General features: G+C 44.1%; 4 protein-coding genes and 1 pseudogene across 8 annotated transcripts; 4 read left to right on the forward strand and 1 right to left on the reverse strand.

The window, feature by feature from the left end:
* Positions 1-4534: 4534 nt before the first annotated feature.
* On the reverse strand, positions 4535-17504 carry LOC115151355 (zinc finger homeobox protein 3). Its single transcript, XM_029695269.1, has 6 exons — positions 17351-17504; positions 16641-17206; positions 16232-16460; positions 13123-13373; positions 9004-12225; positions 4535-8901 (listed from the first exon to the last, which is right to left on the reverse strand). Exons 1-6 carry the CDS (start codon positions 17457-17459, stop codon positions 8659-8661), a joined length of 4620 nt encoding a protein of 1539 aa, XP_029551129.1. The 5' UTR covers positions 17460-17504; the 3' UTR covers positions 4535-8658.
* Positions 17505-29767: 12263 nt separating this feature from the next.
* On the forward strand, positions 29768-41173 carry LOC115152058 (NACHT, LRR and PYD domains-containing protein 12). 5 transcript variants are annotated; one of them, XM_029696536.1, is made up of 14 exons: positions 29768-29933; positions 30511-30673; positions 30787-30900; positions 31014-31112; positions 36376-36489; positions 36592-36693; positions 36831-38624; positions 38722-38895; positions 39013-39186; positions 39509-39682; positions 39938-40111; positions 40264-40437; positions 40575-40748; positions 40937-41173. In XM_029696536.1, exons 1-14 carry the CDS (start codon positions 29801-29803, stop codon positions 41115-41117), a joined length of 3744 nt encoding a protein of 1247 aa, XP_029552396.1. In that variant the 5' UTR covers positions 29768-29800; the 3' UTR covers positions 41118-41173. The 5 variants fall into 5 exon arrangements, with proteins under 5 accessions (XP_029552396.1, XP_029552398.1, XP_029552397.1 ...); XM_029696538.1 differs by having other exon boundaries at positions 29769-29933; positions 30511-30619; positions 30847-30900; XM_029696539.1 differs by having other exon boundaries at positions 29849-29933; positions 30402-30673.
* Positions 41174-45981: 4808 nt separating this feature from the next.
* Positions 45982-48244, forward strand: calub (calumenin b). The gene is made up of 7 exons (XM_029696559.1): positions 45982-46101; positions 46632-46858; positions 46974-47167; positions 47274-47440; positions 47525-47585; positions 47777-47976; positions 48078-48244. The coding sequence occupies exons 2-7, from the start codon at positions 46635-46637 to the stop codon at positions 48180-48182; spliced, it is 951 nt and encodes a 316-aa protein (XP_029552419.1). The 5' UTR covers positions 45982-46101; positions 46632-46634; the 3' UTR covers positions 48183-48244.
* A 4362-nt stretch (positions 48245-52606) lies between these two features.
* Positions 52607-55586, forward strand: LOC115151356 (synaptotagmin-1-like; annotated as a pseudogene).
* A 2057-nt stretch (positions 55587-57643) lies between these two features.
* LOC115151357 (otogelin-like protein) lies at positions 57644-116454 on the forward strand. Its single transcript, XM_029695271.1, has 55 exons — positions 57644-57806; positions 58320-58362; positions 58631-58676; positions 58879-58957; positions 71127-71219; positions 73072-73348; positions 74084-74289; positions 74792-74916; positions 75062-75168; positions 75387-75493; positions 76733-76858; positions 76946-77054; positions 77134-77180; positions 77314-77459; positions 77573-77705; positions 77870-78047; positions 78186-78310; positions 78443-78652; positions 82935-83103; positions 83621-83695; positions 83863-83906; positions 84184-84367; positions 85205-85312; positions 85998-86136; positions 90701-90832; positions 91082-91228; positions 91547-91666; positions 92117-92233; positions 103788-103944; positions 104352-104378; positions 104551-104730; positions 104828-105106; positions 105204-105321; positions 105454-105533; positions 105613-106463; positions 106606-106783; positions 106906-107048; positions 107187-107210; positions 107302-107394; positions 107497-107686; positions 108070-108429; positions 108621-108806; positions 109004-109216; positions 110071-110175; positions 110269-110376; positions 110529-110630; positions 110741-110845; positions 111036-111076; positions 111180-111243; positions 111332-111510; positions 112314-112418; positions 112542-112661; positions 112750-112795; positions 114889-114968; positions 115053-116454. Exons 1-55 carry the CDS (start codon positions 57734-57736, stop codon positions 115251-115253), a joined length of 7800 nt encoding a protein of 2599 aa, XP_029551131.1. The 5' UTR covers positions 57644-57733; the 3' UTR covers positions 115254-116454.
* Positions 116455-117025: the final 571 nt, after the last annotated feature.

A 117025-nucleotide genomic window follows, 5' to 3' on the forward strand; every position in this document is an offset into this window, starting at 1 on the left:
GTCCACTCCCTCCATCTGCTCCCATCTCTCTCTTCTCCCTTAGCCAGCAAGTGGACAACATGCCAGCCAGCTGCCGTGGCACGCTCACAAACAACAGAGCTAGCAGCAGAGAAACGCATCGTTAGGAGATTGTTTAGAGAGGATTCATCGCTAATCAATGTTTTTTTGATGTTGGATTGTTTGGACAAGGGTAACGGTTGCCAACGACTCCGCTTTCCAGCGATGGTATCTTTCAGAGGAGAGAGACAAACAGAAAGCTGGCAGTATACCAGGGGAGAGTTGGCACTGCACCAAACACAATATAACATAACGGGTGCGAAACAAGCTGATTAAATACTAAAGAGTTTACACATGCTTATGAGACCGATGGGGTTCAAACCTGGGGATCGAAACGTATTAGCCCGCTAAGTCAATGCAACTCTTCAGACGGGATCGAAATGACAAGAGGAGCTGGATACAGTCTGCAATGGAGGGAGAGGGGTTGTAAATCTGGTTTTACCAACAGTAATTTATTTTTATTTTACCTTTATTTAACTAGGCAAGTCAGTTAAGAACAAATTCTTATTTACAATGACGGCCTACTGGGGAACAGTGGGTTCACTGCCTTGTTCAGGGGCAGAACTACAGATTTCAGCTCAGGGATTCGATCCACCACCGCTCTAACCACTAGGCTCCCTGCCGCCCCAAAATGTTATACGATGAGGATGGGATATTGTATGATTACATCAATACTATTGAACATGTTCATGCAAATCCCATTTGCATATCATTAAACGGTGAGAGCTCCTTTGATCCGTCCAGACGGAATGGGATTGAATGAAGAAAAATTAAAAAGGCATTTCGTTATTAAACAGCAATGTTTTATAGTCCGCCGACCAATCAATTTAATTTGGCCATAATTGAAATGTCAGAGACAATCAATCAGTCTACCAGGGATAGTACCAGCATCTCAATCTGGAAGAACACTTGAAACTGAAAAGGAACCTGACTGTGTATGGAGCTTAACATTACATTCCCCCATAACACATCCAGTATGTTTTACATGATCATTTCCTTCCCAGTTTTCCTTTTCTGAACTCTGTGTTACTGTGGAAAGAAGTGAACCACACATAAACAGTCAGATGGATCATATGTCATATTTCACTGTGCCACAATGATGCCACAATGACCTTAGCATTGTGTGTGTGCGTTAGAGTGTCAGTGTGCGTGAGTCCTGTGAGTGTGCAATTTCTAGGGTTGGGGTTAGGTTTAGAGGAATTGTGTCCCCACAAGGTTAGTTAAACGTGTGTGTGTGTGTGAGCGTGTGTGTGTAAAACACTTAATCATCAGCGATGTAATTAGACTGCTGGTCTTTTCGCATGCAGATCAGTTTGACAATGTGACAATCGCTCAAACCTGACACACACACACCCCCATGACCCACCCCCTATCATGGTGAGTGTGTGGCGTATAAGGAATTGGCATAATGCAGGGTGAGTGTGTGGAACAGTCACAGTGACGCATGCCAAACTCACTGTCCTGCTATTGAGCATCTCATTATGGATGTAAAGTAGCTGCCCAGGAGAGGGGTGTGTGGAGCATAACAATGAAGAAAAGGATAGATAGATAGATAGATAGATAGATAGATAGATAGATAGATAGATAGATAGATAGATAGATTTTTTTGTGCAAATGTACATACAGTTGAAGTCGGAAGTTTACATACACCTTAGCCAGATACATTTAAACTCAGTTTTCCCAATTCCTGACATTTATTCCTAGTAAAAAATCCCTTTCTTAGGTCAGTTAGAATCACCACCTTATTTTAAGTAAGTGAAATGTCAGAATAATAGTAGAGAGAATGATTTATTTCAGCTTTTATTTCTTTCATCACGTCAGACGTTTACATACTCTCAATTAGTATTTGGTCGCATTGCCTTTCAATTGTTTAACTTGGGTCAAACGCTTTGGGTAGCCTTCCACAAGCTTCCCACAATAAGTTGGGTGAATTTTGGCCCATTCCTCCTGACACAGCTGGTGTAACTGAGTCAGGTGTGTGGGCCTTCTTGCTCACACACGCTTTTTCAGTTTTGCCCACAAATGTTCTATAGGATTGAGGTCAGGGCTTTGTAATGGCCACTCCAAGACTTTGTTGTCCTTAAGCCATTTTGCCACAACTTTGGAAGTATGCTCGGGGTCATTGTCCATTTGGAAGACCCATTTGCGACCAAGCTTTAACTTCCTGACTGCTTCAATATATCCACATAATTTCCCTTCCTCATGATGCCATCTATTTTGTGAAGTGCACCAGTCCCTCCCTCCTGCAGCAAAGCACCCCCACAACATGATGCTTCCACCCCCGTGCTTCACGGTTGGGATGGTGTTCTTTGGCTTGCAAGCTTCCTCCTTTTTCCTCCAAACATAATGATGGTCATTATGGCCAAACATTTCTATTTTTGTTTCAACAGACCACAGGACATTTCTCCAAAAAGTATGATCGTTGTCCCCATGTGCAGTTGCAAACCGTAGTCTGGCTTTTTTATGGCGGTTTTGGAGCAGTGACTTCTTCTTTGCTGAGTGGCCTTTCAGGTTATGTCGATATAGGACTTGCTTTACTGTGGATATAGATACTTTTGTACCTGTTTCCTCCAGCATCTTCACAAGGTCCTTTGCTGTTGTTCTGGGATTGATTTGCACTTCTCGCACCAAAGTATGTTCATCTCTAGGACACAGAAAGCGTCTCCTTCCTGAGCGGTATGATGGCTGCGTGGTCCTATGGTGTTTATACTTACGTACTATTGTTTGTACAGATGAACGTGGTACCTTCAGGCGTTTGGAAATTGCTCCCAAGGATGAACCAGACTTGTGGAGGTCAAAAAAAAAAATTCAGAGGTCTTGGCTGATTTCTTTTGATTTTCCCATGATGTCAAGCAAAGAGGTACTGAGTTTGAAGGTAGGCCTTGAAATACAGCCACAGGTACACCTCCAATTGACTCAAATGATGTCAGTTAGCCTAACAGAAGCTTCTAAAGCATGACATAATTTTCTGGAATTTTCCAAGCTGATTAAAGGCACAGTTAACTTAGTGCATGTAAACTTCTGACTCACTGGAGTTGTGATACAATGAATTATAAGTGAAATAATCTGTCTGTAAACAATTGTTGGAAAAATGACTTGTGTCATGCACAAAGTAGATGTCCTAACCAGACTTTCCAAAACTATAGTTTGTTAACAAGAAATTTTGGAGTGGTTGAAAAACGAGTTTTAATGACTTCGACCTAAGTGTATGTAAACTTCCGACTTCAACTGTAGGTAGGTAGATAGATAGAATTACACATATGTGTGTGAACTACGCCTTTAAGATGCTCCTGTAAAGCAGACATTTCTGGCACTCTATATACAATATATAGCCTTCAGATGTTGTGGAGAGAATGTGGTTTTGTTTCAGAACATTCACATTGTTAATAGACTGTTACCAGGCTATCTCTCTCGCCTAGTGACCATTATAGAATCCTTAAGAAGATGGATAGAAAGCACATCTTCTAATAAACACCACTCTATACCTGTTGAAGTGCTGAGCAAACTCTCCCTCAATGACATTCACTGTGTGTGTGTGTGTATACTATTAATACTGTACACCATTAGGGAAATGGCTATTGCAGTATAGTATTCCATCAATCAGCTCACCATCAGGACAGTGACTGTACTGGGATCCCTAAAGATGAACAAAAACCTGATACCTTGATAATGTGAAACACACACACACACACACACACACACACACACACACACACACACACACACACACACACACACACACACACACACACACACACACACACATATATACAGATAAATCATGAAAAATAATCTCCTAGTGTGGGGTTGAGGCTGGAGTGGGGGTGTTATCAGTGAAAACAGAGCCCTGTGTCTTTAACTGGTGGCTGAGCCAAGGGACTCATGAATAAACATGAACTGGCTTTTCTCCTCTGCTCACACAGAACCAATTTAAATCTAAATGAGCCTACATACACAACAATACCAATGACATTATAACCCTTCTGGTCTCCCCCCCCCCCCACTCTCTCTCGCTGACCCCTCCCCCAGGATCACTGATACTCCAGTGCATGACATTACACCCTACTATCCCCCCTCCTTAAACCTCCTCCCTGTACCCTTCTCCCTGTACCCCCACAGCATCAAATATGCATACACAAGTAGGTAATAAACATTATATCCCCTACACACACATACACACCCCCCCCCCCCCACCATTAGCAGCAGTATAATTCATGTGAGGTCATTAATATTCATCAAATAATTTTTTCACAAAGGAAAGTCATCTGGCTGGATCTCACTGACGTACTTACACACAGTTTGTTTTGCTATCCTTGTGGGGACCAAACAAAATTGATTCCCATTCAAAATCCTATTTTTCCTAACCCCTAATTATAACCCTAATTCTAATCCTAAAATATACTTTTTCCTTGTGGGGATCGGCAAATAAAACACAAGCACGCACGCACGCACACACACACGAGACATAAGGCAAATATGTACACCAAACCAGACTTTATTTACCTCAGTGGCTATAGAGTGGGGAGGGGGAGAAAACATCTGTAGGAGAACTGGGGAGAACGAACAAACAACCACTGGAGCAAAAGACTGGGACAGGTGCACAACACGGGTATATTTTGGTTATCACTACGGCAACAGCCTCCAGGAACAATAAAAAACACAATATTTACATCTTACAGTTAAATGAGAAAATGAGGAAAACGAACAAAACAACAATATGTACATAACTGCCATGTAGTACAGAAAAAGATCATTGGTATTGTGGTTAGTTTTAGAGCTAAAACTGAGTTAGTTAGCATCCTTTGGAAGGTTAGCCTGGTTTCTGTGTCCAGTTTCCCTGCATTGTTACAATCTGTGTGGCTACATGACTATGTGGCTACTCAGCTACATGGCTGCATGGATACGTGTCTATGTCACTACATGGCTACATTGTTGCCTGGCCTAAAGCAGAGACAAACATGGCTAGCTACATGGCTAAACAAGCCAGTGACACAAGAGCAGAAACACTGGTAAACAGATCTGTGGAAGGTTTAGGGCTAGATACAATCCAACCTGCCATAGCATAGCTATGCAGGATCTTTAGTAAAGAAGTATCTTATCTTTGTAGAATCATATTATCTTCTTGGTAGCTTTGTTTAGAAACCACTGTCACATAGTAATTCATGAATGAGTAAATACTGGATCCCCAAGTATCTCTTTGATAACATCAGAATTAAAGGTCAGGTTATAAACTGCATCATGGATGTTATAACAGTTATTACAATATTACAAAATACGTTAGCAGCAAACTGGACGTCCTCAAAGACTGAGCTGAAACAATCTATCTGGTTGGTTACATTGAGGAGGAAAGAATTTCAACCGCTCTACTGCAATGGCTCTGAAGTAGTTCCCTACTGAGTACACTAGGAGCTGGCGTTTGGTTCCCTACTCAGTAGAGTACTTTTACTAAGTACACTAGGGGCTGGGGTTTGGTTCCCTACTGAGAACTCTTCTACCAAGTACACTAGGGACTGGGGTTTGGTTCCCTACTGAGAACTCTTCTACCAAGTACACTAGGGACTGGGGTTTGGTTCCCTACTGAGAACTCTTCTACCAAGTACACTAGGGACTGGGGTTTGGTTCCCTACTGAGAACTCTTCTACCAAGTACACTAGGGACTGGGGTTTGGTTCCCTACTGAGAACTCTTCTACCGAGTACACTAGGGACTGGGGTTTGGTTCCCTACTGAGAACTCTTCTACCAAGTACACTAGGGACTGGGGTTTGGTTCCCTACTGAGAACTTTTCTACTGAGTACACTAGGGGCTGGGGTTTGGTTCCCTACTGAGAACTCTTCTACTGAGTACACTAGGGGCTGGGGTTTGGTTCCCTACTGAGAACTCTTCTACCAAGTACACTAGGGACTGGGGTTTGGTTCCCTACTGAGAACTCTTCTACCGAGTACACTAGGGACTGGGGTTTGGTTCCCTACTGAGAACTCATCTACCCAGTGCACTAGGGCCTGGGGAGTTTGGCTTTGAGAAATGCTAATCCATCCTAGTACAGTAGTAGGTTTCATGGAGATTTCAGTATACAGTCACCAGCGGCCTGGTGAAGAGGCAGATACAGCAGTTCTCATACAGCAGTTCTCATACAGCAGTTCTCATACAGCAGTTCTTATACAGCAGTTCTCATACAGCAGTTCTCATACAGCAGTTCTCATACAGCAGTTCTCATACCTCATACAGCAGTTCTCATACAGCAGTTATCATACAGCAGTTCTCATATAGCAGTTCTCATACCTCATACAGCAGTTCTCATACAGCAGTTCTCATACAGCAGTTCTCATACAGCAGTTCTCATACAGCAGTTCTCATATAGCAGTTCTCATACCTCATACAGCAGTTCTCATACAGCAGTTCTTATACAGCAGTTCTCATACAGCAGTTCTCATACAGCAATTCTCATACAGCAGTTCTTATACAGCAGTTCTCATACAGCAGTTCTCATACAGCAGTTCTTATACCTCATACAGCAGTTCTCATACAGCAGTTCTCATACAGCAGTTCTTATACAGCAGTTCTTATACCTCATACAGCAGTACTCATACAGCAGTTCTCATACATTAGTTCTTATACAGCAGTTCTCATACAGCAGTTCTTATACCTCATACAGCAGTTCTCATACAACAATTCTCATACAGCAGTTCTCATACAGCAGTTCTCATACAGCAGTTCTCATGCAGCAGATCTCATACAGCAGATCTCATACAGCAGTTCTTATACAGTCACTCTTCTTCCCATCATTCAATGATACATTATCAAGCTAACTTTTCAAGTTGTTTTTGTGGGCTTTATGCACCACTGGTTACAGTGTTATTATGTCTTTGGGTTGTGTTTTAAAGCATTATTTATTAGCATAGTTATTACTGTTATTATTATCATAACTACGACAGTAATATTAATACAGAGAGAATAAGAAGACGTCATACACAGAGAGAGAGATGGTTAGAGTGCGTGGTAACATCTTACCTAAACTCCACATCATAACGCCTACATTATGTTCTCATAAACCACAAAATAACACTTATCAAAGCATAACAACAACCGTCAATCCATAATATTCATATTCATTAACATTTACTAAACAATGTTGTGTAGTGTTTGGTTGGAGTTGTTGTGACATATATTGGTTGGACATGATCAAAATAGCTTCTTATATGACGTCTCTCTTAAAGGACAAAGTGGACTTAGCTCAGTGCTATTTGGCCTATTATCCACATAAGGAACATTTACATGTGCATTAGAGTCATCATTGGCTTGAGAAGGTTGAGGTCTGCTTCGGCACCACATAGACCAGTCAGTCTTTTGGTACACACCTAGTACTACCCGGTCTCAGATCTACTCTTCTGTACTGCAGTTCAGGAAATGAAAACCACCATGTTGACAACACAATCCAAGGACATGTAAGGTTTTGGTTACAAGCTTTGGAATCCAAGCCAGTCTTTGCAGAAGTTCTATGTGAAGAATATTCTTTATTTTTGTTTTCCGTAGAGGCTTTTGTTTCTTTCAGTTCTTTTACTTTGAATGAACGTTCTATACACCAAACATCTTAGACTATCTTGAAAGAATCTGTTCGTACTTGCAACAGAACTACAACACTAGTAAAGTCTTTAAACAGAAGTGGGAAGGTTACATACCATTTCCTGATTCTCCAGATGATATGGCCTCGACAGGGACATCTGTTGGCATGGAGGGGTTAACTCCTGAGGTATCGGACAGGAGAGGAGAGAGGGAGGAACATAGGAGTGGTGTCTTAAAGCTCTAGGAAGTCTGCCTTGTGATGTTTTGGGGCTGAGGGGGTGAGGTACACTGGTAAAATGCTCTTTGGCTTCTTGGGCATGTGGTTGGTTCATGGCTGTGTGTGTGGTTGGTTCATGGCTGTGTGTGTGGTTGGTTCATTGTTGTGACTGACATGCACTTGGTTTATGGCTGTGTTCTCTCCCCTGTCCTCTGCAGTCTTTCTCTCTATCCTGTGGTTGGGTCGACTCTAAGGCTCCTGGCCCTCTTCTCGTTGGCCCGGTTATTCTGAAACCACACCTGCACTACCCTGCATGCCAGGCCCAGCTGCCACCCCAGGCCCTCACACCGCAGGGGGCTGGGTTGCTCCCTGTAGCAGACGGAGTTGGGCAACCTGCTGGTGGGTCATCTGGGTACGCTGCCTCTGCTGCTGTCTTGGTACATGCCTATCCACACTCAGACAGACTTGGACTGGTGTTCTGGTCACAGTCTTGAACGTTGAAGCTCGCCATTCCATAATTGTATCCCAGAGACAACAGATTGCTACGGTTACCCTCATGAGCCTGGTCAGACGAAAGGAATATTTTTACTGACAGATGCTCTTCCTCTTCTTTCTCCTCCTCTTCAATTTTGGGTTTGTTCAGGTCAAAGGACAAATCGGTTTTCCCAGAAATGTATTTTCTCTCAGTGGGGGCGCCCCCTGGGCTTGGGGAGGGATGAAATGGGCTTGGGGAGGGATGGAGGGAGGGAGAGAGAGGAGGATGGTGGGAGAGAGAGGGAAAAGGCTGGATGGAGAGAGAGGGACCCTCCCTGTCTCTGTAGGATCAATGGTTGTGAGAGAAGCTGGAGTCATCTGCAGGACCCATCTGATGAAATGAGCCATAGGCAGCTCTGTCAGTCTGTGAACAGTGGTGGGCCCTGACATGGGCGTCCAGGGTGTTCTGAGCCTTGAAGAGAGCCCTGCAGAACGGACAGCGCCTGTGGTTCTCACCCAGACACAGACCTCCTCTCCCCAGGGTCTGGAGCTGGCCCTTCCTCTGACGAGCTCTGGTGTTCTGGAACCAAACCTGAGGAAGGACAGACAAACACAGCAGTATTACATGTTATTACACAAAACATGATGACCATTACATAATTATAGAAATGTTACTATGAGAATGATAGAGTACCTGCACTACACGTTTCTTCAGGCCTGTGTCCCTGGTGATGCCCTCCAGTACAGAGCGGGTTGGGTTGGAGTTCAGACTGTAGCGCTGGTACAGAACCTCTAGCTGCTCCGCACTGATGGTGGTCCTCTGGCGCCTATCCCTCCTCTGCTCATCACCCTCTCTCTCTCCCTCTTCCTCTCTCTCACCGTCCATCACATCCCTCATAGGTGTCCCTTCCTCCAGCCTACGCTTCAGAAAGGGCATGGCTGGGCTAGGAGCACAGTGTGTGTTAGTGTATGGGGGTAGAGATGGGCTAGGAGCACAGTCTGTGTTAGTGTATGAGGTTAGAGATGGGCTAGGAGCACAGTCTGTGTTAGTGTATGAGGTTAGAGATGGGCTAGGAGCACAGTGTGTGTTAGTGTATGAGGGTAGAGATGGTTTGTGGGTGGCGTGAGCGTTGGTGAATAGGGATAGGGGTGGTTGGTGGCCAGATGATAACAGGGACTGGTACTGAAGCATAGACTGGAGTGCTATGGGCTGCATTAGACCAAGGGGGAGGAGAGAGAGGTCTATGTGGAAGGGAAGAGTGGGGAGGCTTGGTAAAGGAAGAGGGGGCAAGGAGAGTTGGGATAAGGGGAAATGCATGGAGAGATTAGACTGGGGTATGATAGTTGGAGAGGGTGCAGGGGTGGTTGTCGATGTCATAGTGTCCTGCTGTTGCTCTGGAAGTGGTTGTGTTTGGAAAGAGGGTGGAGGAGGAGAGGGTGTTGGTGAGGCTTGGGCTGGGCAGGAGGAATTAACTGGGGCTTGGTCTGTGTACAGGGTTACAGGTACAGATGCTGGTGTGGTGGGTACAGCTTGGTCTGGACCTATGGCTGAGGCTTGGGAGAGGGATAGGGCTTGGTCAAGGATTGAATCTGAGACTGGTGCTGAGGGTAAGGGTGCAAGTACAGGTGCTGTGGCTGGGGTTAGACGTGCAACAACAGTATTATCATTGTCCCCCACTGGGAAGGGTGTGAGGGGGTAGAGGCAGTCATACTGCAGCCTGTACTGTCTGGAGAACGTCTCCAACACTACCGGAGTGATCATTTGCTGGTGAACAAACTCCAGATGGCTCTTCAGGATCAGAGAGTCAGAGAACCGCTTCCCACATTCTCCACACTGCTTCTCCTCCTCCAGGCATCCACCCGTCTCTCTGTTCTGTTGTCTTTGTCTGCTCTGATTGGATTGCAGGGCCAGCTCCCAGCCATATCTCTCCAGCAGAACTCTGAGGGCCTTCTCTGCTCCATCCCTCTTCTCGCTCTCCTGCATCTCTCCATCTCCCTCAGGAGAGGAGGATGGGTTTGACTCGTTCTCCGTCTGGTGAAGGGAGGAGTCACTGTCAGCTGTCTCAGCCTGGGTATCACATTTCGGGGGCTGGGCTGGAGACTGGATGCTAGTTGTCACCAGCTTTGGAGAGGGATGTTTAAGCCCATTTGTCTGAGAGGAGAAGGCAGAGATGGTCTGGAGAGAGAGGGCTGAGGTGATCTGACTAATGTTCATGTTAGGGTTGAGCTGCAGTCCTCCAGGGAGGTAGAAGGACTGGAGCATCTGCTGCTGTAGAGAGAACAGGCTGTCTGGGGAGAACTGGAGGGGAGAGAGGAGGTTCCTCTGTTGGAGACTCTCTGCTGCTGAAGGGAAGAACTGCTTTAAGAGGTTCTGCTGCAGTAAGGGGAGGTGCGGGAGCAGTGTTGGACTAAAGAGCTGGGGCTGGAGGAGGGCTGTGTGTTCCTGTATATGGGCCTGGGCTAACTTATGTTGCTGTTGTAGCATCTGGGCCTGGGCTAACTGCTGTTGGAGTAACGTTAGGTCCTGCTGTCCTCCAGATGCTGTCAGGTCCTCTACTCTCCGCCTCTTAGCCTGGTGGCCCTCAGCCTTCCCAGAGACACCCACACTCAGCTGGGCTTCACTGAGGGAGGAACAGGGACTTGGGGAGGAAGGGGCTGATCTGGTGGCTGTTGGGGGGGTTCCCCTGGTAGATACCTCTCCTCCCCCTGGTGAACGGCTGGAGGCAGTGGTCTGCACCAAGGCTGGAACTAGGGTTTGGCGGGTGTGGGGGTTCAGTGATAGCTGGGTCCGAGCTCCACGGGCTCGTGTTTGGTGCAGTACAGAGCGGAGGTGGATGTCCAGGGTGGAACTCTGGCTGTAAGCCACCCGACACGTTCTGCAGCGGTAGGAACTTGGGTCCGGGGCCGGGCTGCAGCGGGTGTCAGGGGGACTGGGGCTGGAGTCCTGCAGGACCCGTCTGGCTCTGGCTCGGTGGGACAGAGAGTTATAGTGGACCGGCAGGATGGTTCTCTGAGTGAAGGACTCACAGCAGACGGAACACTTGTAGGGCCGAGCCGGGTCCAGGAACCGCTCCAGAATGGGGTTGGGTTCTGACCCTGCCTCCTTCTCATCCTGCTGCCTTGAACCCTGGTCACTGTCACCAACCCTTGAACTGGGCCTCTCCTCCTCCTCATCTGGGTCACCATTTTCATCCTCCTCTCCTTCATCTCCCTTTCCCTGCTCTCCTTCCCCCTCCTCATCATCTTCCTCCTTCTTATCTGTCTCTTCTTCACTCATACTCTCCCCCTCCTCTTCCTCCCCCTCCAGGCTGATTGGTTGTTGGATGTGTGCTCCACTCTGGTCAGGATGTGTACCCTGTAGGTGGAGGTCCTGTAGGTGTGTGTTGAGCTGGTGTCTCTGGAGGGCCTCTTGGCTGCGGCAGCGTCTGGGGCAGAGGTGGCACTCTGTCGCTGCCCTCATGGCGTGGTACTGCCAGTGCAGCTGCAGCTTCTTCTGCCTTCGGACCGCTAGACTGCACCTGCCGCTGCGAAACCTGTAACCATGACAATCAGAGGGGGAAGGGGCATCACTGGGAGGAGACGGGGGTAAGTTGGATGAAGGGAGGTTGCTGGGGGAGAGAGAGGAAAGATTGGGTGGGGAAGGGGGAGAGCTGGGGGACTCAAGGAGGTGAGAGGTGTTGTCCTCTGCTGGGTGCTGGTCCTCACAGGGAGGAGTCAGAAGAGCAGGGACATCTTTGGCTGTGATTACTTTTTCTTTTTTTGTATGGTATTCGTTTGTTTGAGACTCGTTTGTGAGGGATTCCTTCGTGTAAGAGCTGTTTGTGTTGCAATCGTTTGTTTGAGATTCCTTTAAATTTGAGTGGGACTCCATCTGTAGTGTCTCTTTCTGCAGAATCTCTGGCAGCTCCACTGCCACCTGGAAAAGAAACCAACAACAAAGGTTTAAAACGTCAGTCTGAATCTATCCAGATGACTGATTGCCTTTATAGTCAATCAAAACAGTGTCTTTCCTGTTTGATAGTGCAGATGGAATAATAATAGTGATGCTCCTTTATTGTCTACATCACCTCATTCTCCCATTACACACTAATAATAGTGTTTTTAAATCAACCACACACACACACACACACACACACACACACACACACACACACACACACACACACACACACACACACACACACACACACACACACACACACACTTGCATGGCAGAGACAGAAGAGACGCATACACATAATATGTATATGCCCCAGTGAGAGAGTGAAGGTCAGGCTTAATCTAAACAGAGACATTGGAAAGCACGGAACATAATGACCATCAAAACCCAAGTCTGAATTAATGAACCTATGCTATTATCATAGAGAAAGAGGGGGAGGGAAATGGGGGGTGGGGTGCAGAGAGAAAATGGCGGGCTGGGGAGGGGGAGGGGAGACAGAACAGGGGGTGGAGAGATGGGAATAGAGAAAGAACAAGGGGGCGCAGAAAGAAAGATGGAGAGGTAGAGAGTGGAAAGAGAGGGATAGAGAAAGTGAGAGAAGATGGAGAGATAAGAAAAGGGAGTAAAGAAAAAGGGAGTAGAGAGAAGGTGAGAGAGATGAGAGGAGAGGGGTGAGAGAGGGATGAAGGGGAAATAGGAAGAGGGAGACAAAGAGCACTGATCATGCTGGGCAAAGTAATGGAGGTTGGTGATGTGGAGAAAAATGAGCACTCTTTGTTTGCTGGAGACACTAAAAGCGAGCTCCTTCAGCTTGACTGCCCTTCTGCTAATAAAAGGTAGCTAGAACACACACACAGAAACACACACACTTACCACACTCATGAGCTTGTCCACACAGTCCTGGACCACACTGTGTGTGAGTATGAGGTGGTGTCTCAAGTGTGTGTATAGTAGTGTGTCCTGGCACAGTGGGCACTTGGCAGTAGCCTGTTGGTGAGTAGTGCGCTGGTCTGTTCTGGGGCGTTTGGGAGAGAGGGGGCTCTGTGTCTCCTCCAGCCCAGAGAACGATCGCTTGCCTGGAGAAAGGGAATCTCTCCTCTCCCCCTCCTCCTCAATGCTTCCACCTAGAAAGGTAACACATACAGTACCAGTCAAAAGTTTGGACACACCTACTCATTCAAGGGTTTTTCTTTATTTTTACTATTCTCTACATTGTAGAATAATAGTGAAGACATCAAAACTATGAAATAACACATATGGAATCATGTAGTAACCAAAAAAAGTGTTAAACAAATCAAAATATATTTTAGATTCTTCAAAGTAGCCACCCTTTGCCTTAATGACAGATTTGCACACTCTTGGAATTCTCTCAACCAGCTTCACGAAGAGTGCTTTTCCAACTGTCTTGAACAACTTCCCACATATGCTGAGCACTTGTTGGCTGCTTTTCCTTCACTCTGCGGTCATCTGATGAGGCACTCCATCTCAATTGGGTTGAGGTCGGGTGATTGTGGAGGGCAGGTCATCTGATGAGGCACTTCATCTCACTCCTTGGTCAAATAGCCCTTACACAGCCTGGAAGTGTGGTTTGGGTCATTGTCCTGTTGAAAAACAAATGATAGTCCCACTAAGCACAAACCAGATGGATTGGCGTATTGCTGCAGAATTCTAGGGTAGCCATGCTGGTTAAGTGTTCCTTGAATTCTAAATAAATCACAGATAGTGTCACCAGCAAAGCACCCAACCCCATCACAACTCCTCCATGCTTCCCGGTGGGAACCACACATGCGGAGATCATCCATTCACCTACTCTGCGTCTCACAAAGACACGGCAGTTGGAACCCAAAATCGCAAATTTGGATTCATCAGACCCAAGGACAGATTTCCACCTGTCTAATGTCTATTGCTTGTGTTTCTTGGATCAAAGAAAGTCTCTTCTTCTTATTGGTGTCCTTTAGTAGTGGTTTCTTTGCAGCAATTCGACCATGATGGCCTGATTCAGGCATTCTCCTCTGAACAGTTGATGTTGAGATGTGTCTATTACTTGAACTGCAATCTAAGGTGCAGTTAACTCATCCTCTGCAGCAGAGGTAACTCTGGGTCTTCCTTACCTGTGGCGGTCCTCATGAGAGCCAGTTTCATCATAGGGCTTGATGGTTTTTTTTACTTTACTTGAAGAAAAGTTCAAAGTTCTTCAAATTTTCCGGATTGACTGACATTCATGTCTTAAAGTATTGATGGACTGTAGTTTCTCTTTGCTTATTTGAGCTGTTCTTGCCATAATATGGACTTGGTCTTTTACCAAATAGGGCTATCTTCTGTATACCCCCCCTACTGTGTCACAACACAACTGATTGGCTCAAACGCATTAAGAAGGAAATAAATTCCACAAATTAACAAGGCACTCCTGTTAAATGAAATGCATTCCAGGTGACATCCTCATGAAGCTGGTTGAGAGAATGCCAAGAGTGTGCAAAGCTGTCATCAAGGCAAAGGATGGCTACTTCGAAGAATCTCAAATATAAAATATATTTAGATTTATTTAATACTTATTTTGTTACTAGATGATTCCATATGTGTTATTTCATCATTTTGAGGTCTTCACTATGTAGAAAATAGTAAAAATAAAGTGTGTCCACACTGGTACTGTATGTTAATACACAGCAACACACACAGCAACACACACACATACTGTATACTAATTCATCCAGTATACATTTTCTATTAGGAAACCCTCTGGGGTTCAGACCAGTTCATTCAGACCGAATATTGGTATTGACTGTTGACTGTTTAATACAGAGTCGTAGACTGAGTTAGACCAGATTTAAATCCTGACAGTTAGACCAGATTTAATCCTGACAGTTAGACCAGATTTAATCCTGACAGTTAGACCAGACTTAATCCTGACAGTTAGACCAGACTTAATCCTGACAGTTAGACCAGATTTAATCCTGACAGTTTGACTAGAGGAAAGCAGTCATTAGAGTCATCAGAAAGGTACTCTCCCTCTATCTCTCTGTGTAGCTCTCTCCATCTATCTCTGTCTTCCGCACCTGCTCTCTCCATCTATCTCTCTGTCTATCTCTCTCTCTACTGCACCTGCTCTCTCTACCTCTGAATGCTTGGCTATGAAAAGAAACTGACATTTACTCCTGAGGTGCTGACCTGTTGCACACTCTATAACCACTGTGATTATTATTTGACCCCGCTGATCATCTATGAACGTTTGAACATCTTGAAGAACAATCTGGCCTTAATGGCCATGTACTCTTATAATCTCCACAGGGCACAGCCAGAAGAGGAGTGGCCACCCCTCAGAGCCTGGTTCCTCTCTAGGTTTCTTCCTAAGTTCCTTTCTCTCTAGGGAGTTTTTCCTAGCCACAGTGCGTCAACATCTGCATTTCTTGCTCACTGGGGTTTTAGGCTGGGTTTCTGTATAAGCACTTTGTGACATCTGCTGATGTAAAAAGGGCTTTATAAATGTATTTGATTGATACACTGAGGGAAGATTTCCCAGGTCCTGATTAAGCCTAGTGCTGCTAGACTAAAAATCATGCCGGAGGATCTCTATTGACAGTGCTTTTTAATCCAGGATTAGGCTCTGAGTCTGGGTAACTGACCCTGAAATCTCTATTCTAGAACATTAAAGTTCATTAGCAGTGTCTCAGTGGCGATGTCTCAAGTTAGTGTTGTCGGGGGCAATATGGGATGTAACGAGCTTGTCTCGACAAATCAATTAACCCAATAGATCCCTGGCCATAATCAATCATTCCTTCTCTCTCTCTTCACCCTGCATTATAGGCCTACAGATAATTTTCTCCATTCTATTTGTCAACTTGTTCTGGACTGGAGTACAAATATGGTTGAAACTCCCTATTGCCAATGCCTTCACTAATCATAAACTTTTCAATTCATCAGGGGGACTGAACAAGTGCACACTTCAGATAGGAGGGATTTGGAAAAGACCAGCTATGTCTCTTACCTGTCTCAGGACTGGGACACTTCCTATTGGTGAAAGTAGCCGCTAGCCCCTCCCCTTCCTCCAGGCTCCTCCCTCTCACTAACTGCAAGTAGTCACGCTCCCTTTTCTGATGACCAGGGGAGTGGGTATGTCTCAATATGTGGAGTTTAGAGCAGGAGGAGTAGTTACACAGGACACAGTGGAACAACCAGGACCCTCCATCTACTGCACTGTCATACTGCTGTAAGAACTAGAGAGAGAGGAACACAGGGTGATAGGTTGGGGTTAGACTGTGATAGAGAGAAAGATGCACTAAATAAATCTGGTCCCTGTGCTTTATTTGCTGTCTATATGCCAGATATTTATAAAATAATCTTATAGTCCAAGTACAGCAATGACATGCCTCCAAATCATGTGTGTGTGTACTGACCCTGTAGACTTTGAGGCTGGCCTGGTGTTGGCCGTTGATGCTGTGTATTTTCAGTTTCTCCAAGCTGGTGGTCTGGAAGTCACACAAGTTACACTTCAGCTGGACTGGGTTGCCTGTAGCAACCAACTTCCCAAATTCCTCCCTGTCCCCGGCCTGCCCGTTCTCCCAGAGGTGGGAAGCCAGCTGATACTGGGCCCTGTGTCTGTCTGTCTGGCAGTGCAGGGTGAAGTTAGCCCTGAGGGGGGTGCTGTAGCCACACAGCCTGCAGTAGCAGCCTCCAGCCACCAGAGAGCGCCACTCAGACTGGGGGAGGGAGCAGGGGGCGCTCAGGTGAGACCTAAGAGACTCCAGACTGTCAGAGGAGAAACTGGAACACACCAGGCACTGGAACACACCACAGGAAAGAGGATAAGAGGGGGAGTGAGACAGTGGAGGAGGGTGAGAGGGGGATGGAGAAGGGGATGGTGAGGAGGAGGGAGGAGGAGAGGGGGAGGGGGTCAGGGTTGAATCCGGGGCGACTGGCTCCTCTGCTGATAGTTGATGCATATCCAAAGACTGTTCCCCACCTAGAACACACAGCACACAAACAGGCCGTGAGAAAACATACTGTACATATAAGCATGGATATAATCAAGTATCAACCTAACTTGATGTGCCAGCGAACAGAGCCCAACAGAACAGTTATTGAGTATGTGTGTGTGGTCTCTCACCTATGCTGTGTAGCAGTGTGAGTTGAAGAGGCAGACTTGTGCAGTGGGCCAGGTAGTAGCTTCTCTGTAACACGTTGTGTGTTTGTTTCAAGCGCAGCACGTTATGCATGTGTTTCTCGCTGGTGGTGTGTATGCGCAGATTCCGAGCAATGCTGGTCTCATAATCACACACCGCCACCTCTTACCTTGGGAAGGGGGCCGGCTGGGGTAGGGTGTTGTGTGTGCAGGGGGCTGTGTGACTGTGGGGTGTGTGTGTCCGTAGCCCCCATTGTGTGCGGCGTGTGTGTGTGTGCCGTGCGCAGGGTGTGTGTGTCCTGCTGCCTGTACGTTGCTGAGGTGTTTGTCTGACTGCATGTGTATGCTGAGGTTTCCTTTAGAGGAGGTCGTGTAACCACACACACCACAGCGGTAGGGCTTGTACTCACAGACATAACTCTCTCCCCGGGACAGACGAGGGTGGGCCTTCCCCGTGCTACAGTACACACACACACCCCTTGACCCTCCACACACACACACTTCTCCCCCGAGCCCCCACACACACACACAAGCCCCCAGACGCAGGGTGTTTTTCTCTGAGGTGGGCATGCAGTGTCTGCTGGGACTTGTAGTGCCAGTTACACTTGGGGCATTTGAGCATCTTGCAGGAGTTCCAGGAGCGCATGAAGGCCATGTGACTGTCCAGTGAGCCAGGAGAGGACAGAGAGGGGTAGAGGTATTTAGAAACGGTCTTTAAGTTCTCATCTCCCTCTCTATCCTTATCTCCTTCTATCGCTCCATCTCCCTCTCTTTTTCCATCCGTCTCTTTCGGGTTGTTGTTTGGTTTTGGAACTTTGGCGGTGTCTCCATTGGCAATAAGGGAAGTGTGAGTTGTGTCTGCCCTCCTATCATCCGTAACAGGTGTGCTGGTGGACTCAGGCAGGGCTGACTTCTGGGGTTTTATAAAGCTCAGAGGAAAACTAGGACTACTACCCTGCACTCCTCCTGTATCTCTCATCTCTGTCTCGCTCTGAGAGGACGGAGACGAGGAAAAAAAGGTAGAGCATTTTGGAGAAGAGGAAGGAGTGATGAGGGTGTTATTGTTCAGTGTACCACTGGCCATAACAATGCAGGAGGCAGAGCTGTGCTGGCTCCGTCGAGGTAATAGACTACATTTGGATTTGGTTTGGCTGTGGTTTGAGATGGCCTCTTCCCTCTTCTCCTCTTCCCTCTGTTTCTCCTCCTTTCCTCCTCTGTCTTTGCTACTAAAGGCTGGTGCAAGGTTCTCTCTCCCCACCGTTTCCTCTCTGTCATCCACCAGTAACACTCTTTCTTTCTCCTTCTTCTCCTTTAGCTTCTCTTCCTCTTCCTCCAGTCTGCCTCCATGTGAGTGTCCAACCCTCTCCCCTCCCTCCCCTCCTGGGGTCTCCTCTCTGCCTGCGGTCCCCTCTGCACCGCCCTGCTCTGTCTCTGTCTGGATCAGGGTGGGGGGCTCTTTGGCAGGGGCCAGGGCTAAGGTTCGAGAGGACAACGCCTCACAGGAAATCACTTCCAGGGTCAGGAGAGGATGGGATACCAGCTTGGGGCTCTTTTCAGGTTCTCTCTCCCGTCCTCCCTCTCTTCCTCCATCCCTTCCTCTCCCTCCCTCACCGCTGTTCATAATGGTGCTTACAAAAGCCACGCATTACTACCCCACCTGAGAGGCCGATAGTTTTTTTTTTGAATTCAGAAAAATACTGTGAATAAATTAAGAAATGCATATACACTACCAAGAACTTTGTTACTGCAACACAATAACCAACAGACTTGTAGGCATTGGCAAAACTCTACTAATTTATAGCTGCTCCCCTGGCCCTAAAGGTTTTCATTTACACACAGATCAATAACCTGGGGCTATGTCCAAAAAGTGTCCCCCAAAAAACACTAAAAACCGTGGAACTACTGTATCTCTCTGACAGTAGCCTGCAACTGCTACTGGTAACCAACATACACCGGCTGACATATAATATTTAACTGGAATGGTGACTATGGCGATGTTTATATTCCTGTAGCCTACTCAAGAGCGAACAAGTACAAACAGCCCGCACCAGTTTACAAAGGCACAACGCTCTTCTTTCCAGTCAACAACCACAGCCAAACAAAGGTGACACTCAAAACTCGCACTGACGAAACGAACACATTTGCGATAAGATAAACAATCCGCTGGTCTGTAGAATAATTATGTCTAGGTTAGCCTATAATAAAGTAATACGAATGTCGATATAACAGTCACCAGTAGCCTTCAACAACGAACCCATGCAGCTATCATTACCTGGGTTACATGGGCTGTCAAGGATTTCGCCGACAGTTAGAAAAAAACGCAGACTCACATCTGTGCAGCGGTGTCGTCTGTGGACTCCTTGGAGCTGTAGTAATCCAGTCACATAGAGGGTCTACTGAACATCCACATATTACCTTTGGACCAGAGAGAGCAGCATAACAGTCTGTGTTCCTAAAATCTTCTTCTTAAAGCTATATCTACTGTAAACATTGGGACGGAGGGGGAGAGGTACAGTTAGGTCTGATCATATAGGAGAGAAAAACACTTAGCTATTTATTATTCCTGCTAGTTGGTTTCCATCAGATGGCTAAAACACCCCACTGCGCATGTGCGTAATTGCGCAGACAGTATCAATGGGATGCGGCGGAGGAGAGGGAGGGGAACGAGTGGGAGAGGTAGACTACGGAGGAGAGGATGAAGGATGGAGGGAGAAAATAGTGAAGTAATGGAATTATCATTCTAATGCTGATATTGTATGTTATAGAAAATAAGAAATAGATGGAATAATTGATCAATTTTGACACAAAAGTGCTTAAGTGAAATGTAGATTTATAGGCCAAATATAGTTGAGTTGCGGATATACGGTTTAACTAACCCATAAACCTTGTATCATCTGTACCATCAGATGCATGCTTGAAATAGAACACCAGGGTTAGGGAGTAATCAATGCATATATGTAATGGATTACAAAAAACGGTAACTGTAATCCGTTACGTTACCTGCAAAAAAATATTGTAATCAGATTACAGATACTTTTGAAAAAATAGAGGATTACTTAAATTCAGAAAGGACGACACTTCTCTGTTTTCTCAATGACATTCAAATCAGCACTGAAAAAAGGCGCAGATTTAAATTTGTTCCACCAGAGCGAGTCTGACCACAAATCAGAGACCACTATGATGACACACCAAATGTGTTTGATGGATAGCGGGGGAAAACAGGAATAGGTTTTTTGTAGGCTACAGTCCAAACGGTCTTCCAATGGTGCAACTGCTGTCGGCATCCAAAGATGATCCAACTTGAATAAACGCTTAGAGGTACAGTAAGGAAGACAACAGTGGGGTAGTCTACAGCGATACGGATAACACTTTATTATTGATATCTACATAGCGCATTGATGTGAATCACACTGCTGCTCTCTCATTTAGCTATTTACGCCTTACGGATTGTGGTTGTTGTGGATGGCTGTTCACAAATCTAAATGTCTATTTGAACCCAATAATGGTTGAATTCAAGAATTTAATCAGCCTATCAATCATTGTTTTTGAAACCAGTGGACAGCCAGTGAAAAATGCGCTCTTGCAACAACTGCATAACGCGGATCCCAGCATATGGAATAAAAAAAATCGAATTAATGCTGATTAAAAAAACCTGCACACTTTTGATTGCTTCTTTAAGTCTATCTGTAGTTGCTACATCCATTTTTTGACTTATACATTGATTCTTGAAGAATATAACTTATAAATGCCTCATGAGCTCAGTTCAACTATCACACTCCATGAGAACCCAAAATATAAGCTTGTTTTTCTCCATGTTTATAAACATTGTAAATGTAAACAAATATTGTATAGCCTCATAACATGGTTAAAACAATAGTTTTTATATCATGGATGTTCAGTCCATAGCTCTGTCTATTAATCTGAGAGTGGTTACATTTCTCCGGGCCCATCCCTCAGCTTTTTAACAAAACAGAGGCAGGGTGGCCGTTTTGGACCAGTTATCAGTTATCCAACTGGCCCCTCAGTCGCGATGTAACCAGTTATCCAGTTACCAGTTATCCAACTGGCCCCTCCGTCGCGACGTAACCTGATCGCCCATCTGCGGCCGGCTAATCGTTAGCTGTCTTATCGGCTGCGATCTGAATAGGTCTATCGGACACTTTTCTTGGGCCACTATAACTAACTATTTTGCCAACTTGGACAGGTCCCCCCCTTCCACACGGAACCCCACTAACCCACAGACGGAAACGCACGAGGTGGCTAAAAACAGACCTCCCTCCATCTTCCACCAGCTTGCTACCTATGGCCCGGCTAGCTGTCTGAATCTCACTGGACCCTTTGATCACTCGGCTAAGCATGCCTCTCCTCAATGTCAATATGCAATGTCCATTGCTGTTCTGGTTAGTGTTTATTGGCTTATTTCACTGTAGAGCCTCTAGCCTTGCTCATTATACCTTATCCAACCTCTCAGTTCCTCCACCCACACATGCTATGACATCTTCTGGTTTCAATGATGTTTCTAGAGACAATATCTCTCTCATCATCACTAAATGCCTAGGTTTACCTCCTCTGTATTCACATCCCACCATACCTTTGTCTGTACATTATACCTTGAAGCTATTTTATCGCCCCCAGAAACCTGCTCCATTTTCTCTCTATTCTGGACGTCACAGACGACCAATTCTTATAGCTTTTAGCCGTACCCTCATACTCATTCTTCTCTGCTCCTCTGGGTATGTAGAGGTGAATCCAGGCCCTGCAGTGCCTGGCTCCACTCCTACACCCCAGGCGCTCTCTTTTGATGACTTCTGTAACTGTAATAGCCTTGGTTTCATGCATGTTAACATTAGAAGCCTCCTCCCTAAGTTTGTTTTATTCACTGCTTAGCACACTCTGCCAACCCGGATGTCCTAGCTGTGAATCTTGGCTTACGAAGTCCACCAAAAACTCTGAAATCTTCATCCCTAACTACAACGTTTTCAGACAAGATAGAAAGACCAAAGGGGGCGGTGTTGCAATCTACTGCAGAGATAGCCTGCAGAGTTCTGTCCTGCTATCCAGGTCTGTACCCAAACAATTTGAACTTCTACTTTTAAAAATCCACCTCTCCAAAAACAAGTCTCTCACCGTCGCCGCCTGCTATAGACCCCCCTCGGCCCCTAGCTGTGCTCTGGACACCATATGTGAACTGATTGCCCCCCATCTATCTTCAGAGCTCGTGCTACTAGGTGACCTAAACTGGGACATGCTTAACACCCCAGCCATCCTACAATCCAAGCTTGATGCCCTCAATCTCACACAAATTATTAATGAACCCACCAGGTACAACCCCAAAGCCGCAAACACTGGCACCCTCATAGATATCATCCTAACCAACGTGCCCTCTAAATACACCTCTGCTGTTTTCAAACAAGATCTCAGCGATCACTGCCTCATTGCCTGCACCCGTAATGGGTCAGCGGTCAAACGACCTCCACTCATCACTGTCAAACGCTCCCTGAAACATTTCAACGAGCAAGCCTTTCTAATCGACCTGGCCCTGGTATCCTGGAAGGATATTGACCTCATCCCGTCAGTAGAGGATGCCTGGTAATTTTTTTTAAATGCCTTTCTAACCATCTTAAATAAGCATGCCCCTTTCAAGAAATTTAGAACCAGGAACAGATATAGCCCTTGGTTCTCCCCAGACCTGACTGCCCTTAACCAACACAAAAACATCCTGTGGCGTTCTGCATTAGCATCGAACTGCCCCCGCGATATGCAACTTTTCAGGGAAGTTAGAAACCAATACACACAGGCAGTTAGAAACGCCACGGCTAGCTTTTTCAAACAGAAATTTGCTTCCTGCAACTCAAACTCTAAAAAGTTCTGGGACATTGTAAAGTCCATGGAGAATAAGAACACCTCCTCCCAACTTCCCACTGCACTGAGGATAGGAAACTCTGTCACCACCGATAAGCCCACTATAATTGAGAATTTCAATAAGCATTTTTCTACGGCTGGCCATGCTTTCCACCTAACTACCCCTACTGCATTCAACAGCACTGCACCCCCCATAGCTACTCGCCCAAGCCTCCCCCATTTCTCCTTCTCCCAAATCCATTCAGCTGATGTTCTGAAAGAGCTGCAAAATCTGGACCCCTACAAATCAGCTGGGCTTGACAATCTGGACCCTTTCTTTCTAAAATTATCTGCAGAAATTATTGCAACCCCTATTACTAGCCTGTTCAACCTCTCTTTCATGTCGTCTGAGATTCCCATAGATTGGAAAGCAGCTGCTGTCATCCCCCTCTTCAAAGGAGGTGACACTCTTGACCCAAATTGCTACAGACCTATATCCATCCTACCCTGCCTTTCTAAGGTCTTCGAAAGCCAAGTCAACAAACAGATTACCGACCATTTCGAATCCCACCGCACCCTCTCCACTATGCAATCTGGTTTCAGAGCTGGTCATGGGTGCACCTCAGCCACGCTTAAGGTCTTAAACGACATCGTAACCGCCATCGATAAGAAACAATACTGTGCTGCCGTATTCATTGACCTGGCCAAAGCTTTTGACTCTGTTAATCACCACATCCTCATCGGCAGACTCAGTAGCCTTGGTTTCTCAAACGATTGCGTCGCCTGGTTCACCAACTACTTCTCTGACAGAGTTCAGTGTGTCAAATCGTTGGGCCTGCTGTCCGGACCTCTGGCAGTCTCTATGGGGGTACCACAGGGTTCAATTCTTGGGCCAACTCTTTTCTCTGTATACATCAATGATGTCGCTCTTGATGCTGGTGAATCTCTGATCCACCTCTACGCAGACGACACCATTCTGTATACTTCTGGCCCTTCTTTGGACACTGTGTTAACAACCCTCCAGACGAGCTTCAATGCCATTCAACTCTCCTTCCGTGGTCTCCAACTGCTCCTAAACACAAGTAAAACTAAATGCATGCTCTTCAACCGATCGCTGCCTACACCTGCCCGCCTGTCCAGCATCACTTCTCTGGACGGTTCTGACTTAGAATATGTGGACAACTACAAATACCTAGGTGTCTGGTTAGACTGTAAACTCTCCTTCCAGACTCACATCAATCATCTCCAATCCAAAGTTAAATCTAGAATTGGCTTCCTATTTCGCAACAAAGCATCCTTCACTCATGCTGCCAAACATACCCTCGTAAAACTGACCATCCTACCAATTCCTCGACTTCGGCGATGTCATTTACAAAATAGCCTCCAATACCCTACTCAACAAGCTGGATGCAGTCTATCACAGTGCCATCCGTTTTGACACCAAAGCCCCATATACTACCCACTACTGCGACCTGTACGCTCTCGTTGGCTTCGCTTCATAATCGTCGCCAAACACATTGGCTCCAGGTCATCTACAAGACCCTGCTAGGTAAAGTCCCCCCTTATCTCAGCTCACTGGTCACTATAGCAGCACCCACCCGTAGCACGTCGTCCAGCAGGTATATCTCACTGGTCACCCCCAAAGCCAATCCCTCCTTTGGCCGCCTTTCCTTCCAGTTCTCTGCTGCCAATGACTGGAACGAACTGCAAAAATCACTGAAGCTGGAGACTCATATCTCCTTCACTAGCTTTAAGCACCAGCTGTCAGAGCAGCTCACAGATCACTGCACCTATACATAGCCCATCTGTAAATAGCCCATCTGTAAATAGCCCATCCAACTACCTCATCCCCATACTTTATTTATTCATCATGCTCCTTTGCACCCCAGTATCTCTATTTGCACATTCATCTTCTGCACATCTATCACTCCAGTGTTTAATTGATATATTGTAATTACTTCGCCACCATGGCCTATTTATTGGCTTACCTCCCTTATCTTACCTCATTTGCACACACTGTATATATACTTTTTCTACTGTATTATTGACTGTATGTTTGTTTATTCCATGTGTAACTCTGTGTTGTTGTATGTGTCGAACTACTTTGCTTTATCTTGGCCAGGTCGCAGTTGTAAATGAGAACTTGTTCTCAACTAGCCTACCTGGTTAAATAAAGGTGAAATAAAGAAATGTAAAAAATATTTTCAGTTTTAAAGCTAATTTCCTGCAATTCCACACATTTTGCCATGACATATGCCATGTTAAATGGATATTTCACCAATGCTCTATTTCACTATATATGTCCATTAATATGTTATTAACATATAATATGTGTCATAAAAAAGTAGAATTTCGTCACTACATGCAAATACAAGCGGTTCTGCATCTCACCAGTAGAAATGGGGCAGCTACATTACCTGGTTGTAAGAAAACCACAATATCCAGAATTCATAGAGATTTCAGGACGTGGAGGAACACCCCGTGGAGGTGTGAGAAATATCAAAGTCTCAACTGATGGGGTTGCCATGTCGTCAAACTTTGAAAGGTGATGCCACTCTATCGATTTTCCCCTTCACTTCAAAGAGGGAAATATCTGATCAGCAAACATAATCAGCTCAGCAGAAAATAAGTGCATCTGCAGTGGATGGTGAAGAAAGTGTACGAAAGGCTTGTCAACATGGCTGTGGAGTGCAGAAATGACCAGATGGTTGTCTACAAGGAGCCAGAGTCATAGCCCCCTGAACCCAGCATCCCTGCCAACATCGATTACAGCCTTGAGTCTTCTTGGGTATGATGTTACAAGCTGGGCACACCTGTATTTGGGGAGTTTCTTCCATTCTTCTCTGCAGATCCTCAAGCTCTGTCAGGTTGGATGGGGAGCGTTGAACATCTCTGGAGAGATCTGAAAATAGCTGTGCAGCAACACTCCCCATCCAACCTGACAGAGCTTGAGAGGATCTGCAGAGAAGAAAGGGAGAAACTCCCTAAATACAGGTGTGCCCAGCTTATAGCGTCATACCCAAGAAGACTCGATGCTGTAATCGCTGCCAAAGGTGCTTCAACAAAGTACTGAGTAAAGGGTGTGAATACTTATGTAAATGTGATATTTCAGTTATTTATTTGTAATAAATTAGCAAAAAATTCCAAAAACCTGTTTTTGCTTTGTCATTATGGGGTATTTAGTGTACATTGATGACGAAAAAAAAATATTTAATACATTTTAGAATAAGGCTGTAACGTAACAAAATATGGAAAAAGTCAAGGGGTCTGAATACTTTCCGAAGGCCGTGTGTGTGTGTGTGCGTGTGTGTGTGGTTTGGTTTGGTTTGGGCCTGACAGGCGACCTTATGTTGCTTATACTTGGAGCTGGCCCTGGAGTCATTAAAATGTTGATCATAATGTAGGCATACAGAAATAAATGGTAATTTACATTTAAAAGTTTTTTAAAAATACATTAATTCTTAGCAACACATTTTTCAATGGAGAGAAAGAAAATAAGTAATCTATTACTTGACCTACTTAACCTATTTAAAATGGTGAACTCATAAAACGTTCCTGCATATCTGGGATGGTCTTTTGAGTTTATTTTGATGCAGTTTTTATTATGCAAAATAATCTGGTTTATTCAGCATAAACTTGTCAAGAACAACAACAGAAACTATAGAAATGTATAGGCTTACATCAGTGGAGGCTGCTGAGGGGAGGACGGCTCATAATAATGGCTGGAGCCGAGCAAATTGAATGGCATCAAATACATGGAAACCAAGTGAAAATAGGCCTATAAAAAGCATTTTATTATGCATCAATATTAGGTTAATTCTGGAAATGGTAAGGATCTTATCTATAATATTGTCTTATAATATTATCTTTCACAGGACCTAACAAGCAACAACAGCTGGTGTGCAAAGACTTGTAGATGACCTGGAGCCAGTGGGTTTGGCGACGAGTATGAAGCGAGGGCCAGCCAACGAGAGTGTACAGGTCACAGTGGTGGGTAGTATATGGGGCTTTGGTGACAAAACGGATGGCACTGTGATAGACTGCATACAATTTGTTGAGTAGAGTGTTGGAGGCTATTTTGTAAATGACATCGCCAAAGTCGAGGATCGGTAGGATGGTCAGTTTTACGAGGGTACGTTTGGCAGCATGAGTGAAGGATGCTTTGTTGCGAAATAGGAAGCCGATTCTAGATTTAATTTTGGATTGGAGATGCTTAATGTGAGTCTGGAAGGAGAGTTTACAGTCTAACCAGACACCTAGGTATTTGTAGTTGTCCACATATTCTAAGTCAGAACCGTCCAGATTAGTGATGTTGGATGGGCGGGCAGGTGCGGGCAGCGATCAGTTGAAGAACATGCATTTAGTTTTACTTGCATTTAAGAGCAGTTGGAGGCCATGGAAGGAGAGTTGTATGGCATTGAAGCTCATCTGGAGGTTAGTTAACACAGTGTCCAAAGAAGGGCCAGAAGTATACAGAATGATGTCGTCTGCATAGAGGTGGATCAGGGAATCACCAGCAGCAAGAGCGACATCATTGATGTATACAGAGAAGAGTTGGCCTGAGAATTGAACCCTGTGGCACCCCCATAGAGACTGCCAGAGGTCCGGACAACAGGCCCTCCGATTTGACACACTGAACTCTGTCAGAGAAGTAGTTGGTGAACCAGGCATTTGAGAAACCAAGGCTGTTGAGTCTGCCGATAAGAATGAGGTGATTGACAGAGTCGAAAGCCTTGGCCAGGTCGATGAATACGACTGCACAGTAATGTCTTTTATCGATGGCGGTTATGATATCATTTAGGACCTTGAGCGTGGCTGAGGTGCACCCATGACCAGCTCTGAAACCAGATTGCATAGCGGAGAAGGTACGGTGGGATTCGAAATGGTCGGTAATCTGTTTGTTAACTTGGCTTTCGAAGACCTTAGGCAGGGTAGGATAGATATAGGTCTGTAGCAGGTTGTGTCTAGAGTATATCCCCCTTTGAAGAGGGGGATGATCGTGGCAGCTTTCCAATCTTTGGGAATCTCAGACGATACGAAAGAGAAACAGGCTAGTAATAGGGGTTGCAACAATTTCGGCAGATCATTTTCGAAAGAGAGGGTCCAGATTGTCTAGCCCAGGTGATAAATCTCCACCCCATGGCAAAATGTGTAGAACTGCAGAAAACTTGCTTTAAAACAGAAAAAATTACTCTCTGCCCCATGGCAAAATGAGTAGATTTGCATGAAATGTGTTATAAAATTACTACATTTTCTCTCCGTCCAATGGCAAAATGTGTAAAATTGCACAGATCACTGGAAAGGCATTCTGGTCTTATTAACATCTACTGTAAATGTTAATATTGTTCATAGAGGATATATATTTTTTAAACAATGTACAATTGTGTTTATATATGATCTTGTGACAGGCGCAGCACGTGGAGAAATCTCTCAGGGGAATATGTGCGTGTCAGAGGCATGCATAGGCTGTATATTCAGAGACAATGTAGTAAACAGCAACTAAACACATACATGTGATTGGAGAGAGAGAGAGAGAGAGAGAGAGAGACATCGACATCTGTGTGGGAATGCAGACTAGATCAATAAAACAACCATCATGCAACCAACCCAAATGTAATTAGACACACACACACCTGATGCCAGTCGCCCCTCCCACTGCCACCAGGCGTGTGCCAGGAGGTGTTGCTATCACTGTAATACAGTTTGATCCACCACAGTTTTACCCTGTTCCTGCTAATGTGGCAATTAACCACTGATAACGAGACCCCTAACACCCCTAAACCCTTCCCAGAAACCCCAACCTCAAACCCCCACCTTCCCAGACCCTATTTGACATTTATATGTCTTTGGTTACAGTATGGTATCCGATGGTATCCCACCTAAATGAGCGATTGCTATGGTAACATCCTTTCTAGTCGACATGGCAACCCCACTGAAGTCCAGCATATTGGAGATGGTGCACAGAGACAGAGAGAGTTGGAAAAAGAGAGAGAGATAGAAAGAGAGAGAAGGAGAGAAATAGATCAATATAAAAATAGAACCATAGAGATAAGTAAAAATATATATTGAAAAAGACAAACGTAGGGGAAGTAAAAAGGTATATTGGCAGTAGGATTTGGTAGACGAGGAGGAGCAGGTGACAAACCTCACCATTCATTAAACAACAGTGCTCTCTGGTGGAGAGAGACACTGTTACAGTGGGCGTAAAGTATCTACATTTATCAGCAAAGATATTTTCTTTCTCATCAAATGTACAACTGTTGGATCACAGTGGAGGCTTTGTTTGTTTGTACTCCACACTGAGTCACTTGTTAATCCACCTTTAATCCATTTTATTCCAGGTTTTAAAACAGGCTGTTTCACAAGGTTTCATATGCAGACAGCTGGTGTAAATTTCTTCCTGTTTTTTTATTAAATCACTTCGGACAACTTTGGTGATGCACATTGCCCTTTATCCTATGTCAGTCTGAAGATTGTGGCTCAGAAGAATACTCTGTTTCCATGCGCCCACACAGAGTAAAAGCATCCGTAAAGAGAGGGAAGAGGCATAACAACCTACCAAGCAAATGTAGCTAATCTAGCTATCAAATTACCATGAGGCGGAAGTCAAATACGGTTCCTGCCCTGGCTTGCCCTCCCTTCTTTCTGCCCTTCTCTCCTTTGAGCAGTCAAACAAAGAAGCTACAGCCTACAGCAACATTCTCAAACCGAGGAACCCATCTCAGTGGTAAGCATTACAGACTGTTTTTGTTTCTTGCTACAAGAAAATAGAAAGTTATTGAAAGAGAAGAGTAGAGCAGAGATGGGGAAAAGGGGAGACTAAAGGAGTAGCGTATTTAATGTCTATTCAACTATTGGTACTGTTTGCGAACTGTGTAATCTAGCCAGCTAAGAAAATACACTGTTTGCAGAAAGGACCACCTCATTCGATTAAATTCTACAAATTTCTGTCACTGCTATGGCTTGTACATGTGTCAGCTAGGTATACATGCTAGCGAAGTTGCTAACAAGCTAAAGTAGTCCAGTTGACAATAGCTGGCAAATGCGTAAACAGTCGAAAGTGATACACTTCCTGGATAACCAACAAATGTTACAGAAATCAGCCTCTTAAATTGGGTAGTGTGTGTAGTAGCTATTTGACTGCATTGTGTATGATTGATACTTTCTCTCTCCCTTTATCTCTGTATGGGTGGAGGTGGGTGTGGGTGTGTGTGTGTTCACAGGGCTGATCTAGGTCAGAGGACAGTAGTATTTGTCTGCCCATGAGAAGGGAATTACGACCTCTAAAATGAGTCTCTCTGCAGAGAGAGAGGAGGGGGACAGTTTTTCGAAAAAGATTGTCTCAGGCGAGAAAGAGGAGCAGGAGAGACCAGTATCTCCTGTACCCAGCTGTGTGTCCATGAAGAGTGACATGTCAATCGATCATCCATATAACTTCAGTAAAGAACCATTGTCCAGTGAACAGGGGTAACAAGACTTTTTACCACACACCTACATAATTCTGATACAGATATCTGAGCACCGTCAAAAACTATTTCTTCCCCAGTCAGACTAACAATAATCTCCATGGTTTTTGTCAGGGTCCATCAGGAGAGACCAGCATCTCCTGTACCCAGCTGTGTGTCCATGAAGAGTGACATGTCAATCGATCCTCCATATAACTTCAGTAAAGAACCATTGTCCAGTGAACAGGGGTAACAAGACTTTTTACCACACACCTACATAATTCTGATACAGATATCTGAGCACCGTCAAAAACTATTTCTTCCCCAGTCAGACTAACAATAATCTCCATGGTTTTTGTCAGGGTCCATCAGGAGAGACCAGCATCTCCTGTAACCAGCTGTGTGTCTATGAAGAGTGACCAGTCTATGGGACCACCAATAAACTTTTCCAGTGAACTGGGGTAATAAGACTTCTTGTTTTAACCACAAATATACTGTGCATTTGGAAAGTATTCAGACCCCTTGACTTTTTCCACATTTTGTTACGTTACAGCCTTATTTCTAAAATTAATTCAATTGTCCCCCCCCCATCAATCTACACGCAACACCCCATAATGACAAAGCAAAAAAAGGTTTATACATTTTTGCAAATGTATAACAAAAACACTGAAATATCACATTTACAAATTCAAATGTATTCAGACCCTTTACTCAGTACTTTGTTGAAGCACCTTTGGCAGCGATTACAGCCACAAGTCTTCTTGGGAATGATGCTACAAGGTTGGCACACCTGTATTTGGGGAGTTTCTCCCATTCTTCTCTGCAGATCCTCTCAAGCTTATTTAACCTTTATTTAGCTAGGAAAGTCAGTTAAAAACAAATTCTGATTTACAATGACTGCCTAACCTGGCCAAACCCTAACGACGCTGGGCCAATTGTGTGCCGCCCTATGGAACTCCCAATCACGGCCAGCTGTGATACAGCCTGGAATCGAACCAGGGTCTGTAGTGACGCCTCTAGCGCTGATATGCAGTGCCTTAGACTGGTGTGCCACTCGGGAGTCCAGGTTGGATGGGGAGCGTCGTTGCACAGCTATGTTCAGGTCTCTCCAGAGCTGTTTGATCGGGTTCAAGTCCGGGCTCTGGCTGGGCCACTCAAGGACATTCAGACACTTGTCCCAAAGCCACTCCTGCGTTGTCTTGGCTCTGTGCTTAGGGTCGTTGTCCTGTTGGAATGTGAACCTTTGCCGCAGTCTGAGGTCCTGAGCGCTCTGGAACAGGTTTTCATCAAGGATCTCTCTGTACTTTGCTCTGTTCATCTTTCCCTCAATCCTGCCACCACCATGCCTCACCGTGGTGTGAGGTTTCCTCCAGACGTGACGCCTGGCATTCAGGCCAAAGAGTTCAGTCTTGGTTTTATCAGACCAGAGAATCTTGTTTCTCATGGTCTGAGAGTCCTTTAGGTGCCTTTTGGCAAACTCCATGTGGTCTGTCATGTGCCTTTAACTGAGGAGTGGATCCCTCTGGCCACTCTACCATAATGTTCTGATTGGTGGAGTGCTGCAGAGATGGTTGTCCTTCTGGAAGGTTCTCCCATCGCCACAGAATAACTCTGGAGCTCTGTCAGAGTGACCATCGGGTTCTTGGTCACCTCCTTGACCAAGGTCCTTCTCCCCCGATTGCTCACTTTGGCTGGGTGGGCACCTCTAGGAAGAGTCTTAGTGGTTCCAAAGTTCTTCCATTTAAGATTGATGGCAATACAGATATCTGAGCACCCTTACCCTTCCCCAGTCAGACTAAAAATAATCTCCATGGTTTTTGTCAGGGTCCATCAGGAGAGATCAGTGTCTCCTGTAACCAGCTGTGTGTCTATGTAGAGTGACCAGTCTATGGGACTACCAATCAACTTTTCTTGTGAACAAGGGTTATAAGACTTGTTGTTTTAACCACACACATATAGTACCAGTCAAAAGTTTGGACACACCTACTCATTCAAGGGTTTTTCTTTATTTTTACTACTTTTGTAGAATAATAGTGAAGACATCAAAACTATGAAATAACACATATGTAATCATGTAGTAACAATTCAAAATATATTTTAGATTCTTCAAAGTAGCCACCCTTTGCCTTGATGACAGCTTTGCACACTCACGGCATTTTCTCAACCAGCTTAATGAGGAATGTTCTTCCAACAGTCTTGAAGGAGTTCCCACATATGCTGAGCACTTGTTGGTTGCTTTTCCTTAACTCTGCAGTCCAACTCATCCCAAACCATCTCAATTGGGTTGAGGTCGGGTGATTGTGGAGGCCAGGTCATCTGATGCAGCACTCCATCTCTCTCCTTGGTCAAATAGCCCTTACACAGCCTGGAGGTGTGTTTTGGGTCTTTGTCATGTTGAAAAATAAATGTTAGTCCCTCTAAGCGCAAACCAGATAGGATGGCATATTGCTGCAGAATGCTGTGGTAGCCATGCTGGTTAAGTGTGCCTTAAATTCAAAATAAATCACAGACAGTGTCACCAGCAAAGCACCCCCACATCATCACACCTCCTCCATGCTTCACGGTGGGAACCACACATGCGGAGATCATCCATTCAGATACTCTGCGTCTCACAAAGACAAAGTGGTTGGAACCAAACATCTCAAATTTGGACTCATCAGATCAAAGGACAGATTTACACAGGTCTAAACGTCCATTGCTTGTGTTTCCTGGCCCAAGCAAGTCACTTCTTGTTATTGGTGTCCTTTAGTAGGGGTTTCTTTGCAGAAATTCCACCATGAACATCTGATTCATGCAGTCTCCTTTGAACAGTTGATGTTGAGATGTGTCTGTTACTTGAACTCTGTGACGTATTTATTTGGGCTGCAATCTTAGGTGCAGTTAACTCTAATGAACTTGTCCTCTGCAGCAGAAGTAACTCTGGGTCTTCCTTTCCTGTGGCGGTCCTCATGAGAGCCAGTTTCATCATAGCGCTTTATGGTTTTTGCGACTGCACAAAGTTCTTGGCACTTTCAGGATTGACTGACCTTCATGTCTTAAAGTGATGATGGACTGTCATGTCTCTTTGCTTATTTGAGCAGTTCTTGCCATAATATGGACTTGATATTTTACTAAATAGGGCTATCTTCTATATGTCACCCCTACCTTGTCACAACACAACTGATTAAAACTTCTTCAGGATTGGTGGGTCCCCTGTGGGAGGTTTGAGCTAACCTAGGCTAATGCAATCAGCATGAGGTTGTAAGTAACAAGAACATTTCCCAGGACATAGACATATCTGATAATGGCAGAAAGCTTAAATTCTTGTTAATCTAACTGCACTGTCCAATTAACAGTTGCTATGACAGTGAAAGAATACCATGCTATTGTTTGAGGAGAGTGCACAATTTTGAACATGAAAAGTTATTAATAAACTAATTAAGCACATGTGGGCAGTTTTGATACAACATTTCGAACAGAAATACAATGGTTCATTGGATCAGTCTAAAACTTCCACATACACTGCTGCCATCTAGTGGCAAAAATCTAAATTGCACCTGGGCTGGAATAATACATTATGGCCTTTCTCTTGCATTTCAAAGATGATGGTTAAAAAACCCCACAAAAGAACGGTTGTTTTTTTCTTTGTATTATCTTTAACCAGATCTAATGTGTTATATTCTCCTACATTCCTTTCACATTTCTACAAATGTCAAAGTGTTTCCTTTCAAATGGTATCAATAAAATGCATATCCTTGCTTCAGGGCCTGAGCTACAGGCCGTTAGACTTGGGTATGTCATTTTAGGCAAACATTTTTTTTTAAATGGGCCGATCCTTATTAAGAAGGAAATAAATTCCACAAATGAACTTTTAACAAGGCATACCTGTTAATTGAAATGCATTCCAGGTGACTACCTCATGAACCTGTTTGAGAGAATGCCAAGAGTGTGCAAAGCTGTCATCAAAGCAAAGGGTGGCTACTTTGAAGAATCTCAAATATAAAATACACTGCTCCAAAAAATAAAGGGAACACTAAAATAACACATCCTAGATCTGAATGAATGAAATTATCTTATTAAATACTTTTTTCTTTGCATAGTTGAATGTGCTGACAACAAAATCACACAAAAATAAATCAATGGAAATCCAATTTATCAACCCATGGAGGTCTGGATTTGGAGTCACTCAAAATTAAAGTGGAAAACCACACTACAGGCTGATCCAACTTTGATGTAATGTCCTTAAAACAAGTCAAAATGAGGCTCAGTAGTGTGTGTGGCCTCCACGTGCCTGTATGACCTCCCTACAACGCCTGGGCATGCTCCTGATGAGGTGGCGGATGGTCTCCTGAGGGATCTCCTCCCAGACCTGGACTAAAGCATCCGCCAACTCCTGGACAGTCTGTGGTGCAACGTGGCGTTGGTGGATGGAGCGAGACATGATGTCCCAGATGTGCTCAATTGGATTCAGGTCTGGGGAACGGGCGGGCCAGTCCATAGCATCAATGCCTTCCTCTTGCAGGAACTGCTGACACACTCCAGCCACATGAGGTCTAGCATTGTCTTGCATTAGGAGGAACCCAGGGCCAACCGCACCAGCATATGGTCTCACAAGGGGTCTGAGGATCTCATCTCGGTACCTAATGGCAGTCAGGCTACCTCTGGCGAGCACATGGAGGGCTGTGCGGCCCCCCAAAGAAATGCCACCCCACACCATGACTGACCCACCGCCAAACCGGTCATGCTGGAGGATGTTGCAGGCAGCAGAACGTTCTCCACGGCGTCTCCAGACTCTGTCACGTGCTCAGTGTGAACCTGCTTTCATCTGTGAAGAGCACAGGGCGCCAGTGGCGAATTTGCCAATCTTGGTGTTCTCTGGCAAATGCCAAACGTCCTGCACGGTGTTGGGCTGTAAGCACAACCCCCACCTGTGGACGTCAGGCCCTCATACCACCCTCATGGAGTCTGTTTCTGACTGTTTGAGCAGACACGTGCACTGTTTGAGCAGACACATGCAGACACACTCCTACGGCCTCCTCCACGTCTCCTGATGTCCTGGCCTGTCTCCTGGTAGCGCCTCCATGCTCGGGACACTACGCTGACAGACACAGCAAACCTTCATGCCACAGCTTGCATTGATGTGCCATCCTGGATGAGCTGCACTACCTGAGCCACTTGTGTGGGTTGTAGGCTCCGTCTCATGCTACCACTAGAGTGAAAGCACCGCCAGCATTCAAAAGTGACCAAAACATCAGCCAGGAAGCATCGGAACTGAGAAGTGGTCTGTGGTCCCCACCTGCAGAACCACTCCTTTATTGGGGGTGTCTTGCTAATTGCCTATAATTTCCACCTGTTGTCTATTCCATTTGCACAACAGAATGTGAAATCTATTGTCAATCAGTGTTGCTTCCTAAGTGGACAGTTTGATTTCACAGAAGTGTGATTGACTTGGAGTTACATTGTGTTGTTTAAGTGTTCCCTTTATTTTTTGAGTAGTGTATATTTAGATTTGTTTAACACTTTTTTGGTTACTACATGATTCCATATGTGTTATTTCGTAGTTTTGATGTCTTCAGTATTATTCTACAATGTAGAAAATAGTAAAAATAAAGAAAACCCTGGAACGAGTACTCTAGGTGTGTCCAAACTTTTGACTGGCACTGTAGATTATAATTACTCCTCAACAACAATTTTGACTATTTCTTCCTTAGCACGACTAAATATAATTTTCTTGTTTTTTGTCAGGATCCAACAAGAGAGACCAGTGTCTCCTGTACCCAGCTGTTTGTCTATGAAGAGTGACAAGTCTATGGGCCTGCCAATGAGATTCAGTAATGAACCACTTACGTCAAATAAAAGGTTATTGCAATATTTAGAGTTCATGGTTTCTTTAAAACAAAACTCATAAACACGCACCCATGACTTCTTGTTCTTTGTAAAGATTTAAGTTTGTTTTGACAGGGTCCTTCCACTCCCTCAGCAGAGACAGGACTGTCCTCCTTCCTGCACTGTGTCCATGGAGCCATATGAAGGAGCGAATGTCTTACCCGTAGATCAGAAAATGTGAGTGTCTGCTGTTTCTATGGCTTCATATCACTTGGAGACCACATTGTCTCAGGTCTTCATAACTGTAGAAATTCAGTTTCCATTTGTTCCTCCTTTGATATAAAATGTTTAAACATTTTGTGTCATTTTTCCAGGCACCAAAATGTCAGTGCTGAGGCAGAAATCCAAGAGAAGCTCAAATCAACTCTGAAGAAGAGATTTCAGTGTGTTTTTGAGGGACTAGCACAGCAAGGAAACCCCACACTTCTCAATGACATCTACACAGAGATTTTCATCACTGAAGGTGGAAGTGGAAAGGTCAATAATGACCATGAGATAAGACAGATTGAGGCAGCATGCAGGAGACCAGCAACACAAGATACACCAATCAAATGTAATGACATCTTTAAACCCTTACCAGGACAAGACAGGCATATAAAATCTGCGTTGACAAAGGGAGTCGCTGGCATTGGAAAGACCATTTCCGTGCAGAAGTTTATTCTGGACTGGGCCGAAGGAAAAGCCAATAAGGATATTCAGTTCATATTTCCACTTCCTTTTCGTGAGCTGAATTTGATGAGGATGGAGAGATGCAGTTTGATGGAACTTTTACAATCTTTTTTCATGGAAATTAAAGAATCCAAAATGATTAACTATGAAGAGTGCAAAGTCCTGTTTGTATTTGATGGTCTGGATGAGTGTCGACTCCCTCTTGACTTCCAGAACAATAAGACCTGTTTTGATGTCTCAGAGTCAACCTCAGTCGATGTGCTGCTGACAAACCTTATTAAAGGGAATCTGTTACCCTCTGCGCTTCTCTGGACAACCTCCCGACCTGCAGCAGCCAATCAGATCCCTCCTGAGTGTGTTAACCAGGTGACAGAAGTACGAGGGTTCAATGACCCACAGAAGGAGGAGTACTTCAGGAAGAGATTCAGTGATGAGAACCTGGCCAGCAGAATCATCTCACACATTAAATCCTCAAAGAGTCTCTACATCATGTGCCACATACCAGTTTTCTGTTGGGTTTCAGCCACTGTTCTAGAGAGAATGTTGGGTGAAGCAGAGAGTGGAGAGATCCCCAAGACTCTGACTCAAATGTGCACACACTTCCTGATCTTTCAGACCAAACAGAGTACTAAAAAGTATCTTGGAGAAGATTACATTGATCACCACTGGAATACAGTAATGATAATGACACTGGGGAAACTGGCTTATCAACAGCTGGAAAAAGGTAATCTGATCTTCTACGAGGAAGACTTAAGAGAATGTGGCATTGATGTTACAGAAGCATCCGTGTACTCAGGAGTGTGCACACAGATCTTCAGAGAGGAGAAAGGGCTGTGCCAGGAGAAGGTATACTGCTTTGTACATCTAAGCATTCAGGAGTTTTTAGCTGCTCTGTATGTGTTTCTCATATTCAAAAACAGCAATGTAAATCTTCTCTCTGGAGGTGTAAATATTAAGACAATGTCAGGAGAAACACCTGCATTGTTTCTACACAAAAGTGCAGTGGACAAGGCCTTACAAAGTATGAATGGACACCTGGACCTGTTCCTCCGTTTCCTTCTGGGCCTATCACTGGAGTCCAATCAAACTCTCTTACAAGGCTTACTGTTACAGACAGAAATCAAGTCCCAAAGCAGTGAGGAAACAGCCAAGTACATAAAGATGAAGATCAGGAAGAATCCCAATCCAGAGAGGTGCATTAACCTGTTCCACTGTCTGAATGAACTGAATGACATTTCTCTAGTGGAGGAGATCCAAAGCTATCTGAGCTCAGGAAGTCTCTCAAAAGCTGAACTGTCACCTGCACAGTGGTCCGCTCTGGTCTTTGTTTTGCTGACTTCAGTGGAGAAGCAGGATGTGTTCGAACTGAGAAAGTATTTCAGATCAGAGGAGGGTCTTCTTAGGCTGCTACCAGTGGTCAAAGCCACCAGAACAGCAATGTGAGTATTTATAGACACATTTTCATAATTTCCTCATGGTCTTTGTAGTCTTTACCCTGTTTGTGGACCAAATGTGTTGTTTTATTATTTATTCCAGCCTGAAAGATTGTAACTTGACTGAAAGTTGCTGTAAGTCTTTGGCTTCAGCTCTCAGATCGAACTCTTCTTCACTGAGAGAGCTGGACCTGAGTGACAATAAACTGCAGGATTCAGGAGTGAAGCTGCTCTCTGATGGATTGAAGAATCCAGATTGTAAATTGAAGACACTGAGGTAAGGGCATCTCTCAGAGTGGAAATGTATATTTACTTTCGTTTCTGGAAATGTTAAATGATTCAACTATTTTAAATGTCCAGTTGTGTATAGAGCTGAGTATTTTTCTCACTGCAGGCTGAAGAGCTGTGGTACCACAAAGGTTGGCTGTGCTTCTCTGGCTTCAGCTCTAACGTCAAACTCCTCACACCTGAGAGAGCTGGATCTGAGCAGTAATATCCTTGGAGACTCTGGGCTAAAGCTGCTCTCTACTGTACTGGAGGATCCACACTGTAAACTGGACATACTGAGGTTAGTTTCATACAGATGTCGGATCTTAATTTGAGCCAGATTGCTACAGCAGGAAAAGAATCCTGCGGCAACAGGAAATTTGAATTATGTGGATTATAATTCATGGACATTTTTGTAGGGGTTGATAGATTTTTCTGATGGGAAAGTTGAAATTACAAACTTCAGAAGCCTATATTACAAGTTTTACATTTCCTGCATTGCAATACATGGACCTCTAATAGCTGTTTACATGAGGATAGTTATTATCTAACTCTAAGTCAGCCTGGATAAGATTGTCTGCTAAATGGCTAAAATGTAAATGTAATTCTCTCTCCATCTGTAGCCTTTCTGGTTGTGGAGTCACAGAGGAGGGTTGTACTTCTCTGGCTTCAGCTCTGAGGTCAAACCCCTCACACCTGAGAGAACTCGACCTGACCAACAACCAACCAGGAGACTCAGGAGTGAAGCTGCTCTCTGCTGTCCTGGAGAATCCACAGTGTAAATTGCAAAAACTGAAGTGAGTACTAGAACATCTCAAGAATGGTCTGTAATTTCAGGATTTAGGTCAAGTGATTATGTGATTTGTGATCTGATTTTGTTGAGGATATCTGGGCATGGGCATTTAATTCTGAGATCAGAAACCTAAGGGAGAATGAGGAAGTACAGCTCTCCAGTTGCTCTTAGAAACTTGAAGTTACTTCTCAATGAGTAATGAAGTGTACTACAATGCCGATGACAGTAGGACATTAAATGATGCTGATTCCCTCTGCAGGCTGTATAACTCTAAAATCACAGAGGAAGGATGTTATTATCTGGCTTCAGCTCTGATAACAAACCCCTCACACCTGAGAGAGCTTGACCTAGGTGGAAATAAGTTAAGAGACTCAGGAATTAACCATCTCTCTGCTGCACTGAAGGAACCACAATGTAAACTGGAAACAATGAGGTGATGTGTAATTAAAATACATGTTCTTCAATGAAATAAACAATGTTCACAAAGGATAAAGGAAAACTAAATTGGGTAGTTATATGTTTGAACATGAATAATGTCATCATGTGCTATGAAACTGCATATCATACAAACAAACCACTGTGCAGGATGTTAGGCTGTGGAGTCACAGAGGAGAGCTGTGCTTCTCTGGCTTCAGCTCTGAGGTCAAACCCCTCACATCTGAGAGAGCTGGACTTGACCAACAACCAACCAGGAGACTCCGGTGTGAAGATGCTCTCTGCTGTCCTGGAGGATCCACTCTGTAAACTGGAAAGACTTTCGTAAGTATTACAGCATATTCCATGTCAGAATAGGGGCGCTATAACTGATCCACCTGGAGGCTTGCAGGCAGCTTGCTGATGGACATTAACATTGCACAGTCACAATCTATAAATATTACCTTCATATTTATTCCCAGGCTGAAATGCTGTAACCTCACTGAGAAATGCTGTGGGTCTCTGGCCTCAGTTCTTAGCTCAAACTCCTCTAGTCTGAGAGAGCTGCACCTGAGTTACAATAACCTGCAGGATTCAGGAGTGAAGCTGCTCTCTGCTGGACTGGGGAATACACACTGTAAAGTGGAAAAACTGGGGTAAGGCCATCTTTCTTGGAGTCCATTAAGTTGCATGAAAACAAATTATAAACTAAATGTAGTGATCAAATATAGCATGTTTTAACCTTTTTAAGTTGTTGCCACCCATCAGGCAAATAATGTGCTGTTGAGGAAAGCAATCAGTGTGTCCAGAACTGACAGAATGACAGATGTTTCTCCCTCTGCAGGCTGTCATGTTGTTGGGTCACATGGGAAGGCTGTGCCTCTTTGGCTTCAGCTCTGAGGTCAAACCCCTCACACCTGAGAGAGCTAGAGCTACAAATGAATAAACTAGGAGACTCAGGGGAGAAGACGCTCTCTGATGTCTTGGAGGATCCACTCTGTAAACTGGAGAAACTTACTGTATAATGTACTCTGTACAACGTTTTTGTCTGATAAAACTATTATGGTACATTTCCACCTTTTAATGCATTTTCATACATTTCAAGAAGAGTTTGCTGTGAAGAAACCTTTTCTGTCTGCAGACATTTTCACTGCATGTATGGGGAAATGTCACACATTGTTATAACAAGAAACAAGGATGTTTGTTGCATCCTTGTGAATGCTGGGTTGTTATCTAATAATTCAGAGACAACGGGAAGATATAGTTTTAAAAATATACACTACCGTTCAAAAGTTTGGGGTCACTTATAAATGTCCTAACCAGAAAAGAAAGTGGAGTGGGAGGCCCCGGTGCACAACTGAGCAAGAGGACAAGTACATTAGTGTCTAGTTTGAGAAACAGACGCCTCAAGTCCTCAACTGGCAGCTTCACTAAATAGTACCCGCAAAACACCAGTCTCAACATCAACAGTGAAGAGGCGACTCCGGGATGCTGGCCTTCTAGGCATAGTTCCTCTGTCCAGTGTCTGTGTTCTTTTGCCCATCTTAATCTTTTCTTTTTATTGGCCAGTCTGAGACATGGATTTTTCTTTGTTGGTTGCTTTTCCTTCACTCTGCGGTCCAACTCATCCCAAACCATCTCAATTGGGTTGAGGTTGGGTGATTGTGGAGAACAGGTCATCTGATGCAGCACTCCATCACTCTCCTTGGTCAAATAGCCCTTACACAGCCTGGAGGTGAGTTTTGGGGTCACTGTCCTGTTAAAAACAAATGATAGTCCCTCTAAGCTCAAACCAGATGGGATGGCCTATAGCTGGAGAATGCTGTGGTAGCCATGCTGGTTAAGTTTACCTTGAATTCTTAATAAATCAACCAACAGTGTCACCAGCAAAGCACCCTCTACACCATCACACCTCCTCCTCCATGCTTCACGGTGGGAACCACACATGCTGGGATCATCCGTTCAGCTACTCTGCGTCTCACAAAGACACAGTGGTTGGAACCAAAAATCTCACATTTGGATTCATCAGACCAAAGGACAGATTTCCACTAGTCTAATGTACATTTCTTGTGTTTCTTGGCCCAAGCAAGTGTCTTCTTCTTATTGGTGTCTTTTAGTAGTGGTTTCTTTGCAGCAATTCAACCACGATGGCCTGATTCAGGCAGTCTCCTCTGAACAGTTGATGTTGAGATGTGTCTGTTACTTGAACTCTGTGAAGCATTTATGTGGGCTGCAATCGGAGGTGCAGTTAACTCTAATGAACTTATCCTCTGCAGCAGAAATAACTCTGGGTCTTCCTTTCCTGTGGCGGTCCTCATGAGAACCAATTTCATCATAGAGCTTGATTGTTTTTTCGTCTGCACAAAGTTCTTGACACTTTCAGGATTGACTGACCTTCATGTCTTAAAGTAATGATGGACTGTCATGTCTCTTTGCTTATTTGAGCAGTTCTTGCCATAATATGGAGTTGGTGTTTTACCAAATAGGGCTATCTTCTGTATACCACCACTACCTTGTCACAACTCAACTGATTGGCTCAAACGCATTAAGAAGGAAAGAAATTCCACAAATTAACTTCTAACAAGGCACACCTGTTAATTTAAATGCATTCCAGGTGACTACCTGCAAAGCTGTCATTAAGGCAAAGGGTATCTACTTTGAAGAATCTCAAATATAAAATATAACATAACACTTTTTGGGTTACTACATGTTTCCATATGTGTTATTTCATAGTTGATGTCTTCACTATGATTCTACAATGTAGAAAATAATAAAAATGAAGAAAAACCCTTGAATGAGTGGATGTGTACAAACTTTTGACTGGTACTATATATATATATATATATATATATATATATATATATATATATATATATATATATATATATATATATATATAGATATATAGATATATATATAGATATATATATATGAGAGTGTACAAAACATTAATAAGACCTTCCTACTATTGAGTTGCACCCCAGCCTTTTGCCCTCCAGAACAGCCTTAATTTGTCGGGGCATGGACTACAAGGTGTCGAAAGTCTTCCACAGGGATGCAGGTCCATGTTGACTCCGATGCTTCCAACAGTTGTGTCAAGTTGGGTGGTGAACCATTCTTGATTCACATGGGAAACTGTTGAGCGTGAAAAAAACAGCAGCGTTTCAGTTCTTGACAAAAACCGGTGCACCTGGCACATACTACCCTACCCCGTTCAAAGGCACTTGTCTTTTGTCTTGCTTATTCACCCTCTGAATGGCACTTATACATAGACACAATCCTTATTTAACCTGTCTCCTCCCCTTCATCTACACTGATTGAAGTGGATTTAACAAGTGACATCATTAAGGGATCATAGCTTTCACTTGGATTCATCTGGTCAGTCTGTCATGGAAAGAGCAGGTGTCCTTAATGTTTTGTACACTCAGTGTATATTTCAGACTCTGAAATTGCTTGTTCAGAATGTTTTTTAAAAAACTTTTTGGATTAGATGTGAATTGTTTTGTATTACCGCACTATTGGATCTAGAAACACAAGCATTTAGCTGCACCTGCTATAATACAGATCTGTGTATGCGACTAATAAACTTTGATTTGACACTTACTCACTCACTCTCACACTGGACTCTCTCTCTCTCTATCACACACACACAAACACACAGTGAGCCTTCACTTTCACATACCAACACACTGCTGTGCTGTGCTCTCTATCTTGGATCGATTGATAACTGAGGCGGGGTTGGACCTTTTCTTCTAGTGACTCCAATCAATGCCAAATGTACTGCGCAAAATGTTACCTTTGTAGTCAAATACAAACATTTAGATGCTTTAATTCAGCTCAGTTTTTTTTGCCATATCAATAAGCTTAAATGCGGCTGTTTGTGTTGTTTGTTGCTGTTTCTGTTGCAGGAGACTTACAGTTTCAGCCACTGAGTGACTGAACGTTCCCAGCCAGACACGACTCTTACTTCATCCAGAACACAAAGAGGACCTCCAAGCCAACAGGGGGTTTAACGCGCTCATTGTGGAACGCGTTTGGGTCTTGCGTGTCAAAAATGATACACTTCAAATAACACTATTTGACACGTTAAATGAGCTTTTACTTTGACACGTAAAATAACACTTATATTATAGAATGTTGTGTCCTGAATTTGTACGTGCAAGCCAAGCGCCACCACCACTATCTGTAGCACTGTCAAAGTTGTACAAAAAAGTCTGCAAACACCAGTCACGAACGATGTGTTTACAATACCGCGTAATAAGGCATTATTTGTTCGACCGCAACTTCTGGGGTAGCTAGCTTTAGCTTGGTACCTAGCTAACACCAATACAACCAGCCTGAAAACAATGACCAGCAGAAACTGCAGTCATTTTCATTGTTCTTAGCAATGATTTAGGAATCCTTGTAAGTATTAGCTAGGTAGCCACTTGTTCGACTATTGAAATTGAACTAGCTAGCCAGCTACGTAACCCTGTTGCCCAAAGCTAACCTTATAAGGTGATTTCACACAGTCACAGTCCCGCGATAAGAGCTACAATGCTAATATTTGCGTAAACTCTTCACAGTTGTGTTCTGTCGGTATCACCGAGTAGACTGATACTCAATTTCATTGTTTAACATTATCTAATCTATATATGGCATAATTCCAGCCAATTATAATCTTCAGCATCACTTTCAAAGAGGTACTTTTATTTTGAAGGCAAACAGCAAATGCCACTATTATGCCTAATCCTTATTGTGGCCAGCTTCACAAACCATAACCAGGTCCGGTTGAGAGTCATTAGCCACGTGAATCAAACCCGTCAGCCTGGTGTGTGACATTCATATTGCACTGGAAAGCTTTACCTAAGGATGGGGATCAATGAAATGGGGTATCAGTCTACTCAAAACCCAAGATAATTTTTCCCAACATCCTCTGAGTCATCAGACTCCAAAACATACACACAGTATTGTTTTGCCTTGTGAATAATGTCCAATACACATAGGTTGTCAATAAATGTGGCTCAATTCACAGTTGTTTCAGAGTCCCGCAATAAGAGCTACGATGCTAATGTTCTCTGGGTGTCATTGAGTAGACTGATACCCCATGTCATTGATCCACAATCCATAGGTAAGGCTGTACAGTGAAATAAGTATACCCCCAATGCAATTTTAAAGTATAATACAGTGTGATTTCAACAGATTTTTGTCAAATTAACAAATTATTGTCTTTTGTTGATTTTATATAACAACATTCCAACCTCGTTTAGCATGATCTATTCAATTATGGCATAATTCTACTATTTGTAGGCACTTGCATCACTGTCAATGACATACGTTTATTTTGAAGGCTAACCGCAAAATACACTATTGTGGCTAATCCTTATTGTGGCTAGCTTCACATATATGGACCCGACCACCATTAAATAAATAAGAACTATCTTATGAATTAGGGTTATTTTAGATGATGACACCTAGCTATACAGTTAGCTAGCTAACTATAGCTACTGAAACAGATGTCGTGTTCTATGTTTTTGGGGAAGAACATTGTTTGCATCCATGAACTAGCTAGCTTTCTTTTAAATGACCAGCACTGTAGGTGCGCGAAACAACTTCACCAGTATCATAGCATACGTATCGATGAATCGTTGTGACATATGAAATGTGATTGTGTAATCAATGTGCAATAACTACGTAAAAAAACAAACTACGTAAAACATGTATGAAGGCGTTAAATTATTATGTGACGTGCAGTCATATTCATGTCCTGATTGATTGGTCAACAATCTTATTTGACACGTCAAATAACGTTTTTGACAGCAAAGACCCAAGCCGCGTTCCATAGCTCATAGCTTGAGGACGTGGCGGTTATTGACCAATCACAAGGCCGCAGCTGTCCTGAAGTGGACCAATGGACGAAAGGCAAGGCACAAACGCATATGTAACGCTGTTGGCTGGTTGAGTTTTTAGTACCGGAAACGATGAGTGTGTAGATATTCAAAATCGAAAGACTTTTCAGAAAGACCCGTGGTGAGTAAAGTATCTATTTTAGGCTTACGTAAATGCACAGTTCATCTATGTTTCCCCCCTGCTTAGTTATTGTAACATTAACGTTACACACACTGAAGTAGGCAGTGCAAATGACATCCCGCGTTGAGTTCAACAACTGATGTCGGGCTAACTTGCTTGCAAACTGCACCGGTACCAAGGGTGTATTCATTACGCCGATTCTGTTGCAAAACGCTTCTTATACGGAAGCAAACGGAACGAAACGTGGAGTGACCTACCTGAATTTGTTAGATAGAAATTCTCGTTTTGCTCAGTTTGGTTCTTAAACTCTTTCCGTAATGAATACGCCCCAGTACTCTCAAATTAGCTAGCTACCCTGTTTATTTTAGCCAGAAACGGTGAAACCGCATATGAGTAGGGGAAACCCCGAATTACTTAAACTAAGGAAAGTCATGACGAATTCCTGTTAACTAAACGCACTGTCACAAACTATTGTTGTGTAGTAAACCAAGTTAGTTAACTCTGCTCTCGCTCCTGTGTGTATGTGTCAGATTATGGAGCTGCGGCCGTTGGTCATGTGCTTTGCGCTGTGCGTGGTCTATGCCTCTAGTAAACCCACCATCGAGAAAAAGGACCGCGTCCACCACGACGACCCGCTAAGCAGCCGCGACCATGAAGATGCAGAGAACTTTGACTACGACCACGAGGCGTTTCTAGGACAGGACGAGGCCAAGACCTTTGATCAGCTCACACCAGAAGAGAGCAAGGAGAGACTTGGGTAACACACACACACACACACTCTAAGCAGCAACATTTGTATAGAAGTGAGAGATGGATTTGTATAGAAGAAATGAAAAGATGGTTTAACACGTCATCTCTCTCTCTCCCTACAGTATGTTGGTAGAGCGTATAGATGAGGACAAGGATGGGTATGTGTCAGTAGAGGAGATGAAAAAGTGGATCAAACACAGTCAGAAGAGGTGGATCTATGATGACGTGGACCGCCAGTGGAAAGGTCATGACCATAATGGAGATGGACTGGTAGCCTGGGAGGAGTACAAGAACGCTACATATGGATACATACTGGGTACGGGGGACACTCTGAAAGGAGTATAAGAATGTAATCTACGACACCTGATCAGTGCCTTTTTACTGGAAGGTCTGATTTTTCTAATCGGTGTGTGACCTTTTAGATGATCCAGACCCAGAGGATGGCTTCAGCTACAGACAGATGATTTCACGTGATGAGAGGAGATTCAAAATGTCTGACCTGGATGCTGACCTGAAGGCCAATAAAGAGGAGTTTACAGCCTTCCTCCATCCTGAGGAGTACGACCATATGAAGGATATAGTTGTACTGGTAGGTCACAAAACAACTTAAATGTTTTATTTATTGTATAAGGTAGCCAGGTAGTAACATCTTTGTGCCGCTACCCTCCTGTAGGAGACCATGGAGGACATCGATAAGAACGGAGACGGCTTCATAGACCTGGACGAGTACATAGGTAAGTTATAACATCTGGAGAAGTACATGGGTTATTTAATGCCTGTTTTAATACATGGTTCTTAAATGTTATTACACCTGGAGGAGGACATAGGTGCCATTTATAGCATCAGCAGAGCCTGAGTGGGTGAGAACAGAGCGGTTCATTAACATTTCTCTCTCCCTTTCTTTCACCTCTCTCCCATCCTCAAGGTGACATGTATAACCAAGAGGGGGATCCTTCAGAGCCGGAGTGGGTGAGGACAGAGAGAGAACAGTTTACTGAGTTCAGAGACACAAACAAAGATGGCCGCATGGACAAGGAGGAGACCAAAGACTGGATCCTACCTTCAGACTACGACCACGCAGAGGCAGAAGCCAAACACCTGGTCTACGAGTCAGATAATGACAAGGTGTGTACACACACGTGTTGATGTTTGAGCTAGTTGCCTACATCGTGTGTGCATTTAAGCATATACTGAAACACTTCTTATTTTTTTTTCTCCCTTTGTAGGATGGCAAACTGACCAAGGCAGAGATCGTTGAGAAGTATGACCTCTTCGTTGGTAGCCAGGCTACTGACTTTGGAGAAGCCTTGGCAAGACACGATGAATTCTAACCCTTCCACTTCCCATGCTGGGTTGGGCTCAATTCCAATTCAACTCAGTCATGGAATTCAAATCCCAACTTAAAAGTAGCGCACTATATGGAGTGACATTTGAGATGGAGCTTTTCACTCTGATGACAAGGACAATTTATTTGATTTCCTGGCCTATTATACACACTAGTGAATGCATTACTTTGTACTAAGTAGTACACGATCAGGACTCACCTCCTTGTTCCAGCTCTACCTCCACCACCCTCTCGGACAATGTAAAGGATATTTCCTTTGGCTTGTCTTTTTGTTTGCAGAGCAACTTTGTTATTTAAAAAAAAATATATGATTTATAGAATACAGTAGTAAGTGTTTTGTTCAAACAAGGTTACCAAAAAAAATCTATCATGCATGCAATTAAGTGCCGAAATGCGTGTTGGGGTCAATTCCGTTTTCAATTTAGGAAGTGAAATAAAATGTAATAGAAAACAAACTGAATTGATCTCAACCCTGGTGTGTGTATAGCCTTGTGTGTATTCTGCTATGCACTGGACTATGAAGGGGAGCTATAACAGGTGGGCCACTCTATGGGCTACCACCACAAACTGCTCTTTGAGTTGATAAACATACCACCAATGTGGCCAATCCTCCCAGGGTTAGTGGTCGTAGCCCAAGGAGTGGGCCTGAAAAGCTTAATGCGTCGTCCAATAGCGGTCCTCGGTGACCCCTGTGTGTGCAGGTTTTAGTCCCTTGGTAATGCTTAATTAGGGGTTAGATCAGTGTTTCTCAACTTTAGTCCGAGAACCCCCTGGGTCATACATTTCTGATCTACTCCCTGTATTAGCACAACATATTCATAGCCCTGTGCTAGTACAGGGCTGGAACATCCTGTTTTATTTTGGAATCTGCTGAATTCTATGCTGTGCCACACTACATACACATTCTACACTATGTTTGGAGGATAATTAAAGTCCGCTTTCCTCTCAGGCTTCTTTGATTATCGCTGTCATAACTGTATAATGCCCCTCACCTACTGTATGACCATCTATAACCACTGTTATTGTTCTGGTTCAACTTCACTTAAACCCTTTGTTATAAGGGCTACTTAACACTGCAATAACACGTCATAAACAGTCATGACTGTTGGTGTAAAATCAGTTGAGATACATTTACACAGTATGATTGTTTATGACACGTTATGTAGCCCTTATAACAGAGGGTTCTAGTGAAGTGTTTGCGTTGTCTTATATATTGTTATAATGTTAATGATATTGCCTTTTTTTTACACACAATGCAGCGCCATGCCTGTCACTGGTGACTGCCCTGTACATACATTGTCACCTGTTGCTTTGTCGACAGTGTATGTGCTGTTACCAATCAGATGGAGAAGTGTTTTTCTGATTAAAAGGATGTTGTGGAGTACCGATATGTGGTGGTGGTTTAATAGAAATATAATGAATCATTCTAATTCCATGGGTGCTATGTATTATATAGGGTGAAAAGTTTTAGACCAATCTAAGTAAAATATGTTACCACATATTTTAGAACCATCGGATCAACCAAGACTATATTAAATTAGTATTCAGTTTCTTTTAAAAATGAAACCGGAATTGAATGCTGTGGGTGTATCTAAATGAATGACCCTCTTATAGTGCCTCCAATCACAGAGTACATTTAAGCAATAAGACACGAGGGTGTGGTATATGGCCAATATACCACAGCTAAGGGCTGTTCTTATGCACGACGCATCGCGGAGTGCCTGGACACAGCCCTTAGCTGTGGTATATTGGCCATATATCACAAACCCCCGAGGTGCCTTATTGCGATTATAAACTGGTTAGCAACGTAATTAGAGAAGTACATTTTTTTGGGCCATACCCGTGGTATATGGCCTGCTATACCACTGCTGTCAGCCAATCAGCATTCAGGGCTCGAACCACCCAGTTTATAATTCCCTATAAGACATAAATCAACACATAGATCAATACAATGTCTCTGTCCACCGAATCATCAGCAAGTTGAACAACAGAGTTGAAGTCACAATGCTCCACAGAGGTCTAAGCTCTGTGTGTGTGTGTGTACAGTATGTGTGTGAATCTGCATCTCTATCTCTGGGTGGGGCCGGAACTTGATACCAGCGTTGCTGCAGAAACCGCATCCTACAGTTCTAATTCAGGCAGCAGCATCTATACATAGAGTCAATATGAGACAAAACGGTATCGACCACCGGAAACATAATGCATACTGGTTTTCAGTATATGCACGCACAATCACACATACAGCAATGCCTATGTCATAAATGCATACGCAATTACACAGAGACATGTATACATTAATACCAGTCATCCAGTTGGAATGTAGATGTTGTCTACAGCTGAAGTCTCAGTATGCTAACGAGCCTATAAAACGACCTATGAGGGAGCAGCAGAGGTCACAAGGGGCGGGACTTGGATCAGAGGGACTCAACCCCCTGGGACCTGTCCTAATGGACAGAACACACACATTCTCATACTTATGCTGCATTCGTAACCAAGTGGGAAGTGGGAATTTATCACATACGACTAGGAAAAATTCACTTGAACAGATTTTTTGACACTATAATTTGTTTACAAGCATGTTATCTGTACTTTTAGTTTATGGTTTACTCAGCTTGTTGGCCATTAGCCAATCAGAGTTTCTCAACAATTTAAAAGCATGTGAATGCATCTATTTACGACTTCACAACTGGTAGATTCCCTACTCCCACTTGGTTACGAACGCAACATAATACACACACATACACACAGCCAACTAGAGATGCGCTCTCTCTCCTGCCCCTTTCTCTCTCTCCTTAATTTCCTCTCTCTCTCATTCCCTTTTTCCTGTCATACCTGTGCTCCTTGTCTCAGAGACTCTTCTGGATGAACAGAAGGTTAAAACAAACGACAAGAAACTGCCTCATCTCCTCTCCTCTTTCCTCTTGTCATCCCTTTTGTCCTCCTCCGCCTCTGTTGTCATCTTCTCCTCTCTCTCTCCTCCTCCTCGCTCGCTCTCTCTTTCTTTTTGTTCAGAGGTGTACCTTGGAGTCCTCCCTCTCTCCAACCTGCAGCCAGACAGAACCAAAACCAGGACACACACACAGGTAAGACTCCCTCTCTCCTCTCTCTCTCTCTTTTCTCTCCCAGGGTGTGGTCAGTGATGGGTATTGAGGTGATGGTGGGGTTGGGTTAGAATATTGTGTTGCTCTTAGATATTTGACTGTGGATTAGGGTTAATGTCATTTCCAGTCTTGGTTGTAAATGGGGGGATATAAGCACCATATAAATACAGTAGGTTTTCTTTATCTTAATCCTTAATTTAACCAGGCAGGTCTAACTTCTAACCAGGCAGGTCTAAAGAGAGTGGGTTAGAGTCCGAGTGAGAGAGTTCAACCATGATGGAATAAACAATTCTGAGACAATACACTGTGGAAGTGACTTGCCATGCACTTGTAGTACGTATCCATTAGTAGCAAAGCATGCTGGAGACAAGCAAAACAGAAAAATTACATCAAAAGTGTTTTTCTTCCTGATTAGCAACAGTGTTTGACATGATAATGTCAATGTAATTGCGTATTACAGTAGTTGTAGAATGCTAGACTGCCTTCATGGAATATTTGCCACCAACATGGATGATGGTTAGGAGCTGAGTGAGTCGGTTTCCCAGATTCAGATCTGAAAACATAGAAGGTTTAGGACAAACGTGAAGGGGTAGGAAGTGAATTGGGACAGTTCCTACTCTGGACAGAAACATTCTCACATCCTTTCTTTAGAGATCTCACACTCATGATGGCCTTTCTTCTGTCCCCCTCTCTCCCTCCACACCTCTCTCCCATGTGCTGTGTTGTCAGCAGGTTTGACAGGGAACAAGGTTGTGTATCCTTTGAACAGCAGGTCTTAGTGCCAGACTAGCAGAAACACAAGAGGCCATCTGACACACGCACGCGCACATGCACACACACACACACACACACACATCTATAATCACTCTATAACACATACGTCTGGATGTATCTCAAAACATGCACTTTTATGAAGTCCATGAGATGGTGGCGATCATTTATATGGATCTAAAGTTAACAGCATGTGCTACAGATGCATGCAATGTTCCTGCCAGCTGCAGTATCCCACACAAATTTTCTAATAAGCACTGTCTATATGAAATGTTATAGTAATTTTTGGCCAGCTCTCTGGAATGTTGCGGGACTGTTAGTTACTTTTAAATAAACAATATGTAATTTAAACAGCCTGCCATGTCACTTTGTTTGGTATTCTAAGGGATTGGTCTGGGAAATGTAACCACTCACTCAAATTTAAATACAGAGCTAGTTTGGATGCAATAATTTACATATTTTGACAGACTCTCCGTGTCTCTGTGTCTCTCTCTCTCTCTCTCTCTCTCTCTCTCTCTCTCTCTCTAGGACCTAGGTGATGACAGGCAGTTATATGGGCACCCAGGCAAAGCCCAGCCCCTCCCCCTCTCCCCTGTCAATCAACCCAAATGCCACAGCAACCCCAGAACCTGGGCCTGGAGGCCACACCCCCACAAAGTTTATGGCGAATTGCACCCCCTCCACAGTGAGTAAAAACCAATCAGGGGAGGGTTTCCAGAGCCTTCAAAGCTCTAAGTTAATTGTCACAACCAAGTTAAAGTACCGTTAAAGTGCATAAAGTACTCAATTGAGAAATAAAATATTCTCACAAGCTAGTGAAACCCTCCGGTGTTATATAAAACACTTGGTTTTGATATATTTACATTGCGTATGCTTATGTGTGTGTGCGCGTGTGTGTGCGCGTGTGTGTGTGCGCGCGTGTGTGCACTGCCATCCTGGGCTGTAGGAGCTCTATGCATGGTGAGTGTGTGTCTGGTGTTGTCATACTGTTTGTGTGTGTGGAGGAAATGTCTGAAAAAGAAAGTAAAGGACACAGATAAGGAGAAGAAGGGAAAGAACGGCTTGAACACGTACACTGAGCTGGATGGAGACAACTCTGAGGTACACACACACACACACACACACACACACACACACACACACACACACACATTGCGTAATATCATCTCTCTGTGGAGGGCTACACACAAACTTTTAATAATTAGTGTGGCGTAAAGCAACAACCTCTTGAGGATCGGACCCTTTTTTTCAATTTTTGTCTAAAATGACATACCCAAATCTAACTGCCAGTAGCTCAGGCCCTGAAGCAAGGATATGCATATTCTTGGTACCATTTGAAAGTTTCCTTTCAAATGGTACTTTGGAACTTTGAACTTTGTGGAAATGTGAAAGGAATGCAGGAGAATATAACACATTAGATCTGGTAAAAGAAAAAACCAACCATTCTTTAAAAAAAAAGTCTACCATGATCTTTGAAATGCAAGAGAAAGGGCATAATGTATTATTCCAGCCCAGGTGCAATTTAGATTTTGGCCATTAGATGGCAGCAGTGTATGTAAAACGTTTTAGACTGATCCAATGATCCATTGCCTTTCTGTTCAAAATTTTGTATCAAGACTGCCCAAATGTGCCTAATTTGCTTATCAATAACTTTTCATGTTCAAAACTGTGCACTCTCCTCAAACAATAGCATGGTATTCTTTCACTGTAATAGCTACTGTAAATTGGACAGGTCAGCTAGATTAACAAGAATTTAAGCTTTCTGCCAATATCAGATATGTCTATGTCCTGGGAAATGTTCTTGTTACTTACAACCTCATGCTAATCGCATTAGCCTACGTTAGCTCAACCGTCCCGTAGGGGACCCACCGATCCTGAATACGTTTTTTAAGCTGTGTAGGTCTGCTGCTTAGTATGTATCAGGTTTTTCTGTGTGTTTGTGTGTGTGTCCTGTAGCCCCTAAAGGATGAGGGTGACACAGAGACTGGATTGACTGGCAGGGAGGAGGAGCCTAAAGAGGAAGTGAAGTTGGGCAGACTGGAGTTCTCATTGGACTACAACTTCACAGAGAACACGGTGAGAACTCCTTGTTCTAACACATCTGATTCTGCTAACCAATGTCCTGCGGAGCAGGACTGAGTAACAACATATTATTCCATCTGACACATGCTATAGCTGTGGGTCTTCTCCCTACACTCTGCCCCCCTTTCCCATTTATAGATGGTAGTAGGTATCCTGCAGGCTTGTGATCTCCCAGCCATGGATGTGGGGGGAAGTTCAGACCCGTTGTTAAACTCTACCTACTACCAGACAAGAAGAGGAAGTTTGAGACTAAAGTTCACAGGAAGACACTCAACCCAACCTTCAATGAGACTTTCCCCTTCAAGGTAGCCTAACCATGACCCTTAATCTCTGACCTCTAAACCCTAACCCTGACCCCACATTCAACAACATTTTTGTGTGTGTGTCTATGTGCATGCGTGCGTGTGTGTGTGTATACTGTATGTGTATGCAGGTACTGTACAGTGAGCTGGGAGGCAGGACTCTGGTGATGACAGTGTATGACTTTGACCGTTTCTCTAAACATGACGTGATTGGGGCACTACGAGTCCCAATGAGCAGCCTGGACTTCAGTCAGATGATACAGGAGTAGCGGGAGCTGAAGAAGGCAGAGAAAGAGGAGGTGAGAGTGGAGAGACCAGGAGGATAGATAGAGTAAAAAAGAGAGAAGGAAGAAATATATAGGACAGAAAGTCACAAAGCACTTACCTCTGGCCCTCTCTCTCTCCAGTCAGAGCAGCTGGGTGATATCTGTCTGTCTCTGATATGATATGTTCCTACAACAGGGAAATTAAGCATCGTTGTCCTCGAGGCAAAAAACCTAAAGAAGATGGATGTAGGAGGACTGTCGGGTGAGCTGGGTGTGTGTGGGGGAGAGAGAGACAGAGAGAGAGAGAAAGAGACAGCGAGAAACAGAGAGAGACAGAGAGAAAGAGAGAGCGTTTTGTGTTAGGTTAATCTCTGTCTCTTCTGTTAGACCCCTATGTAAAGATCCACCTACTGCAGAATGGAAAAAGACTGAAGAAGAAGAAAACCAGCATCAAGAAGAACACTCTCAACCCTTACTACAATGAGTCCTTCAGCTTTGAGGTGCCCTTCGAACAGATACTCTCCCACACACACTCTCTCTCTCTCTCTCTCTCTCTCTCTCTCTCTCTCTCTCTCTCTCTCTCTCTCACTTATCCCTTACAATGAATTCCTTTATAATTTATCAACCCTTCGAGCAGAGGTCTGTGTTTCTCTGTGTGTAGAAGGTGCAGGTAGCAGTGACAGTGTTGGACTACGATAAGATTGGGAAGAATGATGCCATCGGGAAGGTGTTTCTGGGTGGAGCCAGCAGCGGCACGGAGCTCCGTCATTGGTCAGACATGCTGGCCAACCCCCGCCGGCCCATCTCCCAATGGCACAGCCTCAAAACTGAGGACGAAGTCAACGCTGAACTGGCTGCCAGGAAGTGATGTCACATTACTAGGCAGCTGTCTGTAGCCGACTGACTTTGCCCTCCTACCCACCACAGGAGGTTGGTGGCACCAAATTGGGGAGGACGGGCTCGTGGTAACAGCTAATGCGGAATCAGTGGAATGGTATCAAACACATCAAACACATGGTTTCCAGGTCATTAGATGCCATTCCATTCGCTCCCTTCCGACCATTATTATGAGCTGTCCTCCCCTCAGCAGACTCTACTGCTACACACTTACCCACTCCAAAATACCTGATACCCATCCACCACTCATGAACCCCCATCAGCAATCCCACTCCTTAACCCCCCAATACTTCATTGGTATGCAACCCTATCAAGCCTTACTCAACCCCCACTAACTTTCTAACAATACCACCACTCATGCCACCCCAAACCCCCTCCTCTACTGTTTAAATTATTTAAGACACATTATGTATCCAGGACATTAACATGTATATCATGATAATACTATTAAACATGTACATTATACTGTTATTAAACATTCAGAGATTTTTGCTCGTGTCCATTTTCACTCATATCAGATAGGCATACATCAATGGCCAGCAGAGGGAGTCCAAGTCTTACAGACACACACACACACACACACACACACACACACACACGCACACACACACACACACACACACACACACGCACGCGCACGCACGCACACGCACGCACACACACACGCACACACACACACACACACACACACACACACACACACACACACACACACACACACACACACACACAATCTCATTTATAATTTTATTCAAGTTAAATTACTGTCTCTAAAGTAAGACTACATTTGTAATCATAAGTAGGCCCTACAGTCAATTAATTTGTTGCATTTGTGTCCTAAACTCAGGGAATCTCTCTAACTTGCAGGTAGTCCACTATTCTCCTGTGGATACTGCAATCAGGGATCCTTGGAACATCCATACCCATACTCTAACCTTAACTCCTACCCAACCCCACCCTACCCTACCCTACCCTACCCTCAACCTTAACCATAACCCTTACCTAACCATAACCCTTACCCTTAGTTTGGACACACCTACTCATTCCAGGGGTTTTCTTTATTTTTACCTTTTTCTACATTGTAGAATAATAGTGAAGACATCAAAACTATGAAATAACACATACGGAATCATGTAGTACCCCAAAAAGTGTTAAACAAATCAAAATATATTTTATATTTGAGATTCTTCAAATTAGTGACCCTTTACCTTGATGACAGCTTTGCACACTCTTGGCATTCTCTCAACCAGCTTCACCTGGCTTTTCCAACAATCTTGAAGGGTGCAATCTTGTTCCCTATTAAAATATATTTTGATTTGTTTAACACTTTTTTGGTTACTACATGATTCCATATGTGTTATTTCATAGTTTTGATGTCTTCACTATTATTCTTCAATGTAGAAAATAGTAAAAATAAATAAAAACCTTTGAATGAGTAGGTGTGTCCAAAGTTTTGACTGGTACTGTATATGTACTGTTCAGTGACTTAACAACAGTAGATGCAATTACAAAAATATACTTACCTATCAAAAGTAAAAGTATAGCAGATAGCTAGGGCATACTCCAACACTCAGACATCATTTAGAAACTAAGCATTTGTGTTTAGTGAGTCTGCCAGGTCAGAGGAAATAAGGATGACCATGGATGTTCTTTTGATACGTGTGTGAATTGGGCCCGTTTCCTGTCCTTCTAAGCATTCAAAATGTAAAGAGTGCTTTTGGGGGTGAAGAAAAATATATGGAGTAAAAAGTACATTATTTTATTTAGGAATGTAGTGAAGTAAAAGTAAAAGTAGTCAAAAATATAAATAGTAAAGTACAGATTTCCCCAAAAACGACTTAAGTAGTACTTTAAAGTATTTTTACTTAAGTACTTTACACCACTGGGTAATATATCCTTTCAGTCGGTTTGATGTCACCAGTTTGGCACAAAATTCATTCACACCCCGCACCTGCACGCAGGTGAACTCGTGCACTCGTCATCCATCCGAGGGGCACGCTCAACTATGTGCGCGTGGACGTGAACCGCGGGAAGTCCGGTAACGAACAGAGATCCTCCTCTACTCTCCGGTCTGTCCTGTGAAATGTTTCGTTAACCTCCGGGTGGATAAGCTCTGAGATGAACGGTCCACGTAGAGTAATACTGGTTCTTCTTTCGTGGTGTTCAGTTCTCCAGCTGCTGACAGCACACGGTGAGTCTCCCAGCGACACACGCGCATCATATCAACATTCATAACTTAGATGAGTACTATAACCTTTACTGTTTCAACATAAACGTTTGACGTTCTAAGAGTGATTCCAAAAATGTCAAAGAGAGAGCAGAAAACTAGCACCAGTGTTGTATGCGCGAGACATTTTTGAAAAGTTTATATTTTGCTGTTATAACCTTGGAATGTGGGTTTCAACCCCCCGGCAGTGACATCGTTATGGCCTTGGGGAAATATGATTGACAAATGTTTTCCTTTGGATAGGAATACATTGGAGCTGATACTGTCTTGTAAATCATTCAGAGGTGTTGCCTAAATTGTTGCCGTTCAATAATGTGCCCCAGTGACCCTAAATTATAACGTTTAAATGAATACATTTGATATGTTTTGTCGACTTGTGGTATATATGTGATGATATTTTATGTGTTGTGATAGTGCAATTAAGTAATAATTGTGATGGTGTGTGAGGTTTTAGTGATGGTTTTTTGTTGTGTTCAGCAGCACAGAGCCAACTGACAGAGACAGACAGTAGACTACAGAGGTAAGAGACGAGATGAAGCGAGAAACATTCATCATCTCTGGGGATTCATTAATTCAATGTCATGGCTAAACTGATGCATGTGTGTTTGGTTTGGATGTATTCAAGTGGTTAAAAGTGCACTTCAGTTTGCATGTTTCTCCACATAATGAATGTATATTTCCCTGTGCTATGTGTGTGCTGTGTGTGTGTGTCCTGTGTGTGTGTGTGTGTGTGTGTGTGTGTGTGCGTGCGTGCGTGCGTGCGTGCGTGCGTGCGTGCGTGCGTGCAGGAGGGCTAATGCACTGCGGAGGAAACGGGATCTCCTAGGGGAGGAGGTAGGCACACTACACCTAAGAGAAGCAGATGAGGTCAGGGCATACACACACACAGCACCCTGACTAGCACAAAGACACCTTTGTAGGACACACACACATACACATACATACACTGGTGCAACTACACACAGGGGTAGAGATACACATTTACTACACAAGTTTGTGCATGTGTGTGTGATCATCAGTGTTCTCTCCTCTCCAGACATTCAGTCCTCTTCTCTCTGAAGCAACTCTCCCTCGCAGTGTTCTACACAATTACACTGCCCGCGATGCCTCCTCAGGTACACACACACACACACACACACACACACACACACACACACACACACACACACACACACACACACACACACACACACACACACACACTGACTAAAGTGCCTTCAGAAAGTATTCACACCCCTTGAATTTAAAATTGATAACATTTTGATTTTGTGTCACTGGCTAGACACAAATCTCATAATGTCAAAGTGTAATAACTGTATGCTTTTAGACATTTTTACAAATTAATTCAAAATGAAAAGCTGAAATGTCTTGAGTCAATAAGTATTCTATCCCTTTATTATGGCAAGCTTAAATAAGTTAAGGAGTAAAAATGTGCTTCTTCGGGATCGGTGTCCCGTCAACGGGACGGTTGAGCTAACGTAGGCTAATGCGATTAGCATGAGGTTGTAAGTAACAAGAACATTTCCCAGGACGACCTAGACATATCTGATATTGGCAGAAAGCTTACATTCTTGTTAATCTAACTGCACTGTCCAATTTACAGTAGCTATTACAGTGAAAGAATACCATGCTATTGTTTGAGGAGAGTGCACAATTTTGAACATGAAAAGTTATTAATAAACAAATTAGTCACATTTGGGCAGTCTTGATACAACATTTTGAACAGAAATGCAATGGTTCATTGGATCAGTCTAAAACTTTGCACATACACTGCTGTCATCTAGTGGCCAAAATCTAAATTGCATCTGGGCTGGAATAATACGTTATGGCCTTTCTCTTGCATTTCAAAGATGATGGTACAAAGAAAATTACAAAAGAACGGTAGTTTTTTTCTTTACGTTGTCTTTTACCAGATCTATTGTGTTATATTCTCCTACATTCCTTTCACATTTCCACAAAGTTCAAAGTGTTTCCTTTCAAATGGTACCAAGAATATGCATATCCTTGCTTCAGGGCCTGAGCTACAGGCAGTTAGATTTGGGTATGTCATATTAGGCGAAACATTTTAAAAAAGGTGCCGATGTTTAAGAGGTTCAAGTCACAAAGTAGGTTGCATGCAGCGAAGGCTCCTCAAAGGAGGAAGGGGAGGACCATTTTCCTCAGTGAATTTCATAAAAATAAAAATAGTGAAACATAAAAAAGTTATCCTTTTTAGATAAAAGTATGCTAAATATGTTCACGTCACCAAATAATTGATTAAAACCCACTGTTTTGGAATCAATGTCTACACTACCCTCAACATCACTCTCTAGGGTAGCACCATGATGTAGCCGGAGGACAGATCGTTTCCGTCCTCCCCTGGGTACATTGACTTTAATACAAAACCCAGGAGGCTCATGGTTCTCACCCCCTTCCATAGACTTGCACAGTAATTATCCAACCTATCAGAGCTCTTGCAGCATTGCAGTTTCCCACCCAATCAATGAATCATAGAATGAATCTAGTACTGAAAGCATAAGCTATAGATAGCTAGCACTGCAGTGCATAACATGAGGTGAGTAGTTAACACAAATAGAGAGAAAGACAATAGTTGAACAGTTTTGAGAGAGATATTTTTTTCACTTTCATTACTTAGCTAGCAAATGCAGCTAGCTGGTTTAGCCTACTCAAACACCCAGTGGTGGAAAAAATTGCCAATTGTCATACTTAAGTAAAAGTAAAGATACTGTGGTAAACCGTGGGCGCAAAAAAGTACCCCATGTAAAATATTACTTGAGTAAAAGTCTGAAAGTATTTGGTTTTAAATATACTTAAGTAAATATAATTGCTAAAATATACTTAAGTATCAAAAGTACAAGTATAAATCATTTCAAATTCCATTTATTAAGCAAAGCAGAGCCACATTTTCTATTTTTTAAATTTTGTTACATATAGCCAGGGGCACACTCCAACACTATAATTTACAAACAAAGCATGTGTTTAGTGATCTGCCAGATAAGAGGCAGTAGGATGACCAGGGATGTGCTCTTGATACGTGTGTGAATTAGACAATTGTCCTGTCCTGCTAAGCATTCAAAATGTAACAAATACTTTTATATGTCTGGGAAAATGTATGGAGTAAAATGTACATAATTTTCTTTAGGAATGTAGTGACTTAAAAGTAAACGTATAAATATAAATAGTAAAGTAAAGTACGGATACCCCAAAAACGACTTAAGTAATACTTTAAAGTATTCAAACAGAGAGGGATGCTATGTTAGCTAGCTGGCTATAGTTATCCGACACTGGAACTCTTCCAAGTCAAGGTAAGCTTTTGGTTTTATTATTTTATTGCCTCTGGGGCCCGGCGGTGTAACTGCTTGCTGTACACTGTACTGCATGATTGTAGCGGGTTTACTAATACATCAGGTCTAGAAGCTATGTTGACTATGACGGTAGCTAATATGGTGACAACGATGTAGGCTGTGTGTAGCGGTTATCGCCTATGGCATGAAGGTTTGGCTTGGAAAGTGTTTTTTGCCTGGTCACAGACAGTTGTTGTGTTGTGCACTGAATTCCACAAGCGAAGGAAAAAGGGAGAGAAATATAGTGCTCAGATGCGAGAAGGAATTATACAAAGACCAATGTTATCATGCTGTTTTTATGTGGCTGCTATGAAAGTGAACTGTGTTTGCGGGTGATCAGGGATGTGTGGATTCATTCTGACGATTCTGTTGAAAAACTTTTCTTATACTGAAGCAAACGGAACAAAACGGGAATAAACATATTTGAATTTGTCCAATAGAAATTCTCTTCTGCTTGGACTAATGATTACACCCTAGATCAGCTAGATGCAGGCAAGAGTGGGCAAAGTGGTATTGAATGTGTTTGTCTTTCACCTAGATTACTATAATTTTTTTCTCGCCCTGTGTACCCTAATAATGGCGCCGGAGGGGATGGCTGGCGTTTTACGGGCTCCTAACCAACTGTGCTCTTTATTTATTTTTTTCACATTGTTTGTAACTTATTTTGTACATAATGTTGCTGCTACCGTCTCTTATGAAAAGAGCTTCTGGTTATCAGAACAGCGATTACTCACATCAAACTGGACAAAGATTTTTTTCTTTAACGAGTCCGACGCACAGGATATGCTGCTTTCTCGAGACCAGGCCCAAATCCCCATCATTCACGTGAAGAAAAGACGGAGAAAAAGGGGGCGGAGGTCATGGTGCCTTGTGAGAATTCGTAGGCGAGTGAGTAAACCTCCACTACCATCTGTACTATTGGCCAACGTGCAATCATTGGAAAACAAAATGGATGATATACAATTGAGACTATCCTACCAACGAGACATTAAAACTATAATATCTTATGTTTCACCGAGTCGTGGCCAAACGACAACATGGATAATATAGAGCTGGCTGGATTTTCCGTGCATCAGTAGGACAAAGCAGCTACATCTGGTAAGACAAGGAGCGGGGATGTGTATCTATTTGTCAATAACAGCTGATGCGCGATGTCTAATATTAAAGAAGTCTTGCGGTATTGCTCACATGAGGTAGAGTACCTCATGATAAGCTGTAGACCACACTATCTACCAAGAGAGTTCTCATCTATATTATTCATAGCCGTCTATTTACCACCACAAATCGATGCTTGCACTAAGACCGCACTCAGCGAGCTGTATAAGGCCATAAGCAAACAATGCTCATCCAGAAGCGGCGCTCCTAGTAGCCGGGGACTTTAATGCAGACAACCTTTACTCCACACACAGAGACGCATACAAAGCTCTGCCTTGCCGTCCATTTGGTAAATCTTACCATAATTCTATCCTCCATATTCCTGCTTACAAGCAAAACTAAAGAAGGCAGTACCAGTGACTCGCTCAATACATAAGTTGTCAGATGACTTGGATACTAAGCTACAGGACGGTTTTGCTAGCACAGACTGGAATATGTTCCGAGATTCATCCAATGGCATTGAGGAGTACACCACCTCAGTCACCGGCTTCATCAATAAGTGCATCAACGACGTCGTCCCCACAGTGACTGGTCATACATATCCCAACCACAGGCAACATCCGCAATGAGCTAAAGGGTAGAGCTGCTGCTTTCAAGGAGCAGAACATTAATCTGGACGCTTATAATTAATCCTGCTACGCCCTCAGTCAAACCATCAAACAGGCGTCAATACAGAACTAAGATTGAATTTTACTACACCGGCTCTGATGTTTGTCGGATGAGGCAGGGCTTGCAAACTATTACGGACTACAAAGGGAAACCCAGCCGCGAGCTGCCCAATGACGCGAGCCTACCAGACGAGCTTAATGCCTTTTATGCTCGCTTCGAATCAAGCAACACTGAAGCATGCATGAGAGCACCAGCTCTTCCGGACGACTGTGTGATCACGCTCTCCGTAGCCGATGTGAGCAAGACCTTAAACCTCTCTGGGCCAGTGGGACGCTTCAACAGCCAGTGGAATCCCGTGGCGCGATATTCAAATACCTTAGAAATGCTATTACTTCAATTTCTCAAACATATGACGATTTTACACCATTTTAAAGACAAGACTCTCGTTAATCTAACCACACTGTCCGATTTCAAAAGGCTTTACAACGAAAGCAAAACATTAGATTATGTCAGCAGAGTACCCAGCCAGAAATAATCAGACACCCATTTTTCAAGCTAGCATATAATGTCACATAAACCCAAACCACAGCTAAATGCAGCACTAACCTTTGATGATCTTCGTCAGATGACACTCCTAGGACATTATGTTATACAATACATGCATGTTTTGTTCAATCAAATTCATATTTATATCAAAAACCAGCTTTTTACATTAGCATGTGACTAGCATGTGACTAGCATTCCCACCGAACACTTCCGGTGAATTTACTAAATTACTCACGATAAACGTTCACAAAAAACATAACAATTATTTTAAGAATTATAGATACAGAACTCCTTTATGCAATCGCGGTGTCCGATTTTAAAATAGCTTTTCGGTGAAAGCACATTTTGCAATATTCTGAGTAGATACCCCGGCCATCACGGGCTAGCTATTTTGACACCCACCAAGTGTGGTACTCACCAAACTCAGATTTACTATTAGAAAAATTGGATTACCTTTGCTGTTCTTTGTCAGAATGCACGCCCAGGACTTCTACTTCAATAACAAATGTTGGTTTGGTTCCAAATAATCCATAGTTATATCCAAATAGCGGCGTTTTGTTTGTGCGTTCAAGACAATATCCGAAGGGTAAAGAAGGGTGACGCGCCCGGCGCGCTTCGTGACAAAAAATTTCAAAATATTCCATTACCGTACTTCGAAGCATGTCAAACGCTGTTTAAAATCAATTTTTATGCTATTTTTCTCGTAAAAAAGCGATAATTTTCTGACCGGGAAACCCTATTTTCGTTCAAAGACGAAAAAATAAAAACATGGTGTCGGCTCGTGCACGCGCCCCAGTCTCATTGTTCTCAGATCGACCACTATCCAAATGCGCTACTGTTTTTCAGCCATGGCCTGCAAAGTCACCATTCAACATTCTGGCGCCTTCTGAGAGCCTATGGGAGCGTTAGAAAATGTCACGTTATGCCAGAGATCCCCTGTTTTGGATAGAGATGATCAAGAAGGCCAAGAAATAGTCAGAGAGCGCTTCCTGTTTGGAATCTTCTCAGGTTTTGGCCTGCCAAATGAGTTCTGTTATACTCACAGACACCATTCAAACAGTTTTAGAAACTTTAGGGTGTTTTATATCCAAAGCTAGTAATTATATGCATATTCTAGTTACTGGGCAGGAGTAGTAACCAGATTAAATCGGGTACGTTTTTTATCCGGCCGTGCAAATACTGCCCCCAATCCCCAACAGGTTAAACAGGTATACATTCACAAAGCTTCGGCGCCAGACGGATTACCAGGACGTGTACTCAAAGCACGCAAGGACCAACTGGCAAGTGTCTTTACTGACATTTTTAACCTCTCCCTACATTTACATTTACATTTAAGTCATTTAGCAGACGCTCTTATCCAGAGCGACTTACAAATTGGTGCATTCACCTTATGATATCCAGTGGAACAACCACTTTACAATAGTGCATCTAAATCTTTTAAGGGGGGGGGGGGTTAGAAGGATTACTTTATCCTATCCCAGGTATTCCTTAAAGAGGTGGGGTTTCAGGTGTCTCCGGAAGGTGGTGATTGACTCCGCTGTCCTGGCGTCGTGAGGGAGCTTGTTCCACCATTGGGGTGCCAGAGCAGCGAACAGTTTGGACTGGGCTGAGCGGGAACCGTGCTTCCTCAGAGGTAGGGGGGCCAGCAGGCCAGATGTGGATGAACGCAGTGCCCTTGTTTGGGTGTAGGGCCTGATCAGAGCCTGAAGGTATGGAGGTGCCGTTCCCCTCACAGCTCCGTAGGCAAGCACCATGGTCTTGTAGCGGATGCGAGCTTCAACTGGAAGCCAGTGGAGAGAGCGGAGGAGCGGGGTGACGTGAGAGAACTTGGGAAGGTTGAACACCAGACGGGCTGCGGCGTTCTGGATGAGTTGTAGGGGTTTAATGGCACAGGCAGGGAGCCTAGCCAACAGCGAGTTGCAGTAATCCAGACGGGAGATGACAAGTGCCTGGATTAGGACCTGCGTCGCTTCCTGTGTGAGGCAGGGTCATACTCTGCGAATGTTGTAGAGCATGAATCTACAGGATCGGGTCACCGCCTTGATGTTAGTGGAGAACGACAGGGTGTTGTCCAGGATCACGCCAAGGTTCTTAGCACTCTGGGAGTGCTATCTCTCCCTGACCGAGTCTGTAATACCTACATGTTTCAAGCAGACCACCATAGTCCCTGTGCCCAAGAAAGTGAAGGTCACCTGTCACAACAGTGGTAGGCCTGATCACCGACAACGGTGAGACAGCCTATAGGGAGGAGGTCAGAGACCTGACAGTGTGATGCCAGGACAATGACCTCTCCCTCAATGTGAGCAAGACAAAGGAGCTGATCGTGAACTACAGGAAAAGGCGGGCCAAACATTAACATCGACAGGGCTGTAGTGAAGCGGATCAAGAGTTTCAAGTTCTTTGGTATCCACATCACCAACGAACTATCATGGTCCAAACACACCAAGACAGTCGTGAAGAGGGCACGACAACACCTTTTCCCTCTTCGGAGACTGAAAATATTTGACATGGGTCCCAAGATCCTCAAAAAGTTATACAGCTGCACCATCGAGAGCATCCTGACCGGTTGCATCATCGCCTGGTGTGGCAACTGCTCGTCACCTTAAGGTGCTACAGAGGGTAGTGCGTACGGCCCAGTACATCACTGGGGCCAAGCTTCCTGCCATCCAGGACATATATACTAGGTGGTGTCAGAGGAAGGCCCAAAAATTTGCCAAATACTCTAGCCACCCTAGTCATAGACTGTTCTCTCTGCTACCGCACGGAAAGTGGTACCGGAGCACCAAGTCTAGGACCACAATGCTCCTTAACTGCTTCTACCCCCAAGCCATAAGACTGCTGAACAATTCATCAAATGGCCACCTGGACTATTTACATTGACACCCCCTTATTTTTACACTGCTCCTACTCGCTGTTTATTATCTATGGATAGTCACTTTACCACTACCTATGTACAATTTACCTCGACTAACCTGTACCCCTGCACATTGACTCGGTACCGGTACCCCCTGTTTATACCCTCGCTATTGTTATTTTATTGTGTTACTTTATTTGTTATTTTTTTTACTTTAGTTTATTTAGTTTTATATTTTCTTAACTCTATTTCTTGAACTGCATTGTTGGTTAAGGGCTTGTAATTAAGCATTTCACGGTAAGGTCTACTACACCTGTTGTATTCGGCGCATGTGACAAATCCAATTTGATTTGATTTGATTTGTACATTTTAATTAGTAGGCTAGGTTGTAGCAACCTCATGATGGGTATAGGGAAAATTTGACTATCATATAGTAGCCTAACCTATCAATGTTACATTGAGCTTGGTGAATGGAATATGAATAACAGTCATTCAATATGCTGTAATAGAAATAAAAAATATACAATTTTCTTTTTTAATCTTTCCTAATCTTAAATGGCACCGACCACCACTGGTTGCATGGACTCACTCTGTGTGCAATAATAGTTTTTAACATGATTTTTGAATGACTACCTCATTTCTGGACCCCACACATGTAATTATCTGTAAGGTCCCTCAGTCGAGCAGTGAATTTCAAACACAGATTCAATCACAAAGACCAGGGAGGTTTTCCAATGCCACGCAAAGAAGGGCACCTATTAGTAGATTAGTAAAAATAAAAAAACAGACATTGACTATTCCTTTGAGCATGGTGAAGTTATTAATTACACTTTTGATGGTGTATGAATACACCCAGTCACCACAAAGATACAGGCATCCTTCCTAACTCAGTTGACGGAGAGGAAGGAAACAGCTCAGGAATTTCACCATGAAGCCAATGGTGACTTTAAAATAGTTACTGAGATTAATGGCTGTGATAGGAGAAAACTAAGGATGGATAAACAACATTGTAGTTACTCCACAATACTAACCTAAATGACAGAGAGAAGAGAAGGAAGCCTGTACAGAATACATATATTCCAAAACATGCGTCCTGTTTGCGATTAGGAACTAAAGTAGAACTGCAAAACATGTGGCTAAGCATTATGTTTGGGACAAATCCAACACATCACCGAGTAACCCTCATGATATTTTCAAGCATAGTGGTGACTGCTTGTCATCGGGAAGGACTAGGACATTTTTGGGATAAAAATACCCGGAATAGAGCTAATCACAGGCAAAATCCTGGAGGAAAACCTTGCTTCAGCTCCTTAGGAAACTATGCAGTTATTTGTTTTTTATGTATTATTTCTTACATTGTTAGCCCAGAAAATCTCAAGTGTTATTACATGCAGTCGGGAAGAACTATTGGATATAAAAGCGATGTCAACTTACCAACATTACATCCAGGAATACATCTTTCTTGAAGCGGATCCTTTGTTCGGACCTCCACCTTGGACATTGGATCTTATCCCAGAGGCCATCCCGTCAGACTCAGAAGGCGAGCACACCATCCACCGCTTCAGAGCATATTACTCGCTAATGTCCAATCTCTAGATAACAAGGTGGATGAAATTAGGGCATTAGTTGCCTTCCAGAGATACATCAGAGATTCTAACATTCTATATTTCACGGAAACATGGCTCACTCGGGATATGTTGTCAGAGTCGGTACAGCCACCCGGTTTCTTCATGCATCTCGCCGACAGAAACAAACATCTCTCTGGTAAGAAGAAGGGTGGGGGTGTATGCCTTATGATTAACGACTCATGGTGTAATCACAACGACATACAGGAACTCAAGTCCTTTTGTTCACCTGACCTAGAATTCATTATAATCAAATGCCGACCGCATTATCTTCCAAGAGAATTCTCTTTGATTATAGTCTTAGCTGTGTATATCCCCCCCAAACAGATACCTTGTCGGCCCTGAAAGAACTTCACTGGACTCTATGTAAACTGGAACCATACATCCTGAGGCTGCATTTATTGTAGCTGGGGATATTAACAAAGCTAACCTGAGAACAAGACTTCCTAAATTCTATCAGCATATTGAATGCGCGACACGAGCTGGTAGCATTCTGGACTACTGCTACTCTAACTTCCGCGATGCATACAAAGCCCTCCCCCAACCTGCCTTCGGCAAATCTGACCATGACTCCATTTTGTTGCTCCCAGCCTATAGACAGAAACTAAAACAGGAAACGCCCGGGCTCAGGTCTATCCAATGCTGGTCTGACCAATCGGATTCTACGCTTCAAGATTGCTTCGATCACATGGACTGGGATATGTTCCAGATAGCCTCAGACAATAACATTGATGTATACGCTGACTCGGTGAGCGAGTTTATTAGCAAGTGCATTGGAGATGTCATACCCACTGTGACTATTAAAACCTTTCATAACCAGAAACCGTGGATTGATGGCAGCATTCGCGCAAAACTGAAAGAGCGAACCACCGCTTTTAATCATGGCAAGGCGACTGGAAACATGACCGAATACAAACAGTGCAGCTATTCCCTCTGCAAGTTAATCAAACAAGCAAAGTGTCAGTATAGAGACAAAGTAGAGTCGCAATACAACGGCTCAAGCACAAGACATGTGGCAGGGTCTACAGTCAATCACGGATTACAAAACGAAAACCAGCCCCGTCGCGGACATTGACATCTTGCTCCCAGACAAATTAAACAATTTCTTTGCTCGCTTTGAGGACAATACAGTGCCACTGACACGGCCCGCTACCAAAGCCTGTGGGCTCTCCTTCTCCGTGGCCAACGTGAGTAAAACATTTAAATGTGTTAACCCTTGCAAGGCTGCCGGCCCAGACGGCATCCCTAGCCGCGTTCTCAGAGCATACGCAGACCAGCTGGCCAGTGTGCTTCCCGACTCACAGCTTACACGTTACAGAATAACACCTCACCAAAGGGAAGCAACAGGGATCTTTTTTTTTGGTCCCATCGTGTCCAAGTGTGGCTGCTGAAGCAACCGGGGATGCCTCAGCTGGCTCGACAGGTTCTCAAGCCTCAATTGGCTCGGCAGGCTCCCGCACCTCAGCCGGCTCCCGCGGCTCATCAGGCTCCCGTGCCTCAGCCGGCTCCCGCGGCTCATCAGGCTCCCGTGCCTCAGCCGGCTCTACAGGTTCCCATGCCTCAGCTGCCTCGACAGGTTCCCGTGCCTCAGTAGAAGCGACCGGCCCGTTCTCGGTCATCGGGACAGTCCCTCTGGCCGGTGTCGTCCTGCGGTTGGAGCAGTGCATCAGGAAGGGGGTACTGTCACATGTACTCCCGCTCCCCCTCTCCGGCACTCAACGTTGCCAGATTATTATGCACACCTGCCACCATCGCTACATGCACCACATGCACCCCATGACACTCACCTGGACTCCATCACCTTCCTGAATACCTCCCCTATATCTGTCACTCCCCTGGTTTCTTTCCTCAGATGTTATTGACTCTGTTTCTGTTTCATGTCTGTATGCTTTTCGTGTTTCTTGTTTTGTTCCATGTTAGTTTATTTATTAAATTATTCACTCCCTGTACTTGCTTTCCCTGTACTTGACTCCCAGCATACACGTTATACTGGGAGACAAATTCACCTTTCACCAGGACAATAACCTAAAACACAAGGCCAAATATATATTGGATTTGCTTACCAAGACAACATTGGATGTTAAGATTTGGACTTCACATTTCCATATTATAGAACTCATGTAATTTACAGTATCAACGTTTATGATCGCTACACTGTTCCTAGGCCGTCATTGAAAATAAGAATGTGTTCTTAACTGACTTGCCTAGTTAAATAAAGGTAAAATAAAGGTAATAAAAAAAGAATTCTGTTCTCAACAGAATGAGCTCATGTTTGTCATATTGTGAAGGAAATTAGCCATGGAGAACACATACTGTATGAATGTACTCATGACTCCATTCTATGAGCACCACAATTACTATCTGTTTCTCCTTGTGAAAGCCAAACACTGTAAGACCGTATTTTATAACTTAGCTAGTCATGTTGGCAATTTGAATAAGCTTTCAAATTATGCCCACCTGACCCATTTCGTGATTCATAATGGACCGTTTTTGGATTCCGTAAACAACAACAGTAATTGTCCGATGGGGGGCATGCAGGAATGTGTTCCAAACAAAAAACGACACGTTTTCTTGCTTCAGTTCCTCAATGACACAGCTAAGAGAGCTTAAAAAAGCACCTAATAGTTGAAGGCTCTTTCCTTGAGAATTGAAATTACTTAGGAACTGTGCACACTTTGGAGAGGTGTGTGGACCCTTGTCATTTTTAAAAAATGTTGCACTGACCCCAAATCTTCCATGAATATTCTTATTATGTTACTAAATGTATCCAGAGTATTTTCTGATTTCGATGTTGACAAATAATGTGAAAAGTTCAGTTAATGTAAAATGAACATAAAATCAACAGTGTAATGTTTTGATTCAATCTTGTGTCAGGTGAACTGTTTGGTCCTTATCTTTGGTCTGATCATTTCTCCATAATCTCCAAAGTGTTCCCTTTCAATTGCTACCATGGTTATGCATATGCTACTTATATTTCTTCTGTTAGAAACATTTTAATTTGGCCCTATCCATATAGGCCAATTCTCACAAGTGTAAAGGGTTAAAGCAATCTGTCTCGTAAAGAATAAGTTATTCATCAATTGGTGAATCTCAAAGTATTTCCAGAGGAGATCTAAGGAATTGAGGAAAGATTGTGTCTGTGTTTCACCAGAGTACTGTGGCTGTCTGAATGGGGGCTGGTGTCAGGAGGGAGGTGTGTGTGACTGTGCACAGTTCCAGGCCCTCGGAGACCGCTGCCAGATCAGTGAGTAACACACACACATCTTGAACCTAGAACCACAATGTATGTTTCATTTTGGTGTGTGTGTGCCTGCATGAGAGTCAGACTGACACATCCATCAGCAACCATTAATAAGCTGTCCACACTGTCATAAATAACCACACACACACACACACACACACACACACACACACACACACACACACACACACACACACACACACACACACACACACACACACACACACACACTCACCAGTCCATAGTGTGTATGATTAAGTCTGGGGGATTAGGGTTGAGTTTCTGTAGACTACACAGGGTCTCTATACATCAGAGATGGGTCTCAAGTGGAGCCTCTATAGCAGTGGTCACCAAACTTTTCTGAGTCAAGATCACTTTCACAGTCAAAAAGCAAGCTGAGATCTACGCTCAGATTTCTTTACATTAACCTCAACACAAACAACAGTTTTGTAGGAATGAGGTTTGGACAGTAGGCCTAATACATTAGCACAGCATATTGGCTATATGATTGGCCTGCCAATATTGTTAAACAGACCATATTATATTTCAAAACTCAAGCTTTGATAACAAAATAGATCAGTTGGTTTAGAATTTTGTTATTTTACTGGACTGATGGTACCTGCATCTGATGGTCAACGAGGTCAAATCATGACGTCAGTGGTCTTCAGGTCGAAAAATCGGAGCTCTAGAAAGATGCCAGAGTTTCCGACTTGGAATTCCCGAGTTGGATGACCGTTCAAAACTATTTTTCCCAACCGCCTCTCACGATCCCTGCTCTCTCTTTCCTTTCCTTCGGTGAGACTGACCAGAGAGAGGGGACATCGTCTTCCACATGATGATGAAACCTGAGCGCACCGCGTCTGCCTCATGTACAAATTAATGTTGTTCCTATGACCAGAGAAAGTTTAATATTATTTAATATTAAAATCGACACGATGTGCTGCTAATAAAAATAAAATGCAGGGCTATCGATACTTGGCTACTCATTCATTGCAGCTGTACGGAATATAGAGAAGCGCGTTTTGTAATAGTGTTGAATAAAGACAGTGACAGTGCTGAATTTAAACTTCAACATGAACTCACTCAGAAAAACTGCAGCTCTTTGCTGTATTCATTGACAGTCTCTCTGTGGTCATGGTTTTAAAAGTTATTCAATCTTACGTAGGCTAGTAGCCTATTAAACTTGGCTGTGGCCAGGGTCCTGGAAGCTCTGTAGCCACGGTGATTTGAGCTATCCGATTGGGGAGCGCAGTAGGTGCACTCGATTTAGTCACAGATTTGCCAGTACGCCGGGTAGGCGGAGTTTGTCTCATGAATCAAGTGCACCTACCGGCAACAGCTCAACACGATTTTTTAAAAAAAGCGCAAGCCTTTATCGTTCGTTGGCTTTTCTACAGAAATATTTGGTGATCGACTAGGAATCGCGATCGACCGGTTGGCAACCACTGCTCTACAGTAATACCTTGCCTGAGACCTAAAGTAGTGTTTCCCTCACCTAACCACCATGGTTTTGTTGGCGCGATGGTAAGCACACTAGCGTCAGGAATATGAAGTGCTGCTGTTCGGTTCTCATGCTGGGTGTGGCAGATGAACTCTGATACACACTGTTCCTGTCAACCAAGTACCTACCTGGCTAAAGTACCACCAGAGCACCAACACTGTTAGACAGTGGGTGTAGTTGGCTGGGTATGGCACAGAGACGGGGTTTCCTGTAACTGAGCGGCTTTTGGTGAGCTAGCACTGTGGACACCTCCTCCACATGCCCCCCACACACAAACAAACACACCAGCGCACCATAATGCCAATTCAGAGTTAAGATAAGTGTGCACAACTCAGAGTGTGTGTGTGCATGTAGTTCCTAACCAGGGCCAGGACAGAGATGGGATCTGCAGGTCTTGGGGTCAGCACCACTATGAGACGTTCGATGGCAGCTACTTCTACTACCCTGGGACCTGCTCCTACATACTGGCCCAAGACTGCCGCTCAGCCACACCACAGTACACTGTGTGGGTCCATAACAGCCGTGTGTGTGAGGGAAGTGTGTACTCCTGTCCCAGGGCTCTCAGTCTCTTCTTCCCCAACGAGGAGGAGATCCACATCTCTGGATACCAAGTCCACCAGGGGGGCCGCAGGTGTGTGGGATATGGAGGAATGTGTATGTTTTCTGTTGTAATGTGTATGTGTGTGTGTGTGTGTGTGTGTGTGTGTGTGTGTGTGCCTGTGTGCGTGCGTCTGTGCAGAGATGGGCAGTATTTGAAATATGTATTTTAATTACTTCTGAGTATTTTGTCATTTGAATTACACTCCAGTGTATTTTGTATTTTCAAAATCCTGTAATTTGTATGTTCAAAATAATTCTATACCATTTTTTTTAATAGAAGTTCATATTTTGTGTCCACCCTTTCACCCTGCACTGGTATCAGAAGTCTGATAGCACTATGGTGTGATAAAAGCGTGTGCTAAATGAACTAAATATAAATGTATATGTAAAAATGAACAATTGCAAATCATGCTGAGTATAATTCTAATGAGCTCCGGCCGAAGCAATACACAGTGTGCTTTGCAGTTCTTTTTGGTATGTTCATTTTCACATATACATTTATGTATTGGTCATTGAGCAGACACACGTATCCAGAGTGACTTGCTCAACTAAGGTAGTTAAACAACAACATATCACAGTCATAGCCAGTAAAAATATGTTGTTGCTGTTCGGGCCGGCTACTTGCAAATGTATAAGTTTTTCTTAAATACATTACAAAACATGTATTTTGTAGTTTATTTTGATACATTGATCTTTATGGTATTTTGTATCTGTATTTTGTAATTTTATTTTGACATTTTTTGCCCATCCCTGCATATGTGCATAGGCTGAGCCTGCCCCAAACAATAGGAGGTGTGTTTATAGAGCGTCTGGCTGACTACCTTCTGGTGAAGAGTGTGTTTGGCTTCTCTCTGGCGTGGGACGGAGAGAGTGGAGTATATCTGAAGATGTCCGAACAGCACCACGGCACCCCCTGTGGCCTCTGCGGGAACTATAACAACCTGCCCAATGATGACCTCACCACTGCCCGCGGTGAGACAGACACACTCACTCACAATAGTCACACACACCTCATCAAAGCCCACTGTAAGACTGGACAGATGGGTCCGACCAGCCTCTTATCCTCCTTCCTCCACCCATCTCTTATCCTCTGTCTCAGCACCCAATCATCCTTCCATCACAACCTTTCTCCTCTCAGCACCGCAGGGAACCGTTATAGTTATTATTACTGAGGAGGATGTAGTAGTCCTGTAACATGACCTAGACAGGAGAGGAGAGTGGGAAACGAAGAGGAGAAGAGAGGAGAGAGGGAAAAGAGAACAAAAGGAGAGCAGAGGAGAAGAGAGGGAGGAAAGGAGACAAGCAGAAAGCAGAGGAGAGGAAAGTAGAGCAGAGCGTAGCAGAGGAGAGAAGTTATTTTAATATTCAGTCATTATACAGTTATTCTATTATATTAGATTATTTTCAGGCATGTAGAGGAAGGATCCCTAACCGTGTGTGTGCATGTTTTGTGTGTGTGTGTGTCTGTGTGTAGGTGTGCAGACAGAGGAGCCAGCAGTGTTCGCTAACAGCTGGTCAGTAGATCTGCCCCATGAGAGAGGCTGTCCTCTGGTGGACATAGACTTCACTGGACCCTGCCACTCTGAGTCTGACATGGACGTAAGAGCTGTCTGTCTGTGTCTGTCTGTCTGTCTGTCTGTTTGGAACGTATTACTTGAACCCAGGTTCTCAGTGTGTCATAAGACTGTACACTGATTTTCTGTGTTTTATTGTATTATGTTGATGTTTGTGTATGTGTGTGTAGGATGCCATAGAGAAGTGCAGTGCTCTCCTGTTCTTCCCCTTCCTGTCCTGTCATGATAACATTGATCCAAACCCCTACGTGGCCAGCTGTGTCGCCGACCTTTGTGTGTAAGTCACACCCCAGTGTGTGTGTGTGTGTGCGTTTGTGCGTGAGTGAGTGAGTTGCCTGTCTGTCTTCTGGCTGACTATTGTCAAAGTGTTGTCTCACTATTCTCTGAATGTTGTGTGAGTGTTGTCTGAGTGTTGTCTGAATGTTCTCTGACTGTTGTCTGAGTGTTGTCTGACTGTTGTCTGAGTATTTCTGAATGTTGTCTGCTGTGATCCAGGTCTGATGATGAGGAGACGTTTTGTCGTGCATTGGTGGAGTACACACGAGCCTGCAGCCATGTAGGATACCCTGTACGAGAGTGGCGAGACAGCTTCCCTTCCTGCAGTCAGTAACATTATACTAACCTAACTTAAAGATGCAGTCCAGGATCTTAATGGGAAACTTACATTTTTTAATAGTTCATATTCATCTTCTCCAGCACCACCACAACATCAACATATGTGAAAATGGCGCGTTTCTACACTACCGTTCAAAAGTTTGGGGTCACTAAGAAATGTCCTTGTTTTTGAAAGAAAAGCTAATTTTTTGTCTATTAAAATAACATAAAATTGACCAGAAATACAGTGTAGATATTGTTAATATTGTAAATGACTATTGTAGGTGGAAAAAGTTGATTTTTTATGGAATATCTACATAGGCGTACAGAGGCCCATTATCAGCAACCATCACTCCTGTGTTTCAATGGCACATTGTGTTAGCTAATCCAAGTTTATAATTTTAAAAGGCTAATTGATCATTAGAAAACCCTTTTAGCACAGCTGAAATGTTAGCACAGCTGAAAACTGTCGTCCTGATTAAAAAAGCAATAAAACTGGCCTTCTTTAGACTAGTTGAGTATCTGGAGCATCAGCATTTGTGGGTTCGATTACAGGCTCAAAATGGCTAGAAACAAAGACTTTCTTCTGAAACTCGCCAGTCTATTCTTGTTCTGAGAAATGAAGGCTATTCCATGCGAGAAATTACCAAGAAACTGAAGATCTGGTACAACGCTGTGTACTTTTTGTATGTTTTGTGGAAAAAATATATATGAAGATAAGTGTTTCCAATGACATCATCGGTGTGCATCATGTGATTTTAACAATTATAAGTAGGCTTTGCCTACTAATCGCCTACTAATTGGTTGATGATGTCATTGGAAACACTTATCTTCCAGTATCTTTTTTATTACAAAACATGGATTCGCGCGATTTTCACATATGTTGATGTTGCGGTGGTGTTGGAGATGACTATTAAGTAGAAAAAGAAAAAAAAATCCCATTCCGCACAACTAATTTGCAACATATTGTACGAATTGGATTCGTTGCATATCATACAAATTGCAAGAAAAATTATGAGAATAATCTTTTGCATGACGAAACATATCATATGAAATGGATGACGTAGTACACAACTGGATGATGTAGTACACAGTAAACAGGGACCCGTTTTGGCATGTTTGCACCACTTTCAAAACTACTGGCTGAAATGTTGTAAAAGTTCTGGAGCATAACATTAACCCCAACCTTTAATTGACAGTTAGCTAACTTATTACTGCAGTAAGTTCTTCATTTGACTGTTCCGTAGATGATGGTTGTGAGGAGAGTTTTGTCCATAGAGACTGTATTAGCTGCTGCCCTCCCACCTGTACCTTTGACAAGGAATGTCTGGGAACCAACTTGCACTGTCTGGACGGATGCTACTGCCCTGACGGTACACACAAGCACACTTATACACACACGTCGCATGCACACACGCACACACACACTCCATCTCACCCTCTGTGTCCGACTATTTTAGGGTTGATTCTACAGAATGGGACGTGTATAGCAGTGTCTCAGTGTCCTTGTGTCTATCACGGCACCTCATACACACAGGGACACACTCTGGAGCAGGGCTGCAGCGTCTGGTGAGTGTGTGTGTGTGACTTGTGTGTGTTCATGTGTGTGGGTGTGTTTGTGTGTTGCTAACCTGTGGTGTATTTACAGTGTGTGTATGGGGGGAGTGTGGAACTGCACAGAGAACAACTGTACAGGTGAGCTAACCTCTCAGGTCATATGATCAGAAACTCATATGCTGAATGATCCAATGTCACACCTTTCATTGCCTGCCGGCCTGCCTGCCTACCTTCTTCTTTCTTTCTTTCTCTCTCTATCTCTCTCTCTCAGTGGAGTGTTCAGTAGTCGGTGATGTGTTTGTGACGTCGTTCGATGGGAGAATGTTCCTGCAGCCGGGGGCGTGTCAATACGTCTTGGTTAAGAGCCGGATTGGCAACAGATTCACTGTTACCGTTCAGTACACCACCTGCACAGAGGTAACACACACACAAACACATATTGCAGTATACCACCTTCACATAGGTAACACACACACAATCTGAAACAATCTTGTGTGTGTGTGTGTGTGTGTGTGTGTGTGTGTGTACAGGCCCAGCAGCAGGCGTGTATCCAGTCGGTGACAGTGGTACTGGATGAAAATGTTAGTCACCAGGTGACTCTGACCCGAGAGGGGGAAGTGCTTATAGGGGTCAACCCCGTTCCCACCTTGCCCTACATCAATGGTACGATACAATCAACTTACAATTGATACTCCTATCAACACTTCTTATAATATGCAGTATGATACGGATAACATCAGGTATAGAGAGAACAGTAATGGTCCCAACACATGGCCTTGTAGAACACCTTATTTAACGTCAGATTGAATATGTGTTTATGTGAGTAGATGTAGTGGAGGTGCAGAGGCTAACGTCGGTGTTCGTCCAGCTGAGGACCTTGCTTGGACTGCGTCTGCAGTATGACGGGCGTGGTGGGCGCATCTACCTACAACTGGACAGCCAATGGCGCGGGAACACGCTGGGCCTTTGTGGAACCTTCAATGGAAATCTTCGGGACGACTTCCTGTAAGGAAACTACTTCCTCTCATATTGACCCCTAAATTTTCTTTGGAGAAAAGGTTTAGGGCATTTCTATTTGAGGCAGTTGAGTAAAAGAGTATTACAGTAAGTATATTCATGACATTTTGGCCTGTGTGTGTATAGTTCTCCAGCAGGGATGATAGAGGGGACTCCCCAGCTCCATGCTAACTCCTGGAGGGTCTCATCTGCTTGCTCCGCCCCCATCAACCAGCCAATCATCGACCCCTGTGAGATGAACCAGCACAACGGTAACCTCTCACCCCTGACCTCAAAACTCTAACCCTGACCTCCATTGACTGCTTGATATATCTTCACGTTTTGCTGCAGCCATATCCTCTCAAAAGCTGAGAAGTGTGTGTGTGTGTGTGTGTGTGTTACAGTGTTCTATGCCTCTCTGTGTGAGGTTTTGTTGGGGAGTGTGTTTTCTCCCTGCCATGGTTACGTCAGTCCCAGTGTGTACCAGCAACAGTGTCGCTACCAGGCATGTCGCTGTGGAAACACCTGTCTGTGTACGGCCCTGGCCCACTACACTTACCTCTGCTCCAAACACCATGTTGCTGTCAACTACAGGGCCCACGTCTCAGAGTGTGGTGAGTCTGGGCAGTGGAGACCTGGAGAATGATATGTCTGTGTGTAGCGATGGTGTGTCTACACTGTAAAAAGTAGGTTACTGTACATTTACAGTAAAATACTGGCAGCACAGAAGTCAGTAAATTATTGTAGATTTACAGGACCTTACTGAAACATACATTTACAGCCTATTACTCTAACACCTGACTACCAGCATGCTGTATTTCTAGAATGTACAGTGCATTACTTGAAGCACAGTGGTTAGTAAACTGTATCAGATTTACAGTGCAGGCAGCTAGTCCCAACGATGGGCAGTATTACGTAGTATTTGATATACAATGAGCTCCGGTATTGGGACAGTGACAATTTTGTTGTTGTTTTGGCTCTGTACTTCAGCACTTTGGATTTGAAATGATACAATAACTATGAGGTTAAAGTGCCGACTGTCAGCTTTATTTTGAGGGTATTTCCATCCATATCGGGTGAACCGTTTAGAAATTACAGCACTTTTTGTACATAGTCCCCCCATTTTAGGGGACCAAAAGTATTGGGACAATTTCACTTTATATGTGTATTAAATTACTAAAAAGTGAAGTATTTGACCCCATATTCATAGCATACAATGACTACATCAAGCTTGTGACTACAAATTTGTTGGATGCATGGCCGTGATTACAGGGCAAAACAGACCAAAAGGACTTGGCAAAACACTTAACCTGTAAAGGTTTAAGACTTGCTGCCGCTCTGATCTGTTCCATATCTACATGAAATTGTTAGAGCACTACTACCACATACTGTTTCAGTTCAATTGGTACACCATCCTCAAAATATGTTAATAATCCAGCAACTCTTTCCCCTCCCACAATGCAACATCATTTTTAGAATGCTGCACTACATATACAACAAAACCGCAATAAAGTACTTTATTGTTAAATTGTATTGTAATAAAATTGAATATGTAATTATATTTTACAGCAACATACCAATGAATATTAGGTGTTTTATATCACTTGCACTTGTAATGCCCTTAACAAAGGCGTCTAAACTGGCAATGACTACAGGTAAAAACAGATCAAAAGGACATGGCTAAACACTAGTGAAGTTAGGTTTGATACCGGAGCTCCGAGACTTGCGTTGAATTCGCTAAGCAGCTAACTTCGAAGCAGTGTGCCGATGTACAGTGGGGGAAAAAAGTATTTGATCCCCTGCTGATTTTGTATGTTTGCCCACTGATAAAGAAAGGATCATTCTATAATTTTAATGGTAGGTTTATTTGAACAGTGAGAGACAGAATAACAACAAAAATATCCAGAAGAATGCATGTCAAAAATGTTATAAATTGATTTGCATTTTAATGAGGGAAATAAGTATTTGACTCCCTCTCAATCAGAAAGATTTCTGGCTCCCAGGTATCTTTTATACAGGTAACGAGCTGAGATTAGGAGCACACTCTTAAAGTAGGAGCACACTCTTAAAGGGAGTGCTCCTAACCGCAGCTTGTTACCTGTAAAAAAGACACCTGTCCACAGAAGCAATCAATCAATCAGATTCCAAACTCTCCACCATGGCCAAGACCAAAGAGCTCTCCAAGGATGTCAGGGACAAGATTGTAGACCTACACAAGGCTGGAATGGGCTACAAGACCATTGCCAAGCAGCTTGGTGAGAAGGTGACAACAGTTGGTGCGATTATTCGCAAATGGAAGAAACACAAAAGAACTGTCAATCTCCCTTGGCCTGGGGCTCCATGCAAGATCTCACCTCGTGGGGTTGCAATGATCATGAGAACGGTGAGGAATCAGCCCAGAACTACACGGGAGGATCTTGTCAATGATCTCAAGGCAGCTGGGACCATAGTCACCAAGAAAACAATTGGTAACACACTAAGCTGTGAAGGACTGAAATCCTACAGTGCCCGCAAGGTCCCCCTGCTCAAGAATACATATACATGCCCGTCTGAAGTTTGGCAATGAACAATCTGAATGATTCAGAGGACAACTGGTGAAAGTGTTGTGGTCAGATGAGACCAAAATGGAGCTCTTTGGCATGAACTCAACTCGCCGTGTTTGGAGGAGGAATGCTGCCTATGACCCCAAGAACACCATCCCCACCGTCAAACATGGAGGTGGAAACATTATGCTTTGGGGGTGTTTTTCTGCTAAGGGGACAGGACAACTTCACCGCATCAAAGGGACGATGGACGGGGCCATGTACCGTCAAATCTTGGGTAAGAACATCCTTCTCTCAGCCAGGGCATTGAAAATGGGTTGTGGATGGGTATTCCAGCATAACAATGACCCAAAACACACGGCCAAGGCAACAAAGGAGTGGCTCAAGAAGAAGCACATTAAGATCCTGGAGTGGCCTAGCCAGTCTCCAGACCTTAATCTCATAGAAAATCTGTGGAGGGAGCTGAAGGTTCGAGTTGCCAAACGTCAGCCTCGAAACCTTAATGACTTGGAGAAGATCTGCACAGAGGAGTGGGACAAAATCCCTCCTGAGATGTGTGCAAACCTGGTGGCCAACTACAAGAAACATCTGACCTCTGTGATTGCCAACAAGGGTTTTGCCATCAAGTACTAAATCATGTTTTGCAGAGGGGTCAAATACTTATTTCCCTCATTAAAATCCAAATCATTTTATACAATTTTTGACATGCGCTTTTCTGTTTTTTTTGGTTGTTATTCTGTTTCTCACTGTTCAAATAAACCTACCATTAAAATTATAGACTGATCATTTCTTTGTAAGTGGGCAAACGTACAAAATCAGCAGGGGATCAAATACTTTTTTCCCTCACTGTACGTATCACTTTATCAGAAGTACGTCATCAATGACGTCTGAAGCTTCATTTGATCAAGTGCTTTTCAAACTGTGTGTTGCAAAATACGAGATCCCACTGATTTCACCATGGTTCTAGTGCCTTCTTTGATTAAAAGCTGCTTTCACCGAACACCAAACTCTACTGGACACCGGACTTACAAATATATAGTTAGGAGTTTGTCCATCAAATTTCACTTGACTGGTATCTTAGCAGGTATAGTAGGGGACTATGGAACATTCAGGGATGTGAGGGAACGTACGGCCCAGTACATCACCGGGGCCAAGCTTTCTGCCATTCAGGACCTCTATACCAGGTGGTGTCAGAGGAAGTTCCTAAAAATTGTCAAATACTCCAACCACCCTTGTCATAGACTGTTCTCTCTGCTATCGCACGGCAAGCAGTACCAGAGCGCCAAGTCTAGGTCCAAGAGGCTTCTAAACAGCTTCTACCCGCAAGCCATAAGACTCCTGAACAGCTAATCAAATGGCTACCCAGAACATTTTATTTTATTGTATTTGATGAGGTCGAATCCCGTTGAAGGCACAGTATTTAAAAAGTAGTTTATGTGAAACCACACTTTCTGCACTGTTGTTCAAATATTTGGTTTTATTTAGTATAGTATAACATTCTGTCTTAAGCATCCTAAATAATACCATAGATTCAGTTAAGAAAAAATAGTAAACTTGAAGGGAAAAAAGTGAAGCATGGTGTTAACTTGGTATTCCGCTCAATTATAGGCTACTAAAGCCAACGACTTGCCGCTGTGCCACAAAGTGTAAATGAAAACTAGAGATATTCATATACTGCTATTTATTGCTGACCAGCAGAGTTCACTAATGTGCATTGTGAACATACAATGAAACTCAGAGTAAATAATAATTGTTTGGCCCATTTTTAGGTTTGAGACTTTCTGTCACTGATCTGTTTCCTACACATATTCAATTGTTAGGAAACTACTGCCACATTTCAGTTAAATTGGTACAGCACTCTCACTGATGGGTGCAACAAATATAGCCTCTTACAAGGCATGCCTCAAAATATGTTAATGAGCCAGAAACAACAATACCATGCATCCACTACTGTTCAAAAGGTTTTTGGCGGTACAAAAATACGGTATGGTACTGTGTTCTGAGGTGTACAGCTTTCTCACTTACGAGTGCAACAAATATAGCTTTTTACAAGGCACACCTCCAAATATGTTAATGAGCCAGACATTCTTTCCCCGTCCACAACATTTTCCCACAATGCACCATAATTCACAGTATGCTACTGTAAATATACAGCAAAATATACAGCAAAATTTTACAGCAGTGTAGCGGAATGCCATTGAGCCCCCATAATGCATTGCTCTTTACAGTACTGCACTATACTGTAATATAGAATTACAGTAGCTAACTGTATATTTTTGGCTGTAAAGTTACAGCAATTTGTCACAGTGTAGGTGGTGTGACGAAGGTGTGTAACTCAGGTGTGTGTGTGTAGGGGTGGTGTGTATGGGTGGGATGTTGTTCCAGTCCTGTGTGTCGTCCTGTGGCCGCTCGTGCCGCTCCCTCTCCAGCGGAGAGACCTGTAACCATGATGACTGTGCTGAGGGGTGTGGCTGCTCAGAGGGCAGTTACTACGATGACGTACGACAACGCTGCGTTCAGCCGTAAGACTCCGCCCCCTTACACATTATCACCTAACATGCATCTTGCCTGGCTACCCAAACACCTTGCTTCGGTAAAACGCTACGCCACGTCCATGGACGTTAGTTTCTTGTCCGCAATGAGTCTGGATCTTAGTATCTCCACGACGATTTCTGGAACGCAAACCCATTCTAACCGTTCTGATTGGTCCCAGAAATCGATGGGTGGGGCCAGAGCCAGAACCCACGTTTGTAAAGCAGCATTTAGAAAATTCATCATAGGCTTTGATACCCGATTGCTTAGAAATCATTAAATCGCTGTTGACTTTGTTTAGGAAAACAACCCAAATTTCCACATCACCACAAACGACTTCAATGATGGCAGTCTCAGACTGAAGTATGTAGCAAACATAGAGCAGTGGAAGAATTGAGTTTGAGTAGTCAGGCAAGTATGCACCATAAACTTGATCAAAAGCACATTATCATCGTCAAACACATAGGACTTGACCCTTCCATCATCCTCTTCTCTTTTCTCTCTCAGGTCTCAGTGTCATTGTTACTCTATTGGCGGGGTGTCCCAGCCAGGGGAGGTGTCCTTCAGCGCCGCCGGCCCTTGGTAAGCAGCCTCACACACACTAGCCATGATACATAGAAGGTTCATAGAGAGGTTATAGAGAAATCACTTCACAGACATAACGCCCTTCAAACAATCTCCCTGATTGGTAATGTTAGAGCTCTGAAAAATGTTTATTCTCTTTCTCCCACTCTGTCTCCCATCAACAGTCTTTGCAGGAATGGAAGGATGGAGTGTGTACCAGAAGAAAGAGGTAAACCAACCATCCCTCTCGGCAGGTAGCCTAGTGGTTAGAGCAGTGGGCCAGTAACCGAAATGTTGCTAGATGAAATCCCAGAGCTGACAAGTAAAAAATCTGTCATTCTGCCCCTGAACAAGGCAGTTGACCCACTGTTCCTAGGCCATCATTTGTTCTTAACTGACTTTCCTAGTTAAATAAAGGTTAAAATAACGTTTTTTTATTTTCCTCTCCATCCATCCATCCATCAACAAAGCTCTGTTTCTGAATGACTTCTGTCTTTGTGTTTTAGAGCCGGAGCGAGGCCAGTGTCCGGAGGGAAAGGTGTTCCACGGCTGTTCTGAACCCCAGGGGGTCAAGGGGGTGGTGGCTTGGCGAGGAGGTGTGGCCTGTGAGCTCACCTGTCGGAACCTGATGTTGAACCTCACCTGTCCTCCCACCACGCCCTGCATACCTGGCTGTGTCTGCCCACCTGGGTAGGGTGTGTGTCTGTGTGTTAGTTTAACTCTTTAAAAAAACCTGCTGTCGATTGGCGCACCCTTGCGTCAAACTAATTAACATGATAAAAAAATCCCCATCAAAATCCATCTGTTTAAGTTTTGAATTTTTTTTGTATGGGCTGCGTCTCAATCCAACACATCCTCCAATGTCGGCCTTCCACATCTGCTGTGGAAAGTGGCAGAGCTACAGTGCTGTTTGTCAGACCTGGAGACATCCCGAAAATCAGTCTTCTCACGAAAAAACGTCTGTAGCGTCCGAATGGTTTGGTCTACAAACTATGGAAAGATAAGGTTCACGAAGATGATGGTGTTCTCCGTTTTGTAACATCCAAACCGTTTAGGGTACAAACTAATATGAGGGGAGGGGAGACTCGTTCTATGACCCCCACAAGTGTCACAGGACTCGTCCGAAGGTAACCCAGTACCGGTTGAAAAAGTAGTTTTGGAAGTAGTATGGAAGTAGTTTTGTGCCGCAAGGAATGTGTTATTCAATGCATTTTCTATGAGCTATGGCAGTAAAGACCAAATTAAATATTTTATCAAATAATGTTTTTAGACATTTTTTTTATACCTGCAGGGGTCCTAAAATTCCAAATCAAATAGCTAAATGATCCATGGTATGACCATCTTAAAACAATTCCGTATGTTAGCTTAATATTACCAGGCTTAGGTTTTTAACACAGAAATAAATACTTTATTAACACACACATGCTTGAGCCCTGATTGTTGTAATGGTTCTACCTGACTGTGTGTGTGTGTGTGTGTGTGTGTGTGTGTGTGTGTGTGTGTGTGTGTGTGTGTGTCTGTGTGTAGGCTGGTTCTGCACCGTGGGGAGTGTTACTACCCAGAGAACTGTCCCTGTGCCTGGCTGGGCCTGGAGTATCTGCCAGGGGAGACCGTCGACACCCCCTGTTACAGATGGTAAGACCCTCCCAAAAAAACTCTACCCAAAAACAATATTTTGGTATTTGTTTCATTAGTCCATTATTGATATAGTCCCAAAATGTTTTGCATGTCAGAAATAACGTTTTCAAGATATACAGTATAACTTTCATAATACAGAAATACAGCCGCTATGATGCACATTGACTCAGTACTGGTACTCCTTGTACAGTATATAGCCTCGTTATTGTTATTTTATTGTGTTACTATTTCCTTTTTTTATTTAGAAAATATTTGTCATACTTTTTAACTCTGTATTGTTGGGAATGGGCTGGTAAGTAAGCATTTCACTGTAAAATCTTCACATGTTGTATTCGGTGTATAGGACCAATACAATTTGATTTGATTTGATTTGATGCCAGCTGTATTTCTGTATTTTGAAAGTTATATATCTTGAAAACTTGATTGCTGACATGCACAACATTTTGGGACTATATCAACAATGGACTAATGAAACAAATACCAAAAGATAGTTTTTTGGTGTATGTTTCCATTAAGGATTGTTAAATGCTGTTAACGTGAAACAAAATAGAGCACTAGTATCCTAAATATTCTTCAAATGCTCAATTGTGTTTCATTTACTGTCTTCTCTTTGTCTATTTTTGTCTGTATGTTTTTCTCCCCCTCTGTCTATCTATCTCTCCCTGTCTCTGTCTCTCTCCAGTGTGTGTCACCGGGGGTATTTTAACTGTAATTACTCTCCGTGTCCGGCAGTATGTACGGTCTACAGCGACAGACACTACCACACCTTCGATGGCCTGGAGTATGACTACCACTCGGACTGTCAGGTCTACTTACTCAAGGTGTGTGTGTGTGTTTTTTTTTATGAACCTTTATTGAACCAGGGAAACCCACTGAGCCCAGAGTTTCATTTCCAATGGTGCCTGGAGAACAGCAGTTCAAGCAATGTGAGCAACACATTTAAGCATGATCACAAAACAATTATAGTTACATAATTTCAAATAAATTACGTTACATTCAAAAGGGCAGTAGAAACAAATACATACAATCAATCAAAACAAGTGCAGTTTTCATAGATCAATTTTTTTTATCCCTAAATTCACCTTTTGGGACCAAAGAATAAAGTTTTAGAGTGACCTGTAGGTCATTCCAGGACGGAGGGGCATAGTATCTGAAAGCAGTCTTCCCTAACTCAGAGGAGACCCGTGGAACCTCTAGTACCAACCAGTCTAGAAACTGAGTCTTATAGTTACTAGATTTCCAATGTGAGGTGAGTGAGGTGAAATAGTATGGGAGTTTCTGGAGAAATGCTTTATATGTGAATAATAGCTAATGTTGGGCCCTTCTGGTAGTCAGAGTCTCCCAGCCAACAGAACTATAAGAAACAATGATGCGTACAGAAATGATCACCAGCGGTAAAACGCAAGGCTGGGTGATAGACTGAATCTAGAGGTTTTAACACAGTGTTGCTTGAACAATTTCCCTCCTATTTTCAAAAGTGAGACAAGATTTATTTATTTACATGAAACCAATCTTTACTCGCAACTTTTTGTCAGCTTATCAATGTGTGTTTTAATGGACAACTTATCCAAATACCTACATACTTATAATGCAGGTCTAGCTCAATTTGGGCTACTGTCAAGGTACAGATACAGGTCTTTAGGATCAATTTCACAAGAGCTGGAGACATAAACTTTTAACACTAATTTAAGATCGGTGAGCGATTCTTGAATTGAATTAAAGCCAAGCAGAAGGTGGTGAATGGCTTGCTGCCTTGAGGGGGCACGGGAATAAATAACTGTGTCATCCACATAGAGCTGTAAGCCCCAGTTAGGGCAGTGCAGTGCTGTTTCCTAGCTAGTGCATTAACTATGTCATTTATGAGTAGAGAAGCATCCAAGATGGTGCTGTGTCCTGGCCTAAAGCCTGACTGGTGAGTATTCAGGATACATTTTCTATCTGAAATGGACCACAGCCTACCAAGTGTTCTAATATTTTCACCTGACATGAAAGTTTTGAAATTGGGAAATAATTATTAAGATTGCAGGAATCACCACCTTTATGGAGCGGGAGAACAAGGGCTGCCTTCCACACCTTAGGAATAGTAACCAAGAGAATGGATAGATAAAAAACATATGTCAAGGGCTCCATAATCAGAGGTGCAGCAAATTGTTGAAGACACGGGTCAAGCATGTCTGCCCCAGTGTATTTTTTAACATCAACAGCTAAGAGAGCGTCCAGAACATCCCTAGTAGTGACTTGCCTGAAGAGAAAACAGTGGGTCTCTCTGATTAAACAGGGTTGCATCAGAGATTAGCTTGTATTATGTTCATGAACAGTATTTCCAGAGTTGTCCTTATTGCTGCTATTTCACCTTTCAAATAAATGTCCCGCTGCAATAAAATGTTGGTTAAACTCATCAGTTATTTCAGTTTTGTCTGCTATAGTATTGGGAGTTCAATAGAACCTCATTGGGCAGAAAGGTGTGGCTGCTTCTTTTTAGTGATTTAATAGCCTTCCAAAATGTAGTTGGATTGCCACGAGGGTCAGATATGGAATTAATGAAATAGTTAGATTTAGCCCTTTTTTATGGAAGCAGTAAATATATTTCTAAGTTATCTGAAGATGAGCCAGTCAGCAGTTACCAGTGTGTCTGGCTTCAGACCAAGCTTTGTTCCTTAGCTAAATTAACTCATCAAGTTCAGGCGTGAACCATGGATTGGCTCTATCTTTCATTCTTAATCTCTTCATAGGAGCATGTTTATCAGATACAGAGATAAACATACTAAAGAATTGTTCAAGGTCAAGTTCTGCTTCCGGAGTGTCATTAACACTAAGTAAGACTCAATGGTTAAGGTCATGTCAGAACCCTACTAATGGAAGTGTTTAAAGTTTCTCTTAGCGATAAGGCGTGGTTAAGTTTTAGGCAACTTTGTGTTTCTGACACAGACTTTGGGACAGTGGTCACTGAGGTCCCATAGCAAAGACACCACTAGTTAAGTATTTAGGAGGGTTATTTGTAAGTATGAAATCAATCAGAGTTGATTTAGCAGGATTCTCCACATTCAAACAAGTGGGCTCTGAAGTCAGTTGGACTAAGTTCGGATCAGTACATGCTGATTTAAGACAATCAGACGAGGGAGTAAGCTAATTGAGATTCAGACCCCCGGATATCACTATTTCAGAGGCTATTAATGGAGCTAGTTGCTCCCGCTGTGGCGTAGGGAGGTCGATAGATCCCAGCAACATAGAAATGAACATTCTGGGAAATAACATTTATAACTAGTAGCTCAACTAGTCGGTCACCTTAAAGTTGTTTTTCACATAAATTGATACACCGCCACCCTTCTTTGTCCAATCACTTCTGTAAACTTTTTAATCATGAAGTGCAATGGAATTATCATCAACAGAGCTTTTTAACCATGTTTCAGAGCACAATAAAATGTTGGGATTTGTATCCCGGACCCAAATGTCCAACATGTCCATCTTGGAGATAATACTTTGTACAATTAGCCAAAGCCCGAGCCTCATTTTAAAGTCTGCTGGAGAGTGTACAGTTGGAGACTGGCAGAGCAAACAGTACTAATGGGGGGAAATAGCTCAACAGGATTACTGATTTTAGCAGCCCTAGAACTGAGAGAATTTCTAGCAGACCATACACGGGACTGAGTAGTAATAACGGGAATTATCTAGGGGCTTGGGCTGTCAGAGAGTCACTGGGTTAGCGACTGTGCTATGTTTGAAGAGAGCCGCTGTGCTCCTCGGCCGTTTGTGTGTGTGTGCGTGTGCGTGTGTGTGTGTAGGCAGATTGGGATCAGGGAAAGGGGATCCAAGGAGTTTCTTTAATCTGGGAACGATTTTTAATTAGAGCGACTGAGGTAAGCAAAGCTGTAGCAACACACACACACACACTCCTGAGTAACACAAAGAGAGGCCTGTTCGCGGCAGACTCCCAGGGATATAAAATTAGAATGAGCAGGACGTTGGGACATTCCAGTTCTAATCAAGGTTCTGTGGTGGCTGGACTGGCAGCCATATTAGGTGTTCCATCTAATGCTGATCACATCACATTTCTCTGTTCTGTTGTCTATTATTTTACCCAGGGCTATGAGCTGGGGTAACCATTAAGGATCTGTTTCCGATCCTTCCGGAAACAGATATGCCTTTTAACTGACAGGTACACTAAGATACACTACATGGCCAAAAGCTTATAGAACATCACATTCCAAAATCATGGGCATTATTATGGAGTTGGTCCCCCTTTTTCTGCTAACAACAGACTCCACTCTTCTGGGAAGGCTTTCCACTAGATGTTGGAACATTGCTGCAAGAGCCACAAGAGCATTAGTGAGGTTGGGCACTGATGTTGGGCGATTAGGCCTGGCTCGCAGTCGGCGTTCCAATTCATCCCAAAGGTGTTCGATGGGGTTAAAGTTCTTCCACACCGATCTCGACAAAACATTTCTGTATGGACCTCGCTTTGTGCACGGGGGCATTATCATGCTGAAACAGGAAAGGGCCTTTACCACAAAGATGGAAGCACAGAATTGTCTAGAATGTCATTGTATGCTGTAGCATTAAGATTTCCCTTCACTAGAATTAAGGGGCCTAGCCCGAACCCATGAAACTCCCCCCCCCACCCCCCCACTGACCATTATTTCTCCTTCACCGAACTTTTCAGTTGGCACTATGCATTCGGGCAGGTAGCGTTATCCTGGCATCTGCCAAACCCAGATTTTTCTGTCGTACTGCCTGTTGGTGAAGCGTGATTCAGAGAACTTGTTTCAACTGCTCCAGAGTCCAATAACGGCGAGCTTTACACCACTCCAGCCGATGCTTGGCATTGCACATGGTGATCTTAGGTTTGTGTGCGGCTGCTCGGCCATGGAAACCCATTTCATGTTCCTAGACGTTTCCACTTCACAATAACAGCACTTGACCGGGGCAGCTCTATGATGGTGCCATGTTGAAAGTCACTGAGCTCTTCAGCACGTGCCATTCTACTTCCAATGTTTGTCTATGGAGATTGCATGGCTGTGTGCTCGATTTCTTTTTTTTTTACACCTGTCAGCAACGGGTATGGCTTAAATAGCTGAATCCACTAATTTGAAGGGGTGTCCACATACTTTTGTAATTATATAGTGTATGTCAGCTCTTTTCATGACTTTGCTATCTGCATCATTCAGTACGTTCCCTACCCTGAATGTGATGTTGCTACTGTAAATGTCAGAGTCCCCCAGAGGAACACTGAGCGCCAGGAATGCACTCTATCAGCCCTGGGGACAGACCTGCACACCACACACAGTACTCTTTCCCCAGAGTATAGATGAAGTGCAGTCCATAGTAGCCCAGGATAAGGACTGCTCTCTCTCTTGCTCGCTCTCTCTCTCCTATCTCTCTCTCCAGAGTATAGATGGTGAGGTGTCCATCGTGGCCCAGAATAAGGATTGTTATCAGAGTGGGATCGTCTGTATGAAGATGCTGGTCATCCATGTTGGATTCACCAAGATTTACTTCAACGACAACTCAGGCCAGCCTGTGCGCATCGCACACACATGCACACCAACCTTTCCCTTCTCACTCTAAAACCTGAAAGTCCATGAGCGCTCCCTGGTGGGCAGTACCAACCCTCATTTAGGACTAGCTAGAAACTCTTACTGATCTGATAGCCGCTCTAACAAACACATTATTTGAGTTTATGTGTTTGGTACATGTGACACTCCTGATGTGTTCTAACCAAAGTCTGGTCCTGTGTGTGTGTGTGTGTAATCTCTTCTCTTCATCCAGAGCCCCTCCAGTGTGGTAGGTAAGGGGTCAGAGTTTGAGCTGTGGTCAGCAGGCTACTACACAGCCATCCACTTCCCCAAACAGGACCTGACCGTTCTCTGGGACCGCAAGACAACCGTGCACATCAGAGCTGGACCACAGTGGAAGGTCAGGATACTTTTACTTCTCTCTCTCTCTCTTTCTCTCTCTCTTTCTCTCTCGCTTTCGCTTTCTCTCTCTCTCTCTCTCTCTTTCTCTCTCTCTTTCTCTCTCGCTTTCGCTTTCTCTCTCTCTCTCTCTCTCTCTCTCTCTCTCTCTCTCTCTCTCTCTCTCGCTTTCTCTCTCTTTCTCTCTCTCTCTCTCTCTCTCTCTCTCTCTCTCTCTCTCTCACCAGAACTGAGTTGGAACAGTCACACATCCCCCCCCACCCCTATTCCGTCTTTTTCTTTCTCGCATCTCCCTCTTTCTCCCCCTGTCTGTCTCTAGGGTCTCCTGAGTGGTCTGTGTGGGAACTTTGACAGTGTGACGGTGAATGACATGACCACGTCCAGTCACATGGAGGTCAGCAATGCTCAGGGCTTTGGAGACAGCTGGGCCCTGGGACAGGTACACACACAAAGTGGAACTTTAAACTCCGAACCATCTGCTCTAACTCCCACTTGGAACGATAACTACTGAACTAAACAGATTCACAGCAATTTTTTGATTTCTCTCTAATGATACAAATTAAGCCTAGAGTAATGAATACCAGCTGGCTAAAAGGGGGAACATTTCTTTAGTTGGGAAAGTGAAAGAGGTCTATTTCCCCGCCCCTACCCTTATTCCAACTGCCCCCCCCCCCCCCCCCCCCCCCCAGGCTTCCACCCTTCAACCCAGTCTCCTGCGTCTCTAGGGCCTACCTGTGATATTTAAGAGAAATCAGACACCCACTCACTGTGTGTGTGTGTGTGTGTGTGTGTGTGTGTGTGTGTGTGTGTGTGTGTGTGTGTGTGTGTGTGTGTGTGTGTGTGTGTGCGCGTGTGTGCGCGCGTGTGTGTGTGCGCGTGCGTATGTCAGTGTGAGAGTGACTATGTGGTGAAGAGAGCGTGTGAAGGAGACCTGGGTAGACAGCCGTACGCCAAGAGAGAGTGTGCACTACTCTACAGTGACATCTTTATCCCCTGTCACAACGTGGTGAGTACACACACATACACACACACTCACACCCACACTGGGGAGTGGGTTATGGGAACGATTCTTATCTGCTCTCAGTAAACATGCTCTACTCTCAGGAGATATACACTAATGGACACACACGTACAGGGTTCAGGTTAAATGTGGGCGGCAGGTAGCCTACAGTCTTAGAAAAAAGGGTTCCAAAAGCGTTCTTCGGCTGTCCACGTAGGATAACTATTTTTGGTTCCAGGGTTCTAGGAGTTCTATCTGGAACCAAATGGGTTCTACCTGCAACCAAAAAAAGGTTATTCATAGGGTTTTCCTATGGGGACAGCCAAAGAACCCTTTAAGGTTCTAGATAGCACCTCTTTTTCTAAGTGTAGCCGTTAGAGCATCCGACCCGACAAGGTGAAAAATCTGTCAATGTGCCCTTGAGCAAGGCACTTAACCCTAATTGCTCCAGTGTCACCAAGATAATGGCAGACCCTGGCAATGGCCCCACTCTCCAAGGGTGTGTCAGGGGGAGTTGGGATATACAAAAAACACATTTCCAATTCAGATATTAATACACACTAGTATATGTGTGAAAAAGGACAAATATAAGCACCCACCAAATTATTATTAAATGTGTGCAGCCCTGGAAGGTGGGTTGCTGGAGGTTGTGTGGTCTTATTCCCTGAGCGGCCAAAAGATGGTGCTGAATGACACCATCTGCTTACAAATTCAATAATAAAACAATAACAAGAGTGACCCTTATTACGCTGACAGTTTTAGTAAGATAATGTATGTGAAGGTTTATTTTTGAAAATATTATTGTTTATTGGGTGTAGTTTGTTGTCATGACAAAGACTGCACACATGCACATGCATACCATGCATCTCTAATCTCTAATCTGTATAGGGCTATAAGCAAACAAGAAAATGCACATCCAGAGGTGACACTACTCATTGCCGGTGATTTTAATGCAGGGAACCTGAAATCTGTTTTACCTCATTTTTACCAGAATGTCACCTGTGCAACTAGAGGCGACAAAACTCTAGATCACCTTTACTCCACACACAGAAACCCATACAAGGCTTTCCCCCGCCCTCCCTGGTAAATATGACCATAACTCTATCCTCCTGATTCCTGCTTACAAGCCAAAACTCAAACATGAAGTACAAGAGACGCGCTTAATACGGAAGTGGTCCGATGAAGCAGATGCTAAGCTACATCACTGTTTCACTAGCGAAGACTGGAATATGTTCCAGGATTCATCCAATAACATTGAGGAGTTTACCACATCAGGCACCGGCTTCATTAACTTCTCTAGGGTAGGGGGCAGTATTTTGACGTCCGGATGAAAGGCGTGCCCAAATTAAACTGCCTGCTACTCAGGCTCAGAAGGTAGGATATGCATAGTATTAGTAGATTTGGATAGAAAACACTCGGAAGTTTCGAAAACTGTTTGAATGATGTCTGTGAGTATAACAGAACTAATATGGCAGGCAAAAACCTGAGAAAAATCCAACCAGGAAGTGTGGAAATCTGAGGTTTGTAGTTTTTCAAGTGATTGCCTATACAGTATACAGTGACTTAGGGTTCATTTTGCACTTCCTAAGGCTTCCACTAGATGTCAACAGTCTTTAGAACGTTGTTTCATGCTTCTACTGTGAATATGGAGCGAACAAGAGGGCCTGGAAGTTGATGAGTGAGAAAATGACATGAGCTCAGAGGTGCGCACTCACGTGAGCGTTAGCTGTGTTCCTTTTCTTTTCTGAAGACATTGGAATTGTCCGGTTGGAATATTACTGAAGATTTATGTTAAAAACGTCCTAAAGATTGATGCTATACATCGTTTGACATATTTCTACGACCATAAATATAACTTTTTTAAACTTTTTGTCGTGACATTTTGCGCGCGCTTCCTGCATTTGGAGTAGTGGACTGAACACGCAAACAAAAAGGAGGTATTTGGACATAAATATGGACTTTATCGAACAAAACAAACATTTATTGTGGACCTGGAATATCTGGGAGTGCATTCTGATGAAGATCATCAAAGGTAAGTGAATATTTATAATATTATTTCTGAGTTTTGTTGACTCCACAAAATGGCAGGTTTGGTTTCATGTATGAACGCTGTACTCAGATTATTGCAAAGTGTGCTTTCGCTGTAAAGTTTTTTTGAAATCTGACACAGCGGTTGCATTAAGGAGAAGTGTATCTATAATTCTTTGAATAACAGTTTAATATTTTATCAATGTTTATGATGAGTATTTCTGTAAATTGATGTGCTCATTCACCGGAAGTTTTGGGAGGCAAAACATTTCTGAACATTACACGCCAATGTAAAATGTTTTTTTTGGATATAAATATGAACTTTATCGAGCAAAACATACATGTATTGTGTAACATTGAGTCCTGGGAGTGTCATCTGATGAAGATTCATTTTAGCTGTATTTCTGGTTTTTGTGACGCCTCTCCTTGCTTGGAAAATGGCTGTGTGGTTTTTCTTGTTTAGGTGCTGTCCTAACATAATCTAATGTTATGCTTTCGCCGTAAAGCCTTTTTGAAATAGGACAATGTGGTTGGATTAACGAGAAGTGTATCTTTAAAATGGGATATAATAGTTGTATGTTTGAGAAATTTGAATTATGAGATTTTTGTTGTTTTGAATTTGCCGCCCTGCTATTTCACTGGCTGTTGAATAGTGTGTCCCGCTGGTGGGACGCTAGCGTCCCACATACCCCAGAGAGGTTAATAAGTGCATAGACGACGTCCCCACATTGACTGTACATACAGTACATAGCCCAACCAGAAGCCATGGATTACAGGCAACATCCTTACTGAGCTAAAGGCTAGAACTGCTGCTTTCAAGGAGCGGGACACTAATATGGACGCTTGTAAGAAATCCTGCTATGACCTCGGGCGAGTCATCAAACAGGCAAAGCATCAATACAGGACTAAGATTGAATCCTACTAGGCCAGCTCTGACAATCGTTGGATGTAGCAGGGCTTGCAAACAATCATGGATTACAAAGGAAAACCAAACCGCGAGCAGCTCAGTGACATGAGCCTACCAGATGAGCTAAATGCCTTCTATGCTCGCTTCGAGGCAAGCAACACTGAACCAAGCATGAGAGCACCAACTGTTCCGGACGACTGTGTGATCTCGCTCTCCATAGCCAATGTGAATAAGACCTTTATCCCTTTGACGCGCACAAACACACAGGTGTGATCATTTCACAGTGGTCCAAGCAGCAAACCGGTGTGATTAGAACACTTGATTAGAACATCTAGCATTTGAGCTGGCCACGCCGTTTTTTCACATATTTTCTTTCTTATAAAAACAGTCTTTATAACGCTATGTCCTCAATGTGACCAGTTTATTTTTGAATGCAATGTTCAGACATTCACAGAAGTAGCAAGAGTGCAATACAATTCTCATCCATATCGGAGAAATGTAGGCTACATTAGTCCTAGTGCTAACTGAATAAAGAGTGAGCTAACGCAAACTGTCATATTTAGCCAACTCTCAGCTGATAGAAACCATAATATGAATTAGCTAAGAGCAATTACTATTTACAATTTATCAAATCACGGGTGAGCTCACCAGTGATTGAAGTAATTGAGTAAAACACTTTCTGAAACACTAATGTAATCCGACGGTGGGCAGAGTTTGTGTGCACTGCCATGTTTGTTTTTCTGTGTCAACCAAATATAAGAAGAGGTGACAAGATGAGTTGGGTCTGTTTGCAGTATGCATTTCGAAGGCGAAAGGGGCTGTGTGATCTACCATCATTTACTTCCCATCATTCTCTTCCTGAAGTTTACTCGAAAGATGAGTGAACCATCCCATCACCTCTTTTTTCTATAATATCTTTGGTTTGACAGACATTTATGTGACAACCAGAATGTATTGAATAATGTCAACAAACATTGCTCCACACATAGCCGGGCAAATAGCTTAGCATTAGCTCATCATACTCAGTACAACCTTCGAAAAAGTATTTTACACACATCATACGTGTCCATTAAAATCTATGCAAGAATCAGAATGCATGATTTGTCACCAGTACTTGAAAACATATGAATTAAACAACAAATAAAGAAATGATTACCACACAAACCATTTTCTGATAGTGATTTATGGATACAAGTGGCTCTTGCCGGTGTAATGATACTGACCGCCACAGATAGTTTTTTTTTTACGTTTCTACTGTTGTGGCTAGATGGAGAAGCTAGGCCTTCAACAGCTCTATCTGGTCATTGTGTCAGGGACAATTGTAGCTAATTATAAGCCTACGTTAAACCATCTGTGGAGACAAATCATCAGTATCAATGCAACGGCAGCCAATCACATCTCCCCTGACACTCACTTGGAGCCATTTAGTGTTGTTGTTTATGTATGTAGCTAGTGGGCTAAGCTGTAGCATTAGCAATGTCTTTCAAAAAAAGACAACTCACAAATGAGGAAATTCTGGAGTTTTTTGTCAATTCTGACAATGATTCTGAGTATGACAGTGAGGAATCAGATTCTGAAAGTGACACTGAGTAGCTGCCCCCAGCCTTGTGACCATTGAGAACCCTGAATCTGAGGAACCCTTTCCAACCGACAAAGTCCCAGATCCCTTTGAAGATGCTGGTGGTGATGGAGGGAGACCAACAGTGGGTGAAGTACGAAGGGCCTGCGGTAGCTGGAAGGCCGCCAGCCATTTCACCCTTCCTGGTCCTGCTGTTTGCTTTGATGAGTTCCAGTCGGGAGTGCAAAGTCCCTTGCCATCTCCCTCAGAGGCAGAGTGCTTCAAGCTATTTCTGACAGAGGAAGTGGTGGAGACATAGTGGAGGAGACCAATCGTTATGCCTTGGACCTACAGGAGAAGAGAGCCACAGGGAAGGTGGACCACCTGATGGGTGAGAGAAAGATCAACCCAGACTGTGTGCTTGACTATAATCGCAAAATGGGGGCAGTGGATATGGCGGACATGATGAACAGCTTTGTGGCATGTGCTAGGAAAACCACCAATTGGTATATATTTTTCCATCTGATTGGTACTGCTGTCCTCAATGGCTAACAAATGAAATTATTACTGAAAAAGGTTTTTTGTAATTGGACATACAGTTCACATACAAATCAAATACAGTTCCATTATGCAATTAAATGGACAATATCTCACCCACCTCCTCACTCCCTCATCCTCCCTACTCCCTCTCCAAACAGTATTTTGCGAGCATACAAAAGCTGTCCTCAATCTTCGGCAAGAAAGATGTCCAGTTCAAGTTACGATGTTGGCATGTTATGTTTAATACTGTGTGTGTGGTTTCTGAAAGTACAGAATAAAGAGGAATTATAGGTAATTATAATGAAATATCAGGATATAGCAATACATCCATATTACAAAGAAGTAACTTAATAACTGAAGAGCTCCACAAGGGCTCCACTAGGGAGCAGGGTAGTAGAGCTATGCAGGCAAAATGAATACACAGGCCAATGCAATGGTCATGATAAGGCCAGGGCAGCTTTAAAGGTTTAATACTTCTTTGACTCCATTAGCGTTAGCATTGTTTTACATAACTAATAGAAAAATGTAACTAAACTCAGCAACAAAAAAAAAGTCCTCTCACTGTCAACTGCGTTTATTTTCAGCAAACTTAACATGTGCAAATATTTGTATGAACATAACAAGATTCAACAACTGAGACATAAACTGAACAAGTTCCACAGACATGTGACTAACAGAAATTGAATAATGTGTCCCTGAACAAAGGGGGGGGGGGGGTCAAAATCAAAAGTAACAGTCTGTATCTGGTGTGGCCATCAGCTGCATTAAGTACTGCAGTGCATCTCCTCCTAATGGAATGCACCAGATTTGCCAGTTCTTGCTGTGAGATGTCACCCCAGTCTTCCACCAAGGCACCTGCAAGTTCCCAGACATTTCTGGGGGGAATGGCCCCAGCCCTCACCCTCCGATCTAACAGGTCCCAGACGTGCTCAATGGGATTGAGATCCGGGCTCTTTGCTGGCCATGGCAGAACACTGACATTCCTGTTTTGCAGGAAATCACGCACAGTACGAGCAGTATGGCTGGTGGCGTTATCATGCTGGAGGGTCATGTCAGGATGAGCCTGCAGGAAGGGTACCACATGAGGGAGGAAGATGTCTTCCCTGTAACACACAGAGTTGAGATTGCCTGCAATGACAACAAGCTCAGTCCGATGATGCTGTGACACACCGCCCCAGACCATGATGAACCCTCCACCTCCAAATCGATCCCACTCCAGAGTACAGGCCTCGGTGTAACGCTCATTCCTTCAATGATAAACGCGAATCCGACCATCACTCCTGGTGAGACAAACCCATGACTCGTCAGTGAAGAGCACTTTTTGCCAGTCCTGTCTGGTCCAGTGACGGTGGGTTTGTGCCCATAGGCGATGTTGTTGCCGGTGATGTCTGGTGAGGACCTGCCTTACAACAGGCCGACAAGCCCTCAGTCCAGCCTCTCTCAGTCTGAGCACTGATGGAGGGATTGTGCGTTCCTGGTGTAACTCGGGCAGATGTTGTTGCCATCCTGTACCTGTCCCACAGGTGTGATGTTCGGATGTACCGATCCTGTGCAGGTGTTGTTACACGTGGTCTGACATGGCGAGGACGATCTGCTGTCCATCCTGTCTCCCTGTAGCACTGTCTTAGGCATCTCACAGTACGGACATTGCAATTTATTGCCCTGGCCACATCTGCAGTCCTCATGCCTCCTTGCAGCATGCCTAAGGCACGTTCACGCAGATGAGCAGGGACCCTGGGCATCTTTCTTTTGGTGTTTTTCAGAGTCAGTAGAAAGGCCTCTTTAGTTTCGTAAGTTTTCATAACTGTGACCTTAATTGCCTACCGTCTGTAAGCTGTTAGTGTCTTAACGACCGTTCCAGAGGTGCATGTTCATTAATTGTTTTGAAAGCATGGGAAACAGTGTTTAAACCCTTTACAATGAAGATCTGTGAAGTTATTTGGATTTTTACGAAATATCTTTGAAAGACAGGGCCCTGAAAAAGGGATGTTTCTTTTTTTTCTGAGTTTACCTAAGCACAATTCTCCTATAACACCATAAAGTTTATGAAATCAGTACCTCAAGGCTGCACGGTAAAGGAATACACACAGAATATATTATACTCCATACATAAATAAGGTGTGCTACAGTAGAAATTACATAACACAATACACAGAAACTGTATTATGATAAGGTAATAAGGAATGTACTTTGATAGGAATGCACATAGTAATTATTAGTAAGGAAAACAATGATAAAGGCAATGCGGGCGCCAGCCGGAAAATGCACCAGGGGGAAAAAGTTTGGGCAGGTTCTGTTCTGACTGGAGATGCACAAATATCTGCATATGACCTGAGAAAACTTTAGGGGAGTGCTTGGGCTCTCATGGAGTAGAAAAATGTATCCGGCTCATCTAGCTAATCCTCGCTTACATTAGCATAGCATGCCTCTAATGTAAATTGTCTGACACGGTGAAATGGGCTACTTCTATGTTAATTAATAAGGAGGCGGAACGCACATAATTTCAAACTGTTTGAAAATCATGTAAAATGTACAACTTGAAACATAGCCTATAATTAGCAGGCAGCGAGCCTTGATTTGAGGGCAGCAAGAGTTAACTGTCCTGTGTCCTCACGTGAAAAGGTTAAACAAGTTAACATTCACATGGCCCCTGGACCCACTCCAATTCGCATACCACCCAACAGTTCCACAGATGACACAATCTCAATTGCACTCCACACTGCCCTCTCCCACCTGGACAAGAGGAACACCTATGTGAGAATGTTGTTCATTGACTACAGCTCAGCGTTCATCACCATAGTGCCCTCCAAGCTCATTACTATGCTCAGCATTGGCGTGTGTTCATGGATGCCAAGGGAAGCCAGGCTTCCCCCAAAAAATGACCAAGAAAAAAACATAAAAATAATTTAGCTTTTGTCTTTCTGTGTTTCATGAATTTCCTTTAATTCGCAGGAGGTTAAATGTCTCTCACCGGAGAAAGCATCCAATTGAAAGAAACAGCACCCCTCTGTCTCTGTATGTGTAGCCCATCTATGGTGTCTGGTCAAAAAGCGTATGACATTGTTGCTGCCCGTAGCTTTGAATGCAAGGGAAGCCAGCGAGCATTTGGCGTCCCTTGATAAAAACATTATAAAATAATAGCCAATCAGCATTGTGCTAAACTGAGTGAGCTCAGCTGTGAATGGTCCTGGCTCACCAAAGAAAAGTCTCACGGGATTGGTTTCAGACCAATCACATCAGAGGACAAACGTCATTGACAGAAAACTTGAATTGTTGCATATTTAAAATCGTCCCTTTCCTTATTAGCCATGGATGTAGATAGGGATTTGGACTTGTGGTTTTACTTTATTCTCCGTACTGGCCAATTATTATGATTGGGATTCTGATCCAAGCATATAGTGCATTCGGAAAGTATTCAGACCACTTCACTTTTTCCACATTTTGTTACGTTACAACCTTATTCTAAAATTAACAAAAACTAATTTTCCTCATCAATCTTCACACAATACCCCATAATGACAAGGCGAAAACAGGTTTTAAAAATGTTTGCAAATTTATAAAACATTTAAAACCGAAATACCTTATTTACATAAGTATTCAGACCCTTTACTATGAGACTCGAAATTGAATTCAGGTACATTCTGTTTCCATTGATCATCCTTGAGATGTTTCTACAACTTGATTGGAGTCCACCTGTGGTAAATTCAATTGATTGGACATGATTTGGAAAGGCACATACCTGTCTATATAAGGTCGCACAGTTGACAGTGCATGTCAGAGCAAAAACCAAGCCATGAGGTCGAAGGAATTGTACGTAGAGCTCTGAGACAGGATTGTGTCAAGGCACAGATCTAGGGAAGGGTACCAAAAAATTTCTGCAGCATTGAAGGTCCACAAGAACACAGTGGCTTCCATCATTCTTAAATGGAAGAATTGTGGAACCACCAAGACTCTTCCTAGAGCTGGCTGCCCGGCCAAACTGAGCAATCGGGGGAGAAGGGCCTTGGTCAGGGAGGTGACCAAAAACCTGATGGTCACTTTGACAGAGCTCCAGAGTTCCTCTGGAGAGACCTGAAAATAGATGTGCAGTGATGCTCCCCATCCAACCTGACAGAGCTTGAGAGGATCTGCAGAGAAGAATGGGAGAAACTCCCCAAATACAGGCGTGCCAAGCATGTAGCATCATACCCAAGAAGACTCGAGGCTGTAATCGCTGCCAAAGGTGCTTCAACAAAGTACTGATTAAAGTGTCTGAATTCCTTATGTAAATATGATATTTCCATTTTTTTTTATACATTTGCAAACATTGCTAAAAACCTATTTTTGCTTTGTCCTTATGGGGTATTTTGTGTAGATTGATGAGGGTTTGAAAAACACATTTAATAAATTTTAGAACAAGGCTTTAACGTAACAAAATGTGGAAAAAGTCAAGAGGTCTGAATACTTTCCAAATGCACTGTAATGTAGGCTAATGTTAACTAGCTGGCCTGGCGCATCGTTGCCCATGAAAGGAAGTTAGGGTAGCGAGCCAGCATTTTAGCCAAGTAGCCAAGGCAACATGAAAGAGGAGAATGGCATTGGCGTTTCTCTACAAGTAAGATCAGTCAACATGTTTTTTCTACTTGCACGTACACACACACACACACACACACACACACACACACACATAAATCAGTGCCATGGACAGCCACACTATATTTAGCTTACGTTGATTGGGCTAAATCATTTTTGGTATATTTTAGTTGTCACTGTATTAGATGTTGAAATGGTGCTGGAATAGTGGAGGCAACGCCTGTTTTCTTTGCGACTTGCGCTAACTCTCCGTGGTTCTAAATCAATAGTTGTTTAGTAGTCCGAAAATGTGGGAAACATTAATTTGCTTGACCATGCTTTAGGGTTTGTGACATGCAATATGTTTTGTGGACTTCATCGGACAGATGAAACAAAGATGTGGTTGAATTTATTCTGACACTGTGTCTTCTTATTGTCTCAGCTGTAGACCTATAAATCACGGTGTCAAGGCATATGAACTAACAGGTTATAGAACAAACAACGCAATTATCACAACACATAGGTTGAAATATGGCTTTTTTTCCTGGCATTCCTTCCCCGTTGATTTTACCCACTCTCCGCTACTGAAGCTCATGACCCTAGGACTGAACACCTCCCTCTGCAATTGGATCCTGGACTTCCTGACAGGCCACCCCCATATGCTGAGGGTAGGCAACAACACATCCGCCACGCTGACCTTCAATACGGGGGCTTTCAGGGGTACGTGTTTTGTCCCATACTGTACTCCCTGTTCAACCATGATTGCATCTCAACCTACGACTCCAAAACCATCAAAAGTTTTGCTGACGACACGATGGTGGTAGGCCTGATCACCAACGACAATGAGACAGCCTATAGGGAGGAGGTCAGTGACAACCTCAACGTCAGCAAGACAAAGAAGCTGATCATGGACTACAGAAAACGGAGGGCCGAGCATGCCCACATCAACGGGTCAAGAGCTTCAAGCTCTTCGCTGTTCACGTCACTAAAGAATTAATATGGTCCAGACACACCAACACAGTCGTGAAGAAAGCACAACATGGCCTCTTACCCCTCAGGAGGCTGAAAAGATTTGGCATGGGCCCTCAGCTCCTCAAAGTTCTACAGCTGTACCATCGAGAGCATCTTGACTTGCTGCTCCACCGCTTCATATGGCAACTGCTTGGCATCCGACCACAAGGTGCTAGTGAGGGCAGTGCATATGACCTAGTACATTACTGGGGTCGAGCACCCTGCCATCCTGGACCTTATACCAGGTGGTGTCAGAGGAAGGCCCTAAAAACTGTCAATGACTCCAGCCACCCAAGTCATAGACTGTTCTCTCTGCTAACGCACGGCAAGTGGTACCGATGCACCAAGTCTGGAACCAACAGAACCCTGAACAGCTTCTACCCCCAAGCCATAAGTATGCTAAATAGTTAACAAAATAGCTACCCAGACAATCTCCATTGACCCTTTATGGACTAACTCTTTGACTCATCACATATGCTGCTGTGTACATATCTACCTCAATTACCTTGTACCCCTGCACATCAACTCAGTACTGGTACCCTGTGTATATAACGTTCCTCGTTGTGTCTTTCTTCCTCGTGTTATTCTTTTTCTATTATTTTTCTATTTTGTCTCTCTGCATAGTTGGGAAGAGCCCATAAGTAAGCATTTCACTGTTAGTCTACACCTGTTTACGAAGCATGTGACAAATAATATGTGATTTGATCCCTGTGTTCCAGAGTTTAACCCACGTCTCATTGTTCTGATGTCCCATCACTCCTATTCACTCCCCTTCAACACACACAAACATGTCACTCATTCCTACCTACATTATTCACACACACTCCTAACCCACATCTAACCCCGATGACCTGTCTCCCACTCTATACCCTCACTCACCCCCCAGGTAGATATGACCTGGTTCTAATGTACATCTGCAACCTGTGTGTGTGTGTTTTCATGTGTGTGTGTTTGTGTGTGTGTAGGTGGATGTATCATGGTTCTATAGGAACTGCTTGACAGACACGTGTAACTGTAACCGAGGCGGAGACTGTGAGTGTCTGTGTACATCCATTGCTGCCTATGCACACACCTGCTGTCAACACGGTGTCACTGTGGTCTGGAGAAACCCCTCTGTCTGCCGTGAGTACAGACACACATACACACACAATGTGTGTCTGTTCCTCTGACTTTCTCTCTGTCTGTCAGCATAGGTGCTGGGTCAGTCAATGCTCCTACACGCCCACATGCACACACACATGCCAGTACACAGAACTATAGAGTCCCCCTTCTGACCCTAAAATATTTATATCTGTCATCAAATGACCACACACACACACACACACACACACACACACACACACACACACACACACACACACACACACACACACACACACACACATACACTCTTACACAATACCATGGTCTCTCTATCCCTGCTTGATCTACACAGTATGTCTTGGCTATGAATGGCTACAGTACTATTACATACTGTACATATGTGATATTGTATGTTTCTAAATGTTTGTACTTGTTTTTTCTTTCAGCCTATGATTGTGAATACTACAACCAAGGTCTGTTTGAACGCTAACCAAAATGACTCACAAAGGAACACCATTCAATCACACAAAAATACAAATACACATATACAAACTGAGCTAACTAATATATTCACTCAACATTGAGAATATCCTCCTTCTCTCTCTCTCTCTCTCTCTCTCTTTCTCTCTCTCTCTCCCTCTGTAGAGTTAGGTGAAGGACCGTTTTCGGTGGTCAGTGCTGTATATAACGCTACAGTCTTTGGTGTGAACAGAACCAGTGGGTCAGTGTTTCCTCTAGTTAGGGAGTTCGTAGGCGGGCTGCCTCCCCCTGGGCTACTCTTTAACTTCATGATCACAGCAGGACTACAGAAGGACCGCACATCACGTGAGTCTCACACACACACACCTACACACACACACACAAAACACACACAAACTCAACTCACATGAGCTTCACCCATATGTTAAACTCTGTATTACAGGTCTCCCGGTGGTCTCTCTGGAGTCAGCAGAGCGTCCTAACTACTTCCTGGTTGTGTCTGAGCTTTCTGGGCTGCGGTTGGAGCAGTGGACCCGAGGGGAGGAGTTTGGCCACAGGGCTTCCTTCCTGCAGCACCAGGGGGTGTTCCTGCCTGGCCACACCTCTTTCGAGTTGATTGGCCAGCCAGGAGTGTTCCTGACTCTGACACGCACGTCTGCACGAGCTCAGAAATATGACAACTCTGACAACTTCAAGACCAGCAGCTCCTTTACCCTGGAGGGTTAGACAGAAATACAAATTCATAATACGCAGCACACACAGTTTATTTTACTGTAGTTCTTATGTGTATGTTCATAATGTGTATGTTTGTATTACAGAGAGCAATTTTGTGATCCCGTACCGTATGATGTGTGAGTGGCGCTACCATGCATGTGCCAGTCCGTGTGTCCGTACATGCAGCGACCCCGCTGCCACACGCTGCCACTTCCTTCCCCCGTAAGAACACGCCTAACACACACTTAGAAATGCACGCTTACAAATACACACTTACAACATGATTATATACTGTAAGGGCATGCTTAATACGCGCTTTGAACGTTTGTCCGTGTCTATATGTGTGTCTGGCAGGGTGGAGGGCTGTTTCCCTCGCTGCCCCAAAAACATGGTTCTTGATGAGGTCACCAGGAGATGTGTCTACACAGAGGACTGTGAGTAGAGTGCATCACACCAGGATCTGTAAAGTTACATCGTTTTTAGAGTAATGTATGTCTGTGTGTCTTTCCTCAGGTGTGTCCCTACCTCCCACTCCTACACCCTACGCCTTCGTAAACCGAACAACCACCACCCCAACTACTACTACTGTTAGGCCTACTAGTACTACTACCACATCTAGGACCACTACTACTAGTACCAGAACTACAACCAGTGCTGCCTCTACAAGTGTTACTGCCACCAGAGCCCCCACTACGCCCAGTACAGCCCACCTGACGGAGAGTTTCACTCCCACTCTCACCCCTCCTCGCTCCCCCTCTCCTCCTCCCCCTTCTCTGCCTGCACCCTCCACCCCCACTGTGACTGAGGACACCCCTTTACCTGCAGTCTCTCCCTCCATCTCCCCCTCTCCCTCCCCCACCATTACTAGCAGCACCACTGGGGTCATGACCCCGACCCTGACCCCTGCAGTGGTCACTAGAGTAACTATGGAAACGCCATCCCCTACTTCCCCCAGCCTGGTAGTGACCGAATCCACCACTCCTCCTCTTCTCTCTCCTGCTTCTCCCTCTCCCCCTCCTCCCCCTCCTGCTACCCCTCCCCAGCCTTCCACCCAGCCTTCCAGCTCCCCCTCAGCTCCCCCTATCTCCTCCCCCACTTCCTTTTCCCTTCCTCCCCCTCTCTCCTCCTCCACCCCCACCCTGACCACCGCAGAAACACACCGTCCTGTTGCTACGCCCACGGAGACTACCTCTGTATTCCCCGTCATTTATGACACCTCCATTACCATGTCGACATCACCCCCCGAGACGACGGAGTCCATAACAACGGAAACAGCCACTAGCCCAGACTCCTCTCATACACCTGAGGCAGTCAGCATGCCGACACAACTGTCCCCCTTCCTTCTGCCCACCACCCCCTGCACAGTAAGAGCCAATCAGTGAGAGACAGTGTGTATGGACATGATAAGAGGGCCGAGCATGCAGCCCTGGAGAACTCCCTTTGCCAGTAGCTGAATTTTTGATCTCTCTGATCTCCCTCTCTCTCGTCTCTCTCTGTTCTCTCCAGCCCCCGTATTCCTACCGTGTTGATGAGTGTGCAGAACTGATCTGCTTTAACGGGGAGCTGCTCCTCCATAACTCCTCCCTCCACTGTCGGTACAACACTACTCCTCCTCGCTGCTCTCTGCTGGGCATGGCTGTCCTCACCAACACCGACCCCTGCTGCCCGCTCTGGCAGTGCCCCTGTAAGAACACACACTACTGTACATAGACACACACACTACATACGTACCAACACACACACATTTTACAGACATACTGTGCTTGTGTGTGTTTGCCTATCCGTGCATGTGTGTGTATGTGTTAGGTCGCTGCTCTGTGATGTCAGACCTGCGTGTGATAACGTTTGACGGTAACAACGTGGCGCTGTATGATAACGGCTCCTACATCCTGGTCTACCTGCCCACAGAGAACATCATAGGAACAGTGAACAAATGCCCTACCAGCCAGGTACACGCACACACACACACACGCTAAAACACACACACAAACTCTCTCTGTTTCAAATACATTCGCTATTATAAACTGTCATAGGATGCTATAAGCACCTGATTCTGATTGGTTGACTTTTTCTTGTTTCATATTTAGAGCGTCAACTCCATCAGACGACCTGTGAGTTTCCTTTTAACATCTAATCATGATCATTATCATAGTAATTATATGGTCATTATTACACTGTTTTACTTGGACACCTTTCTCTCAGAGCCCTAGTGGTGGAACGTCAGGTCTGTGTTTCAAGAACTTGAACATCACCACTCCCTCCTACAGGATCATCATCAACCGTCTTGACCGCAAGGTGACCATCACTGACCGCAACCGACTGACCACTGAACCATTACTGATCGCATACACTGTAGAACACAACTCATGCTATATCTGTGTGTGTGTGGGTATACAGGTGTCAGTGAACCACATCAAGGCGCGGCTGCCTTTCTCCCGCCAGGCTCTGTCAGTAGAGGACACAGGCAGTATGTACCTGATCACCACTCCTGGAGGAGTCAACATACAATGGTACCACAGCACTGGCATCATGGTGCTGCAATACACCGCCCCCTCCAATACATCTGTTCCTACTAGAGGCCTCTGTGGTAAGACATCCATGAAATAAGCTAGATTTGGCATTTACTCTCTCGCTTCCATCCTTCATTGTCAGATCAGGGATGTGGGTTTGTTTTGAAGATTTCCACTAGCATGATTTAATGAACCTGGAGAAGAGAGAACGTTTCTCTCAGACCTTACCCTATTCCTGGCCTATTTCGTCAGGGTGTGCGCGTGTGGGCGTGCATTTGTTAATCCGTGCGTGTGATGAACATGAGTGTATCCGTAACAGTTTTGTAAATAAAGTATCAAGTTGTTTTAAATTGTGATTGAGAGTTGCGCCTCTTCCTTCTCAATGCTCATGCTATTATTTGGTTGCACCTTGTCTCACGTTGGTTGAGCACCTTTTAGTCCCTGCTGGTGTGTCTCCCAGGGTGTTGTGACGGGAACCCGGCTGATGACCTGAAGCTGCCTAACGGTACGGTGGTGAGGGAGGTGGCAGACCTGGGTCTGTTCCTGCAGGCCTGGAGGGTCCACACCTCAGAGGACACGGAACACACACGACGCATCGGGGACAACTGTACCACTGGAGACTGCTCCACCTGTCTCTCCATGCTCAGACAGAGACCTTTCACTCCCTGCCACAGCAAGGTGTCTCCAGAGCAGTTCTGTGATGTGATGTGGGCAGGGGACCTCCACTATAAGGCCCACCAGTGTGACTTCCTGGCAGCCTACGTAGCTGTCTGCTACACTTACCAAGTCTGCATCAACTGGAGACGACACAACTTCTGCCGTAAGGACCTCGTACACACACGCACCAATACACACTAATACACACACACATCAGGTCTGCATTAGCTGGTGACGTCACAACGGTATGTTCTTGCGGTGTGTCTGTGTGTGTGTGTGTGTGTGTGTGTGTGTGTGTGTGTGTGTGTGTGTGTGTGTGTGTGTGTGTGTGTGTGTGTGTGTGTGTGTGTGTAGCGTTGAGGTGTCCCTCAGGTAGGGAGTACCAGGCGTGTGTGTCGACCTGTACCACCCGGACCTGTCAGAACAGAGAGTTCTATGAGGAGACCACCTGCTCCCACATCAGAGAGGAGTGTGTGTGTCGCTCTGGAACCATCCTGCACCGAGCAGACTCCACTTACTGCGTCACAGAGGAGCAGTGTGGTGAGTATGTCAGCTCTATGTCAGCTCTATGTCAGCTGTATGCCAGCTCTATACCAGCTCTATGTCAGGTCTATGTCAGCTCTATGTCAGCTGTATGTCAGTGTGTCTGCTCTAGTATGTCAGCTCTATGAGCTTGTGCTCTGCTTCTGTGTTTTTTAGAGTGTACTGATAACGTATGTCTGTGTGTGTGTTTGTAGTGTGTACGGATAACGAGGGGTCTCCGCGGGCCCCTGGGGAGGTGTGGAACGGGTCATTGCGTGGCTGTTGTCTGTTCCGCTGCCTGGAGAACGGTTCTGTGGTGGCAGTAGAACCTGACTGCAGCTTTAGTCCCACTCCGCTGTGTGAGAGGGAGGGAGAGTACGTACTGGATGTCCTGGAAGAGGGGGCCTGCTGTCCCAAGAAGATCTGTGGTGAGGACACACACACACACACACACATGCATGCTTAGACACCTGCATATACCATCGACTCTCTCTCTCTCTCTCTCTCAATTCAATTCAAGAGGCTTTATTGGCATGGGAAACATATGTTTACATTGCCAAAGCAAGTGAAATGGATAAACAAAAGTTAAATAAACAATAAAAAGTGAACAGTAAATATTACACTCACACAAGTTCCCAAAGAATAAATAGTTAAAGTAAAAAAGGTCAAATAAATAATCAAATAAATCGTCATCCGGCCAAACCCGGATGACGCTGGGCCAATTGTGCGCCGCCCTATGGGACTCCCAATCACGGCCAGTTGTGATACAGCCTGGATTCAAACCAGGTTGTCTGTAGTGACGCCTCTAGCACTGAGATGCAATGCCTTAGACCGCTGCGCCACTCGGGAGCCCCTTGCCTTGTCTCTCAGATCGTTCACAGCTTTGTGGAAGTTACCTGCGGCGCAGATGTTTAGGCTGAGGTATGTATCGTTTTTTTGTGTGCTCTAGGGCAACGGTGTCAAGATGGAACTTGTATTTGTGGTCCTGGCAACTTAACCTTTTTTGGAACACCATTATTTTTGTCTTACTGAGATTTACTGTCAGGCCCAGGTCTGACAGAGTCTGAGCTTAAGATCTAGGTGCTGCTGTAGGCCCTTCTTGGTTGGGGACAGAAGCACCAGATCATCAGCAAACAGTAGACATTTTACTTCAGATTCTAGTAGGGTGCTGTAGAGTGTTCTAGTGCCCTCGCCAATTTGTTGATATGTATGTTGAAGAGAGTCAAGCTGCATCCCTGTCTCTCTCTCTGTCTCTCTCTCTCTCTCTTTCTCTCTCTCTCAGAGTGTAATCTGACCATCTGTGAGAGTGAGGCTCCGCCCTGTGAAAATGGGAACCGGCTGGTGATTGGTTACAGTGCCTTGTCCTGCTGCCCAGAGTACCGTTGTGGTAGGTACTGAACCAAAAGATAATAGCTTTAATCATTCACTGGTATTGTTAGGTTCGGTTTAATAACTGAGTCCTGTGATTGGTCTGTCTCAGAGTGCGACCCCCATGCCTGTCGCCCCGTCACCGCCCCTGACTGCAGAGAAGATCAGTTCCTAGTGGAGGTCCGTGAGGACAACTCCTGCTGTTACTCCTTCCTGTGTGGTAAGGTCAAACCTTCTACTGCTTACTGGGTCGACCGTCTCCGTCCAACATTACTGCAGCTGGACTTTGGGTAGAAGTTGCCCTTAAGTAGAGGACCGACGATCGGACAAAAACAGTCAGTGGCCAACGGTGTGTGTGTCTTCTTTCTGCAGTGTGTGAGTCATGTATCGAGCCCGTCCCGGCCTGTTCCGATGGCGAGATATTAGCTGTGAATCTAAACACCACCAACAGCTGCTGCCCTCAATACCACTGTGGTAACACACACACATTATACTCTACACACTATACAAGCTGTACAGACACACACATACATGTACACACACACACAGTGTTGTTGTTTACAGCAGTGTTCTCCTGTGTGCAGTGTGTGATGTGAACCTGTGTCCTGAGTCGTCTCTGACCTGCTCTCCTGGCCTGTCTCTGGTCCAAACCACCCACCCTGGACACTGCTGCCCCGACCACCGCTGTGGTACACACACACACACACACACACACACAAACACACATTTTTGCACACACAATAGTTGCACACACACATCTAAATGCACACACATACCATCATGCCCAGAACTGTGTCTTTGAAAAATCTTGTGGTCCAAACAGAGCATGGTTCTAGGCCTCCACTTCTGTAGTAAACAAAGTCTCTCTTCTTCTCTCAGAATGCCAGTGTGAGGACAGCTCTCTCCCAGTCTGTCAGGTGGTGAGTCAGTCAGCTTCAGGAATATTCCTGTTTGTGTGTGCAATGTGCATGCGTGCATGTGTGTGTGTTTGTGTGTGTCATAGTAACGTCTCTGGTCTCTCAGGGGGAGATGCAGGTGGAGGTTCCAGATAGCAGAAGCATCTGTGGCTGCCCCCGCTACACCTGCAGTAAGTACACACACATACACACACACTATGCACAGACACACCCTAGGCTACTAACCCCTAACCTCTGACCCCTGACCTCTGTGTGTAGAGAAGGCAGAGGTGTGTGTGTTCCAGGGAGTCACGGTGCTGGGGCCAGGGCAGAGCCTGATTCAGTACTATGAAGGAGAGCTGTGTTACACCGTTCACTGTTTGACACACCGTGACACACACACCGGATACTACGCCATGGACGTGTCCGCTGTCAACTGCTCTCAGAAGTGTGGCCCGGTATGTCTCTCTCTCTCACACACACCCCAAACTTCCATCCTGATCAGAGTTACGTAAACCCTTCTGACTCCCCCCCTTCTGACTTCTCCCCCCTTCTCACCCCCCCTTCTGACTTCTCCCCCTCCTTCTGACTTCTCCCCTCCTCTGACTTCTCCCCCTCCTTCTGACTTCTCCCCTCCTCTGACTTCTCCCCCTCCTTCTGACTTCTCCCCCCCTTCTGACTTCTCCCCCTCCTTCTGACTTCTCCCCTCCTCTGACTTCTCCCCCTCCTTCTGACTTCTCCCCTCCTCTGACTTCTCCCCCTCCTTCTGACTTCTCCCCCCCTTCTGACTTCTCCCCTCCTCTGACTTCTCCCCCCCTGACTTCTCCCCCTCCTTCTGACTTCTCCCCCCTTCTGACTTCTCCCCCTCCTTCTGACTTCTCCCCTCCTCTGACTTCTCCCCCCCTTCTGACTTCTCCCCCTCCTTCTGACTTCTCCCCTCCTCTGACTTCTCCCCTCCTCTGACTTCTCCCCTCCTCTGACTTCTCCCTCTCCTTCTGACTTCTCCCCTCCTCTGACTTCTCCCCCTCCTTCTGACTTCTCCCCCCTTCTGACTTCTCCCCCTCCTTCTGACTTCTCCCCTCCTCTGACTTCTCCCCTCCTCTGACTTCTTCCCCTCCTTCTGACTTCTCCCCCTTCTGACTTCTCCCCTCCTTCTGACTTCTCCCTTCCTCTGACTTCTCCCCCCTTCTGATTTCTTCCCCCTTCTGACTTCTCCCCCCCTTCTGACTTTCCTCCCGTCTGACCTCCCCCCATCTCTCAGCACCAGCTTTACGTAGCATCGTCAGATCCTCAGGTGTGCTGTGGCTCTTGTAAGAACGTCTCCTGTTCCTTCAACATCCACAACAGAACCACTGAGGTCTTCACTGTGAGAACACACACACACACACACACACACACACAGCTTAATACTGCCAAACAGATACAAATAATCTACCTAACACACAGGAAAGTCCTGGATGGATAACTTTGACGGTGTGTGTGTGAACAGGCGGGGAGCTCCTGGGTGGATAACTGTACACGGTACGACTGTGTGGAGACGGCAGGGGGAACCGTGGTGCTGGCTTCAGGGGTGGTCTGCCCCCCCTTCAACGACACAGAGTGCACTCAGGTACACACACACACACACACACACACACACACACACTAACATTCACACACAATGAGGTCTGTCTGTAACCTTTCTTCAATCATTGCAGAATGGGGGCGTGGTCCAGAGTTATGTGGACGGCTGTTGCAGAACGTGTAAGTGACCGATCACATTTGCTTCTCATATGCTTTCAGCTGTCAATCACAGGGGTGGGCAGGGCGTTGCCTGGCAACGGTTGGGCTTATTGGCTGACTGGTTGGGGTGTGTGGCCTGTAGCAGCCTAAGGCAGAGTAAAAGCTTGTGGTTGGCTGGCAACAACCAGCATGAATCACTACACTACCCAGCAGCCTCTGCTGTAGGGGTGGTCTTAGATCTGCCTGATGGTCCTGATAATATTGAAGAAGGATTTTACTGTTGATTGGAAAGTACTTTATTTAGTGGATAAATTATCATAACTCACAGTTATCTGGAGAATAACAGCATGCAAACAATGGTCCGTCCTACCACTCCAATTTTCTTTTACACTCAATGACGCTAATGACAAACTGTAGCTAAACAGACTCTCTAAATCCATAAAGTACTTTCTAGATATCCGTAAGAGGAAGGCAGTTTGTATTTTAAGTGAACTGCAGTGTTGGAAAAATTATCCATTTGTCATACTTGAGTAAAAGTATAGATACCTTAATAGAAAGTTACTCAAGTAAAAGTCACACAGTAAAATACTACTCGAGTAAAAGTCGAAAAGTATTTGGTTCTAAATATACTTAAGCATCAAAAGTATAAATCATTTCCAATTCCTTTTAAGCAAAGCATATGGCACCATTTTCTTGTTTTTAAAGTGTATGAATAGCCAGAGGCACACTCCAACACTGAGACATAATTTACAAAAGATGCATTTGTGTTTAGTGAGTCTGCCAGATCAGAGGCAGAAGGGATGACCATGTGTTGTCTTGATAAGTGTGTGAATTGGACCATTTTCCTGCTAAGCGGTCAAAATGAAGTACTTTTGGATGTCAGGTAAAATGTATGGAATAAAAACTACATTATTTCTTTAGGAATGTAGTGAAGTAAAAGTAAAAGTTGTCAAAAATATAAATAGTAAAGTAAAGTACAGGTACCCCAAAAAACTACTTAAGTAGTACTTAAAAATATTTTTACTTAAGTACTTTACACCACTGGTGAACTGTCCCATTAAACACAAATTGTGCATGTAAAGGTGAAGAACACAGACCCAGTCTGCTCTCCCAGTAATACAGCAGCTCTGCCTCCTTGTCCGCTTGCCTGCTTTACCAGTTTGGCCAATGGGAATGCTTGTTTTTGTTACATTTTGGCCAATGGTGATGCTTGGTGTTTAGTTTGGCCAATGAGAATGAGCCTTGGTGCATCAGCGTGTAGTAATCCTGAGTGTTTGGCCGTCTGGCTGTCGTCCGCAGTCTCAGAGAGCATTGTCTGGCTCCCATGGCTGTGCATGCCACTGCGCTGATTCCTCTGTGTGTTTTCAATGTGTTCTAAACCAACGTTAACCTGTGTGTTCTCCTATCGTTCTCCTGACGTTGATGTTCCTGCCGCTGCTCCCAGGTTCTGGAGTCGGTGTTATACCGTTTACCGTTAACCCCGTAACCCCCACTGGTAGTACTAACTGTGACAAAGGTACCACGACCTCCCACCTTTCATCTTTAACCTCTCACCCCATAACCCTCACTGGTAGTACTAATTGTGACACAGGTACCACGACCTCTCATCCTTCACCTATCACAGTGTGTGTTTGTCTAGCCCTAACCCTACCACACCATACATATAAACAACAGGTCAAGGTTCACCAAACATTCCTCAGGACAAAACCCCATTCCAATGTGTCAACATGTTATTGCTGTGCTGAATCCTCTATGTGAGTAAGAATCATCCCCATTCCTTCGCATATACAGAGAGTTTGGCCAAGTGTAGAGCTGGACGCCATGTTGCTACCTCTCAACATTCCATCATCCCTTGCCCCTCTGCCCCCTGTGGCTTACCCCCAATTGGCTAGAGTGAGTTTAACTTCAGGCCAGTGGCCAATGGGAGCTGGGTCTCTGGCATGAGAACTGCCCCCCCAGTCAGCTGGCTGTCAATTAAACTGAGCCCCCGCTGCTAGGCAAAAGAGTCCTGCTCAATAGGCCTTTTACTGTGTGAATGACAGGACTCTGGGGCTGAAAGCTGTGTGTGTGCTTGCGTGTATCTCAGCGTTTCCTCTGTGTGCGTGTGTGTTTAGGTAAGGAGGACGGTAAGACGTGTAAGCGTGTAGCAATCCGAACTACCATCAGAAAAGACGACTGCAGGAGCAACGCACCAGTAAGAGAGAAACAGTATCAATAAGATTTTTTTTTATTGAGTATAAAATCTTACCACCTCTCTCTCTCTCTCTCTCTCTCTCAGTTGACAGTGTATTCGTGTGATGGGAAGTGTCCGTCTGCCACCATCTTTAACTTCAACATCAACAGCCACGCCCGCTTCTGTAAGTGCTGCAGAGAGAGTGGACTACAAACCCGCTCCGTCACCCTCTACTGCTCACGCAATGCTACCCTGGTGGACTACAGCTTCCAGGAACCTCTAGACTGCTCCTGCCTATGGAACTAAAGAGATCTACTGTAATCCAGGGGTAGGCAACTAGATTCAGTCGCAGGACATTTTTGTCGGAGAGGATGGTCGGGGGCATGGAAAATAATTATAATAATTTGTACACTGTAAACAGGTACCTACACACTGAAGAAGGCTGTACAGACGAAACGTCTGTGTGCGCTATCCCTGATGCAGTAAAAAAATGTAACACATTGAATAATGAAGTAAGCTTTATGCAACATATTTTTGAGTGTGAACCCATTACACCTCTTTGTTTGTCTGAATTCACAGGTTTTATGCACCAGCCAAGCTTCTGGGAGAACGCGATGGTTCTCTTTTGATTAGTTACACTGCAAATTGACCACAACTAAGACAAAAAATAAATGGTATTTGAAAATAACAATAATTTCATACATTGAGACACTATCATGTCTTTTTTTTATTTGTGAGAATACTTGGAAACATTTCCTAAACTAAACTCATTTTTAGCTGAATTCCTTGTGATTTTACAGTCTTTTTTAACGTAAAACTAAAGTCTATCTACCCTGATCTAGTCAATGTGAGCTCCAGTATGGCAAACAGTAGGTTGGACGGAGGATGGAACAGAGGTTAGAGGTCAGACAGGTCAAGCGTCCAGGTAGGCGAGTTCTTTAGTCTTCCTTCAGTCTGTTGTTGAAGGGTGTATGCTGGCCTGTAGTAGTGACCCTGTCATTACAGATGTGTAGTGGTCAGATGTGTAGGGCTGACCACTACAATCTGTTCCTGCTGTACTATGATAACACTAGTCCTATCTGTACTGCTGTTGCCTGCTCCTCCTCATGTGTAACACTAGCTAGTCCTCTCTGGCTTTATAATGTTCAGTGCTGATTTAGTATGTCAGTGATCTGGTGCTCTCCTGATGACTGACATGTTTAATATGCCGCTAATATTTGTCTTAGAACAAAAAACATTAATTACAAATGTAAAGCTTTTATACGAAAGTATTTGGATTTAAATCAATGAATTATTAATCCACCTAAGCATATGGTAGTAGATGATCTGTAGTTCTACAGAAGGCTGTATCTGGGGTATTGTTTCTTGTGACGCATTGTGCCAGTAATCATACAGTATGTGCTGTATTGTTTCTTGTGAAGCATTGTGCCAGTAATCATACAGTATGTGCTGTTGCCATCACACAGATGTTACCACTCAGAATATAACAATAAAACACTCAACAGTGTCTGACTGACTGGTTGCTGTTTTTTTTGCATGAATGAAAAACTTTCCATCCTCCTCCTCCTCCTCTTCCTCCACACACACACTCCCCTGCTGACTCAGTGTGTTCAGTGCTGACGTGTGTTTGTGTTTCTCTGGCCTGGTAGTGTGTAATTATGGTTTGGGAGTCTGTAACAATGTGTGTGTGTATACACTGAGTGCACAGAACATTAGAAACACCTTCCTAATATTGAGTTGCGCCCCCCTTTGCCCTCAGAACAGCCTCAATTCATGGACTCTACAAGGTGTCGAAAGCGTTCCACAGGGATGCTGGCCCATGTTGACTCCAATGCTTCCCACAGTTGTGTCAAGTTGGCTGGATGTCCCTTGGGTGGTAGACCATTGTTGATACACACAGGAAACTGTTGAGTGTTAAAAACCCAGCAGTGTTGCAGTTCTTGACACACTCAAACCACCTGGCACCTACTACCATACCCCGTTCAAAGGCACTTAAATATTTTTCTTTCCCATTTACTCTCTGAATGGCAAACATACACAATCCATGTCTCAATAGTGTCAAGGCTTAAAAATCATTC

The sequence above is a fragment of the Salmo trutta genome, chromosome 17 (genome assembly GCF_901001165.1).
Source record: "Salmo trutta chromosome 17, fSalTru1.1, whole genome shotgun sequence".
NCBI classification, from domain to species: Eukaryota; Metazoa; Chordata; class Actinopteri; order Salmoniformes; family Salmonidae; genus Salmo; species Salmo trutta.

Excerpts from the sequence above, each read along its gene's own strand:
- calub (XM_029696559.1), top strand. The coding sequence starts at position 46,635 with ATGGAGCTGCGGCCGTTGGTCATGTGCTTTGCGCTGTGCGTGGTCTAT. Across the intron at positions 46,859-46,973 it reads GAGAGCAAGGAGAGACTTGG|TATGTTGGTAGAGCGTATAG; the intron begins GTAACACACACA and ends CTCTCCCTACAG. Across the intron at positions 47,441-47,524 it reads TGAAGGATATAGTTGTACTG|GAGACCATGGAGGACATCGA; the intron begins GTAGGTCACAAA and ends ACCCTCCTGTAG.
- LOC115152058 (XM_029696536.1), top strand. The coding sequence starts at position 29,801 with ATGAGGCGGAAGTCAAATACGGTTCCTGCCCTGGCTTGCCCTCCCTTC. Across the intron at positions 29,934-30,510 it reads CCGAGGAACCCATCTCAGTG|AGAGAGAGGAGGGGGACAGT; the intron begins GTAAGCATTACA and ends GTCTCTCTGCAG. Across the intron at positions 36,490-36,591 it reads CCACTTACGTCAAATAAAAG|GGTCCTTCCACTCCCTCAGC; the intron begins GTTATTGCAATA and ends TTGTTTTGACAG.
- LOC115151357 (XM_029695271.1), top strand. The coding sequence starts at position 57,734 with ATGAACGGTCCACGTAGAGTAATACTGGTTCTTCTTTCGTGGTGTTCA. Across the intron at positions 108,430-108,620 it reads GAGACGACACAACTTCTGCC|CGTTGAGGTGTCCCTCAGGT; the intron begins GTAAGGACCTCG and ends GTGTGTGTGTAG. Across the intron at positions 111,077-111,179 it reads CTCTCCCAGTCTGTCAGGTG|GGGGAGATGCAGGTGGAGGT; the intron begins GTGAGTCAGTCA and ends CTGGTCTCTCAG.
- LOC115151355 (XM_029695269.1), bottom strand. The coding sequence starts at position 17,459 with ATGCATAACGTGCTGCGCTTGAAACAAACACACAACGTGTTACAGAGA. Across the intron at positions 13,374-16,231 it reads GTGTCCCAGTCCTGAGACAG|GTGGAAGCATTGAGGAGGAG; the intron begins GTAAGAGACATA and ends TTACCTTTCTAG. Across the intron at positions 8,902-9,003 it reads TGAAGAAACGTGTAGTGCAG|GTTTGGTTCCAGAACACCAG; the intron begins GTACTCTATCAT and ends GTCCTTCCTCAG.